This window comes from Chiloscyllium plagiosum, unplaced genomic scaffold (genome assembly GCF_037043375.1).
Source record: "Chiloscyllium plagiosum isolate Xiang-an unplaced genomic scaffold, Cpla_swu_hap1 HiC_scaffold_45, whole genome shotgun sequence".
Classification (NCBI taxonomy): Eukaryota; Metazoa; Chordata; class Chondrichthyes; order Orectolobiformes; family Hemiscylliidae; genus Chiloscyllium; species Chiloscyllium plagiosum.
In genome coordinates, this window is record NW_028270183.1 from 18454308 (window position 1) to 18560891 (window position 106584).

A 106584-nucleotide genomic window follows, 5' to 3' on the forward strand; every position below is an offset into this window, starting at 1 on the left:
ACGGCATTTCATGATTCATAAAATCCCTGCAGCATGGAAACAGATCATTTGGCCCAACAAGTCCACACCGACTATCTGAAAAACATCCCACCCAGACCCATTCCCCTGCCCTATTACTCCACATTTACCCCGACTAATGCATCTAACCTCCATATTCATGAACACCATGGGCAATTTAGCATTGCCAATTCACCCAACCTGCACATCTTTGACTGTGGGAGGAACCAGAGTACCCAGAGGAAACCCACGCAGACACGGGAAGAATGTGCAAACTCCACACGGACAGTGGCTCGAGAATGGAATCAAACCCAGCTCCCTTGTGCTATGAGGCAGCAGTGCTAACCACTGAGCCACCATTCTGTCAAGAGTTATTCTCTTGGTGTTGTTTAAAAGTGACCCACAAGTCTGGTCTAAGTTAGTTTGAAGAAATCATTGACAGTCTGCCTTATTTGTAAATGTCAATTGCCCCTACTTGGTAGCCATATCTGAAATCGTTCATCATCAGCCATTTAATCAAAATGTTGTAAGAAGCACTTTGATTGGCGTATCACAGAATGGAAAGCTCAGTATGATGTTAGAACAGGATGTTGCCTGAGCTGGAGCATTTCAGTGCTGAAGAGAGATTGGACGGACTGGTGTTGTTTTCTATGGTGCAGAGGAAATTGAGAGGGGACGTGACTGAGATGTATGAGATTATGAGGGGCATAGGTAGGGCAGACAGTAAGAAATTTATCCTATTGTGGAATGGATCAATGAGCAGTGGGCATAGGTTTAAGGGATTGGGCAGGAGGCACAGAGGAGATGTGAGGAATGTTCTTCACCCAGAGGGTGGTGGGAATCTGGAACTCACTGCCTGTCAGGGTGGGAGAGGCAGAGATCCCCATCACATTGAAGGAGTTTTCTTTTAGATTAGATTACTTACAGTGTGGAAACAGGCCCTTCGGCCTAACAAGTCCACACCGACCCGCCAAAATGCAACCCACCCAGACCCATTCCCCTACATTTACCCCTTCACCTAACACTACGTACAATTTAGTATGACCAATTCACCTAACCTGCACATTTTTGGACTGTGGGAGGAAACCGGAGCACCCGGAGGAAACCCACGCAGACACGGGGAGAATGTGCAGACTCCACACAGACAGTCCCTGAGGTGGGAATTGAACCTGGGTCTTTGGCGCTGTGAGGCAGCAGTGCTAGCCACCGTGCCGCCCACAAGCTATGGGCCAAGTGCTGGGAAATGGGATGAGAACAGATAGGTTGTTGTTTTTGACTGGAGCAGACTTGATGGGCTGAAAGGCATTTTTATGTGCTATAGACAGCTGTATGACTCTGCAACAGAAGCTGGATGCAGTTGCTTTTGATGATAGGAACTCTGCATCCCATATCTAAAATATCTGTTGACAATTATCTTCATTAAACCTTAAAACTGGACAAAAAAATATTTTCATTTGTCTTTACATAACAAGCACGGTATCAACTCACAAGCAATTTTGCATCACAGCTGACTTCCAATCTTATGTTGGACAGATTATGATCACATCACAGGCACCTATCATGTGACTCTCAGACTGATATTCTTATTGCACAGAACACAATACACGGAATGAATTTGCAGATACCCTCACATCTCCACTGTCACAAGTTGCACCGAGGAGGGGATCTCTTCCCAGAAGATTTTGGGAACTGCGAGATCGACTGATTACATTACCTCCTCCCCAAAAACTCACATTTTCTACTAAACTGTAAGTTCGTTTGCCGATCATTTGATTCCTCCCTCCTACTGATCAGAGAATTGGGGTCATGATGCATATTCAGTTTGTCACGCAAATTGAGGAAGAATACTTTGTATACTAGATTAACTGCACTAAAATAAGTGAACTGCTCACTTCACTGAATATTAAAATTGCCCACATGGAGCGGATAGGTTTGTACTCTGTGGAATGTAAAAGATAACCCTTTTGCATCTGAAGGTGTTGACCAAATATCAATGGCACACAACGAGTTGCACACAGTTGGACTTAACATGGCCCTCCATTCTGACTGAAGTAAGCAACACATTTATAATGATGATGGTTGCTTAGAAGTCCCACAAATCAGGGTCACTCTCAATCCATCTCTTGGCATGATGTCAGCTCACAGGACTGCTCCAACATCAGGTCATTTACAATGCCTCTTCTTTATAAGTCTTCTGTGCTGCTGACTGTGTGTTGTTTTGGGTGCCACATATTTTTAAGACAATATTTGAAGAAATAGAAGCAGGAGGAGGCTGTTCAACCCCTCGAGCCTGCTCCACCATTCAACTGGCTGATCCTAACCTCATGTCCATGGTCCTGTGGCTCGTGATTCCCTGACTGATCGAGAATCTCTCAATCTCAGCCTTAAATATACACAAGGACTCTGCCCACCCAGGAATTCCAAAGACTTAGAACGCACCGGGAGAAGAAATTCCTCCTCATCCCAATCTTAAATTGGAGCCCCTTAATTCTGAGACTGTATCCTTTGGTCTTTGACTCTCCCATGAGAGGAATATTCTCCCAGCGCTGACCCCGTCAAACTCCTCAACAATGAGCTGTATAGTCCCTTTAAACAGTTTTATTTTAAATTTCACCAGTGTACTATTCAATGCCATCAACCTCTTGAGATCTCCTCAAGTTTCTGCTGAAAGAAACATAAGCAGATATCTGGGGATGTTCTCTCTGACCCCCACTGATTATTCGACTCATAGAATATTTGGGGGGTGGGGGGAGAGAGACAGTCCCTCCAATGCAGTGTTTCTGAAATTACTTTGCAGATATGTTTGGTTTACCTTCCCTGATACAGTTTCTCAGTCTGGAAACGAATATGTTCATCGATGCCTGTACAGGAAAGAAATGGAGTCGCGTGGCTCAGCGGTTAGCACTGCTGCCTTTCAGAACCAGCGAACTGGACTCAATTCCAGCCTCGGGGACTGTCTGTGTGGAGTTTGCACATTCTCCCGTGTCAGCGTGCGTGCGCTGTGGTTTTCTCTCACAGGGTAAAAACAATGACTGCAGATGCTGGAAACCAGATTCTGGATTAGTGGTGCTGGAAGAGCACAGCAGTTCAGGCAGCATCCGAGGAGCATAGATTAGGTGGACTGGCTGTGATTGAGTTACCTGTAGTGTCCAGGATATGCAGGCTAGGTGGATTAGCCGTGGTATGTGCAGGGTGGGTCCTGTTTGGAGGGTTGGTATGGGCTGAATGGCCTGCTTCCGCACTGTAGAGATTTTAAATAAAAGCATGGCTACAAGATTCAAGCTGATTACCGTGATACAGGAGTAAATGACATGTTGGCTTACAGTGTGTGAAAGTGTGTGATGGCTCACATGGTGATGTGAATAACAAATCTTTATATATTAATTATTAAGTGGTGGCTATTGCATTTATATAGCACCTTTCATGACTCCAGAGCATTCTAAAGGGTTTCACAGATGGTTAAGTTCACCATTTAGAGTGTGTGCTGATCTCTCCGATCATCCTGTCATTTAATGTGTTCTGGGGATTTGTGGGCTCCCCAGAACTTGCAGACAGTCCTGTCTAACCAGGAAACTCTCCCAGTCTTGCTGTGTGGAGCACATCAGAACCATTCACAGGCTGAGAAGCTAACTGGCCTGACCACGCTTTGACACATCCTGTCTGGCCGTCAGGTGGGACTTGAACTCAGCACTTCCTGCAATGGGCAACACTGCTGTTCCACCTCAAACACATCTTGCTTTCTGCAGTACAGCTGTATCCACGAAACAGTTCTTTAAGCACGAGCCGACCTGGGTTCGATTCCAGCCTTGGGTGACTGTCTGTGTGAAGTTTGCACATTTTCCCCGTGTCTGCATGGGTGTGCTTCAGTTTCCTCTCACAGCCCAGACATTTGCACGTTAGATGGCTGTGCTGAAATTGCCCATAGTATCCAGGGATGTGCAGGCTATGTGGGTTAGCCATGGGTGATGCAGAGTTTTAGGGTAGAGAAGGTGGGTCTTGGTGGGATGCTTTAGGACAGCATGGTGCCCAGTGGTTAGCACTGCTGCCTCACAGCGCCAGGGACCTGGGTACAATTCCAGCCTTGGGTGACTGTCTGTGTGGAGTTTGCACATTTTCCCCATGTGTGCGTGGGTTTCCTGCAGGTGCTCGGGTTTCTTCCCACAATCCAGAAATGTGTAGGTAAGGTGAATTGGCCAAGCCAAATTGCCCGTGATGTTCAGGGATGTGTCGGTTAGGTGCATTAGTAAGGGGTAAATGGAGAGTAATAGGGGAATGGGTCTGGGTGGGATACTGTTCGAAGGGTCGATGTGGACTTATTGGGCCAAAGGGCCTGTTTCCACACTGTAGGGATTCTATGATTTTAAAGTAAGGATTCTATTCTATGATTTACTCAGATCCTGTCATGTGACAATCACCAGTTGTTGGCATTGGTTGAGGGTCAACTATTGACCAGGGTACCAAATGTTGCACTGGGAACACTCTATACTGAGCCAAGACAGTGGGTAGACCCTATGCTATACTGGGCTGAGATGGTGAGTAGATTCTCACTCTATACTGAGCCATGATGGGTGAGAAGATTCTCACTCTACACTGAGCTGGGACTGTGGGTGGACGCGACTCCATGCTGAGCTGAAATTTTTGATCAATTAATTAATGTGACATCACATCCAAGAGGCAATTCCGACAGTACCACTCCCTCTGTGCTGTGCTGGAGTGACATAATTGAGAGGGATTTGAACTCACATTCCAGGGAGGGGAGACAGAAACAACCAACTGCAATTGAATTAATATTATCAATACACCTTGATGTTGCTGCAAAAGCGATTGCATTCGCACTTGTGAAATGTGAGTTGCCTGATGACTTTTCTCAAATATCTGCAGATCTGTGAGGGTGTTTCAGTGCGAGGAGGACAAGGAATATGAAGAGCTGGTACTGTTTTGCATCTCATGGTATGTTTGTTCTAATTTCTTCCATTGTCTGAGATTACCTGCAAGTGATGCATGTCCGTTTTACAACGTTACACAGTGTTGGAATGTAAGAGCCATTAACCTTGTCCTTCAGTGTATTCCCTACACAGGCAAATGGTTATTTTTTGTTTCCCCTTCGTGGTATGGTGGTAACACTGACAAGTGCTGTGTCTATTGCCTATCCCTAACTGCCCTTCGGGAGGTGATGGAAAGCTGCCTTCTTGAACTGCTGTAATTCTTGGGTTGTGGGCCAAGGGGGATGTGGAGTGAAGGTTCAAACGTTTGACTCAGTGACTTGATGAAGGAACGGTGATATATTTCCAAGTCAGCATGTTATGTGGATCAGAGGGGAACTTGGTGGTGGTGTTCCCATGTATCTGCTGCCCTTGCTCCTCTGAGCAAGTTTGAAAGGCGCTCTCTAAATGCAGCTTTGGCAAGTTGCTGCCGTCTGTCTTGTAGGTGGCATATGCTGTACCCGTGGATTTAAAATGATTTATCCCTATTCCTCAATTCTGTGATACAGGGAGAGCTGGTAAGTCCAACATTTATTGCAGTCCCTCGTAACAGGGGGATATCTTTGTTAAACACCGCAGCTAAGAATCCCTACAGTGCGGAAACAGACCATTCAGCCCATACCAACCCTTCAAACAGCATCCCACCCAGACTCAGCTCTCTACCCATAACTCCGCATTCCCCATGGCTAATCCACTTAGCCTGCATATCCCTGGACTCAATAGGGCAATTTAGCACGGCCAATCCATCTAACCTGCACATCTTTGGACTGCGGGAAGAAACCAGAGCACCCGGAGGAAACCCATGCAGACACGGGGAGAATGTGCAAACTCCACACAGACAGTCACCCGAGGCTGGAATTGAACCTGGAAGCCTGACACAGTGAGACAGTAGTGTTACCCACTGAGCCACCATGCCACGTGGTCACTGACTGATTCTGAGGATCCCATTCCGGTAATTAGCTCATTCGCTTCCATCTGTTAGTCTGTTCAAATCGCAACTTGGTAACCAGCCACGGCACGATGGGGATAGTGTTTGCCACCGCATAAGCCCTTCGACTAATATTGATCTGTAGTTCAGAGTCATAGAAAGTTTTCGAGACTTTACAGCACAGAAAGAGGCCCTTCAGCCCATTGTTTCTGCACTGGTGATCAAACATCTGCCTATTCTACTTGGAGACAGTGATCCGAGATGTTTGAGACATTAAGCCACAGGAAAGTCCACAGGGATGTATAAACAACCTTTTGAGTTAGTAAACAAAACAAAAATCATGGATACGGGAAATCAGAAACAAAAACAGAAATCGCTTGGAAAACTCAGCAAATCTGGCAGCATCTACAGAGAGAGAAGCAGAGTTAACGTTTCAGGGCCCGTGACCCTTCTGATGCGGACTCACCTGCTGAGTTTTTTCACCAATTCTATAAGTTAGTAATAAGTCCCAAAGTTGGACAGTCTTCCAGCATAGAGACAGGTTTTTTAGCCCAAACTGGTCCATGCTGACCAAAATGTCCATCCATTCTAACCCCATTTCCCTGCACTTGGCCTGTATCCTTCTAAGCCTTTCCTATCTATGTATTTGTCCAAATACCATTTAATTGTTGTTGATTTACCAAATCTCAACTACTTCCACTGGAATGATCGGTTGGTGTTCGGGAGAGGCAACGAGCAAAGTGGGACTTCTGTAATGAGGAGGGAAGTTGGGCGAGATTAAATATCCATTCGGCTTGTGCAAGAGCAAAAAGAGGTTATAAAGGGAAAACTAAAGGAATGATAAAACGATCTGGAGAAGGTATAAATGAGAACAACAGAATCATCATCATTAACAATCATCTGAAAACAAAAGGCTACAGTGGTTAAAATCTAAAACTAACAAGGGTAGGACTTATACAATTAAAAGTAGGACATTGGGCTGTGTTGTAGAACAGAGAGATCTAGGTGTTTACGTACATATTCTTTGAAGTTTGCATCACAGGTAGACAAAGTAATTCAAAACATTTAAATTTTAGTAACTCTCCCGGCTGCCTGGCAAGCCACTCAGTTCAAGGGCAATTAGGGGCAGCCATCAAATGGTGCCAGTGACAGCTACATCCTGTGCAAGAATTTTTAAAAAGCCCTTTCAGGGATAGGCTGAATAGTGTGGAATGCTTCCATCTTTGTCTCTCTACCTTTCTCTTCTTATTTTCCAAATCTTCTTAAAACTCATCTATCCTGATATCTCTTTCTGTGCCTGCACCCATGACATGGTTTGGGGGCTGTCAAAGCTGCTACGTGAATGCAAGTTGCAGTTGTTGTTGTTTGATTAAATTATTCCACCCACTGTGTAAAAGGAAAAGAATCATGAAGCCCACGTAAACTAAACAACTCAGTGCACCACAAGAAATCTCATTTCCTGATGCACTCCCTTATTAATGTATTTTCCAAAAACTGTTCCCATATAATTAGGAACTATATATTTTTTTGTTTCCTAGCGTTGCTGTTTTGGACTATCTGGAATGAAAGCACTGACGGATATGGTAAGACATGAAACTTTTAGTTTCTTCTTCAGTTTGGAGTCCTTTTGTCAATAGTACCCACTCCTTTTACGAAGTGGAAACAATGCTAATGGATGCGACTGTATCAGTTATTTTATACTTGCAACCACAATGTATCGATGTGGAAGAAGTTTGCAATAAATGGTGGAAGGAGACAGAGAATATGGTCATTGGGCGTGGAATCATATCGGCTTACATCCTATGAGAGTCTGTGTTAGATCCTCAAGTAATCAGTGTGTTGAAGGATAGGGCTTATAGAATTAATGGTAGAGCCTCGGGAAGTGTTGTAAAATAGAGAGACATAGGAGTGCACGTACATAATTGTTTGAAGTTTGTGTTGCATTTAGACAGGGTGGTTAAAAAGGCGTTTGGCAAATTTGTCTTCGTTGCTTTCACCTTTGAGTCTCAGAGTTGGGACGTCATGTTGAGGTTGTACAGGACTTTGCTAAGGGCTCTTCTGGAATACTGTGTTCAGTTCAGGTCACTCAGTTATAGAAAGCAAAATATTAATCTGGAGAGGATACGGAAGAGATTTACCAGGATGTTGCCCAGGTTTGAGTTATAAAGAAAAGCTGGGACTTTGTTCACTAGCGCATAGGAGGTTTTGAAGCAACATGATAGAAGTTTATAAAATCATGAGGGGGCATAGATAGAGTTAATGGTAGTTGTCTTTTCCCTAAGATGGGAGATTTCAAGACGAGAGGGCACACTTTTAAGGTGAGAGGAGAGAGAGATTTAAAAAAAGACATGAGGGGCAAACAGATGGGTGGTTTGTCTGTGGAGTGTTCTTCCTGAGAAAGTGGTGGATGTGGGTTTAAAAAAACATTTAGATAAGTGCATGAACAGGAAAGGTTTGGAGGCATATGGGTCAGGAGCAGGCAAGTGGGACTAGTTTGGAATTGTGGTCGCATGGACTGGATGGACCGAAAGGTCTGTTTCAGTGCTGTCAGACTCTAGGCTCTAACGTCTTCTATAATGGTGTTAAAGGCAAATACCCAAATTTGAAGGTCAGGAAAGATGGGCTGTGTTATAAAAGACACAGACCGTAGTGTGAAATTGCAAAGTCATTTTGTTAGGTTGAGTGAATTGGTGAAGGTGTGGTCAATTAGGACAGAACAAGGTACTACTGAAATGACGTAAATCTGGAAAGTCAAAGCCCAAGAAGACTTTGAGCTTCCTGCTTCATGAATCGTTGCAATGTCATGAATAGACATAGAAACTAAGCAGAAAAGGTTCACAGTAGCCGAGCCTTTCTGTACACAAGGGGGTTGAATTCAGACTTCAGCTGTAAAGGTGCACAGTCAGTTATCTGAGTGAAAAAGAGACCAAGTGAGAATGAAATAACTCCACAGAGACTGGTATTTCCCATCACTGAGTCACCCTTGATTTAAATGTAGAGAGTCCTTGACACTGATTCACTCCGTCAGAGCCCTCTCTCAGAGTGAAACAGGATGTCTGATGCTCCTGTTTATTTCTTGTTGCAACATGCTTCAGGAGCAGGTGGAACCGGAACCTCCAGGCTCATTACTAGGGACACTACCACTGTTCCACAAGAGGGCCCCGTTCATCTTTCTTTTAAGTTTAGCATATTTTTCTAATCGACCTGTTCAGCAATGCTATTATACCGCTGGGGCAGGTGGGACTTGAACCCTAGTCTGGGAGGAGAAAGTGAGGTCTGCAGATGCTGGAGATCAAAGTTGAAACTTTATTGCTGGAACAGCACAGCAGGTCAGGCAGCATCCAGGGAACAGGAGATTCGACGTTTCGGGCACAGGCCCGAAGGGCCTGTGCCCGGAACGTTGAATCTCCTGTTCCCTGGATGCTGCCTGACCTGCTGTGCTGTTCCAGCAATAAAGTTTCAACTTTGAACCCTAGTCTCCCAGTTCAGGGATAGGGCCTCTACTTCTGTGCCATAAGGGGGTGGCTTTCTCGCCTGATTTGTTTTTGTTCTCACTTCCATCCAACGTAGTTAAATAAGATGCATAGAAATAGCTTTAATTTTAACAAAAATTGGCATACTTTTCTAAATCAACCTGTTCAGAGATGTTATTACACACATCTGGAGCAGCTAGGACTTGAACCCATGCCTTCCAGTGCAGGAGTAGCGACAGGACCAATGTGCCACAAGAGAGCTCTCAGCTTAACTTTTGTTTATTTTTTATTTAACCTATTTTTAATGTCAATCTATTCAGAGATTTAAATAACTGCACAGCGGCCAATATCCCAACACCAAGTCATGACACTCCTGTTTCCACTGTCGGCCAGGGCAGTTGAAGTCAAGAACTAAACATTCAGGATCCTGTGACTTTTTGACAGGGCAGGCAGGAATGGAATGTGTTAGGTGGCTTTGCCTGTGTTGAATAGGGGTGGCATGGTGACTCAGTGATCAGCACTGCTGCCTCATACGCCAGTGACCTTGGTTCAATTCCATCCTCAAGTGACTGTCTGTGTGGAGATTGGATATTCTCCCTGTGTCTGCTTGGATTTCCTCTGGGTGCTCTAGTTTTAACCCACAGTCCAAAGATGTGCAGGTGAGAGTGGATTGGCCATGCTACGTTACCCACTGTGTCCAGGGATGTGCAGGTGAGCTCGACTGGCCATGCTAAATTGCCCATTATGTCCAGGGATATGCAGGATAAGTGGGTTAGCCATGGGAAATTGTCCAGGGGATGTGCAGTCTAGGTGGGTCAGCCATGGGAATTGCGGGGTTAGAGGGATTGGGTGGGATGCTGTTTGGAAGGTCAGTATAAACTTAATGGGCTAAATGGTCTGCTTCCACATTGCAGATGATATTTAAAGAGAAGGATGGAATTTATACCTTTATATCCAAGGTTGCTACGGGAAGCAAGGGAAGAGATTGCTGCACTTTTGGCCAAGGATCTTTGTGTCCTCACTGACAACTAGAGTAGTACCAGATGAATGGAGGGTGGCAAATGGTATTCCCCTTATTTAAGAAATGGAATAGGGATAACCCTGGGAATTACAGTCAGTCTTATGTCTGATGTGGGCATATTATTGGAGAGGACTCTGATAGACAGGTTTGATGATTATTTGGAAAATCATAGTTTGATTAGAGATAATCAGCATGGCTTTGTGAGGGGCAGGTCATGCCTCACAAGCCTTATTGAATTCTTGAGAATGTGACAAAACACATTGATGAACGTAGAGCAGTGGATGAAATGTATATGGATTTTAGCAAGGCATTTGATAAGGCTCCCCATGGTAGGCTCATTCAGATAGTAAGGAAGCATGGGATACAGGGAAATTTGGCTGTCTGGATACAGGATTGGCTGGCAGAAGTGGGGACTGCAGATGCTGGAGATTAGAGTGGTGCTGGAAAACCACATCAAGATTAAGGGCTTTTGCCCAAAACATCGATTTTCCTTCTCCTCAGATGCTGTCTGACCTGCTGTATTTTTCCAGCACCACCCTAATCTTGACAAGATTGGCTGGTTCATAGAAGACAGAGGGTGGTAATGGATGGAAAGTATTCAGCCTGGAGTTTGGTGACCAGTGATATTCTTCAGGGATCGGTCCTGGGACCTCTGCTTTTTGTGAGTTTTATAAATGACTTGGATGAGGAAGTGGAAGGTTGGGTTAGTAAGTTTGCCGATGACACATAGATTGCTGGAGTTGTGGATAGTGTGGAGGGCTGTTGTAGGTTGCAACGGGACATTGACAGGATGCAGAGCTGGGCTGAGAAGTGGCAGATGGAATTCAATCTGGAAAAGAGTGAAGTGATTCATTTTGGAAGGTTGAATTTGAATGCAGATTACAGGGTTAAAGCAGGATTCCTGGCACTGTGGTGGAAGAGAGGGATCTTGTGGTGCATGTCCACAGATCCATCAAAGTTTCAACCCAAGTTGATAGGGTTATTAAGAAGACATATGGTGTATTAGCTTTCATTAACAGGAGGATTGAGTTTAATAGCCGTGAGGTTATGTTGCAGCTCTATAAAGCTTTGACAAGACTACACTTGGAATATCATGTCCAGTTCTGGTTGCCTCATTATAAGGATGTAGAAGCTTCAGAGAGGGTGCAGAGGAGATATACTGGGCTGCTGCCTGGACTGGAGGGCTTATCTTATGAAGAAAAGTTGAGTGAGCTGGGGCTTTTCTCATTGGAGTGAAGAAGGATGAAAGGTGACTTGATAGAGGTATACAAGGTGATGAGAGGCATGGATAGCCAGAGACTTTTTCCCACAAAGGGATCTATCTATCACAAGGGGACATAATGTTAAGGTATTTGGAGGAATTTTTAGGGGAGACATCAGAGGTAGGTTTCTTTATACATAGAGTGGTTGATGCATGGAATGCACTGCCAGCAGTGGTAGTAGAGTCAGATACATTAGGGACATTTAAGCGACTCCTGGATAGACACATAGATGATAGTACAATTAAGAGTAAGTGCGTTAGTCTGATCTTAGAGTAGGGTAAAGGGTCGGCACAACGTTGAGGGCTGAAGGGCCTGTTCTGTGCTATCCTGTTCTATGTTCTATGTTCAAATGGGAAAGAATAAGCTTGGCTCAGAAGATCTATATGAGTCGACTTACGAACAAGCAGGGGATGAAAAGACTGATGGGCCATGAAGTCTCGGATCTTAAGATGAAATCTAAAAAGTAGAGCTCGAACCAAGAGTGGAACATTGAAATCACCTTTCCCTCTAACACAGAGTGGTAGTCATTCAGAACTCTCTTGTCCAATGTCAAATCAATTGTTAATTTTGAATCTGCGATGGATAATATTGTTGCTAACCAATGGTATTAATAAATACAAAGCAATGACTGTATTAACCTGAAGATCAGCCAAATCAGAGGGCAAAAACAGATTTGATTTGGATATGAGTTTTTAAAAAGTTAATTCATGGGATGAGTCCAGCATTTATTACCCATCCCTAATTACCCAGAGGGCAGTTAAGAATCAACCATGTTGCTGTGGGTCTCGGCCAGACCAGGTAAGGATGGCAGATTTCATTCACTAAAGGACATTTGTGACCCAGATGGATTTTTGCCAACAACTGGCAGTGGATTCACGGTCATCATTAGACCTTTAATTTAGAGTTTAATTTTATTTGGGGAGCAATGGCCTAACGATAGACCCAGATAATGTTCTGTGCACCCAGGTTTGAATCATGCCAGGGCGATGGTGGAATTTGAATTTGATGACTATCTAGAATTGAGACTCTAATGATGACCATGTATCAATTGTGAATTGTCAGGAAACACCCAGCTGGGTCACTAATGTCCTTTAGGGAAGGAAACTGCTATCCTCACCTGGTCTGGCCTATATGTGACTCCAGACCCACAGCAATGTGGTTGACTCTTTACTGCCTTCTGGCCAATGATGCCCTCATCCTGTGAAAGGATTTTAAAAAATTCAAATTCCACAATTTGTCATGGTGGGATTCAAACCTCAGGTCCCCAGAAAATTACCTGGGCCTCTGAATTAATAGTCCAATGATAATACCACTATGCCATCACCTCCTCATCATTTTGAAGATGATTTGGAATCAGTTTTACAGTGTTCTTTTTTCCCCCCTCTTCTCAAGTTATCACTGAACATCATAACTGGCTATAGCCAGCAATGGCCTTGCCTTGTTCCTTTTTGCCAGACTGCATGATAGCACAAGGGATTGTTTGACATCACAGTATTTGTTTTGGCTACATCTGCAGACTGTGATCTTAAAAGCCATTTGGTTTGATTGTTGCTGCTTAGCCATTTTGATAATACACAGCACATGTCCATAATTTTCATTCTTGTTACAGCGAGTTTCCACTTCTTCAAGAAAGCGAGATCTTCCGTCACCCTGAATTTCATTGGTTTTAATCATCCATCAGCAATATGCTGTGACCGGAAGAGCTGTCCCCTTTCTTATTGTAACTCCCAGTTGATTTTAATGAAAGGAAATCACACCACCTCTCTGAATTCGAAATACCAGTTCACTGGTGACCTAGAGAAAGGCAAGGTGTCCTTAACCATACACAATGTGAGCTTGGGAGATAGTGGCAATTATTGCTGCCACTTAGAGTATACTGAGCCTTCCAACAATGAGCATGTCATCATCGACCTCAACGTTACAGATGGTGAGTCCATGCAAGTTATCAGATAATCTTCTGTTCTCAATCTGAAGGGCAGGTAGTGCCATCCCTCCACCATAGCAATGGCAAGGAAACAGGTCTCTGCACCATTGGGATGGGGATTGATCTCCCTATTATCGGCACCAGTCTCTGGCCCGGATTGCTGTGGCAATGCACATATTTACAGACATGTTACAACCTGGAATAGGAGGCCCACCGGAGCCATCTCCTGCAATTGCTGCCTGTCATTGGAAGCTGAACATGTTTGGGGGTGCTGTTGTGCCCTGCATCACCAAGCTCCAAGGCAGGGACACTACTCACTGCTCACAGAATCCCTGCAGTGTGGAAGCAGGCCATTTGGCCCATTGTCAAAGAGATATACAGCACAGAAACAGCTTGCGTCGGGGATGGTTGCCAACAATGAGACTTAATAAGGGACCGCTGTAATATGAGGCCAACCATGACTTTTTCCACATGTGAATAAAGCACCTTGCAAACAGCTACACATCATGACATTCCATCAATCAGACATTTCATGAGTGTCTCAGTGGTTAGCACTGCCGCCTCACAGTGGCAGGGACCCAGGTTCAATTCCATCCCTCAGGCAACTGTGGAGTTTGCACTTTCTCTCCATGTGTAGGTGGGTTTCCTCCGGATGCTCCTGTTTCCTCCCAGATTCCAAAGATGTTCAGGTTATGTGAATTGGCCATGCTAAAGTATCCATAGTGTTCAGGGATATGTAGGTTTGGTGCATTAGTAAGGGGAAATGTTGAGTAATAGGGTTGGGGAATGGGTCTGGGTGGGTTACCCTTCAGTGGGGGGGAGAGGGGGGAAATCAATGTGGACTTGTTGGGTGAACTGGACTGTTTTCACACTGTAGTGATTCTATTTTTTTCTCTATTTTTCTAATTAATTCCTATGGTCTGAAATGCTGGAATTTTTGTTTCGTTATTTTCCTAATTTTCTTTCCTGCAGAACTTGTGCTGAAGAATTTGTATCTCGGTAAGTTTTACCTAAGATGGTGCTACAAGTGGCAACTTTTGAACTTTTCATTGTACTCAGGTGAGTACATGTTACAGTAAAGCTAATTCAATTCAATCCAATCCACATTGAGGTTCTCAGGCAGGTGATCAAAATGCTGCACATCTTTGATCTGTGGGAGAAAGCTGATCATCCGAAGGAAACCCTCACAGACACAGGGCAGACATGCAAACTCCACAGAGACATCCGAGGGGAGAACCAAACTTGGGTCCCTGGCACTGTAAAGCAGCATTGCTAACCACTGAGCTACCATACTGGACCTCTTAATAATTTGATTGTAACAATTTGACAATAATGTTTTGCATTACACATGACCATTCACTGCTGACTCATTTAGATTGCCTTTAGGGAGGGGGTGGGGTGGTGGGAGGTTGTGGGGGTCATGAAGGAACCAGAAAGTTAAACTTAGTTGTGCTCTCAGGAGGGCCATTCATCAGAGGATCGAGAATTAAGACAATTAGTAGAAGGTCATGGAAGATGTACAGGCACTTATTTTGATGTAACAAGTTGTTATGGTTAGAAAAGCAGTGGAAATATACTTAGAGTTAACTTTCAGAAGAGAATTTGATATATATTTGAGACAAAGAATGCTGCAGGAATGCGGAGGAGGCATGGGGGCATGGGAGAATTTTCTTCCAACGAGAACCTTTCCAGGCAAGATGGGCCGAAAGGTCTCCTTCTGTGCTGTAAGCTTCTATGGAACACTTTGTTTGCAGTAAAACGAGGTGATATATACTGAGTTAGCAAGGTCGAAGTGTTGCTTTAGCAGAATAAATAACCTTGCTAACTTTGCACTGCTGTTCTGTGACACGGTTTTATGTGATAAGGACTCTGGTAGGTCTCTGCTTTCTTCACCTGTACTCTGGGGTGAAGGACAGAAATCACTTTTAAACTTGCGTCGGGGATGGTTGCCCAACTTATTTTGATGTAATGTTGCCACATCAGCGAAGATTCGGAGATGTGTTTTGCTTTGCACTGGGTCTAATCTAGGATTTTCCATTAGTGCTTGAAGTGGGGCACTGTTGACAAAGTTCTCTCGTAGTTCCTGGCACCGAGTAGAATATTTAATCAGATTCAGAAGACATTTGCCAGGATGTTGCCAGATATGTTGCCAGGTCACGGGAGACGTATGGGCAATTATTTTGATGCAACAAGTTGTTATGATTAGAAAGGGCAGTGGAAACAGATTCAGAATGAACTTTCACAGAATTTTATATATATTTGAGATAAAGAATGCTACAGGAAGGTGGATAAGGAGTGGGAACATGGGAGAAATTCCTTCCCATGAAAACTATACTTGCAAGATGAGCCGAAAGGTGTCCTTTTGTGCGGCAAGCTTGCTTGGAACTCTATATTTGCAGTAAAAGGAGGTGATATATACTGAGTTAGCATTGTCGAAGTGTTGCTTTAGCAGAACAAATAACCTTGCTAACCTGGCTCTGCCATTCTGATGGACCACACGTGAATGTTGGGCAACTTTGCTACATCAGTGAAGATTTAGAGACGGGTTTTGCTTCGCATTGGGTCTAATCTGGGATTTTCCTTGAAGTGGGCCAGTGTAGCCCTCTATAGGCAAAATTCTCTTGTAGTTCCTGGCACTGAGTAGAATATTTAATCAGGTTGGGAAGAGATTTACCAGGATGTTGCCAGGTATGGTAGGTTTGAGTGATAAAGAGTGGCTAGATATTTGGGACTTTTTCACCGAATTGTAGGAGATGGAGAGGCAACGCTATAGAAGTTTATAAAATAATGAGGGGTGTAGATAAGGTTAATGGTTGTTGTCTTTTCCCGATGATGGGGGATTTCATGATGAGGGGGCACATTTATAAGGTTGGAGGAGAAAGATTTAAAAAAACAAATGAGGGCAAATTCATTTACTGAGAGGGTGGTTCACATGTGGAATGAACTTCCTTAAGAAGTGGTGGATATGGGAACAATTACTACATTTCAAAGACATTTGGTTAAGTACATGAATAGGAAAGGTTTGGAGGGATATGGGCGAGGAGCAGGTAGTTGGGAGCAGTTTAGTTTGGGATTATATTCAGCATGGACTGGTTTGATGAAAGGGTCTGTTTCCATGCTGTATGACTCTGCTAGATAATGATTAAGTTAAAAATCACACAAAACCAGGTTAATAGTCCAACAGGTTTATTTGACTCCAGGTTTATGTGTCCACCTCAGTCCATAACCGGTACCTCCACATCATAAAAAATGATGGAGTATCCAGATTTGATAAAGGCACCAAATAAATATACAAGATGTGAGAATCCTTCGAATGAACATCATTATCACACCACTGGCACATCCGCATCATAAACAATGATGGAGGTTCCAGACTTGATCAAGACACCAAATAAATATACAAGATGTGAGAATCCTTAGAACGAAGATCATCATCAGTCTTGCTTTTTGGAGTGAGAATTGTCAGCATAATTCTCAAGAGTATTGAGTCGACTGCTGGGGTGGCTCAGTTGCTCAGTGGTTAGCACTGCTGCCTCATGGTACCAGGCACTTGGGTTTGATTCCACCTTTTGGCTACTGTTTGTGTGGATGAAGGAGTGCTGAGTGGGATCAGATCTCACATACCTGACATCCGGCCCTGGAGATAACGATTCCCAATTTACTGAAGCGTAGGTGTGATCAGAGCTGGACATCCTACTTTCTGAAGTGATAGGATCTCAATTTGACTCATTATTCCTTCATCCACCAACGAGGGGGAGCAACTATGTGTCTGTATTTTTGCGTATAATTCATCTATTATAAGCATAACATCATAAAAATACACGTGGTGTTAAAATCATGTCCCTTATTCCCATGCTATCTTGAAATAGATTTCACTGAAAGGTACAAAACCACTGGGAGTAAAATGATAACATCACAAGCTGAGGAAACTGCAGTGACCATTGCCTGTTACATGGTTTTAGGTGAAAAGGACTCTGGTAAGTCTCTGCTTTATTCACCTGTATACCTGAGTGAATGACAGAGACCCGGAGGATTGGAGGGTTGCTCATGTTCTCCCCCTGTGCAAAAAGATTAATAGGGATTTTCCGGGTAACTACAGACCAGTGACCCTGACGTCAGTATTTGGAAAGTTGCTGGAGAAGGTACTGAGGAATAAAATCTATTTATATTTGGAAAAGAATGGGCTTATCAGTGATAGACAACATGGTTTTGTGCTGGGGGAGATCATGCCTTACCAACTTTATAGAGTTCTTTGAGGATGTAACTAAGTTGATAGGTGAAGGAACGGCTGTAGATGTTATATACATTGATTTTAGTAAGGCGTTTGATAAGGTTCCTCATGCTAAACTAATGGAGAAAGTGAAGTCACATGGTGTGCAGGGTGTTCTAGCTAGGTGGATAAAGAACTGGTTGAGCAACAGGAGACAGAGAGTAGTAGTTGAAGGGAGTTTCTCGAAATGGAGAAAGGTGACCAGTGGTGTTCCACAGGGATCAGTGCTGGGGCCACTGTTGTTTGTGATATACATAAATGATCTGGAAGAGAGCACTGTTCAACTGATCAGTATGTTTGCAGATGACATGAAGATTAGTGGAGTAGCTGAAAGCATGAGGGACTGTCAAAGAATACAGGAGAATATAGATAGACTGGAGAGTTGGGCGGAGAACTGGCAGATGGAGCTCAATCCAGGCAAATGTGAAGTGATGCATTTTGGGAAGTCTAATTCTAGAGCAAACTATGTTGTCAATGGAAGAGCCTTGGGAAAGGTTGATGAGCAGAGAGATGTGGGAGTTCAGGTCCATTGAACCCTGAAGATGGCTGCACAGATGGATAGAGTGGTCAAGAAGGCAAATGACATGCTTGCCTTCATCAGACAGGTTATTGTTTATAAAAGCTGGCAGGTCATGTTAAAATTGCACAAGACTTTGGGTCGGCCACATTTAGAATACTGTGTAGTTCTGGTTGCCACATTATCAAAAGGACATGGACGCATTGGAGAGGGTACAGAGGAGATTTACGAGGATGTTGCCTGGTGTGGAAGGTACTAGTTATGAAGAGAGGTTGAATAGGTTAGGATTGTTTTCATTAGAAAAAAGGAGATTGAGGGGGGACCTAATTGAGGTCTACAAAATCATGAAAGGTATAAACAGTGTGGATAGAGATAAGCTTTTTCCCAGGGTGAGGGATTCAATAACATGAGTCACGCATACAAGGTGAGAGGAGAAAAGTTTAAGGGGGATACACATGGAAAATACTTTACACAGAGGGTGGCAGGTGCCTGGGAACATGTTGCCAGCAGAGATAGTAGAGGCAGGCACGGTAGATTCAGTTAAGGTGTGTCTGGACAGATGCTTGAGAAGGTGAGGAGCAGAGGGATATGGATCCTTTGGAATTGGGTGATAGGCTTAGACTTTGGATTTGGATTGGCTCAGGCTTGGAGGACCAAAGGCCCTGTTCCTGGATTGTAAATTTTCTTTGGTCTTTGAAATCTCTTTTAAAATTTGCGTCAGGGAATGTTTGCCAACAATGACACTTAACAAGTGACCGCTGTAATATGAGGCCAACAGTAAATTCCTCCAAATCTTAATAAAGCACCTTGCAACAGCAACAGATCATGACATCCCATCAGTCGGACATCTCTTAGTTGTCTCAGTGGTTATCACTGCTGCCTCACAGTGCCACGGACCCTCATTCAATTCCATCTCTCAGACAACTGTCTTTGTGGAGTTTGCACATTCTTCCCTGTGTCTGTGTCGGTTTCTTCTGGGTACTTCAGATTAGATTACATTACAGTGTAGAAACAGGCCCTTCGGCCCAACAAGTCCACACCGACCCGCCGAAGCGAAACCCACCCATACCTCTACATTTACCCCTTACCTAACACTACGGGCAATTTAGCATGGCCAATTCACCTGACCCTGCACATCTTTTGGACTGTGGGAGGAAACCGGAGTACCCGGAGGAAACCCACGCAGACACGGGGAGAACGTGCAAACTCCAAACAGTCAGTCGCCTGAGGCGGGAATTGAACCCGGGTCTCAGGCGCTGTGAGGCAGCAGTGCTAACCACTGTGCCACCGTGCCGCCCACATTCAGTTTCCTCCCACATTCCAAAGATGTTCAGGTTAGGTGAATTGACCATGCTAATTTACCCATAATTTTCAAGGAACATGCAGTTGTGGTGCATTAGTCAGGGGAAATGTAGAGTAATAGGGTGAGGGAATAAGTCTAGGTGGGTTACACTTTTGGGGGTCGATGTGCACTTGGGCCAACTGGCCTTTTTCCACACTGTAGAGATTCTATTTTTTTTATTTCTCTAATTTACTTCTACAGTCTGAAATGCTGGAATTTTTGTTTCTTTACTTTCCTAATTTTCTTTCCCTAAGAACATGTGCTGAAGAATCTGTACCTCGGCAAGTTGTACCAAAGGTGACGCTATTAGTAGCAACTTTTAAACTTTTCATTGTACTTTTCATTTTATAATGTGGGGTACAGATAAGGTTAATGGTTGTTGTCTTTTCCCGATGATGGGGGATTTCAAGACGACGGTGAATACTTATAAGGTCAGAGGAGAAAGATTTAAAAAACACATTGGGGCAAACGTTTATACTGAGAAGGTGGTTCACATGAGGAATGAACTTCCTGTGGAAGTGATAGATGTGGGTACAATTACAACATTTCAATAAGTGCATGAATCAGAAATATTTGGTTGGGCCAGGAGCAGGTATTTGGGACTAGTTTAGTTTGGGATTATATTCAACATGGACTGGTTGGATGAAAGGATCTGTTTCTGTGCTATATGGCTCTATGACTAGATAATAAATAAGTTACAACACCAGGTTAATAGTCCAATAGGTATATTTGACTTTCAAATGAACCTAATTGACTATGACCTGGAATTGTGTGACTTTTAACTTTGTCCACCTCAGTCTAACAGCGGCACCTCCACATCATAAACGATGATGGAGTATCCAGACTATATCAAGGCACCAGGATGCTAGAATCCTGAGAATGCTCATCAGCACCAGTCTCGCTTTTCGGAGTGAGAATTGTTACTATAATTCACAAGAGTATTGATTCAACTGCTAGGGTGGCTCAGTTGCTCAGTGGTTAGCACTGCTGCCTCATGGTGCCAGGCACCTGGGTTTGATTCCACCTTTGGGCGACTATCTGTGTGGGCGAGGGAGTGCTGAGTGGATTCGGAACTCACATAACTGACGTTCGGCATTAGGAGATAGGTAGGTGGGATCAGAGCTAGACATCCTACTTGCTGGAGTGCTGTGATCTCAACTTATCTCATTATTCCTAAATCCTTCACCAGGGGGAGCAGCTATGGTCTGTATTTTTGTATGTAATTCATCTATTATAAGCATAGAATCACAAAAAAAATGTAGTGTTAAAACCAGATCCCTTATTCCCATCATATCTTGAAATAGGTTTCACTGAAAGGTACAAAACCACTGGGAATAAAATCACGACACCCCAAGCTGAGGAAACCACAGCGACCGTTGACAGTAACACGGATTTAGGTGTCAAAGACTCTGGTAGGTCTCTGCTTTATTCACCTGTATGCCTGAGTGAATGACAAAAGTCACTTTTAAAACTTGCATCGGGGAATGTTTGCCAACAATGGCACTTATAAATGGACCGCTGTAATATGAGGCCAATCATAACTTCCTCCACATGTTAATAAATCACCTTGCAAACAGCAACACATCATGACATCCCATCAGTTGGGCATCACTTGGGTGTCTCAGTAATTATCACTGCTGCCTCACAGTGGCAGAGACCCTGGTTCAATTCCATCTCTCAGGCAACTGTCTTTGTGGAGTTTGTACATTCTCCCTGTGTCTGTGCCGGTTTCTTCTGGGTACTCTGGTTTCCTCCCACATTACGAAGATGTTCAGGTTAGGTGAATTGACCATGCTAACTTACCCACAATGTTCAGGGACATATAGGTTTGGTGCATTAATCAGGAGAAATGTACAGTAATAGGGTGGGAGAATGAGCCTAGGTGGGTTACACTTTTGGGTGTCGATGTGCACTTGTTGCGCCAACTGGCCTTTTTCCACACTGTAGAGATTCAATTTAATTTCTTTATTTTTCTAATTTATTTCCACAGTTTGTAATGCTGGAATTTTTGTTTCTTTTACTTTCCTAATTTTCTTTCCCTGAGACCTGGATTCAGAATTGGTTGGCTGACAGAAGGCAGAGAGTGGTTGTAGATGGAAAGTATTCTGCCTGGAGGTCAGTGTTGAGTCGGGTCCCGCAGGGCTCTGTTCTTGTGCCTCTACTCATTGTAGTTTGTATAAATGACTTGGATGAGGAAGTTGAGGGGTGGGTGAGTAAATTTGCAGATGACACAAAGATTGGAGGTGCCGTCAATAGAATCGAGGGCTATTGCAGGCTGTAGCGCGACATGACAGGATGAAGAGCTGGGCTGAGAAATGGCAGATGGAGTTCAACCTGGATAAATGCGAAGTGATGCATTTTGGAAGGTTGAACTTGAATGCGGAATATAGGATTAAAGACAGGATTTTTGGCAGTGTGGAGGAACAGAGGGATCTGGGTGTGCAAGTACATAGATTCATTAAAGTTGCCACCCAAGTGGATAGGGTTATTAAGAAAGCGTACAGTGCTTTGGCTTTCATTAACAGGGGCATCGAGTTTAAGAGCTGTGTGGTTTTGCTACATCTCTACAAGTCCCTGGTGAGACCACACTTGGAATATTGTGTCAAGTTCTGGTTGCCCTGTTATAGGAAAGATACAGAGACTTTGGAGAGGGTGCAAAGAAGGTTTACCAAGATGCTGCCTGGACTGGAGGGCTTACCTGATGAAGAAAGGTTGAATAGGCTCGGACTTTTCTCTCTGGAGAGTCGGAGGAAGAGAGGAGACCTGATCGAGATATACAAAATAATGAGAGGAACAGATAGAGTCAATAGCCAGAGACATTTCACCAGGGCAGGATTGATTGGTACGAGGGGTCATATTTTTAAGATATTAGGAGAAAGGTATAGAGGAGACATCAGAGGTAAGTTCTTTATGCAGAGAGTTGCGAATGCATGGAATGCTTTGCCAGTTGTGATGGTGGAAGCAGAATCATTGGGGACATTTCAGAGACTGCTGGACATGCACATGGAGAGCAGTTTGTTGAGAGGCGCGTAGGTTGAGTTAGTATATTTTACGTTAGGATTAAACCTTGGCAAAACATCGTGGGCTAAAGGGCCTGTTCTGTGCTGTACTTTTCTATGTTCTATGTGCTAACTTGTGCGGAAGAATCTGTACCTTGGTAAGTTGTACTAAGGTGACGCTAAAAGTGGCAACTTTTAAACTTTACATTGTACTCAGATGAATACCTGCGGCAATAAATCTGATTCAATTCAGTCCAATTCAAAATTCACACTGAGCCACACCGATGTTCTCAGGTAAGTGATCAAAATCCTGCACATCTTTGGACTGTGGGAAGAAAGCGGAGCATCTGAAGGAAACCCATACAGATGGAGGGAGAACATTCAAACTTCACAGAGACAGTCATCCAAGGGTGGAACTGAACCTGGGGTCCCTGGTGCTGTGAGGTAGCAGTGATAGCCACTGAGTCACCATATAGTCCCAGTGCCATTGTGAGACCTCGTAATTATTTGATTGTGAAGATCTGGCAATGATGCCTTACACTGTACATGACCATTCACTGCTGACTCATTCAGATTGCCTTGGGGGCTGGGGGGTGGCGGGGCGGTGCTGGTCTGATGATACTAGAAAATGAAAATTGCTTGCACTCTCAGGAGGACCATTCTTCAGAGGATCTAGAATAACGACAATTAGCAGAGGTCACTAGAGATGTATGGTCAATTATTTTGATGTAACAAGTTGTTATGGCTAGAAAGGACAGTAGGAACAGATTCAGAATGAACATTCATGAGGGAATTTGATATATATTTGAGATAAGGAATGCTACAGGATTGTAGAGGATTGTGGGAGCGTGTGAGAAATTCCTTCCAATGATTGGCTTTCCTGGCAAGATGGGCCGAAAGGTCTCCTTTTGTGATGTAAGCTTCTTTGGAACACTTTGTTTGCAGTAAAAGGAGGTGATATATACTGGGTTATCCAGGTCAAAGTGTTGCTTTAGCAGAGCAAAGCACCTTGCTAACCTGGCACTGCCATTCCGAAGGATCACAGTTAAAAGTTGGGCAACTTTGCCATATCTACGAAGATTAAGAGACAGGTTTTCCTTCGCATTGGGTCTAATCTGGGACTTTCCATGAGTGCTTGAAGTGGGCCAGTGTCGCCCTCTTGTAGTCCATGGCACTGAGTAGAATATGTATTCAGGTTCAGAAGATGTTGAACAGGATGTGGCCAGGTATGGAAGGTTTGAGTGATAAAGAGTGGCTGGATTGGTTGGGACTTTTTCACTGGATTGCAGTAGATTGAGAGGCAACATTATAGAAGTTTCTAAAATAGGTAATGTGTAGGTAAGGTTTAAAAACACAGGAGGGCAATTTTTTTTACTGGTCTGGAATGAACTTCCTTCGGAAATGCTGGACATTGGAACAATTACTACATTTCAAAGATGGTTAGATAATTACATGAATAGGAAAGGTTTGGAGGAAAATGGGCCAGGAGCAGGTAGTTGAGACTAGTTTAGTTTGGGATTATATTCAGCATGCACTGGTTGCACCAAAGGGTCTGTTTCCATGCTGCTGGACTCTATGACTGGATAATGATTAAGTTAAAAATCACACAACACCAGCTTAATGGTCCAGCAGGTTTATTTGAATGTCAGATGAACCTGTTGGATTATAACCTGGTGTTGTATGAGTTTTAACGTTGTCCACCCCAGTCCAACACCAGCACTTCCACATCATAAACAATGATGGAGTATCCAGAGTTGACAAGGGCAGCATAAAAATATATGAGATGCTAGAATCCTTAGAATAGACATCATAATCAGTCTTGCTTTTTGGAGTGAGAATTGTCAGCATAATTCGCACGAGTATTGAATTGACTGCTGGGTGGCACAGTGGCTCAGTGGTTAGCACTGCTGCCTCATGGTGCCCAGGATGTGTGTTTGATTACACCCTAGGACGACTTTCTTTGTGGGCGATGGAGTGCTGAGTGGGATGTGAGCCACCATACCTGACGTACGGCACTGGGGATAACTATTCCAAATTTATTGGAGGGTAGTTGGGATAAGACACGGGAATCTTATTTGTTGGAGTGGTGGGATCTCGATTTGGCTCATTATTCCCAAATCCATCACAAAGTGGTTTCTGTATTTTTGTGTGTAATTCATCTGTTCTAAGCATCGTATCACAAAAATTCACAATTGGTATCAAAATCTTTTTCCTTATTCCCATCAGATCGTGAAATAGGTTTCTCTGAAAGTTACAAAACCTCTGAGAGTAAAAGCACGACACCACAATCCGAGGACACCACAGCGACTGTTGACCATGACACAGTTTTAGGTGACAAGGACTTTGGTAGGTCTCTGCTTCATTCACCTGTACACCTGAATGAATGACAGGAATCAGTTTTAAAACTTGCGTGGGGGAATGTTTGCCAACAATGACACTTAACGAGGGACCACTGTAATATGATGCCAACCATAACTTCTTCCACATGTTATTAAAGCACCTTGCAAACAGCAACACATCATGACATCCCATTAATCAGACATCTTTTGGGCATCTCAGTGGTTAGCCCTGCTGCCTCACAATGCGAGGGTCCTGGGTTCAATTCCATTCCGCAGGCAACTGTATGTGAAGTTTGCTCCTTCTCCCCGTGTCTGGGTGGACTTCCTCTGGGTGTTACGATTTCCTCCCACAGGCCAAAGATGTTCAGATTTGGTGGGTTGGCCATGCTAAATTACCCGTAATGTTTGATTTGGTTCATTAGTCAGGGGAAATGTCAAGTAATAGGGTTGGGGGATGGGTCTGGGTGGGTTACACTTTGGAGAATCGGTGTGGACTTGTTGGGACAACTGGCCTGTTTCCACGTTGTGGAGATTCTGGTTTTTGTAAAATATTTTTTATATTTATTCCTACGATCTGAAATGTTGGATTTTTTTGTGTCTTTAATTTCATAATTTTCTTTTTCTAAGAATCCATACCTTAGTAAGTTGTACCTAAGATGACGTTAAAAGTGTCAACTTTTAAACTTGGTGTTAATATCAACTTGCCTTATTCCCACTAGATCTTGAAGTAGTGTAAAATCAGTCCCTTATTCCTATCATATCTTGAAATAGGTTTCACTGAAAGGTACAAAACCTCTGGGAATAAAATCACGACATCACAAGCTGAGGAAACCACAGCGACTGTTGACGGTTACACAGATATAGGTGACAAGGACTCTGGTAGGTCTCTGCTTTATTGACCTGTATGCCTGAGTGAATGACAGAAATCACTTTTAAAACATGAATCGGGGAATGTTTGCCAACAATGGCACTTATAAATGGACCACTGTAATATGAGGCCAATCATAACTTCCTCCACATGTTAATAAATCACCTTGCAAACAGCAACACATCATGACATCCCATCAGTTGGGCATCACTTGGGTGTCTCAGTAATTATCACTGCTGCCTCACAGTGGCAGGGACCCTGGGTCAATTCCATCTCTCAGGCAACTGTCTTTGTGGAGTTTGTACATTCTCCCTGTGTCTGTGCCGGTTTCTTCTGGGTACTCTGGTTTCCTCCCACATTACGAAGATGTTCAGGTTAGGTGAATTGACCATGCTAACTTACCCACAATATTCAGGGACATATAGGTTTGGTGCATTAATCAGGAGAAATGTACAGTAATAGGGTGGGAGAATGAGCCTAGGTGGGTTACACTTTTGGGTGTCGATGTGCACTTGTTGCTCCAACTGGCCTTTTTCCACACTGTAGAGATTCAATTTAATTTCTTTATTTTTCTAATTTATTTCCACAGTTTGTAATGCTGGAATTTTTGTTTCTTTTACTTTCCTAATTTTCTTTCCCTGAGACCTGGATTCAGAATTGGTTGGCTGACAGAAGGCAGAGAGTGGTTGTAAATGGAAAGTATTCTGCCTGGAGGTCAGTGTTGAGTGGGGTCCCGCAGGGCTCTGTTCTTGTGCCTCTACTCATTGTAGTTTGTATAAATGACTTGGATGAGGAAGTTGAGGGGTGGGTGAGTAAATTTGCAGATGACACAAAGATTGGAGGTGCCGTCAATAGAATCGAGGGCTATTGCAGGCTGCAGCACGACATGACAGGATGCAGAGCTGGGCTGAGAAATGGCAGATGGAGTTCAACCTGGATAAATGCGAAGTGATGCATTTTGGAAGGTTGAATTTGAATGCGGAATATAGGATTAAAGACAGGATTTTTGGCAGTGTGGAGGAACAGAGGGATCTGGGTGTGCAAGTACATAGATCCATTAAAGTTGCCACCCAAGTGGATAGGGTTATTAAGAAAGCGTACAGTGCTTTGGCTTTCATTAACAGGGGCATTGAGTTTAAGAGCTGTGTGGTTTTGCTACATCTCTACAAGTCCCTGGTGAGACCACACTTGGAATATTGTGTCCAGTTCTGGTTGCCCTGTTATAGGAAAGATACAGAGACTTTGGAGAGGGTGCAAAGAAGGTTTACCAGGATGCTGCCTGGACTGGAGGGCTTACCTGATGAAGAAAGGTTGAATAGGCTCGGACTTTTCTCTCTGGAGAGTCGGAGGAAGAGAGGAGACCTGATCGAGATATACAAAATAATGAGAGGAACAGATAGAGTCAATAGCCAGAGACATTTCACCAGGGCAGGATTGATTGGTACGAGGGGTAATATTTTTAAGATATTAGGAGAAAGGTATAGAGGAGACATCAGAGGTAAGTTCTTTATGCAGAGAGTTGCGAATGCATGGAATGCTTTGCCAGTTGTGATGGTGGAAGCAAGAGTCATTTGGGACATTTAAGAGACTGCTGGACATGCACATGGAGAGCAGTTTGTTGAGAGGCGCGTAGGTTGAGTTAGTATATTTTACGTTAGGATTAAACCTTGGCAAAACATCGTGGGCTAAAGGGCCTGTTCTGTGCTGTACTTTTCTATGTTCTATGTTCTAACTTGTGCGGAAGAATCTGTACCTTGGTAAGTTGTACTAAGGTGACGCTAAAAGTGGCAACTTTTAAACTTTACATTGTACTCAGATGAATACCTGCGGCAATAAATCTGATTCAATTCAGTCCAATTCAAAATTCACACTGAGCCACACCGATGTTCTCAGGTAAGTGATCAAAATCCTGCACATCTTTGGACTGTGGGAAGAAAGCGGAGCATCTGAAGGAAACCCATACAGATGGAGGGAGAACATTCAAACTTCACAGAGACAGTCATCCAAGGGTGGAACTGAACCTGGGGTCCCTGGTGCTGTGAGGTAGCAGTGATAGCCACTGAGTCACCATATAGTCCCAGTGCCATTGTGAGACCTCGTAATTATTTGATTGTGAAGATCTGGCAATGATGCCTTACACTGTACATGACCATTCACTGCTGACTCATTCAGATTGCCTTGGGGGCTGGGGGGTGGCGGGGCGGTGCTGGTCTGATGATACTAGAAAATGAAAATTGCTTGCGCTCTCAGGAGGACCATTCTTCAGAGGATCTAGAATAAAGACAATTAGCAGAGGTCACTAGAGATGTATGGTCAATTATTTTGATGTAACAAGTTGTTATGGCTAGAAAGGACAGTTGGAACAGATTCAGAATGAACATTCATGAGGGAATTTGATATATATTTGAGATAAGGAATGCTACAGGATTGTGGAGGAGGAGTGGGAGCGTGTGAGAAATTCCTTCCAACGATTGGCTTTCCTGGCAAGATGGGCAGAAGGGTCTCCTTTTGTGATGTAAGCTTCTCTGGAACTCTTTGTTTGCAGTAAAAGGAGGTGATATATTCTGGGTTATCCAGGTCAAAGTGTTGCTTTAGCAGAGCAAAGCACCTTGCTAACCTGGCACTGCCATTCCGAAGGATCACAGTTAAAAGTTGGGCAACTTTGCCATATCTACGAAGATTAAGAGACAGGTTTTCCTTCGCATTGGGTCTAATCTGGGACTTTCCATGAGTGCTTGAAGTGGGCCAGTGTCGCCCTCACGTAGTCCATGGCACTGAGTAGAATATGTATTCAGGTTCATAAGAGGTTGACCAGGATGTGGCCAAGTATGGAAGGTTTGAGTGATAAAGAGTGGCTGGATTGGTTGGGACTTTTTCACTGGATTGCGGTAGATTCAGAGGAAACATTATAAAGGTTTATAAAATAGGTAAAGTTTAAAAAACACAGTAGGGCAATTTCTTTTACTGATAGGGTGGTTCACATCTGGAATGAATTTCCTTCGGAAATGCTGGACATTGGAACAATTACTACATTTCAAAGATGGTTAGATAATTACATGAATAGGAAAGGTTTGGAGGAAAATGGGCCAGGAGCAGGTAGTTGGGACTAGTTTAGTTTGGGATTATATTCAGCATGCACTGGTTGCACCAAAGGGTCTGTTTCCATGCTGCTGGACTCGATGACTGGATAATGATTAAGTTAAAAATCACACAACACCAGCTTAATGGTCCAGCAGGTTTATTTGAATGTCAGATGAACCTGTTGGATTATAACCTGGTGTTGTATGAGTTTTAACGTTGTCCACCCCAGTCCAACACCAGCACTTCCACATCATAAACAATGATGGAGTATCCAGAGTTGATAAGGGCAGCATAAAAATATATGAGATGCTAGAATCCTTAGAATAGAGATCATAATCAATCTTGCTTTTTGGAGTGAGAATTGTCAGCATAATTCGCACGAGTATTGAATTGACTGCTGGGTGGCACAGTGGCTCAGTGGTTAGCACTGCTGCCTCATGGTGCCCAGGATGTGTGTTTGATTACACCCTAGGACGACTTTTTTTGTGGGCGATGGAGTGCTGAGTGGGATGTGAACCACCATACCTGACGTACGGCACTGGGGGATAACTATCCCAAATTTACTGAAGGGTAGTTGGGATCAGACATGGGAATCTTATTTGCTGGAGTGGTGGGATCTCGATTTGGCTCATTATTCCCAAATCCATCACAAAGTGGTTTCTGTATTTTTGTGTGTAATTCATCTGTTCTAAGCATCGTATCACAAAATTTCACAATTGGTATCAAAATCCTCTTCCCTTATTCCCATCAGATCGTGAAATAGGTTTCACTGAAAGTTACAAAACCGCTGGGAGTAAAATCACGACACCACAAGCCGAGGACACCACAGCGACTGTTGACCATGACACAGTTTTAGGTGACAAGGAGTTTGGTAGGTCTCTGCTTTATTCACGTTGTGGAGATTCTGGTTTTTGTAAAATAATTTTTATATTTATTCCTACGATCTGAAATGTTGGATTTTTTTGTGTCTTTACTTTCATAATTTTCTTTTCCTAAGAATCCATCCCTTGGTAAGTTTTACCTAAGATGACGCTATAAGTGTCAACTTTTAAACTTGGTGTTAATATCAACTTGCCTTATTCCCACCAGATCTTGAAGTAGTGTAAAATCAGATCCCTTATTCCCATCATATCTTGAAATAGGTTTCACTGAAAGGTACAAAACCACTGGGAGTAAAATCACAACATCACAAGCTGAGGAAACCACAGCGACCGTTGACGGTTACACAGATATAGGTGACAAGGATTCTGGTAGGTCCCTGCTTTATTCACCTGTATGCCTGAGTGAATGACAGAAATCACTTTTAAAACTTGCATCGGGGAATGTTCACCAACAGTGACAGTTAACAAGGGACTGCTGTAATATGAGAGAAAGTGAGGGCTGCAGATGCTGGAGATCAGAGCTGAAAATGTGTTGCTGGAAAAGCGCAGCAGGTCAGGCAGCATCCAAGGAACAGGAGAATCGACGTTTCGGGCATAAGCCCGTTGTAATATGAGGCCAACAATAAGTTCCTCCACCTTACAAACAGCAACACATCATGACATCCCATCAATCAGACATATCTTGAGCATCTCAGTGGTTAGCCATGCTGTCTCACAGTGCTAGGGTCCTGGGTTCAATTCCATCCCTCAGGCAACTGTCTATGTAGAGTTTGCACCTTCTCCCTGTGCCTGGGTTGGTTTCCGATGGGTCTCCGGTTTCCTCCCATAGTGCAAAGGTGACCAGGTTAAGTGAATTGGCCAAGCTAAATTACCCATAGTGTTCAGGAATATGTAATTTTTATGCATTCGTCAGGGAAAATGGAGGGAAATGTGTCTGGGTGGGTTACACTTCGTTAAGTCTGCGTGAACTTGTTGGGCCAAGTGGGCTGTTTCCATACTGTCGAGATTCTATGTTCTTTCTCTGTTTTGCTAGTTAATTCCTATGATCTGTAATGCTTGAATTTTTTGTTTTTTTATTTTCCTAATTTTCTTTCCCTTAGAACTTGTGCTGAAGAATCTGTACCTAATTAAGTTTTACCTAAGATGGCGCTATGATTGACAACTTATAAACTTTTCGTTGTAGTCAGGTGAGGACATGTAACAATAAAGCTAATTCAATTCAATCCAGTTCAAATTCACACTGAGCCACATCGAGGTCCTCAGGCTGGTGGTCAAAATTCTCCGCATCTTTAGACTTTGGGAGGAAAGCAGAGCATCTGAAGGAAACCCTCTCAGACACGTGGAGAATGAGCAAACTCCACACAGACAGTCCCACAAGGGTGGAATCGAACCTGGGTGCCTGGCATTGTGAGGCAGCAGTGGTAACCACTGAGAACACCAAACTGAAGTGCTATTACTGGACCTCATAATGATTGTGAAGATCTGGCAATGACGTCTTGCATTATACATGACCATTCACTGCTGACTCATTCAGTTTGCCTGGGGGTAGAGTCTCGAAGGAACCAGAAAGTAAAAATTGCTCACGCACTCAAGAGGACCATTCATCAGACGATCTGGAATTAAGACAATTAGCAGATGGTCACTGGAGATGTATGGGCAATTATTTTGATGTAACAAGTTATTATGGTCAGAAAGGACCGTGGAAACAGATTCAGAATTAATTTTCAGGAGAGAATTTGATATGTATTCGAGATAAAGAATGCTACAGGAATGCAGAGGAGGGAGTTGGAGCGTGGGAAAAATTCCTTCCAATGAGAGCCTTTCCAGGCAAGATGAGCTTCTTTGGAACGCTTTGTTTGCAGTTAAGGAGGTGATATATACTGAGTTAGCAAGGTCAAAGTGTTGCTTTAGCAGAGAAAAGCACCTTGCTAACCTGGCACTACCCCCCATTCTGATGGACCACAGTTGCAAGTTGGACAACTTTGCCACATCAGCAAAGATTTAGAGACAGGTTTTGCTTCGCATTGGGTCTCATCTGGGATTTTCCATGAGTGCTTGAAGTGGGCCAGTGTCGCCCTCCAAAGGCAAAGTGCTCTCGTAGGTCCTGGCACTGAGTAGAATATTAAATCAGGTTTGTCGGAAATTGATCAGGATGTGGCCAGGTATGGAAGGTTTGAGTGATAAAGAGTGGCTGGATAGGTTGGGACTTTTTCACTGGATTGTAGGAGATGGAGAGTCGACCTTGTCAAAATTTATCAACTAATGAGGGATATAGATATGGTTAATGGTTGTTGCCTTTTCCTGATGGTGGGGGACTTCAAGATGAGGGAGTACCTTTTTAAGGGCAAAGGATAAAGATTTAAAAAATGCCTGAGGGCAATTTTTTTCATGAGAGGGTGGTTCACAAATTGAATGAACTTCCTGAAGAAGTGATGGATGTGGGTATGATTACTACATTTCAAGACATTTGGATAAGTACATGAATAGGAAGGGTTCGGAGGGATATGGGCCAGGAGCAGGTAGTTGGGAGTAGTTTAGTTTGGGATTATATTCGGCAGGGACTGGTTTGACGAAAGAGTCTGTTTTCATGCTGTATGATTGTATGACTAGATAATAATTAAGCTAAAAATCACACATCAAATTAATAGTCCAACAGGTTTACTTGATTTTCAAATGAACGTGTATGACTATCACCTGGAGCTGTGCGGTTTTTAACTTTGTCCACCCCAGTCCAACACCAGCATCCCCACATCATAAACAATGATGGAGGATCCAGGCTTGATAAAGGCACCAAATAAATATACTAGATGCTAGAATCCTTAGAATAAACATCATCATCAATCTCACTTTTTGGGGTGAGAATTGTCAGCATAATTCACAAGAGTATTGAATCAACTGCTGGGGTGGCTCAGTTGCTTTGTGGTTAGCACTGCTGCCTCGTAGTACCAGGCGTCTGGGTTTGATTCCACCCTTGAGCAACTATCTGTGTGGGCGAGGGAGTGCTGAGTGGGATCGGATCTCACATGTGACGTCAGGTGGGGTCAACGATTCCTCAATTTACTCAAGGGTAGGTAGAATCAGACATGGAGACCATCCTTGCTGGAGTGGTGGCATCTCAATTTGGTTCATTATTCCCAAATCCCTCAGAGGAGGACCAGCTATGTGTCTATTGTCAGCATGGTATCACGAAAATACAGATTTGGTGTTCATATCATCTTCCCTTATTCCCATCATATCTTGAAATAGACTTCACCGAAAGATACAAAATCACTGGGAGTAAAATCACGACACCACTAGCTGAGGAAACCACAGTGACTGTTGACCGCAACACAGCTTTAGGTGACAAGGATTCTGGTAGGTCTCTGCTTTCTTCACCTGTACTCCTGAGTGAATGACAGATATCACTTTTAAAACTTGTTTCGGGGAATGTTTGCCAACAATGACACTTATAAAAGGACGGCTGTAATATGAGGCCAACAGTAAGTTCCTCCACATGTTAATAAAGCACCTTGCAAACAGCAACACATCATGACATCCCATCAATCAGACATCTCTTGGGTGTCTAAGTGGTTAGCACTGCTGCCTCCCAGTGCCAGGGACCCAGGTTCAATTCCATCCCTCAGGCAACTGTCTATGTGGAGTTTGAACATTGTCCCCATGTCGAGGTTAGTTTTCTCCCACAATCCAAAAATGTGCACGATTTGTGTGGATTGGCCATGCTAAACTGCTCTTAGTGCACAGAGATATGCTGGCTCGATAGGTTAGCCATCGAAAGTGTAGAGTTACAAGGAAAGGGAGCGGGGAGGCGTTTTGGAGGGTTGATGTAAACTACACTGTGGAATCAAACCATTAGGCCCATCCAGTCCATATTGACACCCTGGAAGAAACACATGCAGGCACAGGAATAATGTGCAAACTCCACACCAATAGTAACCTGAGGCTGGAATTGAATGTGGGTCTCCAGTCCTATGAGGCAGTAGTGCTAACCATCGTGCTGCCCATGCCATTGCCCTGAACAGAAGTGCCAATATTTTGTTTTAATTAAGGGCAGATAGTGAACAACTCTTTCTTTTCAGCTTTACCGTGCAGGGTGGCATAAGGCAGAGGAAAACTTGGTCACCATGGCCATTGGTCACTCGAGGCAACATTTGTAATTGGTCACAGTATGCAGGTTGGCACCTTTGTTGAATTAGTGAGCTATAGGATTTCACAAGCATCCAAATGGAGTTTGCAGCAGTGTGAAACATGATCAAAATAATTCTTACCAGCAAGAAATTTAACAAATAATGTTCAGAGTTGTGTGTCATCCAATATAAAGTAACTCCTTTCCCATTAGTATTGTCCTTTCTAATCCTTTCACAATGTTGGTTTTGGTTTGCTCAGTTGCCTAGATATCTTGGGCATGGTATCAATGGTGTGGATGGAACATTGCTACTGACTGCAGTAGTTAATTTCCTCCTATTGTGTAAAGTTGCACAGGCTAGATTACGAGTCTTCTTCTGAAGTGGAGTGAGATGCTGAAGTCTGTGATGACTAAAGATTTGGAAGTTTAAATATTCCATTTGTTCTCCAGAGCATTCTTTTAAATGTCTTTCAGATGAGAAAGGAGCAAATACTTCTGCAGACAGCCAGTCTGACTCTGGATCATGGGTAAGAAATTCCCACAGTCATGTTTGAGGTACTATATCCCTCCAGGCTGATTCCTGGGATGGCAGTAAGTGTTTATGAGGAGAGACTGTATTGGCTAGGTCTGCATTCACTGGTGTTGAGAGGAATGAGGGGAGATCTCTTGAAACCTATAACATTATAACAGAACGAGACAAGGTAAACACAGGAAGGATGTTCCCAGTGATTGGGGAGACTAGAACCGATCTGGGTTGGGCAATTTAGGACTGAGATACAGAGAAATTCCTTCACTCTGAGTCTGTGGAATTCTCTGCCACAGGAAGTGGTTGAAGCCAAAACATTGAATGTTTTCAAGAAGGGGTTAGATATGGGTCATAGGGCTGAAGGGATCAAAGGGAGACTGGAGACTGAGGGGATTGAGTTGGATGATCAGACATGATCATATTGAATGGTGGAGCAGGCTCAAAGGGCTGAATGGCCTCCTCCTAGTTTCTATGTTTCTATCTTGAAGTCTCATTTTGTGCAGATTGCAAACCGCAGAATCAGAGGATTGTTACAATACAGAAACAGGTCATTCAGCCCATCGTGCTTGTACTGGTCTTTCAAATGCGCATCATTAAGGCGGCACAGTGGCACAGTGGTTAGTACTGCTGCCTCACAGCGCCAGAGACCTGGGTTCAATTCTTACCTCAGGCAACTGTCTGTGTTGAGTTTGCACATTCCCCGTGTCTGCATGGGTGTTCTCAGGTTTCCTCCCACAATCCAAAAATGTGCAGGTTAGGTGAATTGGCCATGCTAAATTGCCCGTAGTGTAAGGTGAAGGGGTAAATGTTGTTGGAATGGGTCTGGGTGGGTTGGAGGGTCGGTGTGGACTTGTTGGGCCGAAGGGCCTGTTTCCACACTGTAAGTAATCTAATTATTATTGATTGCCAAACTCCAGGCTTGACCCTGGACAACTCACGCCCACCGTTTTGATCCAAATAACCACCCAATGTCTTTTTGATGCTTCAACTGAACCTTCATGCACCTCCAGATGCATTCCATTCCCTCACCTGAGCCTTTTCCTTGTATCACCCTTGCTTCGCTTGCACATAGCTTTAAATCCATGCCTTCTCTCATTCTTGTTCCTATTACAAGCAGGAACTGCTTCTCCCTATCTACCTGATCCATGACGATGGAAACCTTTATCAGGTCTCCTCACAGCATCCTTGGCTCCAAGGGGAACAGACCCAACTTCTTCAATCTATCCTCATCACTGAAGTTCCTCATTCCTGGAACTGTGTTTGTAAATTGTTCCTGTGCTCTCTCTCCAGTGCGTTCACATCTTTCCTACAATGCTCAATGCTTTGCGCAACACAACACAAACTGAGAAACTCTTGTGATCCCAGTCCATCTTTTACCCTCAGAGCTTAACCCAGAAAGGTCCATTTTCCTGATAGACAGATGTAATTTTGTCATCCTATTTAGGTAATTTTTTTTTTAACAGCTTTGATTCTATCAATGAACCCACTTTTTGTTAAAGCGTTGGAATATTTCAATCAATTAATGCTTGAAGTTGTCACCAGGTTAAAGTAGAGCCAGTTCCTCAAAGCCTCTCACAGATATTTTTTCTGTCTTTGGGGGTTATTCCTGCTGAATTATCGTTTCTGAGCATTTAAAAGCTTATCTAAGTTTTTGGTGCTCTGTTTAATATTAATTTGCAGCTATTCTTGTTTGAGGATGTTTTATGTCTTTCCTTACGTTTGGAGGAAGTCAGCTATGTTGCTTAGGAAGTAACTGCTACAAGTCCTTGGGTTTCAATCCTTCTCATTTCTGCTCTGAGTGAATTCTCATCTTTGGAGCAGTGAAGATATTTCAGCTGTTGAGGCCCAAATCATTCAAATCTCCCCCCCAAACCTCTATTGCCTTTCAACATCTCCTTAAAAATACACTTTTGAACAGGATTTTGATCACCTGCCCCAGGATGTCGATGTGGCTCAGTGTGAATTTTGAATTGGATGGAATTGGATTAGTTTTATTGTCACATGTACTCGCCCAAGTACAATAAAAAATTTAAAAGTTGCCACTTGTATTGCCATCTTAGGTACAACTTAGCGAGGTATGCATTCTTTAGCATAAGTACTTTGGGAGTGAAAATTAGGAAAATAAAGAAACAAAAATTCCAACATTACAGATCATAGGAATAAATTAGAAAAATAGAGAAATAAAATAGAATCCCTACAGTGTGGAAATAGGCCATTTGGCCCAACAGGTCCACACTGACACCCCAAAGAGTAACCCATCCAGACTCATTCTCCTACCCTATTACTCTACATTTCCCCTGACTAATGCACCAAACCTACATATGTTTTTTTTAAACCGAGAAACTTTTTCAAGAAGATAAACCCAAACATCTCAGAACCCATGACTTTATGACCCCTCTGATAAAATAAACCAAGGACAACATAAAGTTGTTGAAGGAGCAGTGTTATCATACAGGGCCTTCACCCCCTTGAGGCTGGAAGGCCATGCCATGCCGATAAATTGCCATAGGCCACTGAGAGATTGCCGTGCCAAGAGACTGCTATGCCAGGTCAGTGCTGAGGCCGAGAGTCTGAGCCCACACTGAGACCTGGCTTTTAGATGGTAGCGTTCTTGTGAGGTGTTTTTACTGTTGTTGGTTCAATTCTTTGTAAAGGTCAGCCCAAACTTCTGGGTTGCTTTCAAATAACCTGCTCATGGCAGTGAAGCTACAGAGCAACATAGTCTGAGCTGAACGTTTTCCAACTTCCTAGCACAGTACTATCACAAGACCCATGAGGTCACAGTTACATCACTGCTTACCTCAGAGGTATCTAAACGTATGCTATACCCTACCTTGATATGGAGAGCACTTTACCACACGGTGCTAATCATTTCAGGTCATTGATTTTGCTTTGTTGTTCCACTAACTTTTGACAATTCTTTCTAATATGTGTCTTACTTTTAGTTCCAGGAAGTTTTCATGTGGAATTCTTCCCCAAGTTATGTTGTAGGTCTCTTCCCTGTCTTTTCTAAGACTCCCTACCAAACCACTTGTTCTTTCATGCTAATTTGATCAATTTGTGTTTCGCTTTGACAGTTGAGAGTTCAAGCCCTCTTCATAGAACCCCCAACAATGCAGAAGCAGGCCATTTGGCCCATCAAGTCCACAGTGAAACCCCAAAGAGCATTCCATCTTCTCCCCCCCCCCCCACCCCAACACCTATCCTATCCCTGTAAATCTGCATTCCCCATGACTAACCTACCCAGTCTGCACATAACTGAACACTGTGGGGAAGTTGGAAAGGCCAATCCACCTCACCTGTGCATTGTTGGACTGTGGGATAAAACCTGAGGCCCCAGAGGGAACTCTCACAGACATGGGGAGAATGTGCAAACACCACACAGACGGTTGGCCGAAGGTGGAATCGAACCTAGGTCCCTGGTGCTGTGAGGCAGTAGTGCAAACCACTGAGCCACCATGTCATGCAGTCTGAGATGCTTGTTGTATTTGTTCAACCCATCTCATTGTGGTACCTTGAAAGGCGCTTTACTTCTCTTCTGCTGAAGAATTAATGCCACTCCTCTCACCCTATCAACTTAAAAAGAAAACATATTCTTTTCTTGGCTGCAGCCATCATGGACAAGGTCAACATTCACTGCCCATCCTTACTTGCCCTTGAATAGAGTAGGGATTCCTTTGACTGTTTTGGAAGCAGTTCATAGTCATCACTGTGGGTCTGGAGTCAGACTGGATAAGGAGTTACAAATAAATTGCTGATACCTTCAGAACCACCGTCACTGAGAAAGCCTTTACAACTCCAGAATCATTAGGTGAAGTTAGACATCATTTGGTGGGACTTGAATCCACGTCCCCAGAATATTAATCTCTAAATTGCCAACCCAGTGACATTTCCATTGTGCCACCACTTCCACCAAGGTGCCCCTGCAGGTGTATTTGGTGGAGGAGATAACAGAAATGAGGAGAGAAAAGTGATCCATCCTGATTAATATTTTGTGGATGTCCCCGGTGCAAAGGACTATTTAAATCACACTACAAAGGTGATAGTTGAAAAGTGTGGCCCTGGAAAAGCACAGCAGGTCAGGTAGCATCCGAGGAGCAGGAGAGTCAATATTTCAGACATAAGCCCTTCTTCAGGAATGTGGGGGAGAGGTAAAAGGTGGCTGAGAAATAAACAGGAGAGTGGGTATGGGGGGAAGGTAGCTGGGAGGGTGACAGAGCGATGCAGGTGTGGGGTGGTAGTGATAGGTCAGAGGGGAGAGTGGAGTGAATAGGTGGGAAGGAAGATGGATAGGTCGGACAGGTCAAGAGTGCGGTGCCGAGATGGAGTGTTGGATCTGGGATGAGCTTGGAGGATGGGAGATAAGTATATTCCTGTCAGGGTGGAAGGGAAGGCTGGTAACTATAGGGAATGCTGGATGACTAAAGAAATTGAGGGTTTAGTTAAGAAAAAGAAGGAAGCATATGTCAGGTACAGACAGGATAGATCGAGTCAATCCTTAGAAGAGTATAAAGAAAGTAGGAATATACTTAAAAGGGAAATCAGGAGGGCAAAACGGGGACATGAGATAGCTTTGGCAAATAGAATTAAGGAGAATCCAAAGGAGTTTTACAAATATATAAAGGACAAAAGGGTAACTAGGGAGAGAATAGGGCCCCTCAAAGATCAGCAAGGCAGCCTTTGTGTGGAGCCACAGGAAATGGGGGAGATACTAAATGAATATTTTGCATCACTATTTACTGTGGAAAAGGATATGGAAGATATAGACTGTAGGGAAATAGATGGTGACATCTTGCAAAATGTCCAGATTACAGAGGAGGTAGTGCTGGATGTCTTGAAACGGTTAAAGGTGGATAAATCCTCAGGACCTGATCAGGTGCACCCTAGAACTCTGTGGGAAGCTAGAGAAGTGATTGCTGGGCCTCTTGCTGAGATATTTGTGTCATTGATAGTCACAGATGAGGTGCCGGAAGACTGGAGGTTGGCAAACGTGGTGCCACTGTTTAAGAAGGGTGGTAAGGACAAGCCAGGGAACTATAGACCAGTGAGCCTGACCTTGGTGGTGGGCAAGTTGTTTGAGGGAATCCTGAGGGACAGGATGTACATGTATTTAGAAAGGCAAGGACTGATTCTGGATAGTCAACATGGCTTTGTGCGTGGGAACTCATGTCTCACAAACTTGATTGAGTTTTTTGATGAAATAACAAAGAAGATTGATGAGGGCAGAGCAGTAGATGTGATCTATATGGACTTCAGTAAGGCGATCGACAAGCTTCCCCATGGGAGACTGATTAGCAAGGCTAGGCCTCATGGAATACAGGGAGAACTAGCCATTTGGATACAGAACTGGCTCAAAGGTAGAAGACAGAGGGTGGTGGTGGAGGGTGGTTGTGTGGGTGTGGCATCCTCTCAGAGACTTAGACCACTCTACACTCATGCACACACATATACACACTCTCTCACAGACACTCACAACCCCCCACCCCAGACACACACAGACAGACAAAGACCCACGTGCACACATATATTTTGTGGGGTGAATTTGTACTTGCAGAGATACATTGTACTTTGCTCAAAAACTGCATGAATTCATGTAAAACTCTGAGCTCAAAAAATGCATGAATTTATGTAAAACTTTGTTTTCTCACTTTTTAGATTAGAATCAATCTAAACATCACGGCATAGACAGAGAACACAGGGGGCTAACACCTTCAACATATTGTCGAGCTAACGCCCATTGTTACAGCTAACCTGAGCTTATTAAAAAAGGTTTTGTGATTTACACATGAAAGAAGTGAAACTATCATGGTATTTGAACAGATGAAAGACTCAACAGACAATCAAGGTATTTTTCAATGTATAATTTCAGTTACATCACACTGTAAAGTTTTGCTATCAATTCTGTGCCTGAGAATTGTGTCCTCCACTATCACCTGATGAAGGAGCGTCGCTCCGAAAGCTAGTGCTTCCAATTATACCTGTTGGACTGGAGTTGATAACCTGGAGGTGATAACCTGGTGTTGTGTGATTTTTAACTTTGTACACCCTAGTCCAACACCGGCATCTCCAAATCACGACAGAACAATGGTGTGTCTAACTGCCAGACTGGAAAAAGCAAACAGTCCAACTGGGTTGGGGGGAGGGGAGAGAGGACATGGTGACAGAGAATGTAACAGGTAAAATTAAAACAAAGGGAAGGAATGGGAGTGGATTCATACCTGAAGGTGTTGAACTCAATATTAAGTTCAGAAGGCTGGAAAGTTCCCAGCCTGAAGGTGAGATGTTATTCCTCCAGTTGGCGCTGTGATTCACTGGAACACTGCAGCCTGCCAATCAAACATTCCAGAAGATTCCCCTGGCCTCGGAACCTATTCCGCCATTAGCCATGCGGCTGATGCAGCTGCCACCCCCCGTGCTGATTGATGATGTCACTTCCGCCCCCATCATGGCCGTTCCCACAACCACTTCCACCCCTCACAATTCCTCATGCATCGCACATGACGTTACTTCCGCCCCTCACATCATCGCTGATGCCACATGCTCAGTGACTTCCGCCACCCCTACTGCCGTGGTCACCACCACTTCAGCCCCCACCAGCGCCACTCACCTGCATTCTGCTGACACACCCCCCACAGACCCCACTGTCACTATCCCCACCCCCCAGAACCCGGAGGGGAACACTACCCCTGCTCATGACTCCACCCCCATTCCCACCACCACACCCACTCCAGTTACTGGCTCCGCCCCCACTCCCAGCTCCACACCCACACCAGATCCCAGCTCCCAGCCCTGCCGAGTTTTCACCATCCCTTCAGACTTCCCCCTCACTGAGGATGAACGATCAGTCCTCAGCAAAGGACTCACCTTCGTCCCCCTCCGTCCACGCATCAATGAATTTAATACACACCGTGACGTCGAACAATTCTTCCGCCGCCTCCGCCTCCGAGCTTACTTTCACAATCAGGACTCCCGCCCATCTTCCGAGGACCCCTTCGCCCACCTCCAACACACTGCATCCACCTGGACACCCCGCGCTGGCCTATTACCTGCCCTCGACCTCTTCATTTCCAACTGCCGCCGGGACATTAACCGCCTCAACCTGTCTACCTCCCTCCCCCACTCCAACCTCTCACCCTCACAACGCGCAGCCCTCCAATCCCTCTGCTCCAATCCCAACCTCACCATTAAGCCAGCGGATAAAGGGGGTGCAGTGGTAGTCTGGCGCACTGACCTCTACACCGCTGAAGCCAAACGTCAACTCGATGACACCTCTTCCTACTGCCCCCTCGACCATGACCCCACCTCCCATCACCAAACCATCATCTCCCAGACTATACAGAACCTCATCACCTCAGGAGATCTCCCACCCACAGCTTCCAACCTCATAGTCCAGGAACCCCGCACTGCCCGGTTCTACCTCCTTCCCAAGATCCACAAGCCTGACCACCCTGGCCAACCCATTGTCTCAGTATGCTCCTGCCCCACTGAACTCATCTCTACCTACCTCGACACTGTCCAGGAATTCCCCACATACGTTCGAGACACCACCCACGCCCTCCACCTCCTCCAAGACTTCCGTTTCCCCGGCCCCCAACACCTCATCTTCACCATGGATATCCAATCCCTCTACACCTCCATCCGCCATGACCAGGGCCTCCTAGCCCTCTGTTTGTTCCTCTCCAGATGTCCCCAACAGTACTCTTCCACCGACACGCTCATTCGTTTAGCCGAACTGGTCCTCACCCTTAACAATTTCTCCTTTGAATCCTCCCACTTCCTCTAGACCAAAGGGGTAGCCATGGGCACACGTATGGGCCCCAGCTATGCCTGTCTCTTTGTTGGCTACGTAGAGCAGTTGATCTTTCGTAATTACACCGGCACCACTCCCCACCTCTTCCTCCGCTACATTGATGACTGCATTGGCGCCACCTCATGCTCCCGCGAGGAGGTTGAGCAATTCATCAACTTCACCAACACATTCCACCCTGACCTTAAATTTACCTGGACCATCTCTGACACCTCCCTCCCCTTCCATCTCTCCATCTCCATTAATGATGACCGACTTGACACTGACATTTTTTACAAACCCACCGACTCCCACAGCTACCTGGATTACGCCTCTTCCCACCCTCCCTCTTGCAAAAATGCCATCCCGTATTCCCAATTCCTCCACCTCCGTCGTATCTGCTCCCAGGAGGACCAATTCCACCACAGAACACACTAGATGGCCTCCTTCTTTAGAGACCGCAATTTCCCTTCCCACGTGATTAAAGATGCCCTCCAACGCATCTCGTCTACATCCCGCACCTCCGCCCTCAGACCCAACCCCTCCAACCGTAACAAGGACAGAACGCCCCTGGTGCTCACCTTCCACCCTACCAACCTTCGCATAAACCAAATCATCTGCCGACATTTCTGCCACCTCCTAACAGACCCCACCACCAGGGATATATTTCCCTCCCCACCCCTTCCGCCTTCCGCAAAGAGCGTTCCCTCCGTGACTATCTGGTCAGGTCCACGCCCCCCTACAACCCACCCTCCCATCCTGGCACTTTCCCCTGCCACCGCAGGAACTGTAAAACCTGCGCCCACACCTCCTCCCTCACCTTTATCCAAGGCCCTAAAGGAGCCTTCCACGTCTATCAAAGTTTACTTGCACATCCACTAATATCATTTATTGTATCCGTTGCTCCCGATGCAGTCTCCTCTACATTGGGGAGACTGGGCGCCTCCTAGCAGAGCGCTTTAGGGAACATCTCCGGGACACCCGCACCAATCAACCACACCACCCCGCGGCCCAACATTTCAACTCCCCCTCCCACTCTGCCGAGGACATGGAGGTCCTGGGCCTCCTGCACCGCCGCTCCCTCACCACCAGACGCCTGGAGGAAGAACGCCTCATCTTCCGCCTTGGAACACTTCAACCCCAGGGCATCAATGTGGACTTCAACAGTTCCTCATTTCCCCTTCCCCCACCTCACCCTAGTTCCAAACTTCCAGCTCAGCACTGTCCCCATGACTTGTCCGGACTTGTCCTACCTGCCTATCTCCTTTTCCACCTATCCACTCCACCCTCTCCTCCCTGACCTATCACCTTCATCCCCTCCCCCACTCACTTATTGTACTCTGTGCTACTTTCTCCCCACCCCCACCCTCCTCTAGCTTATCTCTCCACGCTCCAGGCTCACTGCCTTTATTCCTGATGAAGGGCTTTTGCCTGAAACGTCGATTTCGAAGCTCCTTGGATGCTGCCTGAACTGCTGTGCTCTTCCAGCACCACTGATCCAGAATCTGGTTTCCAGCATCTGCAGTCATTGTTTTTAGGGAGAAAGTGAGGACTGCAGATGCTGGAGATCAGAGCTGAAAATGTGTTGCTGGAAAAGCGCAGCAGGTCAGGCAGCATCCAAGGAACAGGAGAATCGACGTTTTGGGCATAAGCTTGATTCCTGAAGAAGGGCTTATGCCCGAAACGTCGATTCTCCTGTTCCTTGGATGCTGCCTGACCTGCTGCGCTTTTCCAGCAACACATTTTCAGCAGTCATTGTTTTTACCCAGGGTAAACAAGTGGGCATGTGAGCAGGATGCTGGGTTAAAATAACTAGGAAGGCTGGGACTGAAGGTGATCTGCAAAGTGGGCACGCAGTCTGCATTTGGTTTCTCCAACGTAGAGTAGGTCCCACTGGGAGTGGCAAATGCAATAGACCAGATTGGAGGAGGTAGAGGTGAAATGCTGCTTCACCAGGATGACAACACTGATTTTACTGCTCCTCGGATGCTGCCTGAACTGCTGTGCTCTTCCAGCACCACTCATCCAGATGTATGACCAACACTCTAGTTAGTCTATCCAACATGGCGTCAGTGGTGGCTGTCTGAAGGTTTAGTTTAGCTGCACCACTGCAACATTGGAGTGCAAACTGTGTGCTATATTTCCCACATTATCACTTCAAAAGTGTTTTATTGGGAGTAAAGTCTTTTGGGATGTCCTGCACGTGCGACAGAAGTTCCTACCCTCCTGCATTCTTTTGTTGGGATGTCATGAGAATTTGATATAATTGCTCCATTGGTATAATTGCTTCATTGATAGATAAACCTGACATTAAAAACTAACGTCCCTTCACTTGCAATTTCTGAAATGGCAACAGGAATTTAAACATTAAGTATCAACTGCAGTGCTCATGTGACCCAAATATATGACCCACAAAACCCATAGCTTGTTGACCAACAGGATTTGGAACGGATACTTAATACCGTATCACTACCGCTTCTTAATGTCTCATCTCTTTCCAAAGCTCTTTTCAATCCTAATGACACTTCTCTTTCAATCCTAATTAATAACGAAATACCTTATGAAGTGAAAAAAACAAACCAACTATGTAAATGCTCCACCTACAGGATTAGGTCAGAGACTTGGAATCCTGCAGTGAGTAACTCAGCTCCTGACTCCCCACAGCCTGTCCACCATCTACAAGGCACAGATCAGGAATATGGCAGAATACTGTCTGTTGTATTGCATTCTGGGTGCCAGCCACAAGCTGCCAACAAATGCCCTTTCTAAAATTTATAAAGAATCAAGTGGTGAAAATTAAAAACCCCTGAGCCATTGCCAACCCCAAGGTCAAAATTCCGATGGAAGCTAATCAAATTCTAATTAAAGTATCATTTTGTGAGCGAAAGGCATGTCTAATGTTTGTGGGAGACAGACCATTAGAGATTCTTATCAAGGAAAGGCATTTACATGGCGTAGTTCACTCCCACATCTACAAAGTATAGTTCACTCCTATAACCACAAAATGTAGTTTATTGGATGATTGCAACATCAGAGTGTTAGGCATCAGGAGCCAGGTATGTCACATCTGATCAGGATGCGATGCAAGATGAACTGTTTCTACTCCCAAGACTGATTGGCATGAGTAGGTTGGGGGAAGGGAATGCAACTGCTGAAAATGTGTTGCTGGAAAAGCGCAGCAGGTCAGGCAGCATCCAGGGAACAGGAGAATCGACGTTTCGGGCATAAGCCCTTCTTCAGGAATGAGGAAAGTGTGTCCAGCAGGCTAAGATAAAAGGTAGGGAGGAGGGACTTGGGGGGAGAGGCGTTGGAAATGCGATAGGTGGGAAGAGGTCAAGGTGAGGGTGATAGGTCAGAGTGGGGTGGGGGCGGAGAGGTCAGGAAGAAGATTGCAGGTTAGGAAAGCGGTGCTGAGTTCGATGGATTTGACTGAGACAAGGTGGGGGGAGGGGAAATGAGGAAACTGGTGAAATCCGAGTTCATCCCTAGGGAGGGTTCCTAGGCGGAAGGGAATGCAACTCTGACATTAACTCCTTCAGCCCCACTACCTTGTATAACATACTCCAAATGCCTGGTTTGACTGAGGCCACAACAACTCTCCATTGGGTTTGTCAGCATTCATGGGTGGGTGGGATCTCCCATTCCTGACTTCTGGCACTGGGATAATGATGCCCAGTTTGCTCAAGGGCCAGACATGGTGATCCCTATTGCTGGAGTTGTGGGATTGCAATTTGGCTTGTTATTCCTGAATCCATCAGAGCAGGAGCAACTGCACATCTGTAACCTAACCAGTATAAGCATAGCATCACCAAAATACATGTGCAATATTAAATCATCTTCCCTTCTTCCCATCAGATCTTGAAATAAGTTTCTTTGAAAGGCATAACATTACTGGGAACAAAACTGTGACATTAGAAGCCAAAGGAGATATGCTGAACGTTGACCCCTACACATTTTTAGGTGACAAAGACTCTGGTAGGTCTCTGCTTTATTCACCTGTGCACCTGAGTGAATGACAGAAATCACTTTTAAAACTTGCTCAGTTGGGAATGTTTGCCAACGATGACACTTAACAAGGGACTATTGTAATAAGTGACTAAACACAACTTCAATGACATGTTAAGAAAACCCCAGGGAACCCATTGCAAATAGCAACACATCATGACATCCCTTGGGCTGAGTGGTTAGCACTGCTGCTCCAGAGCACTAGGGGCCCAGGTTCCATTCCAGCCTCGGATGACTGTCTGTGTGGAGTTTGCATGTTCTCCCTGTGTCTGCTGTGTTTCCTTCGGATGCTCCGGTTTCCTCCCATTGTCCAAAGATATGCAGATTGGGTTCATTGACCATGTTATAGTGTTCAGGGATGTGTAGGCTGGGTGGATTAGCCATCAGAAATGTAGGGGAGTGGGTCTGGGTGAGATGATCTTTGGTGGGTTAGTTTGGACTTAATGGGCCAAATGGTTTGCTTCCAACTGTAGGGATTCTATGATCAATGAACTACTTTGTTATCTTTTTTGTCCTGGAAGCTACACTCGCCTTTATCTCCGACAGTAATTTGAAAAACAAGTGAGTCTGCTTTGTCAGTAAATCGGTGCCAAATTAATGTGTTGATTGCACCAATAGCAATTACACAGTGCCTTGGAAGTTGTCATCTATCCCAAAATTCTTTTCATGAATGTACTTTGACACATAAGTAGATGTAACACAGGTGGCCAAATGACTTGGTTTGAAAGAGTGCCCTAAAGGAGCGGAGAGGAGGACAGCCATGAAAGGACAAGAATTCCAGCATTTGGAGTTAACAGTTCCTGAAGGTACACCTGCTAATGGCGGCATGATTAAAATAAGGGGAAGCGCAGAGATCTCAAGGGGTTTTGCGTTTTTTGCGATTAGAAGTTTCTTCAGCCAGAGGGTGGTGAATCTGTGGAACCCATTGCCCCAGGAAAGTGGATTTATGATGGAGAGAGACAGGTTCTTGATTAGTACAGGGAGAAATCAGGAGAATGAGGCCGAGAAACCTACCAGCCATGATCGAATGGCAGCGTAGACTCTCTGGGCCAAATGGCCTAGTTTTGCTCCTATTTTATGGGATTACAGAGATGAGAAGGACATGAGTGTAAGGCTGTGGTTGAAGATTGAGACATTGCTCAGGGCTGAAGTCAAAGTAGGCCAGCAAGTACAGCAGCTGAGTTTTAGATCGCAACACAGCAGTAAGAGTAGGCCATTCGGCCCTTTGAGTCTGCTCCACTATTCAATGAGATCCTGTTTGTCCTTTTTCCTGTTTGCACTCGCTCCCCCACCAATAACCCTCAGCTCCGTATTAACACTCTGCATGATCTCCTCATACTTAGAGTGGCTGAGTGATCTGGCTTACTTCCTTATCTTTTCTGTCCTGGAAGCTACACTCGCCTTTATCTCCTACAGTAATTTGGACTCCGTAATCGGTCCAGAGCTAGTGGATGATGGAAGCAATGCGTCGAAGAATCTACAGTCCAGCGAGTTTTATTCAAGAGTGGTAACTGTGACGAAAGGGAACAGAGGAATCCAAAATCTGAGTGGAAATGTGAGCATTACTTTCAGCAGAATTCAAGGGAAACAGGTCAGTGGTTGGAATTTTTTTAACAGATCAACACAATTTCTGTCGATCATTAACCAGTTGTTGTCAATCATCACCCTCACAAATCCCTATTCTCCCTAGTTTAGCATCATCGGCAAGTTTAGAGATTTTTCCCTCAACACTCATCTCCAAATTGCTTGGGGCAGCATGATGGCTCAGTGGTTAGCACTGCTGCCTCACAGTACCAAGGAACCAGGATCAGTTCCAGTCTCAGGCCCCTCTCAGTGTGGAGTTTACACCTTGCCCCTGTGTATGTGTGGCTGTGCTCTGGTTTCCTCTCACGATCCAAAGATGTGCAGGTTAGGTGGATTGACCATGGGAAATGCTGGGGTGGGGTGGGTCTGGGATGCTCCTTGGAGGGCCGCTGTGGACTCAATGGGCTGAATGGCCTGCTTCCACACTTGTTGGATTCTATGATTTAGATACAGTCTGTCCTGCTCTTACCTGATAGTTCTGTTCTCGTGCAATCCTGTGTTATAAGAAAATCACGTAATAGCAACTCCATTTAAACTAATGGAACCGGAATCACTTTATAACTGATATGCGTTTTAAAAGTTTGTGCTATTGAAACAGTGTCCCCAATTCATCAATCGTGTTATAGTGAATTTGCATGAACGAAATGCGCAGAATGACCTGTAAATCAGAAAAAAACAAGGGTCCCAACACACCAACCCCTGGGGAACACTACTTTCAACTCATTTCCAGTCTGAGAAATGCCCATTTATACCTACCCTCTGTTTCTTATCTATTATACGAAGGGATTTCAGCTACCCCAATATTAATTGAGACAATCACTATGCAGGGTTGAGAGAGACATGTTTCTTGAAATGTCCACAGTAGAGCTTTTGATATCAACATGTCAATGGTCTAAACAGGGTCAGTGCAGTGCTGCATCTGATTCTAGGAAGTGAAGGTATTTGAAGTGACGAGGGAGCATTTTAATGATAATGACCATAACACCGTACGTTTTAAGTTTCTTATGGAGAAAGATGGTCTGCAAAAAAAGGTTTTGGATTGGGGTAAGGCCAGTTTTATTAGGATTACGCAAGATCTGACCTAAATAGTTAGTTGAGGGTAAATTCACAACAGAAGAGTAGGAGGAGTTCAAAGCTAAAATAGGAAGAGTACAGATCCAACATGCTCCCTTTCAGGTGACATTCAGGAGAATTTCAAACCCAGAAAACCCTGGCTATCGAGGACCAGATAGAAAGGAAAAGAGAGATGTGTAACATGTACAAACAGAGCAAGTCAATGAGGAATATAGAAGGTGCAGGGAGGAAATCTAAGAAAGCAATCAGGTGGGGTTACATGGAATCAATCATAGAATCCCAACAATGCAATAGAGGCTATTCAGCCCATCGTGTCTGCACCAAATCTCTGAAGAGCATCCTACCCAGACCCAGCTGACTGCCGCATTCCCCATTGCTAACCCACCTTTACCTGGACACGACTAGGCAATTTGGCATGGCCAATTCACCTCACCTGCGCATCCTTGGACTGTGGGAGGAGCACCTGTAAGAAACCCAGATAGACACGGGGAGAATGTGCAAACTCCACACAGTCATCCAAATCAAACCAAGTCCCTGGTACTTTGAGCCAATTACTGAGCCATCGTGCCACCCATAAAATCCTGACTGGGAAGCAAAGAGGGGCCATGAGAAAACATTGGCAGGTAAGATTCAGGAGATTCCTAAAATTTTCCTTAAGTATATCAAGAGGAAGAGAATTACCAGTGAAAGAGTAAGATCTGTTAGGTACCAAGGGGGCAATCTGTGTCTGAAGCCAAAGGACATTGGTGGAGTGTTAATCAAATACCTCTCATCTGTCTTTACCTGGGCGAAGGAGGATACAAGGACAGGATTCGAGAAGGTGGATTATGAGGTGCTCCAGCAGATGGATATAAGAAACAAGGAGGTAATGGAGGGTTTAGCAGGTGTAAAAGTGGACAAAACCCCAGGGCTGAGTGGTTTCTATCCCAGGCTGCTGTGGGGGGTAAGGGTGGAAATGACAGAGGCTCTGACCCAAATTGTTAAATCATCTCTGGCCACAGGAGAGGTGCCAGAGGACTGGAGGACAGCTAATGTGTTTCCCAGTTTACCATGAGATTGGTAGAGATAAGCCAGGGAACTATAGACCAGTAAGTCTCTCATCAATGATAGGGAAACTACTGGAGAAAATGGTGAAGTAGGGAATTTCCCTTTAGAGAGGCAAGGTTTGATCAGAGGTAATGGCTGTGTCAGAAGGAGGTCATTTTTTGGGGAGGTGACCAGCTGTGTAGATGAGGGGAGGGTGTTTGATGGAGTTAATATGGGTTTCAGCAAGGCCTTTGACAAGGTCCCACACGGAAACTGATAAAGACGGCAAAAACAGGTGGGTCGCAGGGCAACTTGGCAAGTTGGATGCAAAGCTGTCTTATTGGTAGGAGACAGAGGGTGATGATAGGGAGCCCAGTGTGTAGAGGTGTACCACACGGATAAGCACTGGCTCCATAGGTGAGAATTTGGCGGGAATGATAAGTAAGTTTGGGAATGGCACAAAGGTTACTCGGGAAGTTGACGGTGAAGAGGAAGGTGTTAAATTACAGTAGGATAGAAATGGATTGGTCAGAACAGTAGATTAATGGAAGGTGGAGTTTACCCCTGAGAAATGTGAGGTGATGCACTTTGGATGAGCTGTACAGCACAGATAAGATCCTTTGGTCCAATTTGTCCATGCTGACCAGATATCCGAAACCAATCTGGTACAATTTGCCAGCAATTGACCCATATCCCTTTCAGGCCTTGTTATTCACTTATCCATACAGATCCCTTTTAAATGTTGTAATTGTACCAGCCTCTCCCACTTCCTCTGACAGCTCGCTCCTTACCTGTACCATCCTTTGTGTGAAAAGGTTGCCCCCAAATCTTTCCTCTCTCACCTTAAACCTATTCCCTCTAGCTTGGGACATCCCTACACTGACCATTCACCCTATCCATGCCCATTCATGATTTTATAAACCTCCATAAGGTCATTCTTCAGCCTCCAAAGCTCCAGCCTATTCAGCCTCTCCCTCTATTTCAAACCTCCAACCCTGGCAACGTCCTTGTAATTTTTTCTGTACCCTTTCAAGTTTAACAACATCATTCCTCTAGCTGGGAGACCAGAATTGAATGCAGTATTCTGAAAGTTGCCTCACCAATGTCCTGTACAATCACAACATGATCCCCCAACTCCTTTACTCAATGCACTGACCAATAAAGGGAAGTATACCAAATGCCTGCTTCACTATCCTGTCTTGTGGTGACTCCACCTTCAAGGAACAATGAATCTGCACTCCAAGGTCTCTTTGTTCAGCAACACTCCCCAGGACCTTACCACTTAGTGTCTTAGTCCTGCCTGATTTGCCTTTCCGAAAGGCAACACATTTATTTAAATTAAACTCCATCTGTCAGTCCTCAGTCCATTGGCCCATCTGTTTAAGGTCTCATTACCTCCTTCACTGTCCACTCCACCACCAATTATGTTGTCATCTCCAAACTTGCTTGCCATTTCACCTATATTCCCATTCAAATCATTGATATAAATGATGAACAACAGTGGACTCATCACTGATCCTTATTGCACACCGCTGGTCACAGGCCTCCAGACTGAAAAACGTCAACCCACCACAACCCTCTTTCTCCTCACTTCAAGCCAACTCCATGAATGGCCGGACATGAGGAAGCTCAGAGGAACAGAGGGATCTTGGGGTGTTTGTCCACCTGTCCCTGAAGATGGGAGGACAGGTTAATTGGGCATACGGACACTTGGCTTTATCAGATCCTGGATTAGAGTGGTGCTTGAAAAGCACAGCAGTTCAGGCAGCATCGGAGGAGCAGGAAAATCGATGTTTTGGGCAAAAGCTCTTCATCAGGAATCCCGATGAAGGGCTTTTGCCCGAAACGTCGATTTTCCTGCTCCTTGGATGCTGCCTGAACTGCAGTGCTTTTCCAGCACCACTCTAATCCAGAATTTGGTTTCCAGCATCTGCAGTCATTGTTTTTACCTACTTGGCTTTATCAGTTGTGGCGTAGTTTATAAGAGCAGGGGGTTTATGTTGGAGGTGTATCGGATGTCGGTGAGGCAACAGCTGGAGTACTGTGTGCAGTTCTGGTCCCCACACTATAGAAAGGATGTGATTGCATTGGACAGGGTGCAGAGGAGATTCACCAGGATGTTGCCTGAGATGAGGTATTTTGGCGACAGAGAGACAATAGACAATAAGTGCAGGAGTAGGCCATTTGGCCCTTTGAGCCAGCACCACCATTCATTATGATCATGGCTGATCATCCACAATCATTATCCTGCTCCTGCCTTAGCCCCATAACCCTTGATTCCACTATCTTTAAGAGCTCTAGCCATCTCTTTCTTGAAAGTATCCAGAGACTTGGTCAGAGAGGCTGGATAAGCTCAGGTTGTTTTCTTTGGAACAGAGAAGTTAGAGGGGGATCTGATAAAGGTGTGCGAGATTATGGAGGGGCATAGAACACAGAACAACACAGCACAGAACAGACCCTTCAATCCTCGGTGTTGCGCTAACCTGTGAACTAATCTAAGCCTATCCCCTTACACAATCATCATCCATTGTGCTTATCCAAGGATTGATTAAATCTCCCTAATGTGGCTGAGTTACCTACATTGGCAGGTGAGGGCATTCCACACCCTTACCACTCTCTGAGTAAAGAACCTGTCTTTGACATCTGTCTTCAATCTATCACCCCTCAATTTGTAGCTCTGCCCCCTTGTACAAGCTGCCGTCATCATCCTAGGAAAAAAAACTTTCACTGTCCAGCCTATCTAATCTTCTGATCACCTTGTATGACTCTTATCAAATCCCCTCTTAGCCTTCTTATTTCCACTGAGAACAGTCCCAGGTCTCTCAGTTTCTGTCATAAGACCTTCCCTCCAGATCTGGCAACATACTGGTAAATCTCCTCTGCACCTTTTCCAATGCTTCCGGATCCTTCCTGTAATGGGGTGATCAGAACTGAAAACAATATTCCAAGTGTGGTTGCACTAGCATTTTGGAGAGTTGCAGCATGACATTATGGCTCCGGAACTCAATCCCTTTACCAATAAAACCTAACACACCATGTGCCTTCTTAATAGCACTATCAACCTATGTGGCAGCTTTCAGGGATCTATACACATGGATCCCTCTGCACACTACCAAGAATCTTTCCATTAACCCAGTATTCTACTTTCCTGTTATTCTTCCCAAAGTGAATCACCTCACATTTAGCTGCATTGAACTCCATTTGCCACCTCTCAGCCTAATTCTGCAGTTTATTCAAGACCCCCTGCAACCTGCAACATTCTTCCACACTGTCCACTACTCCACTGATTTTAGTGTTATCTGCAAACGTACTAATCCATCGACCTAGGCCTGCGTCCAAGTCATTTCTAAAAATGACAAACAGCAGTGGTCTCAAAAACAGATCCTTGTAGCACACCACTAGTAACTGGATTCCAGGCTGAATATTTTCCAAATATTCTTACAGAATGCCATTTCTATTCCAAATTGCTAAATCACCCTCGATTCTATGCCTCTGCATTTTCTCCAACAGACTACCATATGGAATCTTTTCAAAGGCTTTGCTGAAGTCCATGTACACCACGTCAACTGCCCTACCCTCTTCACATGCTTGGTCACCTTCTCAAAACACTCAATGAGGTTTGTGAGACATGACCTGCCCTTGACAAAACCATTGTTGACTATCTGCAATCAAATTGTTGCTTCCGAGATGGTTATAAAACCTATCTCTTACAATCCTTTCCAAAACATTTCCTACAGCAAATGTATGGCTCACTGGTCTATAATTACCTGGGTCATCTCTACTGCCCTTCTTGAACAAGGGCGCAACATTTGCAATCCTCCAGTCCTCTGGTACTAAACCTGTAGACAATGACGACTCAAAGATCAAAGCCAAAGGCTCCAACACCACCTCCCTAGCTTCCCAGAGAATCCTTGGCTAAATCCCATCTGGCCCAGGGGACTTGTCTACTTTCACTCCTTCTAGAATTGATAACACCTGTTAGTAACTAACCTCGATCCTTTCTAGTCTAATATCCTGTATCTCATTCTTCTCTTCAACAACATTCTCCTTTTCCTGAGTGAAAACAGATGAGAAATATTTGTTTAACACCTCTCCAACCTCCACAGGATCCATACACAACTTCCATCTTTGACTGGCCCTATTCCTCCCCGAGACGTCCTCTTATTTTCTGCATACCGATAGAATGCTTTCGGGTTCTCCTTTATTCCACCTGCTAAAGATTACTCATGTCCTCTCTTTGCTGTTCTTAACTCTCTCTTCAAATCCTTCTGAGCTAATCTGTAAATTTCTATCGCCTCACCTGAACCATCTCGTCTTATCGTCACATTTGCCTCCTTCTTCTACTTAACAAGAAATGCAATTTCTTTGGTAAACCACTGTTCCCTTACCTTATTACTTCCTGCCTGCCTGACAGGGACATACCTATCAAGGACATGCAATATCTATTCCTTAAACCAGCTCCACATTTCGATTGTCCTTCTCTCCTGCATTTTGCTACCCCATTCTATGCATCCTAAATCTTGCCTAATTGACTTATAATTGCCCTTCCCCCTTCTACAAATCTTGTCCTGTGGCATGTACCTATCTCTTTTCACTGCTAAACTAAATGTAACCGAATTATGCTCACTCTCTCCAAAATGCTCACCTACCACCTGGCCTGGTTCATTACCAAGCACCAGATCCAGTGTGGCCTCCCCTCCTGTCTGACCTTCAACATACTGTGTCAGGAAATCCTCTTGCGCACATTAGACAAAAACTGATCCATCTGACATCGTAGAGTTATAGCATTTCCAGTCAATGCTGGAGAAGTTAAAGACCCCATCATCACCACCCTGTTCCTTTCACTCCTATCCAGAATCGTTTTGCTGATTCTCTGCTCAACATCCTTGGAACTCTGAAGAGGCCGATAAAAAAAACTCCCACAGTGTGACCTCTCCTCTCCTGTTTCTAACCCCAACCCATACTACCTCAGGAGACGGGCCCTCGTCAAAAGTTCTTTCAGCCACTGTTATGCTGTCCTTGACTAACAAGGCCACACCTCCCCCTCTTTTACAGCCTTCCCTGTTCTTAATGAAAGAGCTAAACCCTGGAATTTGCAACATACATTCCTGGCCCTGCTCTATCCATGTCTCTGAAATAGCATGGGGCAGCGGGGAAAGGAAGCAGCTGTTCCCCTCAGTTGAAGAGCCACTAACAAGGGAGGCATCATTGTAAAATGAAAGGTAGGAGGCTTTGAGGAAACCCAGAGGTTGTTAGCAGACTGAAATGCACAGCCTGTATATTTGGCAGTACAGCCTCGATGGGCCAAAGGGCTTGTTCTGTATTATATGAGTCTATGTGAGTGGGGACCTTGCAGGAGCTTCCATGAATGTACACCCCCTTGCCCTTGGCAGCAGTGAGAGCTCTGCAGCCTGAAGGATGCTCTCATGGGAGCCTTGGCCAATTACATTCTTTGCTTCTGCAACACTGAATGAGAACTGATGCTTTCTTGCAGGAAGGTATTGCCCGAGGGGATAAAGTTTGCGTCGCTTGGATACCTTCTGAGGAAGGTGGCAACTGGTCTCCATCAAGTTGTTACCTCGCGGCCACGAATGCGACTCACACGGAGTGCAGATGCAGTGTCCTCTCCAGCTTTGCAGTGCTCCTGGCTCAATATGAGATCACGGTAGGAACTGAACTCCCATTGCTTCTTAACCACATGCCGGTCACTGAGCCGTGTCCGTGTCCAGTTACTGTCAATAGCACAGGGCAGAGGCGGCAGGGAGACTGATTTATTGTGGAACCATCACAACTGCAGATACCGCCATGCAATTCTTTTATTGCGTAGTTTGATGCCACACTATTAGACAAACTGTCTGAGGAGAAGACAATGTTAAGAATTGTCTTCAAGTTGAGTCTTATACACAGAAATCGTCGAAAACAGGAGCAAGAGTAGGCCATTCGGTCCTTCGAGCCTGCTGTGCCATTCAATGTGGTCGTTGCTGACCATCCACATCAGTCCCCTGTTCCCGCGTTTCCCCTTTGATCCCTTTAGCCCAAAGAACTATATCTCACTCCTTCTTGAAAACATTCAATGTTTCGGCCTCAATCGCTTTCTATTGCAGTGAATTCCACAGGTTCACCAGTGTCTGGGTGAAGATATTTCTCCTCATCTCAGTCATACATAGCTTTCCCTGTATCCTTAGACTGTGATCCTTGGTTCTGTTTTTTTTATTGGATTAGATTCCCACAGTTACTGGGAACATCATACCAGTATCTGACTTACAGTTACATTGCATGACAATGAATCCATCTTCTTCTGTGTTCATGTATTCAAAGTTTGTGCGAAGATTTGTAGCTCGGGTGCTCGTTGTTGTGGTTCTGTTCGCCGAGCTGGAAGTTTTTGTTGCAAACGTTTCGTCCCCTGGCTAGGCGACATCATCAGTGCTTGGCTTGAACACTTATGGGCGAGAGACGCTGAGACAAGCCAGGAAATGGGAATCCTGCGCTAACCGACTAAGCGCCACATACGAACAACTCCGGTTCCTGCATGAATGCCAAAAGAACCGAATCCTTCCACAATGTGTCAGATACAGACCGCCAGTCAACAACCCACAAGCCAGGGAAACAGCCAAGCAGAATGGATTCAGGATGATCCAGGTAATGATCACAGACGCGCACAACCGACTTCACAGATACAGACATGAAATTGCGCGCCAAAAGTCGTTAATTTCAAAAACCACGAATCAGGAATGGACCCGAACCATAGAACAGGCTGTCACCATAGGACAGAACAGGACTACACACCGCAAAAAAACGGCACTAAAAGAAAAAATGGCCAAACTAACACACAACAAAGAGAACACTACAACACACACCTGGGTTAAAAACCTCTCCCACAGACAGCTCACAGACACCGAAAGAACAATACTGGCCAAGGGGCTCAACTACAACCACAGGGACGCCAAGACAGCAGACTTCCTAGCAGCACTAGAATGCACACTCAGGAACAATGGACTGACAGAAGAGACACAACAAACAGTGAGACAAACTGTCGTACCTATGATAATAAGGAAAAGACAAACACATCACCTCAACACCAAGGAGAGGGAAGCACTGAAATCACTAAGAAACGATAAGAACATAATCATACTACCAGCAGATAAAGGCAGAATGACGGTCATCCTAGATAAATCTGATTACATCCAAAAAGCACAACAACTACTTGCAGATACCAACACCTACCAAAAGAGGGAGTTTGACCCCACCCCACAGCTCACCAATAGGATAAATAACACACTAAGGAATCTACAAAAAAACGGACAGATAACCAGAGCTGACCTACAAAGAATGAAACCGGAAAGCAACAACACCCCCAGATTCTATGGATTACCTAAAGTGCACAAACCAGACATCCCACTCAGACCCATAGTATCACTGCCAGGGACACCATCATACAAACTGGCCAAAGAAAAAGACTTCGCAGGAGGCTCCCAAGCACTGTTGATGTCGCTAGCCAGGGGACGAAACGTTCATGTATATATAATCTCTAATGTTTTGGTCTGATGTAGTATAGTGTAGTCTGCTGTTCTCCTACATTGTTCTAACTCCACCCACAATGTGCTATTTATGCACAATAATGTGCAGTTCAGACATCACTGCAAGGTTGCTCCAGGGTCCTGTAACCTTAACAGAAGTGATGGCCAGGAACTTCTGATATTATTGGAGGTTTCACCTGCTTATTGAAAAAGCAGCAAGGCTCCCAAGGTGACTCTCTCGAGCCATATTTCTGCATCTTCCTGTGATTGGGGAACTTGGAAGTGGTGTGCCTTCATGGGAAATCAATTCCTTGTATAAATCTCGCCCATCTCCTGTTGGATAGTTGGTGCAATTTGTATTCAATAAATAACTCAGCAATATAGCTAGACTGGAAGGAGCACTTGTTAGCATAATGGTAGTATCCATACCTTTGATTCAGGAGGCCTGAGTTCATGTTCCACATGCTCTTGAGGTGTGTAATAACTCCTCAATGCAGGTAGGTTAGAATGTACTTGAAGTTAGTCTCAGAGATAATAACAATTTGCTGTAAAAACCTATCTGGAAGCTACTGTCCTGACCCAGTCTGTCTAACATGTGACTCCAGACCCACAGCAATGTGGTTGAATATAAACTGTCCTCTGGAAAGGCAGGGCAAGCCACTCAGTTCATGGGGAACTGTGGTGTCAAATGCTCATGTTGCCCAAACTCCATCAAAACGTTTTTGGGGAAAGGAGGCTGATTTACAGTATCCTTTGGTAAAGAAGGGGATTACATTTCAAATCCCCTGTCTCTAATTTTAATGTCATAGTCCCCTTGTTGCAGATACCACCCAAGGAGGAATTCTTTCAATATACATCCTGTCAAATCCTTTAACCATCTGAAGCACTCCATTTGGTCTATCCTGTCAAGGAAATGCGTTTTGGAAGATCTAATGCAGGAGGGATGTATACAGTAAACACCAAAACCCTCAAGAGCATTAATTTGCAGAGGGAGTCTGGTCCCTGAAAGTGGCAACACAAGTAGCTAGGGTTGTCAGGAAGCCATACGGCTTGCTTGCCTTCATTAGTCTGGGCACGGAGTATAAACATTGGCAAATCATGTTGCTGCTGTACGAAACATTAGTTAGGCCACATTTGGAACATTGTGGACAGTTCTGGTTGTCACACTAACAGAAGGGTGTGGAGGCTTTGGAGAGGGTACAGAAAAGGTTTACCAGGATGTTGTTTGGTTGGGACGGTATTAGCTAGGAGGAGAAATTGGGCAAACTTGGTTTGTTTTCATTTGAAGGATGAGGGGTAACCTGCAAAATTGTGGGAGGCACAGATAGACTGGAGAGGGTATTTTTCCCAGGATAGAAATATTCAATTAGGGGGACATTGGGTGAAGGCAAGAGGGGAAAGTTTAAAGGAGATGTGAGAGGTAATGCTTTTACACAGTGGATGGTAAGTCCCTGAAATGTGCTGCCAGAGGAGGTGATGGAAGCAGGTACAATAGCAATGTTTAAGGGGCATCTTCACAGATATGAACAGGCAGGGAACAGAGGAATACAGACCATGTAGAGACACAAGTTTAGAAAGGCATCATATGTCAGCTCAGAGTTGATGGGCCAAAGGACCTGTTCCTGTGCTATACTGCTCTTCTTCTTTGGAATACAATATCACAGGGTTACAAATTCAGAAAATGTCCCACAACCAAGTTTGCCTTCAGCCATGTGGGATGATGCAACCCGATATCTTGTATTTAACTTGTCTTCAATTGCATCCATTGTTTCTCAGGACCAGTTGCACCTCTCCATTCTCAGCTGGATCACCTATTTTGGATTGTCTCTATCCTTGCTGTGCCTGCTGGTGTCAATTGTGACCTTCTTCTGCTGCCAGGCCATTCAATACATCAATACCACCATCAAGGCACACTTGTGTCTGAGTCTGTTCCTGGCAGAACTGCTATTCCTGGTAGCAAGCTCCATCGACACACGCACGGTAAGGCTGCTTTGACCCCCTACACCCTGATGACGCTGTCTTATCAATGGTCATTCCTAAAATCTGGATTCACTTCCATACTGCCGAATTCCATGACATTAACCTTCATTCTCAAAACTCAAGGGCACAATCTTAATGTAAGGGGTCACCCATTTAAGACAGAGATGAGGAGGAATTACATCACTCAGAGGGTAGAGATTCAGTGGAGTTCTTTACCACAGAGAGTTGTCGAGGCTGGGTCAGTAAATATATTGAAGGCTGAGACAGACAGATTGAGGGAATCAAGGGTTAGAGGGAAAAAGCAGGGAAAACCCAACCTCAACTACCCCAATATTGATTGAGATAATCAATCTGTCTGTCTCAGCTTTCAATATATTTAGAGGTCCAACCTCAAAGGCCTCTGCAGCAAAGGATTCTACAGCTTCCCTCTCCTCTGAGAGTAAAGAAATCCTCTTTAACTCTTCAGTGAGTGACTCCCCCACCCCCAACTCTGAGATGATGCCCTCTGGTCTTAGACTCTCCCACAGAAGGAAACAAGCTTTCCACATCTACACTGTCAAGTCCTCTCAAGAATCTTTATGGCCCGTTGCTCAGTTTCCCTTCACAAGGTGATGATGAGACTCCACCTTGAACCCTTGAAGTCCATGTGGTGGAGGTACACCCACAGTGCTATTAGAGAGGGAATTCCAGGATTATAAATATATCTGGACAGATTGGGAAGGACCAGGGGTCTCTGTCATGACACTTGGTCCTGGCTTCCCCTCACTTGAGAAAGCCCGAGACGAATTTTCCAGATTATTTCCCTGTAATCCTGCCAAGGCAGATGGCGGAATTTGAATTCAATTAAAACAAAATCTGGAATGAAAAATCTAAGGATGACCCTAAATCCATTGTTGATGGTCGTAAAAACCCACTGGCGCTATGACACTATGGTCACTTTTGGGAAGGGAAATCTGCCGTCCTTACCTGGTCTGGCCTACATGTGACTCCAGACCCACAGCAATGTGGTTACTGCCCAATTAGAGATGGACAATGAATGCTGCTTAGCCAGTGATGTCCTCATCCCATGAATAAAGAAAAAGGAAGTTCCATTGGGAATGTAGTGAGAGATGTGAAGTGTCCAATTAAGATGTTTGAGTCAGCATGCATGTGAAACTAGGGTGGTGGACCAGCACATGTTTGACCCCTCAATTCTAGATGTTATCATGTTTTGCACTTAATTACACACTACTTTCTGAAGGAAAGCACTGAGACATATGAAATGCATGATTATGGTTGCCCAAGTCCATCTTCATATCATCCCTCCAGTGTGGAAACAGACCATTCAGCCCAGCAAGTCCACACTGACTCTCCCCAGAGCATCCCACCCAGACTCAACCCCCACAATCTCCAAATCCCTGCATTTCCCATGGCTAATCCACTTAACCTACACATCCCTGGACACATGGTCAATTCAGCACGGCCAATCCACCTCACCAGCATATCTTGTGTCTGTGGGAGGAAACCTGAGCACCCAAAGGAAACCCACGCAGACACATGGAGAATGTGCAAACTCTACACAGACAGTCGCCCAAGGCTCACAGCACCCGGTCCCTGGTGCTGTGAGGCAGCAGTGCTAACCACTGAGCCACCCTTTGATTATCTGACAATGTGGTGGGTGGATTTAAGACGCTTCACAGGTTTAATCCTTTCAGACCCTTTCATGACAATTTCCTCTTAAGCACTTTAATTGAGCCGCTGTACTGTAGACCCTAACCACCCGCTGTTCCGTAACCACGTTTTATTTCAGGCACCCAGTGTAGAGTGGCACACCAGCTGTATTTGTCTGTCGGCTGTAATTCCCATCATACCCGTCGGTGGTAATGTGGGCATCACAGGATGGCAAGAGTCAAAGGGACGAGCTCATTGCACCTGATCAATCGAACTGAGTTAACGTTGCTTCTCTGTAGGTTTTATGTGCCACCGTTGCCGGCGGATTACACTATTTGTTCTTGGCTGCCTTCTTTTGGATGTGTCTGGAAGCTGTCCAGCTCTGCCTCATGGTGCTCAATCTCAAAGTGGTGAACTTCTCCCGTACCCGTGTCATTCCCCGGAGACTGATGTACCCCATCGGCTACGGGTGCCCGGCAGTCATCGTGATCGTGACTGCCGCGGTCAATGCCAAAGGCTATGGGACCGACCGAATGTGAGTACAGAGATTATTCTGTGCCTGAGCTGAGTGAATATGCATTGATGTGGAGGTGCTGGTGTTGGACTGGGGTGGACACAACCGAAAGATGCACCACACCAGATTTTACTCCAATGGGTCAGTTGATGTCACAAGCTTTCAGAGCAGTGCTTCTTCTTCAGGTGAATTGACCTTCATCTGACGAAGGAACAGCGCTCTGAAAGCTTGTGATTTCAAATAAACGCATTGGACTATAACCTGGTGCGGTGTGTCTTTTGACAATGTGCATTGAAGTTAAGGCACTGTGGAGGGAGGGTTTAATCATTGCACAGGTCAAGGATCAGTTTCGATGCATAGACTGATTTTGATTTGAGTTATTAATATCACATGTACCCAGATACAGTGAAAAGTTTTGTTTTGCGTGCAGTACAGGCAGATCATACCATACAAAGTGCATTAGAGTCAGAGAACAGAGCGAGGAATACAATGTTATGGCTGCAGAGATGGGGCGCAGAGAGCGAGATCAACATTATATTTGACAAGTCCATTCAGAAGTTGAATAACAGCCGGGAATTGCCCACATTACCATCGATGGGTATGTCAGGGAATTCTCCTGTGAATTGAAACCACACCTCACCTCAAAACGGAACTTTCCAGACTGATGCCGACCAAATGCATTTTTCCCAAAACCAATCTTAAAGGGTGTTCTCACCTTCTTGTGTGTCTCACTCACAGCCAAAGGAATGGAGAGTGGTGCATGTAAGGAAGGGGCTGCCAGAGAGTAGGTCTTTGGATGGGAACAGTTTAGAGGGATTTGGACCAAATGAGGGCAATTGGAACTAGCTGAGAGGACACCATGGTCAGCATCGGCCAGTTGGGCCGAAGGGCCGGTTTCCATGCTCTATGACTCTATGACACTTTGATTGTCTCAAACCCTCAAGATGGTCAGCCACCAACAAGGTGTTGGAATCAACATCCGACATAATTGATGAGAAGGAACCTTACAGGTTGCTCAGAGTTCTTCCCTTTATCAGATATATTAGATTTTGAATTAGCTTTATTGTCACATGTACTCAAATTAGCACAATGAAAAGTTTATATGTTGCCACTTACTGCGCCATCTTCGGTACAGAGGTACCAAGGCGCAGCTTCTTCAGTCACAAGATCTTAGAAAATAGAGAAATAAAAAATGCAGTATTGCAGAATCAAAGTTCAGAACAATGGTCTTCAATCCAGTCTGTACCGGGTCTAGCCTCCAGTCTGCACCGAGCATAGCCTCCAGTCTGCATCATGCCTAGCCTGGCTGCAGAACACACAGTCATAGCCTCCAGTCTGCACCGGGTTGAGCCTCCAGTCCACACCGGGCCCTGGCGTTAGACCACACCAGGCCTACCCTTTAGTCTGCACCGAGCCCTGGCTCCAGCCTGCACTGAGCCTAGCCTTCAGTCTGCACTTGGCCCTGGCTCCAGACCACACCTGACTTAGCCTATAGTCTGCACCAGGCCCTGCCTCCAGACCACACTGAGCCTAGCCTCTAGTCTGCACCAGGCCCTGCCTCCAGACCACACCGAGCCTAGCCTCCAGTCTGCGCAGGGCCCTGGCTCCAAATTGCACCAGGCTTCACCTCAGAGTTCACAAGGCTGGGAAATCATCTGGAATCACCTTAAGACCGGAGATCAGCCTGAGACCACGCCAGGCCGAGAGACTGCCACCTACCGCCGGGATGCTGTCACAGCAGGCGGAGATGCTGCTTTGCCAGACTGAGAGGATGACTCATCATGTCAGCACTGAGGGCAAGAGTTGTCAGAGGCCAGGAGAGAAAAAGAGAACACAAAGAGAGAAAAAAATGAAGAAAAGGAACAAGAATGGATCCAGTGGTTCAGGGTGAGAGGGGACAGATATAAAAGAGACCTAAGGGGCAAGTTTGTCTCACAGAGGGTGGTACGTGTATGGAATGAGCTGCCAGAGGAAATGGTGGAGGCATTTGGATGGGTATATGAATAGGGAAGGGTTTGGAGGGATATGGACCGGGTGCTGGCAGGTGGGACTAGATTGGGTTGGGATATCTGGTCGGCATGGACAGGTTGGACAGAAAGGTCTGTTTCTATGCCGTATATCTCTGTGACTCTGTGATCCCAAACACCTTCTGAACCACTTTTCCCACCTGTCCCGATAAAGTAAGGGACTGGTGGACATGCTTACCAAGGTCCCAATGACCTTCTGTGTTTCCCAGAGTCATAACATTCATCATGTATTCCCTTGCCCTGTTTGTCCTGCCCAAATGCATCACCTACTATGATTCAGATTGAATTCCATTTGCCATTGATCAATCCATCCCATCAGCCCATCTGCATCCTTCTGTAATCTAAGGCTTAGCCTCCTCACCAGATCAATTTTTGTCTCGTTCACAGACTTACTGATCGGTGCTCCAACATTCAAGTCTAAATCACTTGTAAATATACACATACTTTGTAAGCTTGGATGTAGGAATTTCCAGTGGGAAAGATCGACAGATCCAAGATGATTTTAACAAATGTTTAACAGGTGGCACGATGGCTCAAAGATTAGCATTGCTGCCTCACAGCGCCAGGGACCAGCATTCAATTACAGCCTCGGGTGACTGTCTGTATGGAGTTTATGCATTCTCCCTGTGTCTGGGTTTCCTCCCATAGTCCAAAGATGTGCAGGTTTAGATTGGCCATGCTAAATTACCTATAGTATCCAGTGATGTGCAGGCTAGGTGGATTGGTCACGCAAAATTGCCCATAGTGTGCAGTTTAGGAGGATTAGCCTTGGGAAATGCAAGAGGATAGTGTAAAGCGGTAGGCCTGGGTGAGATGGCTTTCAGAGAGCCATTGTAATACTGGATTAAACCTGTTCCTTTAATTCCAGCTGTTGGTTAAATCTGGAGAGAGGCTTTATATGGAGTTTCCTGGGACCTCTGTGCTTCATCCTTTTGGTAAGGGCTCAGCTGATGGAAGTTGCGGAGATAAAGCTGATTGTCAAATCCTTAAAGAGTGCTTCCCTCATCTTATTGTCTCTATCATTTGGTCAAGTATTGGCAGGTTTGTTAAAAGCAAAAATCATAGAAATTCATTTTTTTAGGCTACCTTTTGCAAGGTTTGCTGATCAGTAAGAAAGGACATATCGATGGAAGGTGTCCATTCGGCCCATGTTGCCAGTCTAGGCCAACATATAGCCCTCCAGCAGAATCCCATTTGTGAACAGAATCTAAGCCAGTAGGTAACATTGAAACTAAGACTGGTAGACATTTCCTTTGTGGGGAGTGTTTATTGACTTGCTCAGTCTTACCTCTCTCATGCTGCAACCAAGGCTTGCTCAAGTAAATAACAGCCTCCATTTTGTTCTCTTAATCTGAAATAAAGATGTTAACTGACCTCAACAAAAGTGATCAAACACCACCGACCTGTGCTTGGTCTACCATCTTGCAGATTATGACAGTTCAAGTACCATTTCAAGTATTGAAATGTAGAAAGGTCCATGTTCCTACCTTCTGTTTTGGATGAGGTATCTCTCCTCAGAACCCTACTGAACTGTCTGCCTCTTATTCTAAATCTACTCTGCCCTGGTTATGAACCTCTCAATTCAGAGGATAGGCAACCTCCTTTCTGTTATACTGGACAGTCGTAATTTTAATACACTCAGTTAGATCTCCCCTCAGCTTCCTCTGTTCCAAATCAAACAGCCAATCCAGAAGTTCCTCTTAACTAAAATTCTCCACCTTTGCAACATCCTTGCCAGTCTCCTCTGTACCCACTCTAATTCTTTGACAATTTATATTCATGCTTCTTGCCCAAGTTATGTTTAGAAAGTGTTTGCGCTGTGGTATATTCTGTTCCCTCCATCCCAGGAATTTTCAGGCATCCCTGGTTCGATGTTGCTTCCTCGGGGAGCCGCGGGGAATGCTGCTAACAGAATGACTCCCTGTCCAGTGAACTGACAATACAGGATAGGATTGGGTGAACGAGGATCTGTGTTCCGTTGGTTTCTCATCCTTTCAGAATGACAGTTGTGCCAACTATCTTCCCAAAGCTAACATTTAAAAGCCTTGGCAATAATGTGGCATTGAGCCTTGTTAAGTCTGGTCACATTTACTCCTGGGAGCTGCACTGGGCGACCCTCGACCTCCAGTTTCATCCCCCGTGTCCTTTCCCATTTGAATCAATTGTTTCTTCCTCTTGAGCTGCCCACTACACGTTCCCAAGGATTAACCTTCAATTCTCGGCGAGGTTGTTGTTTTATATGTTATATCTCAGATCTAAGCAGAAGTGATATTCTTCTGGACGTATGAAAGATCTTCTGTTGCAATTATCTCCTCCTGTACCCTTGCTTCCAGCTCAGACCTCCAAATCGTTTTGCACCTTTGCTTATTTTTCTCCAAGTCCACACCCAGGCTTGACCAATCTAGTCCACTGAGCATCAATTTGTGATCCAACTCACATAATTGAGCACAGAACAATCAAACACTTCAGTTGGCATCTCACAGATAATGCAGCCAGTGTGCAAAGTCATGGATTTGGACTCACCCATGGCTTTGTGCACGAGGAAAGATGGATGGAGTCACATGAAATATAACGAAACAGAAGTACCATCTTAAGATAAATGAGTCCCACAAAAATCTTTGATATGTAGTTTGGCTTCTTTAAAATATGGAACCATCCAGAAAATAAATTCCCACAGTTCAATGGATTGAACTATGACACTCCCCTCTATCCAGCTCCTCGCCTTCAGCATTGCTTAAGAACATTACATTCTCCTGTAAGGTTGCTGGCAAGGCCAGTATTTAATTGCCTAATTGCCTTTGAAACTGAATGGCTTGGTCTACCATTGAAGACGGGCACTTAAGAGTCAACCACTTTGCTGTGGGGCTAAAGTCACGTGTTAGCCAGACCAGGTAAGGATGGCAGATTTCCTTCCCTAAAGTGGCTTAAGCAAACCAGATGAGTTTTACAACCATCAGCGATCATTGTCATGGTGATATTACTGGGAGTACCTTCATATTTTAGATGCATCAATTACATTTTAATTCCAATAGCTACTGTACCCACGCCCTCAGAGGATTTGCTTGGAATTCTGCTTCATTAGTTCAGTCTCATTATACTATTTCCACTTCTCTCCACTATCATCTCTCTGTATGTCATAGAGTCATAGAGATGTACAGCATGGAAACAGACCCTTCGGTCCAACCTGTCCATGTCGACCATATATCCCACCTGCCAGCACCCGGCCCATATCCCTCCAAACCCTTTCTATTCACATACCCATCCAAATGCCTTTTAAATGTTGCAATTGTACCAGCTTCCACCACTTCCTCTGGCAGCTCATTCCATACACGTACCACCCTCTGCGTGAAAAAGTTGCCCCTTAGGTCTCTTTTATATTTTTCCCCTTTCACCCTAAACCTATGCCCTCTAGTTCTAGACTCCCCCACCCCAGGGAAAAGACTTTGTCTATTTATCCTATCCATGCCCCTCATAATTATGTAAACCTCCATAATGTCACCCCTCAGTCTCCGACCCTCCAGGGAAAACAGCCCAGCCTGTTCAACCTCTTCCTCCAGTTCAAATCCTCAACGCTGGCAACACCCTTGAAAATCTTTTCTGAACCCTTTCAAGTTTCATAACATCTTTCCAATAGGAAGGAGACCAGAAATGCACGCAATATTCCAACAGTGGCCTAAGCAATGTCCTGTACAGCCGCAACATGAGCTCCCAGCTCCTGTACTCTGACCGATAAAAGAAAGCATACCAAACGCCTTCTTCACTATCCTATCTATCTGCGACTCTACTTTCAAGGAGCTATGAACCTGCACTCCAAGGTCCCTTTGTTCAGCAACACTTCCTAGCACCTTACCATTGTATGTATACGTCTCGTGTTCATCCTTGTAGCACAGTGGTTATCATATGTAACTGATCACCTGGACAAATGATTTGGATTCATGAGGCAGAATTTACCCAAGGGGTAAAGGGCAGCATGGTGGCTCAGTGGTTAGTGAGCACCAATGATCCCTATTCGATTCCAGCCTCGGGTGACTGTCTGTGTGGAGTTTGCACATTTTGCCCATGTCTGCGTGGGTTCCGTCTGGGTGCTCCAGTTTCCTCCCACAGTCCACAGGTATGCAGGTTAGGTGAATTGGCAATGCTGAATTGCCCATTTGTTAGGTAAATTGCCCTGTATCCAGGGAGGTGTATGTTAGATGGATCAGCCATGTGCAGTGACAGATGGGATTCCCTTCAGATTTTTGGTACTGCCTTGGTGGACAGAATGGCCTCTTTTCACATTGTAGGAATTCTATCATTGTAAGGAGCTTCAATGTCAAACCAAATAATGGTCCTGAGCCTCTGCTTTTCTGGGAGGTAAACATTTTGGGGTGGGGGTTGCGGTGGGTGGGTAGGGGGGGCTGCCTTCGCTTTCTCCAATAAGGCTGGACTGGTTTCTGAAGAACCTGGGCATTCCCACGGGTTGAAGAGGGCGCTGCTGAGTCATGCTGGGAAACCCTTGACATGGAGGTGTCAGTTGCCAACTAAGAAGTGCCAAAGGGGCAGTACCAGGGAGTGGAGTGGAAGCTCTGTCAGTGTTTGGGTCTCAGACTCAGAACATGCTACTGCTGCTGGGGCTTGCTCATTGGGAACAGGAGTTTGTGATCTGGATACCTCCCCCTGCCCTTGCCATCTTGGCTCTGTGGAGCTGGCACTCTCCCTAAGTTAGCAAGGTTTCAGGATACTGGAAGCGTAAACTCATTATGAATGAGTGTCTTAATTATTGCAGTTGTCCCTTCAGGGATAGCCATTCTACATGCCTTTGACAGAAAAATAGAATCCCTGCAGTGCAAAAGCAGGCCATTCAGCCAAGCGAGTCCACACCAACAGTCCAAAGAGCATCCCACCCAGACCGTCTACCCTATCGCTGTAATCCTGCATTTCCCATGGCTTATCCACTTCACCTGAACATCTTTGAACTGTGGGAGGAAACCCATGCAGACACGGGAGAATGTGCAAACTCCACACTGATAGCCATTTGAGGTTGGAATCGAACCTGGGGCTGTGAGGCAGCAGTGCTAACCACTATGACATAGATCATAGAACATTACAGCACAGTACAGGCCCTTCAGCTCTCGATATTGCGCCGACCTGAGGAACCAATCTGAAGCATATCTATCCGACATTTTCATCCATATGTTTACACAATGATCATTAAATGTCCTTAAAGCTGGCGAGTCTACTACTGTTGCAGTCAGTGCATTCCATGCCCCTACTACTGTCTGAGTAAAGAAATTACTTCTGACTTCTGTATTTATCACCCCTCAATTTTAAACTTTGTCCCCTCGTGCGAGCCATTACCATCTGAGGAAAAAGGCTCTCGCTGTCCACCCTACCTAACCCTCTGATTATCTTATATGTCTCAATAAGTCACCTGTCAACCTCTCTAACGAAAACAGCCTCAAGTCCCTCTGCCTTTCCTCATAAGACCTGATCCCAATACCAGGCAATATCCTAGCAAATTGCCTCTGAACCCTGCCCAAAGGTTCCACATCCTTCCCATAATGTGGTGACCTGAACTGCACGCAACACTCCAAGTGCGGCTGCACTGGAGTTTCGTACAGCTGCAGCATGACCTTGTGGCTCTGAAACACAATACCTCTACCAATAAAGGCTACCACACCGTATGCCTCCTTAACAATCCTATCAGCCTGGCTGGCAACTTTCAGGGATTTATGTACATGGACACCAAGATCTCTCTGCTCACCCACACTACCAAGAATCTTACCATTTGCTCTGTACTCTTTATTCCTGTTCCTCCTTCCAAAGTGAATCACTTAACACTTTCCTACATTAAACTCCATTGCCACCTCTCATGTCTCGCTCTGCAGTTTATCTATGTCCCTCTGTAACCTGCAACATCTTTCGGCACTATCCACAACTCCACCGACCTTAGTGTCATCCACAAATTTACCGACCTATGCTTCAACGCCCTCATCCAGGTTGTTTATAAAAATGGCAAACAGCAGTGTCCCCAAAACAGATCTTTGTGGTACACCACTAGTATCCTATTATAGTTAATCCAACACAAATTCCAACTGCTCTTCTAGACCTTTATCCCCCTGCATCCAAGCTCATCAACAGACAGCCATAAAAGTTGACACCTGGGGAACATAAATTCAGTTGAATAAATCTGGAATAAAAATGGCCTATGTATAGCATGGATATGAGGAAAACAGACTGCTGTTAAAAAAGCAAGCAATTATTTTACTGATGTCTTTTAGAGAAGGAAATCTGCGGATCTTACCTGGTCTGGCTTCCATGTGTAGGAAAGCAGGACTCTGCAAATGCTGAAGATCTGAGATCAAAACAGAAATTGCGGGAGAAATGCAGCAGGTCCGGCAGTGTCTGTCGAGAGACAGAGAAGCCGAGTTAGCATTTTGAGTCCAGAGGCCCTTCTTCAGAACTGAAGTAGAGCAGTGATTCTGAAGATGAACCATACCGGACTTGAGACTGTAACTCTGTTTCTCTCTCCACAGATGCTGCTGGACCTGCTGAGTTTCTCCAGTGTATCTCTGTTTTTGTTGTGCCATTTGACTTTGAAAAGGCCCAGTAAACCACTTTAGATGGCTGTGATGAATCGTGACCTTCTCAAGGGTATTCAGGAATGGGAAATATGATGTAGGCCTCGTCAGTGACGCTCACATCCTGTGAATGAGTAAAACAAAAATTGAGGACTCAGACTGAGTCCCACACCAATCAAATCTTTTCTTCCACATTGTCTGCAGCGTATGACGTGTTGATACGTGAATTTTATCACCATGCCTCTGAGAAAGGATTATCAGGGTGAACTGAACAATCCTATTTTGCAGGTGAATTTCATTCTGTTGTCAATATCACTCTGGATCCTGAAAGAGAAGATTTCCAGTCTGAATGCGGATGTTTCAACTATTAAGGAATCCAGGTAGGTGTTAACACCCCACGGGAAAATGGACAAAGCATTATTTACCCATCCCAGGATTGAGTGTTCCTTGAGACCATGTTCATTCTCAGCACAGATCAGCAATTGTCCAACATGGTCTGTCCATGATAGAGCATGACGTAGTCCGTGACATTCTGGGCTCAACGGTTCGCACTGATGCCTCACAGCTCTTGGGACCTAGGTTCGATTCCATCCTTGGGCGACTGCATAGAGTCTGCACATTCTTCCTGGGTCTGTGTGGGTTTCCTCCTACAGTCCAGGGATGGTGCAGGCTAGATGGATGAGCCATGGTAAATGCAGGGGTTACAGCGATAGGGTGGGGGATGAGTCTGGGTAGGATGTTCTTTGGAAGGTGTCGGAGAAATTAAGCACAATGTATCAGTGACCACAAATGAGGATTGCGGTGAAATTGACAAGCAGTTTAATTTAACAAAGCAATATCGTGGAAGAGAAATTGACCAGGCTGATTCTCTGCACAGATGGCCAGAACGCTCTTCCCAGAACAGACGGTGCAGGCATGCTTTTGAGGGTTACAATACAAAGATGGTAATTGTAAAGCAGTTACAATACAATTGTGAAAATTGTAAAGTGATTTAAACAAGAATAAACTCAATGGAAGTTAACCAAGTGTCCAGCCGCAGCAATTCATTTGTAATTGACACAGGAGATTCCAGCCATCTCCGTGAGTGGGTGAGAATGTCTTCCAGAGGATTCATTGTACTTCCCGTTTGCGTGAATATGTGTAAATGTCCCTTCTCCTGGCGTTCAGGTGTGTCCATTGTGTTCCTCCTGGGAGCGAAGTCTTCTGAGGTCTCTCGGTCTGCCTCTTTGTTTATGTGGTATCAGTTTCAGTGGGAAATGAGCCTGCCCTAAGGTTGTTGGGACAGCAGTGCTAATCTGGGCTAGGAAGTGATTGTGAAAGCTGTTTAGGAAGTGTATTCTCTAGTCTTGGAGTAGCTTGGCCATGTCTGGTTTCTATGTTCGCCAGTTTGGCCAAGGCTGGGGCATTCTGGGTAGTTTCTGTATGTGTTGGCAGGCTTGATTTCTGTGTTTCATAGGCCAGCTTCTGTGTTTTTAAGTTGCCATGCTGTGGGTGAGCAAGATTTTGATTAGATTAGATTCCCTACAGTGTGGAAACAGGCCCTTCAGCCTAACAAGTTTACACAGGCCCTCCGAAGAGTAACCCACCCAGACCCATTTCCCTCTGACTAATGCACCTAACGCTGTGGGCAATTTAGAATGGCCAATTCACCAGACCTGCACATCTTTGGATCTTTTGGCAGATATTTTTCCCATAGAAGGTCAGTGTGGACCTAATTAGCTGAATGGCCTGCTTTAATGCTGTAGGGACTCGATGAAGTTTCAGGGAGATGGAGTAGAAATTCCTCCCCATTCCTCTTGAAACTGGGGAAAGAATTTAATCAGGTGGAAAAGGGGCAAGTGGAGGGTTTCACCTCAGAATCTTTGTCCAGTAATCCATGACAATAATTAGATATCAAGCGCTAGTAGGACCGAAAGAAGCACAAACAGAGAATGCTGGAGAAACTCTGCAGGTCTGGTAAAATCTGTTGAGAGAGAGAAAGAGGATTAATGTGTCATGTCTGATATGAGTTTTCTTCAGAAGTGTGCTGGTTAAGTTTCTAATCCTGACTAAATTCTTTAGATAAACGAGGTCACATCTCACCACAGAAGCTGAAAAGCACAAACACAGTTCATTATATATTTTGATTTCTGCACACCTTCTTCAGATTTCTCCAGCAGTTTCTGTTTTCATTTCAGATCTCCAGCAATTTATTTTTCTATGAGTGGGATCATCTTGTCAGGATTGCCTGTCATAGTCAAATTGTCTGTCCAAGTTGGGGGAATAAGATTATTTCAGCATGACCTTGGAGATTGATTGTTATTACTAAAATCATGCTCATCTGCAAATCAGCATTTTCAGGATGGAATGGAAAAATTTCTTTTAACATCTAGAAGGATTAAAGAGAAACTCTAACCCAAAATCTACTCCTGTCTCTTCACAGGGTACTCACGTTCAAAGCAATGGCCCAGTTTATTCTGCTCGGCTGTTTCTGGGTCTTCGGCTTGTTTCAGTTGAAGGAGGGGACCATTGTTATGTCCTACCTGTTCACCATATTGAATGTTCTTCAGGGCGTATTCATTTTCTGCGTTTACTGCTTGCTAAACAAACAGGTAGACAACTTCGAATTTTCTTACATGATTTGCTCTAAATAGATAGTTGCAGATAGATTTCCAGTTATTCCTGGTTAGATTTATGTGGCAATGTACATAGATGTTTTTGGTGGAAATGTATGTATATGTGTCTGTATATGGTTGCAGTTGTGGATTAATGTGAATGTGTGTGTGTACATGTGTTGTGCGTGTTTGTATTTACAAGTGTGTGTATGTTTGTGTGTGTGCATTGTTACACATATATGGTCTATGTGTGGTGCATATTGATGTGTTTGTGTCTGTGTGTATATGAGTGTGTGTGCATTTGTGTGTGAGTGACAGTGTGTATGTATTTGTAAGTGTGGAGGGTTTGCATTTCTATGTGTATATGAGCATAGGTGTGTGTGTGTGCATGTGAGTGTGTGGGTGTGTGTTCCTGTATATATCTGAGAGTGGGGGTGTGTGTGTGCGAGTGTGTGAGTGAGTGTGTGTTTGTGGGTGTGTGTGTATGTGCATATGAGTATGTGAGAGTGTATGTTAATGTTTGTGTGTGTTTGTGTCGATGTAAGTGCGAGTGTGAGCATGTCTGTGCATGTGAATGCGTGCATGTTAATGGCTGAGTATGACTAAGCATAACTTCTATGGTTACAATCATTGAATGGATCTTCTTATTTATTTCTTTGCTGAATTAACTTTTCCCCATTGCTGTGGTGGGTTTTGAACTAATTGTTCTGAATTATTAGCTCAAGCCTCTGAAACACAAGCCCTATATCATAATAAGTGAATGCTTCTATTCAGTACAGAGGTTGAAGTTGACCCACTTTATTACAAGTGCCAGGCCAAGACCATCTCCAACAACAGAGAATCCAACCATTCCCATCAGTGGCATTACTGTCGCTAAATCCCCCACTATCGACATCCTGCGAGATGCCATTGACAAGAAAATGAACTGGACTAGCCACATAAGTATAGAGGCTACAAGAACAGGTCAGAGGCAAGGAATCCTGCAGCGAGTAACTCAACAAATCCTATCAACCATCTACAAGGCAGAGTCACGAGTGTGCTGGAAACTCCCCTTTTGCCTGGATGGGTGCAGCTGCAACAACACTTAAGAAACTTGACGCCATCCAGGACAAAGCAGCCCACTTGATTGGCACCACATCCAGAAGCAATGACTCCCTTCATCACTAATGATCAGTAATAGCAGTACGTACTATCTACAAGATGCATTGCATAAATTTACCAAAGTTCCTCAGACAGGATCTTGCAAACCCACAGTGTCTTTCATCTAGAAAGACAAGGGCAGCTGATACATGTGAACACTGCTAACTGCAAGTTCCCCTCCAAGCCAGTCACCATCGTATCATAATCCTGGAAATCCCTCCCTCAGAACATTGTGGGTCCACCTACAGCAGCAGTTGAAAAAGGAAGCCCACTGTCACCTTCTCAAGGGGCAACTAGGAACAATAATGCTGGCCCCGCCAGTGATACCTACTCATGAAAAAAGTTTTAAAAATCTTCGCAGGACAATAAGGAATAAAGCTGATCCTGATGCAGTAAAACCAGGCCCAAGGGTAAAAAAAAAATCCATGTCTGTGCATTTGCTACACTTATTTGTTTTAGCAATATTAAGAAGAGGTGAAGGCCATTCAGCCCGATCACACCTGTCTGCATGCCAGTTCTCTTCAGGTGCTTTTGCGCCTTATTCCTCAAAAGCCTTACACCCCTTCAAAAAAGACTTTGATCACGATCAGTCTTCAAACTTCCAAATGCCCAGCAACATTCACAATCTTTTGGGGAGCAGAATTATGGATCTCCATGACCCATTGTCGGAAAGTTTCTGCTCCTTCATTGCAATTGCATTTGGATATCACTTTCTTGCCAAGAATTATACATTGGCCATCCCAATAGGGCCACCCCCTATCGGCAAGCTGCAAAGAATGGTTTGTCCCCCGTAATAGATTGAGGGGCATAAATAAGGTGAAGAGCCAAGGCCTTTTCCCCAGGGTCAGGGAGTCCAAACCTGGAGGGAATAGGTTTAAGATGAGAGGGGAACTATCTAAAAAGGACCTAAGGGACAACCTTTTTCACACAGAGGGTGGTACGTGTATGGAATGAGCTGCCAGAGGAAGTGGTGGAGGCGAGTACAATTATAACATTTAAAAGGCATTGAAGGGTATATGAATAGGAAGGGTTTTGTGGGATATAGGCCAAATGCTGGCAAATGAGATTCAATTAATTTAAGATATCTGGTCAGCATGGATGGGTTGGACCGAAGGTTTGTTTTCATTTTGTACAGCTCTACGACTCTGCGCCCACCGTCTTTCGTAAATATAAGTCCCCACCCATTGATCTAGCATTCAACATGGTCTGAATGCATGTGCATTGCTGGAGAACAGAACCTGGGACACTCCTGTTGACAGTCTGTGGTTGTTGTTGACATACACAAATGGAGGTCAAAGTTCAACATGTCGTGCTATCCAATCTCACATCTTGCAGGTTGATGTACAGTTAAACATTGACTTTCGCCTTCATGTGCATTACGGCTGATTTTGTCTTTGAGTTTCATATTTCTTTTCATCTAATTAATACCAGATATATCCTGCATTGTCTCACATTACCAGATAAGGAGAGAATACCACAAGTTCTTGAAGAGAATTTATAATGCATAGAAACAAGAAATGCCACAATCAAGCTTTTATACCATGAATACATCCCATGTCATGGTGAGTAACCATGGGAACAACCTGTTCTTTTCTTACATTGTATTTCAAGTAAAGGGTGACCTGTATGTCAAAACGCCACCAGTCATCTTTCTCTCTCATGAGAGAGCAACCCTACAGTCAGTAAGATTATGGCAACTTTACCCTTCTTTGAAGTAGAGAGATAAATAATTCAGATTAACTGATACCATCTCAAGACAAGATTTCTTTCATCATCTAACTCCCCTTTCATATCTTTTACCTCCATCATAGAATCCCTGCAGTGTGGAAGCAGGCCCTTCATCCCATCAAGTCCACACTATCCCAGCAAAGAGCATCCCGTTCAGACCCTGTAACCCTATATTCCCCATGGATAACCCATCCAACCTACACATCCCTGGACACTATGGACAATTTCTCATAGCCAATCCACCAAACTTGCACATCTTTGGACTGTGGGAGGAAACTGAGGCACCAGGAAGAAACCCACGCAGACACGGGGGAAACATGCCAACTCCACACAGACAGTTGCCTGAGAGTAGAATCGAAACCAGGTCCCAGGAGAGTTGTTGAGATAGGGTTTAATGGACAGACAGACTGGCATTTGAAGTATACTTTTTTGTCGCTGTGACATCATCATCTTGGGATAGAGACTCTGCTGGAGAGTTGCACTGGAGCAACTTTCGGGACAAATATTTTCAACTGAATCTTAGAATCCATGCAGTTCAGAAAGAGGTCATTTGGCCTGTCAAACTTGTAACAACCCCTGAAGAGTATCCAACCCAGACCCCCCCACCCTATCCCTGTAAACCTGCAATCCCTATGGTTAATCCACCTAACCTCTAAATCCCTGGACACTACGGACAATTTAGCATGGCCAATCCATCTGACCTGCACATCTTTGGACAGTGGGAGGAAAGCAGAGCATCCGGAGGTAACCCGCGCAGACATGGGGAGAACATACAAACTTCACACATATAGTTACCCGAGGGTGGGATTGAACCTGGGTCCCTGGCGCTGTGAGGACGGTGCTAACCACTGAGCCACCGTGCAGCCCCAGAATCAGGAGGATAACCCTCGATGGTGAAGATTTAAAGAAACATTTTGATGCTTAGCCTGAGATTATCCTCACCAGTCAACCCCAGACTAAAACAGGAATGTAACTTGAGGAAGCATTAACGATGGTGCTTCATTGATTAGTTGCTGCAAGCTGAGGAGAGTGAAAATCTGAAAATCTCTCATATTTTATTGTCTTAGCTACTCAAGACGGTGAATGAACCTGTGACTAAGTCAGAGATCTCCTGGATGAACTCACAGACAGAGGAAAATGCCCACGAGTCACTGAAATCTACTGTACAGCTCCAACTGGGTTAAAGAATAGTGCAAATCCACCAGAATCATTTGTCATTAACCTTTCTTGGCTTTAAGCTACCGTCGGGCATAAGCCCTTCTTCAGGAATCATCCCCGAAACATCGATTCTCCTGCTCCTTGGATGCTGCCTGACCTGCTGCGCTTTTCCAGCAACACATTTTCAGCTCTGATCTCCAGCATCTGCAGACCTCACTTTCTCCTTTAAGCTACCTTCTGCCGTCTCTGACTAACAGATCACTTGGAAATCATACTCATGGAGAGTCGCCCTGTATGTCTCAACGACTATGCATTTGTGTAGTGCCTGTCACATAGTTAAGCTTCCCAGGCTGATTCACAGCAGTATTATCAACCCAAATTTTAGCCATTTGAGGAGTCTTTCAACATTATGAGCAAATTCTTGATCAAAGAGTTAGAGCTAGCTCCCTGAAAGGGGCCATGCAAGTAGACAGAGTAGTAAAGAAGGCGTCTGGCATGCTTACCTTTATTAGTTGGGGCATTGAGTGCAAGAGTCAGGAAGTGATGTTGCAGCTTTATAAGACTTTGGTTAGGCCACACTTGGAGTATTACGTTCTTTTCTGATCACATATTACAGGAAGAATGTGGAGGCTTTGGAGACGGTGCAGAAGAGGTTTAACAGGATGTTGCCTGGATTGGAGGGTATGAGCTATAAGGAGAGGTGAGAAAAGCTCGGGTTGTTTTCTCTGGAGCTGCAAAGGCTGAGGGAGTTGCTCAGATACAGTGAACAGAATCTTTTTTTCCCAGAGTGGAAATGTCTAATGCTTAGGAGCATGTATTTAAGATGAGAGGGGGCAAGTTCAAAAGAGATGTGAGAGGCCAGTTTTTTTACACAGAGTGGTTGGACTCTGGAACACGCTGCCAGGGGTGGTGGTGGAGGCAGGTGCAATTGGGGCATTTAAGGGACTTTTAGACAAGCTCATGAATGGGCAAGAAATGGAGTGATATGGACAGGCAGAAGAGATTAGTTTAATGTGGCATCATGTTCGGTACAACATTGTAGGCTAAAGGGCCTGTTCCTATGTTCTATGTTTTGAGGTCCATTGTAAAGGAATTCAGAGTGGCAGAGAGGTTTGAGGAGGAGAGATTCAGAGCTGAGGAGCTGGATGGCTGAAGTAAAGATCCGGTGTCCAGATAAAAACCAAAAGAGCTGCGGATGCTGTAAATCAGAGACAAAAGTAGAAGTTGCTGGAAAAGCTCAGCAGGTTTGGCATCATCTGTAGAGAGAAATTAGAGTTAATGTTTCGGTTCAAATGAACCTTTCTCAGAACTCAGGTTCTGAGGAAGGGTCACTCAATCCGAAACATTAACTCTGATTTCTCTCCACAGATGGTACCAGACCTACTAATCTTATCCGGCAATTTCTATTTTCATCTAGTGTCCAGCCCAACATTTAACTGAAGAAGAATAAGGTCAGACCTTTTAATAATTAAAGCCATATTAACCTCCTGCTGAACATTGACAGTATAAAGGTTAGGCGGGATTACGAATAATAATAATGTTTGCACCTCACTGAAGTTGATATCAAGTTGGAGAATCGAGGTCAGTCCTGCAGTGAGAGCACATCTGGGTTCAAACACTAAACAGCTCAGTCAGTTTCATAAATTTACCAACCAAATGAAATTGACCAAATTTTGTATCCCAACATGCCCAAAGACACCAGCAGGACTTCCAAATGAATTTTTGTAGCAAACTGTGAGCTGACAGAAACTTATTCAATCCAGACATGAGCTTGTTAGCATTGTCAATACCCTAACTAAGAATATAGTTCAAACTGCAGGGGATGGGCACAACTGAAATGTGGAGCTTATTTCAAGGAACAGCTACTGCGTGTCCTTGATAAGTAAATTCCTGTCAGGCAGGGAGGCAGTGGTCGAGCGAGGGTTAAGTGGTTCACTAAAGAATTTGAATCTCTTGTCAAGAGGAAAAAGAAGGCATATGTTAGTATGAGATATGAAGGCTCAGTTAGGGCTTGGGAGTTGCAAGTTATCCAGGAAAGACCTAAAGAGAGAGCTAAGAAGAGCCAAGAGGGGACATGAGAAGTCATTGGCAGGTCAAATCAAGGAAAACCCAATAGCGTTTTAGAGGTATATAAGGAATAAAAGAATGACTCGAGAAAAATTAGTGCCAGTCAAGGATAGTAGTGGGAAATTGTGCATGCAGTCTGAGGAGATAGGAGAAGCATGAAGTGAATATTTTTCGTTAGTATTCACACTAAAAAAAGACAATGTTGTTGAGGAGAACGCTGAAATACAGGCTACTAGACAAGATGGGATTGAGGTTCATAAGGAGGAGGTGTTAGCAATTCTGGGAAAGTGTGAAAACAGATAAGCCCTCTGGTTCGGACGGGATTTACCCTAGAATTCTTTGGGAAGCCAGGGAGGAGATTGAAGAGCCTTTGGCTTTGATCTTGATGTCATCATTGTCTACAGGAATATACCCAGGAGACTGGAGGATTGTAAATGTCCCCTTGTTCAAGAAGGGGAACAGAGGAAACCCTGGTAATTATAGACCAGTGAGCCTTAGATTAGATGATTAGATTAGATTACTTAGATTAGATTAGCCTTCCTTCAGTTATGGGTAAAGTGTTGGACACGGTTCAAATAGATAGGATTTCTGATCATATTGAGAGGAATAAGTTGATTAGGGATAGTTAACACGGTTTTGTGAAGGGGAGGTTGTGCCTCACAAGCCTTATTGAGTTCTTTGAGATGCTGACCAAACAAGTAGATGAGGGTACAGTGGTTGATGTGATGCATATGGATTTCAGTAAGGCATTTGATAAGGTTCCCCAAGGTAGGCTATTGCACAAAATACGGAGACATGGGATTGAGAGTGATTTAGCAGTTTGGATCAGAAATTGGCTAGCTGAAAGAAGACAGAGGGTGATGGTTGATGGGAAACATTCATCTGAGAATTCAGTTACGAGTGGTGTACCGCAAGGATCTGTTTTGGGGCCTACTGTTTGTCATTTTTATAAATGACATGGATGAGGGTGTAGAAAGATGGGCTAGTAAATTTGCAGATGACACTCAGGTCGGTGGAGTTGTGGATAATGCTGAAGTATGTTGCAGGTTACAGAGAGACATAGATAAGCTGCAAAGTTGGGCTGAGAGGTGGCAAATGGAGTTTAATGTGGAAAAGTGTGAGGTGATTCACTTTGGAAGGCGCAACTGGAATGCAGAGTACTGGGCTAATGGTAAGATTCGAGGTAGTGCAGATGGGCAAAGATACTTCGGTGTCCATGTACATGGATCCCTGAAAGTTGCCACCTAGGTTGATAAGGTTGTTAAGAAGGCATATGGTGTGTTAGCTTTTATTGGTAGAGGGATTGAGTTTTGAAGCCAGGAAGTCTTGTTGCAACTGTACAAATCTCCGGTGCAGCCGCTTTTGGAATATTGCATACAGTTCTGGTCACCGCATGATAGGAAGAATGTGGAAGCTTTGGAACGGGTTCAGAGCAGATTTACTAGGATGTTGCCCTGCATGGGGGGAAGGTCTTATGAGGAAAGGCTGCAGAACTTGAGGCTGTTTTTGTTAGAGAGAAGAAGATTGAGAGGTGACTTAATTGAGACATTTAAGATAATCAGAGGGTTAGATAGGGTGGACAGTGAGAGCCTTTTTCCTCGAATACTGATGGCTAGCTCGAGGGGAGTTAGCTTTAAATTGAAGGGAGCTAGATAGAGGACAGATGTCAGAGGTATTTTCTTTACTCAGAGTGTAGAAGGAGCGTGGACCCCACTGCCTGCAACAGTAGACGACTTTACAACTTTAGGGGCATTTAAATAGTCATTGGATAGACATATGGATGAGAATGGAATAGTGTAGGATAGGTTGACGCAACATTATGGGCTGAAGGGCCTGTACTTTGTTATAATATTCTATGTTCTATATATATCCTAATTTTAAAAAGGCAATAATTGATGAAAAAGAATGAGCCGGAAGGCTGTATGTCTCAATGTGAGAAGTATTTGTCATAAGATGGATCAATTAACTATGCAAATGGTTGTTAATGGGTATGTTGTAATTGGGGATCACAGAAACCTGGCTCCATGGTGACCAAGAGGTTGGGAACTCAATATCCAGGCTGTTCAATTTTCAGGATAGATAGACAGAAAGGAAAGGGAGATTAACGCAATGGTCAGGAAGGAGGTGAGCCTGGACAATGTGCAATCTGTATCAGTGGAACTACGGAACACCAAAGGGGAATCAATGTTAACGGGAGCTGTGTACAGATTACCAAACTGTGTCAAACAGGAAGTGAGAGATACAGTAGGAGTACAGTAAGGGTGTAGCAGTTATTATGGGTGACTTCAATCCACATACTGATTGGGCAAACCAAACTGAGAGTAATACAATGGAGGAGGATTTCCTGGAATGTATGAGGGATGGTTTCCTTGACCAATTTATGGAGGAGAAGGTGGTGACTGCAGATGCTGGAGATCAGCATCGGGAGTATAGTGCTGGAAAAGCCCAACAGGTCTGATGAAGGGCTTACGCCCAAAACGTTGATTCGCCTGCATTCCTGATGAAGGGCTTATGCTTGAAACGTTGATTCTCCTGCTTCTCGGATGCTGCCTGACCTGCTGTGCTTTTCCAGCACCACACTCTCGACACGGCCAATTTAAGTAAAGGAGCCAACTAGACCACAGGCCATCCTAGACTGGGTATTGTGTAATGAGAGAGGATTAATTAGCAACATTCGGGTGAGAGCTCCTTTGGGGAAAAGTAACCATAATGTGGTAGAATTTTTCATTAAGGTGGAGAGTGACACGGTTAAATCTGAGACTCGGATCCTGAGCTTAAAGAAAGCTAACCTTGATGGTGTGAGACATACATTGGCTAAGATAAGCGAGCCAAGGATACTTTAGGGATTGATGGTGGATTGGCAAAGGCAGACATTGAAAGAACACATGGATGAACTTCAACAAGTGTCCATCCCTCTCTGGTGAAAGGGTAAAACAGGGAAGGTGGCTCAACCATGGTTAACAAGGGAAATCAGGGATAGTGTTAAAGCCAAAGAGCAGGCACATAAATTACCCAGAAAAAGCCCCTGAGTACAGGGAGAAAATTAAAATTCACAGAGGACACCAAAGGATTTCATTAGGAAAGGGAAAGCAGATTACTTGTGGGAAACATAAAACCTGACTGAAAAGCATCTATAGCTATGTGAAGTGAAAACGACTGGTGAGGACAAATGTAGGTCCCTGGTAATCAGAATCAGGTGAATTAATGAAGGACAATAAAGCAATGGCCAACCAGTTGACCAAATACTTTGGGTCTGTCTTCACTCAGGAGGGCACAAATAACTTTCAGGAAATGCTAGGGAACACAGAGCCAAGCATGAAGGAGGAACTGAAAACAATCCTTATTAGTCAGGAAATGGTATTGGGGAAATTGATGGGAGTAAAACCCCAATGATCCCCAGGATCTAATGATCTACATCCCAGAGTTTTTATGGAAGTGGCCCTAGAAATAACGGATGCATTGGTGATCATTTTCCAGCATTCTACAGACTCTGGAAGAGTTCTAATGGACTGGAGATGTGGAGCAGGTGGGACTTGAACCCGGGCTGCTGGTCTTGGAGTAGGGAAGGCACCACCATTCCCTTCTTTAAAATTCAAGACCTTTGCTGGCAGAGTATCAGGTCTGTTGACAACATGTTTCGCCGGTAGGCAAGTTGTAGGGGATCTAGACAGGCTGGGAGGCTAGAGTCACTGTAGTCCATGACTAACTTCTCTTCATGATGATGGAGGTCAGAGCCACTGGGCAGTAGTTGTTGAGCCACGTTATATGTATTCCCTTTGGTACTGGGATAATGGTAGATGCGACAGTCAAGAAGACACCTACAATGCCTCTGCTTCCTCAGGAGGCGTAGGAAATTTGGAATGTCCATAAGGACCTTCACCAACCTTCACAGATGCACCGTAGAAAGCATCTGTCCAGATCCATCATGGCTTGGTGCAGCAACTGCTCTGATCTGGACCATAAGAAACTACAGAGAGTTATGTACACAGCCCAGATCATCACGAGGGCCAACCTCCCATCCATGGACTCCATCTACACTTCTTGTTGCCACAAAAAGGCTGCTAACATTATCAAAGACCCATCCCACCCTGGAAACACTCTTCCAACCTCTTCTGTCAGGGAGAAATACAGAAGCTTAAACTCACGCAGCAACAGGTTCAAGAACAGCTTCTTCCCTGCTGAATGGACTTAATTTCAAATCTAACATTGATCTTGCTTTTTGCACACCTGTACAGCTGTAACCTTGTGTGTCTCGTTCTGTCTAAGCACCCTGTGATCTGTGTGTCCTTGTACGGTACAATCTGCCTGAATTGCTCGCAAATCAAAAGTTTTCACTGTACTAAGGGACATGTGGCAACAAAAATCAAATCAAATCAAACCACTCCTGCACAGAAATTGGTACGGTTGGCACACCATCGTCGGCTGAAGGGCCTGTACTGTGCTGTACAGTTCTTTGTTCTATTTTAAAAAAGCCTCACTGGTTTCCTGCAAAACAAATTTTATACATTGTGGAATGCCAGCTTCTCGATAGTGATAAAAAAGTCGGTGTCTTTTTTAAAAAAAACCTTGTTTTGTTATTGAAAACAATAGTTCAGTTTCTAACTTAAATCCATGATTTTGTCCAAATGTTCACTGTGTAAAGTTTTGACCAAAAGTGAAATTAAAATAACATTCCACCGTTTTACCAACTGGTTTGCTATCTGCAAGAATTCTTCAACATGAGTGGTTGTCTAACGTGACACCATTTTCAAATGAGCACAACGAAAAGGAGGAATTCATATCAAAGAGATGTTTTTGGCATATTTTGTTGAGATTGCTGCTGCTTTGACAGTGAAACGTGGGCCACAATTGGCTCTTGCTTGCAAACTAAGAGTTTAATTGGTGATGCAACCTCTATACAGTCATTTCTGCTATAACACGGTCATTCCGTTCTCCTGCAATCCCCTGTTATAAGAAAATAGCATAATAGCAGCACCATTGAAACAAATGGGGCCGGAACCGCATTATAACTGATGCACGCTTTAAACTTTCAGTGATAGTAACAGTGCCCCAGTTCATGCCCCAGTTATAGCAAATTCTCATTCACAAATCGTGCATTACAGTAGAATGATCTGTAACATATTATTGCATGATATTGATAAATATCATTTAATATATGGTAACATATGATTCATGTTTAATAATTCAATGAATATGCAATATATGAATATAAAACACAGAATTCATGACATTAAATTCTAATATCATTGAATATTAGCTGGTTGTGCAATAGATCGGTATATTATATACTTATGCAGTGTGTTGAAATTGTGGATGTTTTGTGTGTTTTAGAACAATTATATAAAATTTAAATTGAAATCTATATTTATTACATTCCAGAAGCACAATTTTATCAACATTTTGGTGAAATAACAGTTAATATCTTAATAGAGAATCTTCTATCATACAAATATACATTCTGAGCAATATTTAATCTTACTTGACTAGTACCAGATTCTTTCATATTTACACAACCAAATTTTCTTTTGGATTTCCCGGCCATTGTTGACAGACAAAAATATTTTTTAAAGCATTTTGAATTGCCTCTGATATTTTCCATGCTTTCAAATTTGTTCTGCCTGCCATTATTCTTGTCCCTCCCTTTCTTAGTCTCGGTGCCAAATTATCCATTACTTCTCTATTTTCAGATCATAATAGATAAATGATTGAAGCAACTTCAAGCAACGATGATTCACTTAAACGACTCCACCCTGCTATCCCTCCCTTTCATTGTCTCTTTTTGGTCCTCTTTAAGCATTGTGTCCTCCATGTAAAGGTCAGCAGACATCTCTGAAGCAATTCTCATTTCTGGAGATAGTTACATCAGCTCAGGCCATGGTCTGGTCAGATTCCCAACTCTTGTCACACAGTTTGAATACAAATGTTAGAAATGTGACTGTTACTTGAGGAAATGTTCAGGCACTTGCTATGAGACTCTCTGTCGTTTGGTGACTAAAGGAGAAGTCTTTCTGTAAGTGTTACGGAGCCCATGTGGGTAAATGGAGTTGGACTGCCACTCATCAAGATTGAACTTAATGACGCAGCAGGTTTGAGAGGTAAATAGCCCACGCACGTTCATCTCCTCTTTTAGCTTATACTGGCTGTTTGGGTGAATTATGAGGGAGTAGTTGTTCCTATAGCACTTGCAATCGACATGAGCCTTTCTCTATGTGTTTGTTCATAGGGTGTAGGCATCACTGGCTGGGCCAGCACTTTTGCCAAGCTTTAATTATCCTCAATAAAGTAGTGCCTTCTTGAATCAGTGCAATCCATGTGCTGTAGGTTAACTCTGAATGCAATCAGAGAGTGAAATTGCAGGATTTTGATCTTGTGACAGTGAAGGAATGGCAATACATTTCCAAGTCAGGATGGCAAGTGGCTTGGAGGGGAACTTGCAGGGGTGTTCCATGTGTCCGATGCCCTTGTCCTTCCAGGTGGAAGTTGCGGTAGGATCTGGAAGCTGTCAAAGGTGAGTTGCTGCAGTCCATCCTTCAGTTGGTACACACTGCTGCCACTGAGCATCAGTGGTAAGGGAGCAGCTATTGGCAGTGGTGGATGGAGTGCTGAGTGAGTGAGATGCTTTGTCCTCGATGGTGTTGAGATTTCTGAGTAAATCCTGGAATAAGGAACTTTTTACCCTCAGATCTGAACATCTTTAGGAAGCTGACACATCCAGTTGATCTGAGAGAAGGGTGGTGGACGATTCAATGCAGCCCACTGTTAGTTTTCTGAATTCATGTACAGATAGGATTGGGGGAGGAAGCCTTCAATGGACTAGTTGTGGTTTTATAACAACTTGCACAAATTTGTGGCATGTTTGTAGTTACTCCATTTTATTCTATTAAACCCAATTCAAGTTCTCAAACATGCCATGATAAGATTTGAAACCATGCTGTCTGGACAAGGGATTATCAGTGGTAGTACGAGAGAACATGTCCGTCCTGCCTAAAATACCGTTGCCTCCTAGGAATCTGAATTAACAGCAACAGAGTGATAGACTTTAACCAGGGAGCTAAATGCAGCACTTAGATTCTTTATGTTCATATCCCATTTGGGTTACAAACGCAGAATTTTTTTTCGCCGACTCTGATAAAGTTACCTGCCAGTAACCATGCATTAAGTCCAACTGGTGATGTAACTGACTTGTCCGATTTCTTGATACAGTCCTCCAATCTAGGAATTGGATATGAGTCCAATTTTGTAATGGTAGTGACCTGCCGATAATCCACGTAGAATCGTTGAGTCCTGTCCGGTTTGGGAACGAAGACGATTTGTGAACTCCACTCACTGAGGCTTGGTTTGATGATGTCCTTGTCGAGCATGGCCTCCACCTCCATCTGGTCCTCTCTAGCTTTGAAAGGATTAAGCCAATTGGGGTGTTGTTTTATTGGAGCAGTATTCCCTACATCTAGTTCATGTACAACAGCATTCGTCCTCCCCATTTGATTCTTACATATGTATTTATACTGCAGTAACAAATCTTTCAACTGCATTCTATGCTCCTGAGACAGATAGCTTACCAACCTATTCCACTCCTCAAGGACTTCTTCATTTTTTAATCTATTTTGAGGGACATCAAAATTCACATCATCTGGATTTGATTCCTCACTCTGCGGGGCAGTAACTAACACCTGTTTCTCCAGTTTTTTTTCTCGCTGATATAACATGGTTTCAGCGTGTTTACGACATACCCAATACCTTTTCTTTCATATCTGGAATTTTAATGAGATAATTCATCTGAGTCAACATTTGCTCAATTTGATAGGGACCACTAAACCTGTCTTTGAAGGAATGTCCTATCACTGGTTACAGGAAAATGGCTGAGTCTCAGTTTTTATCTGCCACCTGTTTCATTCTATACTGTGCCCTCTTTAGGTGCTGTCTAGTGAACTCACCTACTCCAATTAATTTCTCCTTCACCTCCAATACATAATCTAAAATGAGATCCCTGTCTTTGGTTCTGTCAATACTTCTTTAGTTAATTTCAAAGAGCCTCTCTCTTCATGACTGATAATGAGCTAGAAGGGAGTGAACTGTGTAGATTCATTTGGGGCATCTCTAATGGCAAACAATACGAATAGGATACCTTTATCCCAATCATTTGGGTAGTATGCTCTCAACATGGTCTTCAAGGTCTGATGCCACCTTTCTCAAGATCCCTGGGATTCAGATTGATACGCAGTAATATCTCACCCTTAATCTGACTGAATCTCTCTGCAGCCCATACTGTGTGAAGAAAGCTACTAACTCCTCTACTACCTTTTTTGCCTTGACACTCCAGAATGGAATTGTCATTAGAAATCTGGTAGACACATCCATTAGGGTTAGCAAGTACTGGTTCCCACTTTCAGTTCTCGGGAGGGGACTTACACAATTAGAACCCGCATGAAAGGTTCTTCAAATGCAGGAACTGGCAACAAAGGGGCTGGTTTAATTACTGCCTGTGGCTTACCTACCATTTGGCATGTTTGGCATGTATGGCAAAAGTTAACCACATCTTTGTGCATTCCAGGCCAATGAAAATGTTTTTGTACTTTAGCCTGAGTCTTTCACACCCCTGGGTAACCTCCTACAGGTAGGTCATGTGCTATCTGTAACACCCCCTGTCTGTATGCTACTGGCAACAGAATCTGGTGCACTTTGGTCTATTTCTCCTCTGCACTAACCTGCAGTGGTCTCTATTTCCATCTTAGGATTCTACCTTTCAGGTAATAACTCTCCAGAATATTCTCTGCCTCGTTTTCGGAGTACGCATCCACATATATATCTTTCATCGTCTTGTCTTGCTGTTGCAAGTCCCTTAGCCTTTCAGGACTGAGCACTTCTATCTGACCCTCTGCCTGTTCAGGTTTTTCCTGCACCATTACATCAAACAGGGTATCTGCTAACTGAACCTTAACTCCTTCATCTTTCTCTTTACTTTTCATTTCCTGCTGTGACTTATGATAATGGGATCTGGTTACCACACAATCTGGGAAAATACCAGGATATTTGTTTTAACCCCTCAGTTTCTTGGTCCTCCTTGGGCTCCTCCACAACAAGGGATGCCGCTCCCACCTTGGATCCTGTCAAATCATTCTCAAGAACAAACTGAATTCCAGGAACTGGCACTCTGTCCATCACTCCCACTAATTTTCCAAGTCTTGAGTTGGCACTCCAACCTGTTCTTACAGGGGAATGCTAAATTTCTGTCCATCTATCCCACAAATTACCACACTCTCTGGTATCAGATCAGAAAGAGTGCCTATTCACTCATCCCTTACTATTGACAACTGGTTAGATCTTTGTATCTCTCAAAATTATAACTTCCTGTCCTTCTCCCCCTGTTCTTTCTGAGTAAACTTTACCCACAGAGGCGAATTCTTTGTCAAGAGCAGGTACTAACTCCATACCCAGCCCCTGACTAAGTTGTGCATCTCCTGCAGCAACTTGGTTCTTCTTGGGGTCTCCTTCACTACCTTCACTAATGCCACTGGCTTAGCTTCTTTTCCCACATCTTTTCCCACAGCGCCTTTCTTTAATGACCAGCACTGTGACTTTACATGTCCAACTTTACCACAGTGGAAATACCTGAGGCCTTTCACCTCCTTTCCACCCTCTTGTGCTTCTTTTTTTTATGCTGTAGTAAATTCTTACCAGTGCTCCCTACTCTTGGTTTCGTATTGTAGGATCTCCCCAACTCCCAACTTCTGTCCCTCACAGGACGAAATTCTGGCTGGAAGCTTGTCTTATGCACCAACATGTCCTAATCTGCTTAATCTGCTGCCCTTCTCACTTCCTGAACTTTCTGTTCCTCCACGTGAATTCTTACCATCTCTGGAAGTGAGTTTTTAAACTCCTCCTGCAGAATAATCTCTCTTAGAGCCTCAAATGTCTTATCTATTTTCCAAGCACACACCCATTGATCAAAATGACTATGTTTAATTCTTTTGAACTCAACATAAGTCTAACCTGGTTCCTTCTTTGTGTTTCTGCTCCGCTGTCTATATCCTTCTGGTACCAGTTCATAAGCATGTAAAATAGCCTACTTAACCTCTTCATAATCTTTTCATCCCTCATCTGACAGAGTGGCAAATACCTCACTAGCTCTGCCCATCAGTTTAGCCCACCATTACCCATAAATCCTTGGGCCACTCCATCTGCCTAGCCAATTTTTCAAATGAAATAAAGAAGGCTTCAACATTATTTTCATCAAAATGTGGCAGAGTTTTGACATATTTGTATATATCACTACCTTCTCTTTTAATCTCTATCCTGTTATCCTGACTTTGCTGACTAAGTTGCAACATCTCAAGTTCAAATTCTCTCTCTTTTTGTCTCACCCTTTCTTGTCTCTCTCTTTGTTCAGCTAAGAATGTTCTCTCTCTCTTTGTCTTCTCACTCCATTTTCCTCAATTGTAATTTAAGTTTTTCTACCTCTCCAGCACTTGTCTGTTTCTCTGACGCACCTAAGTGTTTGAGTAATCCCCTTACAATTTCAGCTTCACTTTTTTCCTTGGTTAAACCCAAATCTGACCTATTTGATAATTCTAATAGTATGGCCTTTTTCTTTCCTTCTAAACTTTGTTGGCAAATTTGAAAATCATCTTCAAATCCCAGAACCTCTTTAGCAATTTTCTCTCACTTTCAATTTAATCAACCACAAGTCATTGAAATTAAACAAATTGTCTCATCTACGTTTTATTTAAAGATCTAGGTCACTAACCTACAAGTCTTTAACTCTGGTGGATTTTTTCATACCCCCAAATCTAACCAAATCTGTTTATACCAGTTCAAATCCCAATTCCAAGACCAAATTGTTCAAATCGCGGACCAAAGCCCCCCAAACCATTCAAATCCCAACGACGATCCCCCAAACTGTTACGAGACAGGGTAAACCCTCCTGCTTAATTTAAACCAGCAACACAGAAGAGATTTATCCCATGCAGTAATCTGTGAAAATTTGAGAAGACAAGAACTAGTTAAAGCAAAATTAACAACTTTATTTCTTAAACTATAACAGAGAATAATTAACTAAAAACTATTTATAACTCCTTCCTTTAACCTATCTTTTACCTTCCCCTTCTAAAATACTATTCCGATAAAACCCCACGCATAAGATTTACTGAAAAAATTCAAATTTCAAAACCAGCCAGTTTTCGAATTTTTTTTTCTTCTTAGGGATTTCTGCTTCACATGTTACTGATCGATAAAGGTACCTTTAAGAGAACTATTCTCCGGGCAGTCTCTTCATGCTGGTGGCAAGGCTGTTCTCCTCTCAACTGTTCAGTTTTTCCTGGTATTATACCCTCAAAGCATTGGATTGTACACTTGGCTTTTAGGATGATCAATATGCTAAATTCAAGCTTGATTGGAATTTGGTACTTTTCGGAGTATAATTAAACTGATTGACCTAATTCGAATCTGTTTTTGTCTCCAGGCAACCAGCTACCTAACTGCTGAACCAGATGCTACATTGTATCTTGTTGAGAAAATTTGGTGCTGTCAGATAGTTCTGCTAGCTTTTAACTTTCCTAAAGGTACAGTGCACCCACATCTTCATATTAGGTATAAACCAGGCTGCCTGGGGCTTGATGTCTGCATGGCAGCAAGTGGTAAAACCTGAAGCCACATTAACTGAGGTACAGCAAGAAGTTACAGTCCAACAAGTTCACAACGACGTCACTGAACTGCACCAGATGTCGATTCTATCTCCTGAACGCTTCTCCGACCCTACAAAAGGGAAGAGACAAACAGTGAGTTAGACAAAGCAAGTTCTTGAGATGATGTCTGTTTTTAATACAAACAAAAATTTCTCCAAAGTGATTTGAAGTGTCGGCTGTGTCTCAGTGATACTCACCTTTGTCTCTGAGTCAGAAAGTCAGATTTTAAACCCAGTCTTCTGAGACTAGTGCACTGAAAGCAAAGCTGATGTTTTCCAGTTCAGTTCTATGGGAGTACTGTACTGTCTGAGGTGTCACCGTTTGGGTGAAGTTTGAAACAAAAGCTCACCTGCACTCTCAGGTGAGTGTAAGTGACTCCTTGTCCACTTTTCAAAGAAGAGAAGGGATGTCTTTCCCAGTGACCAATATTTATTCCTCAACTTAATGGTAAGGTCCTGGTGAGTGGTGCTGGACAAAGGGACCTTGGAGTGTGGGTTCATGGTTCTTTGAAAGTGGATTCTCAGGTAGATAGGGTGGTGAAGAAGGCCTTTATTGGTCATTGCGTTGAGTATAGGATAACATGTTGCACCTGTACAGGACATTGGTTCAGCCACTCTGGTCTTCCTGCTTTAAGAAGGATTTTGTGAAACTTGAAAGGGCGGCATGGTGGCACAGTGGTTAGCACTGCTGCCTCACAGCGGCAGAGACCCGGGTTCAATTCCCGTCTCAGGCAACTGACTGTGTGGAGTTTGCACGTTCTCCCTGTGTCTGCGTGGGTTTCCTCTGGGTGCTCCGGTTTCCTCCCACAGTCCAAAGATGTGCAGATGTGAATTGGCCATGCTAAATTGCCCTTAGTGTAAGGTGAAGGGGTAAATGTAGGGGAATGGGTCTGGGTGGGTTGCTCTTTGGAGGGTTGGTGTGGACTTGTTGGACCGAAGGGCCTGTTTCCACACTGTATAATCTAAAAGATTTACAAGAATGTTGCCGGGTTTGAGCTATAGGGAGAGACTGGATGGGCTGGGGCTATTTTCCCTGGAGCATTGGAGGCTGAGGGGTGACCTCATAGAGATTTATAAAATCATGAGGGGCATGGATTGGGTGAATAGCCAAGGTCTTTTTCCCAGATAGTTCAGAAACTAGAGATCTGTGTGGGTTACTCTTCGGAGAGTCGGTCTGGACTGGTTGGGCCAAAGTGGCTTGTTTCCACACTTAAAAACTATTGATTGATTCAGAAGAGAAAACAATGCTGCAAATCTGTAGCAGGAACCTAGAAAAGATTATATTGTGGGAATATTTTACATCACAACTGTATATCAAGCAATTACATCAGGAATATTGGTCAATAGGTATTCATGACTTACCCACTCATATTAATGACTTACCAAGTAAGTTAGTCCAACGCATTCTGCTGAAATGCTTTTGTTCTTTTCAATCTCTCAGCTTGTGATTTGTGCACCTGCGTTCCGCCTTCTCCCAGAGACTGCAATGCTGTATATTTATTCAGTCATGACTTACTGCGAGTCCTGGTCAAAATGAAACTTCTTTGCTTGGATTTTATTTCTGTACTTATTTGCATTTTTGCTGCAGAAATGGAGAACTCAGTTAGGAAGGGGGCGAATGTTTAAGAACCAGGGAAGCTGTGGTTTTTTTCGAGAAGTGGTTCACTCAGGGCTAGAGTTAGAACGTGTAGTTTAAGAGGCTTATTGAACTTGGATATTGATGCTCAGTGGAAAAGAGTTGGGAGCGCCATGATAGGTAAAAATGGAGACCAACATTCTGGAAGGAGCCTAACATTGTGATTTTTAATTCAGAAATCCAAGTCTCACTTGTGACGTAGCCCAAATACGCAACAACAATGAGGATTGTGTATCCAATGTAGCATTTAGAAATGGACTGTGGTGGTGTAAGAAAGCAGCTCACCATCATCCCAAAGGCAGCTAGAGATGGAGATTGAAAGCTCAGTGATGCACGCATCCCATGAACCAATTTTGCGAAAGCCATTTGATAAAGTGACACGTGTTCGACTTGTTAGCAAAGTGCAAGTCCATGGGATTGCTGGGGCAATGGCACGTTGAGTATGGGCCTGACCAAGGCACAGGAAGAGATAGAGAGCAGTGGCGAACCATTGTTTTACAGACTGAAGGGAAATACACAGTGGTGTTTGTTGTAAAATGGGTCCTCACCAGTGCTCATCGGGATGTACAATGTATGTTTGCAGCCACCATCTTCACTCCCACTTGAGCTTATTTGGTCCAGTGTAGTAAAGGAAAACCACCTGGTACTATAACAAGAAGAGGCTGTTACCTTAACAACATGTTGTTAATTGGATATCAGCAACTAGGTACAAGTTAGGCCAATCTGATGGATATTATTAATGAGGTTATGCGGGAGATCTTGATGTGAAGGCTTGCTCCTTCAAGTTGTTCTCCAAATGAGTCTTTTAAAAATCTATTCTTTCATGGTATGTGGGACTCATTACCTTTGAATGGCTTGATCAGGCTGTTTCAGACAGGAGTTAAGAGGCTTTGCTGTTGTTCTGGAGTCACACTAACCGGGTAAAAATGGCATATTTTCTTAATTAAAGGTCATTAGTGAATCATAGAGTCATAGAGATGTACAGCATGGAAACAGACCATTCGGTCCAACCCGTCCATGCCGACCAGATATCCCAACCCAATCTAGTCCCGCCTGCCAGCACCCGGCCCATATCCCTTCAAATCCTTTCTATTCATATACCCATCCAAATGCCTCTTAAATGTTGTAATTGTATCAGCCTCCACCACTTCCTCTGGCAGCTCATTCCATACACATACAACCATCTGCATGAAAAAGCTGCCCCTTAGGTCTCTTTTATATCTTTCCCCTCTCACCCTAAACCTATGCCCTCTAGTTCTGGACTCCCCCACCCCAGGTCAGATGGCGTTTTACAGCAATCAATGATGGGTTGGTCAACTTTTTTCAATTTTCGGTATCTACTCCTTTAACAGTAAATTCCATTGCTCTCCATGGTGGGATTTGAACCCAAAAGCATTATTTGGGCCTTTGCTTCATTTTCTTGTGGCAGTTGGAGTGGGAGGACCGACTGCGAGGACCACTGGAATGACAAGAAGGTAATTTTTAAATATATAAACTTACCTCAGAAGTTTCATTTTCTCAATGGCAGTTGGAGTGGGAGGACTGACCGCGAGGACCAGTTGCACGATGGGAAGGTAATTTTTAAATGTATAAGCTTACCTCAGGAGATTCAGGTACATATTTTGGTAGCGGCCGAATCCCGAGATACTACACGTGTCGTGTCTCCCACCCGCCCTCCTCCCCTAACCAAACAAAAGGACTCTTGTATGTTGCAAAGGCATTTCAATTGATATTTCTTGAGTTTTGTGTGATTGATTAAAAGTTTACTGTTAGTTGGTTAGTTGAATAAGACCATAGAGAAGTACTAACAATTGTTTATATCATAAATTTGTATAAATTAATTAAATAAGTAGAGATAGCTGTAGCTGCATGATGTGGGAGCTGGCTGATCCCATTGTGAACAGCAGTGACCACATCTGCAGCAAGTGTTTATTGCTGGATGAATTCTGGATCAGGATTGATGATCTGAAATCTGAAGAACTTTCTAAGTACTTTGGGTCAGTCTTCACAGTGGAAGACATGAGTAATATCCCAACAATTAAGGAGAGTCAGGGGGCAGAGTTGACTACGGTAGCCATTACAAAAGACAAAGTGCTAGAAAAGCTAAAAGGGCTAAAAATCGATAAATGTGCTTGCCCAAATGGGCTACGTCCTAGAGTTCTGAGGGAGGTGGCTGAGGAAATAGCAGAGGCACTAACTGTGATCTTTCAAAAATCACCTGAAGTCGGTGAAAGTCTCAGGTGATTAGAAAATCGCTGTTGTAACCCCCTTGTTAAAGAAAGGATCAAGACAGAAGATGGAAAATTATAGGCTGATTAGCCTAATTGCAGTTGTAGGTAAAGCTCTAGAATCCGTCGTTAAGGATGAAATTTCTAAATATTTGGAAATGCAGGGTCCGATTAGGACAAGTCAGCATAGATTTAACAAGGGGAGGTCGTGCCTGACTAACCTGCTAGAATTCTTTGAAGAGGTAACAAGTAGGTTAGACCAGGGAAACCCAGTGGATGTCATCTATCTAGACTTCCAAAAGGCTTTTGATAAGGTGCCTCGTGGGAGGTTGCTGAGTAAGGTGATGGCCCATGGTATCCAAGGTGAGCTACTGGCATGGATTGCCGATTGGATGTCTGACAGAAGGCAGAGAGTTGGGATAGCACATTCTTTTTCAGAATGGCAGCTGGTGACAAGTGGTATCCCGCAGGGTTTTGTATTGGGGCTGCATCTGTTCACTTTGTATATAAATGATCTGGATGAAGAGACTGGGGGCATGCTGGCAAAGTTCGCCAATGATACAAAGTTAGGTGGACAGGCAGGTAGTTCTGAGGAGGTGGGGAGGCTACAGAAAGACTGAGATAGTTCAGGAGAATGGTCCAAAAAATGGCTGATGAAATTCAATGTCAGCAAATGTGACATTGGAAAAAAGAACACAGGCATGGACTATTTTATAAACGGTGAGAAAATACAGAAAGCCAAACTCCAAAGGGATCTGGGACTGCTAGTACAGGATTCTCTAAAGGTTGACTTGTCGGCTGAGTCCGTGGTTAAGAAAGCAAATATAATGTTATCATTTATTTCAAGAGGGTTGGAATGTAAAACCAGTGATGTGCTTCTGAGACTTTATAAAGCTCTAGTTAGGCCCCATTTAGAATACTGTGTCCAGTTTTGGGCCCCACACCTTAGGAAGGACAGACTGGCACTGGAGCGTGTCCAGCGGAGATTCACACGGATGATCCCCGGAATGGTCGGCCTAACATAGGATGATTGGCTGAGGATCCTGGGATTGTATTCGTTAGAGTTTAGAAGGTTGAGGGGAGATCTAATAGAAACTGACAAGATAATGCATGGCTTAGAAAGGGTGGATGGTGGAAAGTTGTTTCTGTTAGGCAGGGAGACTATGACCCATGGGCACAGCCTTAGAATTAGAGGAGGTCAATTTAGAATGGAAATGAGGAGACATTTCTTCAGCCAGAGAATGGTGGGCCTGTGGAACTCACTGCCACAGAGCGCAGTGGAGGCGTGGACACTAAATGTCTTCAAGGCAGAGATTGGCAAATTCCTAATGTTGCAAGGAATTAAGAGATACGGAGAGAGTGGTGGTAAGTGGCGTTGAAATGCCCATCAGCCATGATTGAATGGCGGAGTGGATTCGATGGGCCGAATGGCCTTATTTCCACTTCTGTTTCTTATGGTCTTAGGGTTATGAGTTTGGTGATAGTGCTACTGTACCATGGTCTCCTGAATGCGGGTGGCATTATCATATGGGGCAGTGCACTGCTCAGCATTAATCCTTTCAAGCTGTTGCGTTCTATGTAACAGTAGCGCCATAGGGCTTACATTAGGAATAATGCTCTTTTCGATATTTGCCACCTGGCTTTGATTACAGAGACCATTATTTCAAAGCTTGCATTTGATATAAAACTTGACAATCGAGTGAACAAGTTAGTGGTGACAGAGCCAGGTACAGGACAAATAGAATTCAATGTGGAGAAGTGCAACTTAAGGACAAGGTTACCATTGTCCCACTCACCCGATTAGAGAGGGACAACTGGCATATAGTTCAGGCGAGGGGAGAGATTGTGGAGGAGAGCCCTTCATGGGAACCTCAGTCAGGGCAGGAATTGAACCCACGTTACTTTGCATCAGGAACCAACCATCCAAGCTAACTGCTCCCACTCAGGAAAGGATTGAGAATGAGAAGTAATTAACAGAAGAAAAATGGCAAGAAAGGTTTTCAAACCAAAGACCAAAGATGTACAGGTTAGGCGTGTTGGCCATGCTGAATATTGGCCCTTAGTGTCCAGAGATGTGTAGGTTAGATGGGTTAGCCATGGGAAAAACTCTATGCAGGTTTGTGGGGGGATGGGGTGTGAATGTGATGCTGTTCAGAGCGTCGGTGCAGATGCGATGGGCTGAATGGCCTTTTTCTACACCGTAGGGATCCTATGAGCAGTGAGTTGCGAGGGTCTGGAATGCTCTGCCTGAGACTGTAGTGGAGGCAGGTTCAACTGAGACATTGAAAAAGGGAATTTGAGGATTATCAGAAAAAGAAGAACAAATGCAGGAATATGGAGAGGAGGCCCAGAACGGCTGAGGATACTGGGATTGTATTCGTTGGAGTTTAGAAGATTAAGGGGAGACTTAATAGAGACGTACAAAATAATACATGGCTTGGAAAAGGTGGATGCTAGGAAATTGTTTCAGTTAAACGAGGAGACTAGGACCCGTGGACACAGCCTTAGAATTAGAGGGGGTCATTTCAGAACAGAAATGCGGAGACATTTCTTCAGCCAGAGAGTGGTGGGCCTGTGGAATTCATTGCCACGGAGTGCAGTGGAAGCCGGGACGCTAAATGTCTTCAAGGCCGAGATTGATAGATTCTTGTTGTCTAGAGGAATTAAGGGCTACGGGGAGAACGCTGGTAAGTGGAGCTGAAATGCGCATCAGCCATGATTGAATGGCGGAGTGGACTCGATGGGCCGAATGGCCTTACTTCCACTCCTATGTCTTATGGTCTTATGGTCTTAAGAAGAGTTGTGATGGTGGCACAAAATGGATAATGCTCATCTGGACAGATGGCACAGTCTGGATGGGCCGAACTGCCACCTTCTGCATGATAACAATTCTGTGATTCAGCCAGGAAAATTGGCTCCGTCTTCATAAATCACTGGTCCGTGTTATGGGCAAGACCACACCCCCTCAAAAGATATTAAAAAGACAGCCTAGATTCTAACTTTTTCTTATTTTAAATGCAATTGCTAAACTTTGCATTGTGGATTAAATTTGATTATCAAACTACCAGATTTGAAAAAAAACACACTTTATTCATACACTATAATTAAAATTTAACAAGAAAAAATTGGAAAATCTTAACTCTTCTGGTAAACCTAATGGAATAATATATTATTTAACTGCTAAACAGTAACTGTTCCAGGACAGAAACAGCCCACAAATACACGCTTTGGCAAAGGGGAATTCTGTAAAATAGATTGTCTCACAGGCAGTAGACGGAAAACCAGCAAGACAAATCTCTGAGAGAGTAGGGAGAGATTTACTGCAGCTTCCAGAACCCAGCAACACCTGCTGAAAAACTAAAACGGAAAATCCTGGTTCTGAAATGACCCCACTCAATCAAAATATTGTTTCAACATTTTAAAAAAACTCCAAGGCCTCACAAGCTGTTTATGTTATTGGATATATGTAAAGAGATTGTTAGTACTGTCTTAAAACCATTCATCATTAAAAAAAAAACGAAATACACCCCTTAAAGCCACAGTATTGTCACATTCGCCATTAACTGGAGAATCGTGGTCAAACACTGAGCATCACAGACTAGATGATGTGAAGACCTTAGACAGCACGCAGAGGAGCCTTTCCAGAATTAGAGTGGGACTGACAGAACACAGTTACATGGTGAGATTAATAAAGTGGGAATTGTTCTCTTTTAAGTAGACAAGATTGCAGGGGGTTGTAATCTGGTGAAGGATTTTGAGGGAGGAATGATTATCCCTGGTAAAAGGGTTGTAGTTCCATGACATCAATTTAGGATGATGACCAAAAGATCCAAGCAAGGGGTGAAGAAATTTTTTTAATGCTGTGTTGGGCACTGGTAGGAAAAGGCTCGAAATGCATTCAGTTGTGTTTTTTACGAAGCGGAGAAAAACCCTGCATGTCAAACAGCTTTTCCAGTGAGTCAGCACGAGCAATGATGGACCAAAAAAACACATATTTGCATCTACTTCCTCTATTCAGTCTAAAGTGTAGACTTCTCAGCACACTTATCGATCAACAGAGAAGATGTGGAATTCATTGTGGGTAGAAAATGTCAAGTCATCCATTCCAAACTAAACACGTAATTGAGGGCATTTTCTAAATGGTGAGAGGCTAGAAACTAAGGATGAGCAGTGAGGGTTAGACAAAAAAAAATCATCTGAAGTGAACAGGTAGAATGAAGACTATTTTAAAGGCAAATGGAATGTTAGTCTTTGTCTCTGTTAGGCTGAATAGCAGAACTGTGGGAGTTATGTTACAGTAATCTCTGGTTAGATATGATTGAGAATACTGTGCTCCATTCTGGGGAAGATAGGAGTGTGATGAAGATTCACAAGAACAATCCTGAGGATTAAAGGGCTCACTTCCGAGGATCACCTTGCCTACACTGGACTTGTAGTCCCTTCAGGATGGAAATTTCAGGAGTTGACTCAGTTAAGACTCAAATAACAAAAACAGCAACATACTGTGATTTGGAGATTTGAAAGAAAAACAGAAATTGCTAGAGAAACGCAGCAGGTCTGGCAGCATCTGTGAAGAGAGAAACAGTTAACATTTTGGGTCCAGTGACCCTTCCTCTGTTGATGAACGCTGTGGCTGGTTTACTTAACAACAACAAAACACATGTTAAGTTATAAAACAAAACTTCCAGCTGCAAACAAATTGATCAGAAGATACGCAACGCACCTGGAGTCCTTAAATGTGACATCTCTTCAAGACACGAAATCTGGAATCCGAGTTCAAAACTGGAGGGTACAGGTTTCAGGTATGAGGGGAAAGATCTAAAAGGAACCTGAGGAGCAATTTTTTCCTGCAAAGGGTGGAAAATAAATGGAATGAATTGCCAGAGTAAGTGGGAGATGCAGGTACCGTTACAACATTTAAAAGATATTTGCACAGGTATATGAATAGGAAAGGTTTAGAGAGATGTGGGCCAAACACAGGCAAATGGGACTTGGTTTAGTTTGGGAAACCTGACCAGCATGGACAAGTTGGACTGAAGGGTCTGTTCCTGTGTTGTATGGCTATATAACTCGACAAAGAAAGCTATTAAGGTTCAGAGTCAATGGAAAATTTTAAAACTGAGATTTGTAGACTTCTATTAGGCAGCATAAACAATGCAAAGAAATGGTGTGAAGATGGAGATCCAAACATGACTTAATTTAATAGATCAAGGGACTGACTCACCCTCTCCGGCCCCCATATCTCTCAAAAGTTCATTACCAGCACAGCAATTGGAAAGGAACTCTAGGAATTTGATTGTGACTTTTTTTAACAATCAAGGATAGCGTTTTACACTCAAGTTTGTTTACTGTGTTCTGGCCTGGACCCTTGTTTCTCTGAGACACTATATTGGGTGGTTGCTGTAGAGGAGTGGGCAGGTATGAAGATGCTCCATGAGTTATGTCTGTTATATCTTCACTATATTTGAAACTGAATGAGTGGACAAGTTGACTTGATTTGATTTATTATTGTCATGTAACTAGGTACAGTGAAAGGTTTTGTTTTGCATACAGTACAGGCAGATCATACCATACAATATCAGAAGGTGACAGAACACGCAGTTACGCTGCAAAGAAAGTGCACAAGAATAACACCAGCATTAGATTTGAAATTTGAGAGGTCCATTCAGAAGTCTAATAACTACAGGGAAGAAGCTGTTCTTGAACCTGTCGGTATGTGTTCTGGCTTTTGTATATTCTGCCTGTCAGAAGAGGTTGGAAGAGATTGTAACCGGAGTGGGAGGAGTCTTTGATGATGGCTGCCTTCCTGAGGCAGGGAGAAGTATGGATGGTGTCAGTGGATGGGAGGCTGGCTTGCATGATGGACTAGGCAGTGATCACAACTCCATGTAGTTTCTTACGCTCCTGGGCAGACAGTTACCATACCAAGCTATGACACCTCCAGGTAGAATGCGTTCTATGGCACATCTGTAAAAATTACTGAGGGTTCTTTTGGACATGACGAATTTCCTTAGCTTCCTGAGGAAGCAGAGGTGTTGTTGTGCCTTCTTGACTGTTGCATCAACATGGGTGGACCAGATCAGATTGTTGGTTATCATCACTCCTAGGAACTTGACCATCTTGGCCACAAAATTGTTATATTGACATGGATTTAGAGGATGCTGCCTGACCTGCTGTGATTTTCCAGCACCACACTCTTGACTCTGATCTCCAGCATCTGCAATCCTCACTTTCTCCTCACTTCTAGTGTAGTCAAGATCCTTAAGGTTGGGCTGGAAGAAGGCTGGTGAAAGGAAGATAGATGTTGGGCTGGTGGTTGTAAGGGTTGTGAGATGATTGTGTAGGGCAGTGCAGGAAGTCCTCGTGTTTCATAGCTTGTGGGTGAGCTGTATCTGGCATTTGGTACTTGCCCACGCTGTTTCTGCTGCAGGACGTGTTGCTGTGTGAGGTGTAGGAAGTGCTGGCCCCTCAGGAAGTCAAGGAATGTAGAGCAAACATCTACAAATCCACACTCAGGCTGAGAGACACTTCAACTTTGCTTGTGCCAGCTTCACAAACTAAACAAGTTTGAGAATGTGGCTAACTTTGTGATCACGATCAGAGAGCCTGATTCGTTTTTGTGTGACATTGGTTGAGAGTTCGATGTGGGTGTGCAGGTTCAGCATAGAATAAGAAAGGCAAATAAAATCCTGGCATTTATTGGAAAACGACTGGATTGTAAAAGTAAAGATTTGTTGTTACAATTATATAAGGCATTGGTGAGACAGCATCTGGAATATTGTGTTCAGTTCCAGAATCCTTACTTGAGGAAGGAAGTGGTGGCACTGGAAGCAGTTCAGAGGAAGTTCACCAGTTTGATTCCAGGGATGAAAGTCAGCTCTTCGGCCAAAATAACATCATGGGATCTTTCAGATATGTCTGAGAGCTGGGGAAGGCCCTCAGGGTAACACTGCATCTGAAAGACAGCACCTCCACCTCTCCCTTTGCAGCAGTGATTCACTCAAACCCTGCAGTGGGACTTGAACCCCTGACAAGGTGAGAGTGAAACTCATTGAGCCAAAACTGACACAACAGTGTCAATCTTCCCCCAAACGTACATTAATTAAAATCGGATGATGTAATTTGAAAAGAGATTATTTTTAGATTAGATGTCTGGAGAAATAAACTCCAATTGGATAAATGTGCACTCTCAGTTTTGAGTTTCTCCACAAAGGTCAACACCGCCGCCCCACAAGGCTGTGTCCTCAGCTCCTTACTGTACTCCCTGTACATCGTGACTATGCACCCAAGTTTCATCCTAACTCCATCTACATGTTCACTGATGGCACCACTGTAGGCTGGATTGCAAACAATGATGGAGATGGAATACAAGAAAGAAAGAGTGCTTGTTGGCATCGTGTAAGCATATCAATCTCTCCCTCAATGTAAGCAAAACCAAAGAGTTGGGCATTGACTTCAGGAAGCAAGGTGGAGGGCATGCCCCCCTCAACATCAATGGAGGTGAGGTGGAGAGGGTGGAAAGCAACATGTTTGTGGACATGACGATCACTAAAAATCTATCCTGGACTATCCAGATTGACAGTCAAGAAAGCACATCAAGGCCTTTACTACCTCAGGAGGCTGAGGAAATTTGGCATGCCCATAAAGACTCTTGCCAGTTTTAATAGACGCACCACAGGAAGAATTCTAATCTGGACACGTCACAGCCTGGGATGGCAATTGCGCTGCCCAGGACTGTAAGAACCTACAGAGAGTTGTGAACACAGCCCAGTCCATCACACAAGCCGACCTTCCATCCATTGACTCCATCTACACTTCTCCCTGCCTCAGGAAGGCAGCCAACATCATCGAAGACCCTTCCCACCCCGGTTATAATCTCTTCCAACCCCTTTCATCAGGCAGAAAATACAAAAGCTTGAATGGACGTACCAACAGATTCAGAAACAGCTTCTTCCCTGCGGTTATTATACTTGTGAACGGAGCTCTCAGATTTTAAATTTAAGTGTTGATCTCGTGATTTGTGCACCTTCTCTGCAGCCATAACTTTGTATTCCTCCTTCTGTTCTATTACCCTAATGTACATCGTGTGGTATGATCTGCCTGGAGAAAGTGAGGACTGCAGATGCTGGAGATCAGAGTCGAAGATTGTGGTGCTGGAAAAGCACAGCCCGTCAGGCAGCATCTGAGGAGCAGGAGAGTCAACGGTTTGAGCATAAGCTCTTCATCAGGAATGATGAATGGCTTATGCTCGAAATGTCAACTTTCCTGCTCCTTGTATGATCTGCCTGTATTGCATACAAAACAAAACTTTTCACTGTACCTAGGTGCATGTGACAATAATAAATCAAACCAAAAACAAAGGTCAGAGGGTTGTGATTGGAATAAACAGTGGTCCCTCTGTGTATCAGTTTCAGACACTCATCTCAAAGTGTTTCAGAGCCAGTAAGAAATCTAATGTTTCTTTATCTCTTTTGGAATGTCACTGATGATGTCCATTCAGGTTTTTTGGGAAGTGATTCTCATTCATCCTTCCAGAATAGTAGAGCTTCGATGTCAAGGAATCAATGATAACTTTAAATGCTTAGCTAAAGTCTGGAGCTGCTAGTACGGGATTGTTTATTATGATAGAAGTAGGAATGTATTGTCCAAGGCATCAGAGGGTATTGCAAACAGTTTTGGTCCCATTACTTAAGGAGGGATGTAGTTGCATTGGAGACAGTTCAGTGGAGGTTTTCTCGATTGATTCCAGAAATTATTGATTTGTCTCGTGAAGAGAGTTTGAACAGTTTGAGTTTATACTTGCTGGAGTTTAGAAGATTGAGTGGAGATCTAATTGAGACATATCAGATGCTGGTAGGTGGATTTTAATGTGGATATGTGTAAGGTTACCATTTTGGCTGAAAAATAAAACAAAAGGGCAAATTATTATTTAAGTGGAAGCAGATTCAAAGTGCATCAGTGCAGTGGGACCTGGGCATATCCAGCTAGAAGCATAGAATCCCTATAGTGTGGAAGCAGACCATTCAAAGCATCAAGTCTATACTGACCCTCTGAAGAGTATCCCACCCAGACGCACCCCCCTATCCTATATCTCTGCATTTACCATGGCGAGCCTGCATGTTCCTGAACACTATGGGTAATTTAGCATGGCCAATCCATCCAACCTGCACATAGAGTCAGAGACTCATAGAGATGTACAGCACGGAAACAGACCTTTCGGTCCAACCTGTCCATGCCGACCAGATATCCCACCTGCCAGCACCCGGCCCATATCCCTCCAAACCCTTCTTATTCATATATCCATCCAAATGCCTTTTAAATGTTGCAATTGTACCAGCCCCCACCACTTCCTCTGGCAGCTCATTCCATACACGTACCATCCTCTGTGTGAAAAGGTTGCCTCTTTGGTCTCTTTTATATCTTTCCCCTCTCACCCTAAACCTATGCCCTCCAGTTCTGGATTCCCCCACCCCAGGGAAGAGACTTTGTCTATTTATCCTATCCATGCCCCTCATGATTATATAAACCTCTGTAAGGTTACTCCTCAGCCTCCAACGCTCCAGGGAAAACAGCCCCAACATATTCAACCTCTCCCTATAGCTCAAATCCTCCAACCCTAGCAACATCTCTGTTCATTTTTTTTTAATCCTTTCAAGTTGCCACAAAATCTTTCCGATAGGAAGGAGACCAGAATTGCACGCAATATTCCAAAAGTGGCCTAACCAATGTCCTGTACAGGCGCAGCAGACCTCCCAACTCATGTACTCAATACTCTGACCCATAAAGGAAAGCATTCCAAACACCTTCACTATCCTATCTTCCTGCGACTCTACTTTCAAGGAGCTATTAACCTGCTGTCCAAGGTCTCTTTGTTCAGCAACACTCCCTAGGACCTTACCGTTAAATGTATAAGTCCTGCTAAGATTTGCTTTCCCAAAATGCAGCATCTCACATTTATCTAAATTAAACGCCATCTGCCACTTCTCAGCCCATTGACCCATCTGATCAAAATCCCCGTTGGAATCTGAGGTAACCTTCTTTGCTGTCCACTACACCTCCAATTTTGGTGTCATCTGCAAACTTACTAACTATACCTCTTATGCTCACATCGAAATCATTTATAGGGGCGGCTCAAGTGGCACAGTGGTTAGCACTGCTGCCTCACAGCGCCAGAGACCTGGGTTCTATTCCTGCCTCAGGCAACTGGCTGTGTGGAGTTTGCACATTCTCCTTGTGTCTGCGTGGGTTTCCTCTGGGTGCTCCGCTTTCCTCCCACAGTCCAAAGATGTGCAGGTTAGGTGAATTCGCCATGCTAAATTGCCCGTAGTGTTAGATGAAGGGGTAAACGTAGGGTCTGGGTGGGTTGCTCTTCGGAGGGTCGGTGTGGACTTGTTAGGCCTATTTCCACACTGTAAGTAAGTAATATAAATGATGAAAAATAGTGGACCTAGCACTAATCCTTGTACTCAACTGGTCACAGGCCTCCAGTCTGAAAAACAACCCTCCACCACCACCCTCTGTCTTCTACCTTTGAGCCAATTCTGTATCCAAATGTCTAGTTCTTCCTGTATTCCATGAGATCTAACCTTGCTAACCAATCTCCCATGGGGAACCTTGTCGAACGCCTGTCTGAAGTTCATATAGATCACATCTGCTGCTCTGCCCTCACATAAAACCATGTTGACTATCCCTAATCAGTCCTTGCCTTTCCAAACACATGTACATCCTGTCCCTCAGGATTTCCTCCAACAACTTGCCCACCACCGACATCAGGCTCACTGGTCCATCGTTCCCTGGCTTGTCCTTACCACCTTTCTTAAACAGTGGCACCATGTTAGCCAACCTCCAGTCTTCTGGTACCTCACCTGTGACTATTGATGATACAAATATCTCAGTAAGAGGCCCAGCAATCACTTCTCTAGCTTCCCACAGAGTTCTAGGGTACACCTGATCAGGTCGTGGGGATTTATCCTCCTCTGTTATATGGACATTTTTCATGATGTCACCATCTATTTCCCTACATTCAATATCTTCTACATCCTTTTCCACAGTAAATACTGATGCAAAATACTCGTTTCGTATCTCCCCCATCTCCTGTGGCTCCACGCCTTGCTTATCTTTGAGGGGCCCTATTCTTTCCCTAGCTACCCTTTTGTCCTTAATGTATTTGTAAAAACCCATTGGATTCTGCTTAACTTTATTTGCTTAAGCTATCTCATGTCCCCTTTTTGCCCTCCTGATTTCCCTCTTAAGTATACTCCTACTGCCTTTATACTCTTATCAGGATTCACTCGATCTATCCTGTCTATACCTGACATATGCCTCCTTCTTTAACAAAACCCTCAATTTCTCTAGTCCTCCAGCATTCCCTGCACCCACCAACCTTTCCTTTCACCCTAACAGGAATATACTGTCTCTGGACTCTCGTTATCTTATTTCTGAAGGCTTCCATTTTCCAGCCGTCCCTTTACCTGTGAACATCTGTCCCCAATCAGCTTTTGAAAGTTCTTGCCTAATACCGTCAAAATTGGCCTTTCTCCAATTTAGAACTTCAACTTTTAGATCTGGTCTATCTTTTTCCATCACTATTTTAAAACAAATAGAATTATGGTAGCCTGGCCCCAAAGTGTTTGGACTGTGGGAGGATACCGAAGCACCTGGAGCAAACCCACACTGACATGGGGAGAATGTGCAAACTTCACATGAACAGTCGCCCGAGGCTGGAAACGAACCAAGGTCCCTGGTGCTGTGAGGCAGTAGTGCTAACCACTGGGCACGGTGCCACCAACCATGTGCATGATTCATAGAAAGTGCACATGCAGGTACAGCAGATGATAAGAAAGGCAAGTGGAATCCTGGCATTTATTGCAAAAGTGCTGGATTGTAAAAATAAGGACTTTCAGTTCCAATCATATAAGGTATTGGTGAGACAGCATCTGGAATATTGTGTTCAGTTCCAGTCCCCTTACTTGAGGAAGGATGTCATGGAATTGGAAGCAATTCAGAGGATGTTTACCAATTTGATTCCAGGGATGAAAGGGCTGTTGTGCGAGGAGCTGTTGAATATCTTGGGCTTGTACTCGTTAGAGTTCAGAGG

At 44.1% G+C, this 106584-nt stretch overlaps 1 protein-coding gene across 1 annotated transcript; it reads left to right on the forward strand.

Annotated features, from left to right (window-relative positions):
* Positions 1-13403: 13403 nt before the first annotated feature.
* On the forward strand, positions 13404-76902 carry LOC122552443 (adhesion G protein-coupled receptor E1-like). Its single transcript, XM_087983181.1, has 20 exons — positions 13404-13590; positions 14560-14586; positions 17457-17564; positions 21021-21128; positions 24942-25061; positions 25826-25933; positions 29755-29874; positions 30146-30253; positions 33131-33238; positions 34458-34534; positions 35051-35150; positions 46175-46294; positions 47716-47915; positions 55503-55673; positions 59302-59505; positions 61455-61690; positions 64565-64631; positions 70545-70636; positions 72679-72847; positions 76786-76902. Exons 1-20 carry the CDS (start codon positions 13404-13406, stop codon positions 76900-76902), a joined length of 2547 nt encoding a protein of 848 aa, XP_087839307.1.
* Positions 76903-106584: the final 29682 nt, after the last annotated feature.

Bases quoted from the DNA above. Each gene is read 5' to 3' on its own strand.
- LOC122552443 (XM_087983181.1), top strand. From the start codon at position 13,404: ATGAAAGGAAATCACACCACCTCTCTGAATTCGAAATACCAGTTCACT. The intron at 29,875-30,145 runs GTAGGTCTCTGC...ATCTTGAAATAG, and splicing joins TTTAGGTGACAAGGAGTTTG to GTTTCACTGAAAGGTACAAA. The intron at 55,674-59,301 runs GTAGGAACTGAA...ATTGTTTCTCAG, and splicing joins TGGCTCAATATGAGATCACG to GACCAGTTGCACCTCTCCAT.